Source organism: Lagopus leucura, unplaced genomic scaffold (assembly GCF_019238085.1).
Source record: "Lagopus leucura isolate 7727_CA_CO unplaced genomic scaffold, USGS_WTPT01 Super-Scaffold_100024, whole genome shotgun sequence".
Taxonomy (NCBI): domain Eukaryota; kingdom Metazoa; phylum Chordata; class Aves; order Galliformes; family Phasianidae; genus Lagopus; species Lagopus leucura.
The window spans coordinates 299,356-436,548 of record NW_024962276.1 but is presented as its reverse complement, the minus strand read 5'-3'; the positions used below and the strand labels follow the sequence as shown (position 1 = coordinate 436,548).

The window sequence follows — 137,193 nt, the reverse complement described above, 5'->3', positions numbered from 1 at the left end:
TGTGTTCTGGTGCCTGCAATGGACCTCCATCAAAACTACATTTGCCTTGAGGTGTGTTTTAAAATTAGCTCAAATTGATTCACTGGCAGCATTTCAACCAAACACAAGGGAAATGCATTTCTTCAGAAAGAAGGATTGCTTTATGTAACTTGCTGCCATTAGATGTGAAGTTTCAAAATGTCAGTCATAAAAGCTTGAGACAATTATCTGGAAGATTCTTCTGGCAATAACATTCATGGTACAGACCCAGCTTTGGAAGTTCTTCTGTAGGTCACTGCTAGCAACTGAGAGGCTGCACAAAAAGATGAGAACTGCATGCTTGCTCTGCCTCTTGTATGCTTTCCTTCTGTATGTACAACTTACTGTTATCAGAGCCGGGTGTTTGGACTAGGTAGAGCTTTGGCCTGAGCTGGTAGGGCACTTTGGTGTTCTGAAAGTACATAAATGTTATACTGAAGCATATACAGGTGCTACAGGGGACTGACTGAATGGCAGAGATCGGATACAACTGTCATTTTGCCTCTGTTCAGATTACCATTTATATTTCATACAAGACTTGGATCTGGCAGGAAGTGATTATACTGCACTGCAGATATGTAGGGTGAAGGGGGCTTTTGAGAATCCCAAGTCTGGTTTCCCACTCCCATGGGGTCTGCCACCAGCACTGCCTCAGTGTGACCATGGCTTTATTTAGCTGAGATCACCCAGCTCTATGGACATCAAGGTTGCATTACCTTCTTGAGTGAATAGCTTTTGCTAATGTTCACCTGGAACTGTTGAAATTGCAGCTTGGAGCTGTGTTTCTTGGTACTGCTTTTTCACTCTAAAAATGATAGTTCCAGACAGCCCTTATCCAAGTGGCCAAATTCTCCTCCTCCATCAGCTTAGAGGATTTGTTCACTGCTGTTGGAACTCTTTGAGTGTTCCTTTATTCTGGTTTTGGCCATGTCTTACCCTTCATCTTTCATTTTATAATTTCAGGTGGACACTGCAAGTGAAATGGAAGAACTGGATGTTGACAGCATCTCTCTGATGCCAGAGCCAGGCAGCCAAGGCCCTGCGAAGCTCCAGGTCTTCTTGGCTCGATACAGGTATCATGTCATCTCTTGTGCTCCCTGAGGTTAGGCAAGTTATTTTGTTCTGTGGCATTAACTGCTCTGCTGTTAGGTTGGGGTTTTTTTTTGTGGCTTCTATTTCCTACATAAGCAAATCCTGTGCGTATAACTCAACAAAAACATAGCAAGATAATTAGCTACTCAAGGCACAGCACTGGCTGCAACTTTTCTTACGAAAATAGTATTGGATAGAAAACAGAGATTTGAACTGATCCATTCCCTGGTTTGATTTCTGCTGGATTAATAGTTTTCTCCAAGGAAATCTTATTCCAATTAGGAAAACATCAGCACGGAATTCCCAAATCTAAGCTTTTGGCTGAAATCCGTGTTGATTGTTAAAGAATGTAGTAACAAAGAAGCAAAGAATGAAGCCAGAGTTTGCAGATCACTGTTGCTTATCTGTTGAGCTGCTGTGGTCAAATCAAATCCTCTTCTACAGTTCCTAGAATACTGCCATGTCATTCAGCTTTTAGTCTGTGGACTGGGAGGAAGTGGGATGATTCTTTTTTAGGAGCAGATCAAATATGATCTTTGTCTTCATGTGCTGCTTTTAGGCCCGTAAAGTCTCACTCAGCTTAGACAGGATAGCATTTCTTTGGCATGCTGAAAGCCCTTCTAAGGACTAAACAACAGGTGTGGGCAGTAGGTGCATACAAGATTTCTCATGCGACTCTTTCCTCTAAAAGTCCTCCTGATCAGCTCAAGGACCTGTGGGTAGGTGACTTAGAGCTACCTGGAGCCTGCCACCTATCACCAACGTACTTATTTACCACTTCAGTGTATTTCTGGACTGCCATGTAGAGTGTGGAGTTGTATAACTTGAAGGCAAAGAACTGGATAATTAGAAAGTAAAAGGCAGCAAATGTTTTCTTCATTCATACACAAACATTCTTCTTGCACAAATCAACTCATTCTTAGGGTTTTAAATATGGGAATTTTGAGATTCTTTGTGGTGCATGAAGTATGTTCTATGTGCTTTTGGCACTTCGATTCAAAGCTCTGATTTGCCAGAAATGTGGGGTGATGTGTGCATTTAAGAGATGCAAGGGAATCCAAGGATGTCTAATTAGAAATGCACAATCCTACAGCTTACTTGACACATTCAGGCACTCAGGTAGTTCATACGTCGTTAAAACACTTACTTGAGTCGCTCTGATCTGTTCTTTCAGATGTCTCAAGACATCTGTTCTGCTACTCTGAAAAGCATTCCTACCTGCTGTTTGGACACGGAGCAGTGTGGTGTTAGTTATATACAAACACACTGAACTGAAGCCTTGACCTTTGTGGAATTTGCTGCTGAGCTGTAAGCTGATCCAGCAGCACAGCTTGAAGGTGTTGCTGTGAAAACTGGTGTATGAAGTGAGTTTTCATGTTGTAACTATTTCAGCTACAATCCTTTCGATGGACCTAATGAAAATCCAGAGGCAGAGCTTCCACTAACTGCTGGAGAGTACATTTACATCTATGGAGACATGGATGAAGATGGCTTCTTTGAAGGTGTGTTCTAGTGGAAAAGGAATGTGACTGAACTGCAGTGCAGATTTGCTCTCTTAAAAAGAAAAAAACGAGAGGAATTTAGTGAATCCTGAAACCTCAAGATAAATGTTTTTCGTCCAAAGTTAGTTTAATAGAGAGGAGAGCAGGACCTGTTAGAAGAGTTGATTCGTGTCATGATTAATTTAAGCCTAAAGCATGAAATCCTGGTCTGGTGAATTCAGTGGCAGTTTTGCCACTACTTTCAACAGAGTTCCAGGTTTCATCTGCGTGTTGTTCCTCCCTGTCCAAGGATAGCCCATGGATTCCTTCTCCAGGTAGTCTCTTACCCTCTTCCCAGTGGCTGCATATTGAACCCAGCACCGTGGGCAACTGATAGTCTTGATTACTTTGTACTCTTTTTGGCAAGTAAGGAGTAAGCTAAGCAGCCCAAACCACAGTCTTTGTCCTGTTTGGCATTTGGCAGCAAGTTTCTCTTTTGACATATTTTCTTTTGAAAACACGATCTCAGGTGATTATTAGGCAGATGGAATGGAAAGCAGGAAATCTGGACTGTAAATCTGTAATGAAGTTTCCTTGTAGATGTAGGGTCCTGATTTACTCAGGTGCTTTGCAAGAGCTGAGGCAAATGCATGCCATGTTGCACTGCTTGCTCCTTGACTGTTCTGGCTCTTTCATTCCTTCTATTTCCAAGCTTCTCATTTGTTTGTTTATTTATTGTTTAAAGAATAAACAGGTTATTCTTTACTAATCTTTTCTGCTTTCCCTGCTTCCAATTGATTTGCTGTAGGTAGAATGTGAAATTATGTACAACCCCTACACACTGCTCATTTGACACTGATTTGATGGTTCTTGCACGTATCAATATTGTGCTCTCAGTCATCCCAGTGGGTCTTTTTGGGACATCTTTATTACATAAGCTGATATAACAATGGAGCCAGGTCTGAATACGCAGCTGGAAAGTTGGACTTTCACAAGGAATTACTGTGAAAACTAAATATGTTTGGCTGGGAGAAGATGTACAATGTGCATAGTTTGGGAAAACTAGAAAAAAAGACATTGAAGTTAGTAAAAGAGCTGTGATCAGAAACAACAGAATAATAAACAAGGGAAAAACATGAAGCTAATTACGTAAAACACTTTCTGGTTAGCTCACTGTGAAGTGTGTAGAGCAGTGAGTTTTCTCAGTGGACATCAGGATATAAGTAGAGCAGCTCTAGGAAATGGAGTAAAGTTGCCCAGGATAACCTCCCAGAGCTTTCTTTGTTCCTGACTGCAGTGCAGTTATGACCTAGTATAGATGTTGTCAGGTTGTCTTCACAGATGGGTTGGAAGATTGAATGGTAGGTGCAGTGGTAACAGGTTTCCTGTTTTTTGTTTAGGGGAGCTGATGGATGGCCGGCGAGGGCTGGTCCCCTCCAATTTTGTTGAGCGAGTTTCAGATGATGACCTCATGACGGTTCTGCCTTCGGAGCTGAATGATCTCACCCATAGTTCATACCAGGAGAAAAGTTTTGTCAGTGCAAGCACCAGCAGTGGAGATAAGAGTGATTTCTCCATTGAAGAGAGTAGCATCAGTCCGTTGGTCAGTAGAGCAGAAGGAGACCGGGAGGAACGTGTTAGTCACACAGCAGTGCCTTACCCGAGAAAACTGACTCTCATCAAGCAGCTTGCCAGAAGCGTAGTTGTAGGCTGGGAACCACCGCTGTTGCCTGCTGGCTGCCCAGACATACAGAGCTACAATATCTATGTGGATGAAGAGCTACGTCAAAATGTGAAGAGTGGCTTTCAGACCAAAGCAGTGATTGAAAAGCTGGATTTAAAGACAAAGGCTTACCGTGTGTCTGTGCAGAGTGTGACAGAGAAGGGCAGTTCTGATAAACTGCGATGCACTTTCTTTGTGGGGCAAGATCTGTGTGTGGCACCGACTGTGCTGAAAGTCAGAAGCGTCACTGCCACGTCAGCAGAGGTCACGTGGCTTCCCTGCAACAGCAATTACAACCACGCAGTGTATCTGAATGGGGAGGAGTGTGACATAACAAAACCAGGGGTCTACTGGTACACCTTCTGCAACCTGCAGCCCAACACTCAGTATGTTGCCAAGCTGGTGGCCCGTCCCTTGAGAGCACTGTGGGAAGAGGTCTCAGAGGGGCAGGAGCAGAACTCAGCTGTGATACACTTCACTACCCCACTAGCAGGTATCAGAGTAGTTGTGCCCATTGCAATTGTGAAGGGAGTGCTTGGGACAGAAAGCTTTGCCAGTTCTTTGGTGTAAAGCCTTGGGGTGAACGGAAGCAAAGCTTGTCAGGTCCCAGAGCGTGAGGAGGTATCCTGTTTTGTCTTAATACTTCTTTTGTTTTAAGAGTTTATTATCTCTTCTGTTTTCATCTGCTCTTGAGAGACCTCCCCTTTGCTGATTTGAGCAGCATGCCTCTCAGGGTATGAACAGTCTGGTTTGCTGTGACCTGCACTCATGTTGCTCTAAGGGTTGCTGCATCTTGGCCTCAGCTACTTTTGCAAAGTTTTGTTTTCTGTGCTTTAAAGCTTTCCCAGAGTCAGAGCACCTTACTTGTTCTGTTTTTGTCTGTCACTTCCCAAGAAGCCAGTGTAGTCATTCCAGTGCAGTTCTGCAGCGGCAGGTCTGGTGTGAGAGTTTTCTCTTAGATACAAACCGGGGTTTAGCTTGTTGTGATGCTGTAGTGAGGTAAGCAAGAAAACGATCCTTTTGATCCTTCCCAGGCACACCTGATGCTCCTCTGGATGTCCAGGTAGAAGTTGGTCCCTCTCCAGGAATCCTTGTTATCAGCTGGTTACCTGTCACTATTGATGCTGAAGGATCTTCCAACGGAGTTCGAGTCACCGGTTACGCTGTGTATGCGGATGGACAGAAGGTGAGGGGAACGATATCAGAAAAGGTACAGTTCTTGGGCTGGTGGGTTTTTTTGGCTGATGCCTACCAGAAAAAGGCATCTGTCAAGATTGCTGATGTGCTCTTGATGTAACTGAACAATAAAAGTTTCTGTGGCAGGACCCTTCACCAGCAAAACTGGAGAATCAGTGTGTGCCTCCTCTGTCTCACTCTGGGCACTGGCTGGATTCTTGGGGAAGCAGTGGGTTTGTGGGGAACACACGTTCTGACTGTTTCAGAGTGATAACAGTGAGAATCCACAAAGAGCACTGCTGGGTGTCACAGTGAGTTATAACTTCTGTAGGATGGGTAGAGAGAAGCAGACAGCCTTGGCAGCGCTTGGGACTTGTCTCAAACTGAGGAGTGAGGTGTAGTTCTTTAAATTAGGAATAGGTGAAGGGAGAGATGCCCAAACACCCAATATGAATACCAATAAAGAACTTCCAAGGATTTTCTGTATTGCAGGTGGCCTGCAGTTTTATGTGTGCATGATGATGTGCCATCAGCCATGGGGGAGGTAAACCACAGCTCCTGAAAGGAGCACAGCACTGAACGGAGCGGTGCTGTGTTGGATGACTGCTGTTTGTCATGGAAATTCTTCCATAGCATGCGTCAAAAAAACAAATATGGAAAAGTTCTGCCAGAGTGAAAAAGAGGCAAAAAAAAAAAAGGTGGCCTTCGAAAGTGCAGTGAACAAAAATGGTTTACACCTGGAGCAGAAGAGAAGATACTCTTACTTTATAGACTATCCAGTTTCTCAGATAGTAACAGCAGCAATTTCTCTTTACCATTCATTCTGTGTTGTTACTGTGCAGAAGGGTGGAAACAGCTTTAGCTAACTTTGGGTTCAAGAACTGCCCTTCTCAGAAATACTGAGCTGCACACTGTAATTAACTGCTTCTTGCTTCTTTGCTTGCAGGCAATAGAAGTTACTTCTCCAACGGCCGGGAGTGTCCTTGTGGACCTGTCCCAGCTTCAGATGTTCCAGGCGTGCCGGGAGGTTTCTGTGAGAACAATGTCCCCGTATGGAGAATCAGTGGATTCAGTTCCAGCCCAGATTTCCTCAGTCTTGCTGAGAGCCTCTCATTGTTCTTCACCTTCAGATTCTGCTGGTTCTACTACTTTTACCTCTAGACTGCCCTGTGGGGAATCCAAGGGCTCTCTGCCTGCACGCAGCCCACCCACGCACCACATGGCTGCTCTCCTGCTTCAACAAAAAGTCCCCACTGGTAGCTCAGATGCCAAATTGACTGATCTCTCCTCCAGCCACGATGGCTCAGCACGATCTCTGCCAGAGAAAGCCTCTTCGCTGCTGCAGCTCTCTTTGTCCAGCGCTCCCTTGGTGCACACCTCAGGCACTTCCCTGCTGGGATCAGATGCTGCACAAGACAAGAAATGCCTGACTGTGCCTCCTCAGCAAGCAGGCAGCACAAAACTCCTGGGTGAGGGCACAGAGCCTGTCTCCTCGAGGGAAGCAGAATTAGAAAGCCTGGGTGAAGGGACAGAAGTGCTGGTAAGTACATGACGTCTCCTGCCCAGTACTGCTGGGAAGGAGAATGAATCATTTAGGGGAATGTAACAGCAAGCTGCTAGCGTGCAGCCATCCAGTGGCTGGCAAACCGGCAGAGTGTTGTATATGTGAAAGAGAAGTTGAATCTCAGTGCTTGGTCACATGTGTACAGGCAGGGCAGGAACAGAATCAGGAAAGCATGAACTCCTCTGGGCTGGGTGCTGAAAGGGATCTTCTCACTAATGGTGATGTCAGTGTTGATTTGGCATTGCTGTGGTCTTTGACTTGCAGGAATCATCTCCAGTCTGGTGAATTTGGGCATTGCAGAGCAAACACTCCAGCAAATGGGGACACCTTAGTGGCTGCCTAGCCTTGTCTGGAGGAGAGTTGGCAAGCTGTCATGACATTGGGCATTTGAAAGCCTCTGGGGTAGATGGGTGATTTCAAGGCTTTTTTAAGATGGTGGTGAGAAGTGTCTGGGAGGTCTTTGAGAAAAGAGGTGAACTGTCTGTAAGGTGCTCATTCTGTGACGAGAGGGAAGTAGGTCCTGTTGCTATGTGAGGTGTTATATCAGGGAAAGTTATCTTTTCCCTATTCTCACCTTTCATGCTGACTAGAGGCTCACAAAAGTGCTTCGGACCATCAAATTCAGCAAGACTGTTAATGAAGGCAGTGTGAGCTCAGAGCTGGGTAGAAGGGAGGAAGACTTTTTTAACTGCTTAAGCATCAGCAGCTGTGTGGGCCCGAGATCAAAGACCACATAAATACTTAATAAAATTGAGACATCGAATCAAAAATTACAGCTGTCATTTTCCATTCCCCACTCATTTGCTGCTCTGGCACCACAAGTCAGTCGTTTTGATTCATTTGCCCACATTTAGATGTCTGGTGTAGATGGCTGCACATGACTGAGTTGCTTTCTCTCCTTTGTAGTCAGAAGAACGAAATTGGTGCTTCAGAGACACAAATCATCTTTGTTGCTTGAGATGTCTGTCTTCATTCAGCTGTTAACAAAGGGAAGCAGGGCAATAGGAGTCTACCTGGTAGGTTAAATATGAGGTCCAGGCCTGCCTAACTTTGGCCTGAGTCCAGGGGACATTTTGAAGCTGCAGTGTAAATCTCCTCAGAAGTCTGTGTAGACATCTTCAAAGTATGCCTTAGTATGCCTAAGCCACAGTTGCACTCCGTTGCAGTGCAGCTGTCTTTTAGATAACTAGCTAGCAAAGGAGGTGACTGATGAAAGCCCATCTGCCTTACTCTCATCATTTTTGGGGGTTCACTCCTCCATCTCCCAGAGATTTCCCTAAAAATCAGACTAAGATGACTGGTCATAAAAGGCAGAAACAACTATTGGGCAAGATTTAAAATCTCTGTAATTTAAGTAAGTGACCTAACTACTGTGCTGTTAGTACACCGTTGTACTCTCTGTGTATATTCTTCTTCACAGCACCCAGAAGCCCCAAGAAGAGCTGGGGTAGTGCCCTCACCTCCAGCTCAAGCTATGCTGTAAGCTGGTTCTTAAGATGTTCCTCTGGAATGAGAGAATGAGAAATGGCCTGGTTGTGTAGGTTGGACTCATCTTGCTCTTGCTGCTGTAAAACTGTGCAGGGCTGTGCAGTGTGCAAAGCAGAGTGCTATAGCAGAAGTGCCCTGTGTCCACTTGCAGTTAATGGTAGGGAGGAGTTAGTTCAGAGCTGGCCAGCCTTTCAGGCTACCAGTTGACTGCCAGGATCCTCCTACACTGACACAGAACACGTGGTGAGAAATGACAGTTTGGGAGTTGAAGGCCCTTTTGGCTCACAAATATTGGATGGTGCCTCCTCTGAGTTTCTTTGCTCCTTGACAAGAAGGGGCTGGGGGGAAGGATAGCCACAGACTGCTGTCGTTGGCTTCTGGGCTGCTGGTATAGACACCAAGAACATCTCAAACTGTCCTTAATGGTCCTTTGCAGAGGAACGGAAATAGAGCGTGCACCTGGAGGCTCAGGAATGGTCCTGCAACAGGTGCTGTGGTTATCCTGGTGATGAATTTTGTTTGTTTGTTTCCCAGCTGGAGCAAAACATAACCAAAATGCCAGAGCTAGAAAGCCCAACTAACGGTAGCCTGAAGATACGCATGGAGACCTGCCATACGTGCTCTGTGGAGTCACCAAAAAGTCCCAGTGCTGAAAGAGAGACAGAAGCAAAGGAGAAGAACTTGAGCCCAGAGCCCCTGCCCTCCCCCGACCTGGCTGAGGAGATGGAGGGCACCTCCCAAGAGGCAAACATGGCTGGAAGCAGCTGCCAGGAGTTCCTGAGGTTATCACCTAGCAAGGAGGTGATGAAAGAAATGTCCAGAGTGAAAAGAGAGGTTTGTTTTTACCTTGGATAAATTTCTGCCAATGGAGGGGATGTGGATTGTATTTGATGTGCCTAAGTTTTGCAGTTTCAAGTGAAACTTTTCTTTGCAGGCAACAGAATGTGTCCGTCAGTTTTGTGTGTCTGTGCACGTGTTTGTGTGTGCATGTGCCAGTTGCTGCACGGAGTGCTGTTCATTTTGTTTCTTGCCACACTTGACCTGCACATGTACTAGTGAATGAACGCTCAAATAGACAGGGTGCCTGAAAGAAGTCTGCTTTGCTTTTCCACAGCAAGAAGAAAAAATGTCTGAAATAGGAAGACGACAGCTGACTCTTTCTGCTGAGCACAACCGTAGTTCAGACCTTTCAGATATATTGGAGGAGGAAGAGGAAGATGAACTGTCTTCAGAAGCTCTGGATGAGAAGAAATGGGATCCAAGAGAGCCCTGTTACAGGGAGAATGGGGAGAAGGTAACCTGTAGCAGAGTTATGCTTGTGGGGAATGCCAGTGCAGCCATCCCATGTCATCAGCTCACAGAAGAGGCTGCTTTGAGCCCAGCTCTCTCAGCAGTGCTTGGCTCAATTCCTGCCTGCTCTTCTTTTATTCTCAGTGTTGTCTTACTCTAGTAAAATGCAAGTTCTGTGTGAGAGCGGCGGGTGTTTGTAAGTAGTAAATGTACTCAGGGTTTAATTAGTTGGAAAAACACACAGTGTAATGTGAACTTTAGAACCCAGGGTGAAAAATCAATCCTATTGATCATGTTCTTAATATAGATGTAAACAGTGAGCGCACAGGAGTTTGTGAAGTCTGCCCGCGTCCCAGTCCACCATCCTTCCAAAGGCAAAGCAGAGGCATTAATGCTTTGGTTTCAGTCCTACAAACACTCCTGAACATGAATAGCTTTGTTCAGATGGTTTTGTTTAGATCTTCGTGCTCTCAATGAGGGTGGATTGCACATGGGAACAGTGCCATGACTTTGCAGTTCAGATGTTACAAGTGAGAAAGGACTGCTGAAGTGGAACCATGAGAGATTTACACATATACAAGTTCAAACAGTTAAAACGAGTTAGAGTGTTACAATGCATCTGCATCAGGAAACGTGCTTAAATCTGCATGACTGGAAAGTAGGATGTAATCATACAAATTATGACAGTTGAAATGAGTATGCATGAGGGAAATTATGAAGGGTGAATGGCTGAGAAATTAGAAAGATTTGAAGGAAATGTAATCTGCCTTTATTGAAAGAATGTGTCCTAATTTATGTAGAACAGATGTAGTTCACTGCTGCTGACCTTTATAGCTCATAGCCTGCAACACAGATGGAGTGGATCTGGTGAGCATTAAATAGTCAGTAGCAGAATGTGTGATGAATCTGGAGTAAATTTGCTGCTGCTCTTTTTCCCCTTCTTGAGGGTGGGTTGGGGAGGTTGGAGCTGCAGGGCAGCATGTCAGGAGCTTGAGGAGAGCCTGGTAGCGAACCACGAGGCACAGGTTCCATTCACTGCTCTGTGGTGTGGGAGAAGATGATGGCAGAAGTTCAGCCGAGCCTCAGCAGAGCAGTTTCCTGGGCTTCTGCATGCTCAGTAACATTCTGGCTTATTTTGGGGTCTCCTCAGCCAACTCTTTTAGGATTTGTAGGATAAGGAATGGAGGGGCTCTGATTATAGATTATATATGTTTGACCTCTAATAGATTATTTAGCTTTCTTCTGGATTATTAATGGACTATGGAGTCCCAGATCCTTCTCATGTTATAGAATTTCATTGTCTTTCTTTCACTTCTTTACATTTACACAGCTTCAGCTTCAACTCCCTATTTTAATGTACCAAAACTCAAAAGCAAAGGCCACAACTCCATAAATGGCTAAAATAAGTGTTACTGGTCTGATTTTTATGGTTGCATTTGTGAATTTGTGTATTAATAATTGCTGCTAACAAGTGCTTAAGAGGTGGAATCTAGAGTGCATGTCCTGTGGGGAGAGTGTTCGGAAGCTTCCCAAAACTGGTCTGGCAATGAGGAGATCCAGTAGCTGCCTGCAACTATTTGAAAGATGCTTACAAGGAGAAGAGTGCCAAAGTCTTCTTGTTGGTGGCAAATAGTACAGAAACAGGCAACAGCCACAAGTTGCAGTGTGGTTCATGTTGGACAGAAGTACAGAATCTTTTCCCAGGTGAGAGTTGCAACCTGGGGACAGATCTCGTGGGTCAGAGGTGGAGGAGCTCTGTTCTTTGGCATTTTCAATCCTCAGCTACACAACTTTACACTGCTTTAGTGTTGGCAAAAGTCGTGCTGCCAAGTAGATTGCACATAATGCAGTCCTGCCCTTGCAGGAGATTCAACTAGAGATCTCCAGAGGTCACTTCTAACTCTTCCTAAATACAACTCAAGACCAGCTTTTGTTTGGAAAAAGTTATGGAGGATGGAGTGATCATCAGACAGCTTACAACTACCTTTTTCTCCCTCTGTGGTTCAGTTTTTAGTTCTCTGTGTGTTGGCATCCTCATGGCTGTAGCTTAAAGCATCAGTAGCTACATAAGTTTTGTAACCTGTAAATGTTTTTAGAACATATCATGATGTAAATTGTTAGGAAGGTTGGAATACAAACCTCCAGATCTCTTCTAGCCTAAATTATGCTCTGTTTCTAGGATTCTACCTTTTTATTTTAGTATAAAGGTAGTAGGAGGCAAAACATAACATAGACAGTTTTTTGGAACAAATTTTAAAATTCAGTAGTGTTTTTCCAAAAGGTTTTTGTGACCTGGTAGGCTCTTTCCAAGCTTTCAAGTGAGACAGAAGCATGCATGTCTCCCTGGAGCTACAGGATTTTGCTGTGCAGGGTCATTTCCTTACGTTCCATTGTGAGGACGGAGAGATAGGGGAGGACTGTGGGTCCTCTTGTGGTCACAGGCTGTGAGTGTGTGTGCAGAGAGGTTCCTGGACACTGAGCAGCTCCAATGTGCAATGAGCAGCTGCAGAGGAACTGTTCAGCTCCTGTCCCCCAACCACACTGGGAGTGGTGGAGCTGTGGGGGTTCCAGCAGGCAGGACGAAGGGTGTTGCAGACAGCTGTCTGTGTGGAGGCAGGGCCTGGGAGGGAGCTCTTCCATGCATTGGCCTTTCTTGCTTCCCACTGCATTGCTAGTTCATCTGATTGTCTTTTGCCAGAAGACCCATTGCTATCGTTTGCTTCCTACCCTTGCTTCTCTGCAGCCCACAGTCGCCGCTCCATATCGCTGTGCTGGGAGGGAATCACCTGTAACTTTATCTCTCTTTTTAATGCATATTTCCTCTCTTTTTTTCCTTTGCTTGTCCTGGCTGTGGCTTTTCTCGGGGGCTGGGTACAGATGGATCTTTGTGATACTGACAGCGATGAGGAGATTCTGGAAAGGATACTAGAGCTCCCACTTCAGAAGAACCACAGCAAGAAATTGTTTAGCATCCCTGAAGTGACTGAGGATGAGGATGAGGATGAGGATGAGGATGAGGATGAGGATGAGGATGAAGATGAGGATGAGAAGTGTGTTACAGAGGAAAAGGAAAATCCTCAAGGCTCCTTGGAAGCACCTACGTACATTGCAGAAAGGTCTGAGAAACCACTAAGCACCCAGGATCCATTTCCAAAGGCAGATGGTAGTGATTCCTCCCCCGATCCGTCTGCTCAGACTGCACGGGAGGAGCAGACTGCTAAGGAGAGTAGAGGGAGTGCTGACCACATGAGCCCCAGCTGGAGTCAGAAAAGGGCAAACTGGAACTGGGGCTACCAACAGAATGATCTGAAGTCCGAGAGTGGGGAAAGCCCCACTCGGAGCAAGAAGAAGGGAAATAACTATCGAGAGAAGATGCGGGGTCGACCTGAGATGGGTAGGAAGAGACAGAATGATTCCACAGAGCACTGCAGTCGTCTGCTGGGCAACTGCAGCCAGATGGGAGGCGGGTTGTACAGAGCTCCCAGCCTCCAGGAGGAGCTGAACATTGTGAGCAGCTCTGCTGGTAAGGAGGGGTTTGATGCATACACTCGTGCTAGGCAAAGCGCCTCTCGAAGAAACTATGGGAAAACAGTGGTTTCAGGGTTTGCAGAACCTGCTGGGATGGCAGCACGCTGCTCCAGCTCCGGGAGCCTGGAAATAGACATTGAGTATGACTCTGAAGACGATCAGGATTCGACCTGTTCATCCCCTCCTGAGAGCAGGCTGTGGCCAGAAGGGGCCCAGAACTGTCAGGGGGAATGGAGCGATTGCTCCAGTCAATCTGAAGTTATCCACACAGATGGCAGAAGGAACCTGACCAGACTGGAGAGAGTAGAAGAGCAGGGTATGGAGTGGGCTGGGTCTCCAAGCTGGCGGCTGCGATCCTTCTGCCAGGAGAAGGAAGCACTGAGGTGTGAGAGCAGCTCTGAGGAGCAAGGCTGGGAGCAGGACTGTAAGTCACCTGGCTGGAGAAGGAGGCTCGAACATCCTTGGAAGGGGATACGTAGCACCTCCTTGCACAAAAGGGTTGGGTGACTTTTCCTATTCTGGCTTTGAAGCAGCTTGCAGTGGTGTTAGCTTCCCTTCTGCTTCCCTGGCCTGCCTGTATCTTGCTTTGTTCAGTGTTGTCCAGAGAAAGGACCCTTCTCTAGGATCATCCGGAAGAATATCTGGGAGATTGTGTAGTTCTGTGCTGCTCCGTGGCTTTTCTTGTATTAGCTGCTTCTGCTTTTCCTGCCAAATGATCAAGTGTCACCGATGCAGTATTCCTTTTCACACTGGGTCTTCCCACCTACAGCAAGAGACTGTGGGACCCAAATGAGAATCCCTGGTGAAATAAGCTGATTCATGAAAGCTTTCTGTAGTTGATGACTGTAATGTCATTGCCTTCCCTTGAAATGCCCTTTCCTGCATCCTCACATCACTGTCAGGCAGGGTGCCTGTCTGCATTTAGCTCTCTTTTCCAACTCCCATAGCATTTTCAGCTCTCGAGTGTCCCTGAAGAGGAATGTTGCATTTGGATGCACTGCTCTTTGTGGAGTGCGTTTGGGCTGAGCGCTGTTCACATGAGTTGGAAGGCAGAGGCTGCTACTAACTCTCTGGTGGTTCCTATTGCAGGCATCTGGTAATAAAGATCCTAGGGGCCAGGAGCTGCCTGGCTCAGCTACCTGGCAGACTCCCAGCAGAAGAGGGAGCAGGAGCTTAAGAAGATGCCAAATGCAGAAGCCTTTGCTTTCCAGTCCAGGTGAGTGGGGAAGGAGGGGAGAATTGGCAGCAAGAGAGGCTGCTGGAAATTGCATAGGGGGACTGCTGGGCAGTACTTGAGCCATGCGGGTCTGTGGCAGGGAAGTGGTGCTGACATTTTCTCTGGTGTGTCCCCTGACTGTGCCTAGGTCCTCCAAGGAGCTCTGCTTCAGAAACCACGGTTAAAGATGATGGCATAAGAATATTTGTGGCCCTGTTTGATTACGATCCTGTTTCCATGTCTCCTAACCCTGATGCGGCAGAAGAGGAGCTCCCATTTAAGGAGGGGCAGATCCTGAAGGTAGGAGCAGACCTTGGTGAACATCTTCTGCTCCATATGGATCCATTTCTTGTTCCAAGGACAGCATAAACCTTGGGAGGCAGAGCCCCCTCATCTTGGGAGTTTTTTGGATTCCCTTTCTCCTTTTGCTTTCTGTCTTGGTCCCTGCAGCATCAACAGTCCTTGGCCTATCTTTTGCCTCGCAGGTGTGCGGAGACAAGGATGCTGATGGCTTCTACAGGGGTGAATGTGCAGGAAGAGAGGGATACATACCCTGTAACATGGTATCTGAAGTCCAGGTGGAGAATAATGAAATCAAGATGCAGCTCCTAAAGCAAGGGTTTCTTCCTGCTGACCCACCAACGGACAGCATAGGTACTGTATCTTCTTAATGTGTGTGCTGTGCTGGCTTTGAAAGTGGAAAGCTCAGTCACTCTCTCAAGCTTTGCAGCTGATGCAGCCCACCCAAATAATCCCTAGGGCTTGCCCCCAGAGTCTCAATGCACAGTTCTGACTTCTGTGCTGTCCCTTCTTTTGCAAGTTTGTAATTGAGCCTGCAGGGGTGGCCCTGCTTGAGTGACAGAATCTGCAATAGTGGTGTCATGTCCTGAGGGTCCTGTGAGTCCTGAGGCACACAGTCTACCTTTCTACCTTTCATCTTGTGGCTGAATGCTTTTTGATAGGTTTGTGACTCGCAGCCCCTCTCACGTCTGGAGGGAGCAGAGATTTTAGTAAGGCTTTTCTCACACTCAGAACATTTGTAGTGCATTTCTTGAGTGTATCTTCTGGTGCTCAGAGGTGGCCAGATGTCTGTGGTGGCCTTTGTTCCGTGTGGATGTACAGGGCTCCCTGTCCCTCACCCTGCATGTTCTCAGAATAAAAACCTCAGTAGCTCTGAGACTGCAGAAACAATGGATTTGAGTGCTTTCTGAAGTGCAGTGGTAGTGAGAAACACGCCTCACAGCAGTGTGAGCACAAAAACCAGATCTTGTTTCTTTAGGCAGCTGGGCTGTATGTGCCTCTTGTTTTCCTGCTGCCTTGTAAGTAAGGGAGGGCCTTGGAGTGGTTGGTCTGGAGCTCCTGCAGGCTCAGCTAGGGAAGGAATGCATATACTGACTTCTCCAGAAATCCTCTTTTCGCTCTTGTGGAACTTCAAGGGACATTTTCAAGCATTGAAGAGCCACACAGTTTGCAGGGGCAGTGGATTTGTTTGAACGGTTTGCACTGAGAGGCTGAGGGAGCGTGGCTTCGTTAGCCAGGAGAAGAGACCCAGTGAGAAGAGATTTGAGCAGCCTGGTCCAAAGGCAGGACTGACCCTGCTCTGTGCAGAAGTTTTAGCTCCAGCTCAAAGTCCCTTTGCACCTGAGCTGATGGGATGCCCCTCACTTGGCTTTTTCCAGGTATTGATGGTACAAAGGCTTTATTTTATCCTTGTGATGCTCCCTCTGAAAGATAAAATGCAGCAAAGCTGCAAAGTGAAGTTTGTCTGCTGTGTACTGCGATAACATTAGTGGGCAAAAATGCAGTGTGGATTTCTCTGTGTACTTAGCATGTGGATCATGCTTCATCTGAGTCCACATATGGTAAATGGAGACTGAGGCTCTGTGCACAGAAGTCTTGGTGTCTGCTTCCCAGGGGAAGCGTGTCGTGCCACTCTGTTGCCTGTTCGCTCTTCAAGATGCTTTTCACTTTCCATTCACTGTCTGTTTCTCTTGTCTATTTATTTGCTTTTTTGGATTTTTATTAAGGAAATGGCACATTTTCTCCACCTCCACGCCGCCAAACCGTCCCTCCTCCAAAACCCAGACGCTCCAAGAAAGGTCTGTGTCACCCACTGCTTCCTCTTTGATTTTTTGCAATAGGATTACAGACTGCATTGAATTTGTACTACTTGCTTACAGGACCCTCAGATGTTTGTCTCTGTACGACTGCTAGGAAGTGGAAAGAGAGCCCATCCCTGCTGGTGTTAAGTTTTTAACAACAGTGATGTCTTTTATAGTTTTGGAGCTTGACCTCTGCGTCTTATTACGTCCCTGAGTCATGGTTACTGGCTTAGGCTTTGAGTTGCATGAACAGTTTGCTTCTATTGTTTGCTGCTGTGATCTTTGTTCTTTTTATTGTTGTTTGTCAGTTGTGTGGTGTGGACACTATTGAAAGATGGACGTCCATTGACTGGATACTTTTTTTTTCCTCCCCAACAGAACTAGATAAACAGGAGAAGTACAAGTCTCATCCAGGTGAGAACTGCTCTTTATTACCATGAGAAGAGGAATGCTGTGTTGCTAACATATGATCATATGAGCAGATGCAAGTTTTGTGGCCAAGTGTGAATCCAAGTCCCTTTTTCATCCTTTAGAGCACTGTAAGAAAATGGGCATTCTCAGGAAGGAAGAGCTTTAGTTCTTTAGTAGTGAGTGAAGTGACCTTTGACTAACCAGGGAGTGTTAGAAGGTAAAGGTTTTGCTTACTCATCTGGTGCTGCTGTGCCTAAAATCCAGTGTCTCTTGAGGGGATTCTAACCCTGCTGTGGCGTATTGAGATTTGTTGATGTCACGCCTGCAAACCCATTACTAAGCCACCCAGTGTCTACCTGAAGCAGGGTGTAAATCCATAAGATGAAGAAGTGAACAGTTTATCTTTTCTGTGGTGCCAGACTTTGTTTTTGCAGAATAAGTCTAGAAGAAGAAATGGGGCTGAGCAAGCAGGCAAGCAGGAGGTTGTAGAAATGCACTGCGATGTCTGAGCTGTGAGGCCTGCCTTCCCTTGGTGCTGAGCTCTGTGCTGGTGTGGATGGGCGCACAGAAAACCAGTTTTGTAGCTCAGCAGCAAAGCATTATGTGGAGGGGTGAGAAATGTCCATTTGACACAGTGTTGAGTGTGCGTGTTAAAATAGAAAATAAAATACATGAAAAGAAACATTCCTGTATATATAGACAGGATACCAGGACAGTGGATTGCAGGGTGTCACCAGTTCTGTGATTGTAAAGGGATGGAGGAGAGCAGAAGACTGTTTTACCAGATATCTCTGGGGCCTTTAAGATCTCTTGCCCATTCAGTTTCCCCTTTGTATTACTTCTACTCAATTCACTCCCAGTAACGGTGAAGGAGTTGCTACGGTTTGGAATGTTCTTTTAACTTACAGCTCAGTAAATCTTGTTATGTTTTTGTCCTACAGGACAGAAGCATCAGGACTTTGAAGCTGAACTGCTGACTCCTCGAAGTATGGTGGCTGTCTTCGACTACAACCCTAAGGAGAGCTCGCCAAATGCAGATGCAGAGGTAACCAGCAACTGCTCAGTCCTCTGACAGGTTTCTTTTTCCACTCTTTTTTCACCTGTTCTGAGACACTTAGTACTTTGATCAAAACTAAGGTGATTATAGCATGACAATATAGCTGCTAAAACAAGTCTTAAAATGTAAACTTTGCTGATACACTCTGTCAGAGGTAACCGTGTTCAGCAATCTGCAAATACGAAGCAGCATATCCCTAATGATTTTCAGTGTGCATCTCTGTGAAGCTCTGTGAGCATCTCAGGGCCTTGCAGCGTCCTGAAAGTGCTCAGACAGGACTGAACAGCCCCTGCTTTTAGCAAGTGACCCTGGACATCCTGCAGTAAAAGGAAAATCCCTTTAAGGGTTTGAACTGACTTCTGATACTTACGGTGAAAGTCTTGGAGCTCATCTGTTGTGTTGACAAGGCAAAGATTTGTGTAGATCTTCGTTCGAGAAAGAGGACTTAGCTCCAGTTTAATGGATTGGTCCTCTAAATTGTGGCTTTTCAAGCAGTCTCTAGGTATAATCCAGACAGCAGTTTTGTGGATAAGTATTTCCTGTGGAAAGATTGCAGAGCACTGTGTGGGGAAAAAAAAAAAAAGGCTTTCTAAATTACAGCATGCTCTGTTCTTTCTTCCTTTGTAGCAGCATTAGTCTACTCTGAGCAAAGGTAATGGGGCTTGAATTCAGGTTCTCTCCATGTATACTAAAAAGAACAGATGACCAAGAGGTGGCACAGTGCAGATAATGCTTGCTGCCTGGTTCAGGTGTCTTATGAACAAGAGAATCTTCTGAGGACAGAGTGTTATGGGGTGATGAGCTGTCTTGGGAGAGGTATAATGAGAGCATGCATTAAACAGCATCCACATAGGTATTCACACATCTGGCTGAAGATTGCTTTTGAAACCTTGTCAGTAAGACCCTGTCCACATTGCAGAGTTGGAGCTGCTCCCTATGCACCCTCCCAGAAGATCTGGTCACTTGATTCATCAGGAATTTGGTCACTAGATTTGCTGTTTATGATCCTGCAATAAGTCCTATTGGGATCAGCTGTGCAATTTTTTGTGTTGTCAATGAAGTTCTCCAGAAGCTTCTTTCTGCTAGGACAAAGCCATTCACAACCAGCAGTAGGCGCCTACAGCCTCAGGAGAGAAATTGAGTCCTGGGAACTACGTAATATAAATATATTAGAAGTGGGTCTCTTCCAGCCAACCCTTTCATGTGTGTAGAGCTAGTCTCTTCAATGGGACTTGCCTTTTACACAGCCTATTTGGAGACTCCAGATCTTCTATCTTAGAGCAGCTGTTTCACTGCCACTGGGAGATGTCTTCCATTAGATGAGAATACTTGTACCTTTCACCTCGGTCTTGTGCTCCAAGGACTCTGCCCTCAAGTGGCAGACAACAGATCACAGCTCCTGTGCAGTAATTCTGTGTTCTCAGGTTAGATCTTCCTGTTCATATGCATTTCTGGTAGTAACTAATCCTTGAGCATTGCATCCTGAAAAGGATCATCCAAGGGAAGAGGATTTCGTGTTTATGTTTAAAAATATATATATATATATATTTTTTTTTCCTGATGTTTGTTCAGCTTTTTCTCAATGCCACTTTCTGGAATTGATGTTAGGTCTTGAACCTAACCTAGTGGTTTTCAACCATTTTGAAGCTTTGTTTTTGTCTTATTTTATGAAATGCTTCCTTAACACTGAATTCCAGTTTCCTAATTTGGTTGTCCTGCTGAATTCTGGTCCTGTAAGTCTTCACACAGTGGCCATCATCACTTGTGGTGAGATTGTACAAGCAGCCCAGGGTGGCCTTGTGTTTCTGGTGAGAAATTCTGGCAGTGCTCCTCTTGGATCATTTTGCTCATTTGTTCTCTTTTGCTCGTTGCAGGCTGAACTGACTTTCAGTGCAGGGGACATTATCACTGTGTTTGGGTCCATGGATGATGATGGATTCTACTATGTAAGTCCTGGGATTGGGAAGGTCCTTTGGCTACATCTGAAATCCTTGGAATCCATCTAGTGGCAGGAGAGCAGAAATTAGGGGACAAAATATATTATTTTGCTAATGGAAGAAATGAACGCATCCCTGTTCAGTGCAGACAGATTGTCTCTTGCAGCCTGTACTCCTCTAAACTAATATCCACATGGTTATGAGTTTCTTTCTTGGTGTAACTTGACTGCAGCTTTCCCAAAGCCTAGAATACATTTTCCTGCAGTGTACGTCAGCAGCTGCATCACTCTCTGCTGCAAGCTGATTTGTCACCAAGGACTCTGACACATGGTCTTGCCTAGGGCAGGAGGCTGAAATGGTAACACAAGGATAAAAATGTACACTGACCTCTGTCCTACCACATCCCAACTTCAGCAAACACTGATATCTGCTTGATTTACTGTGAATAGCTGGGGACTCTGCCTGCCAGTGAGCTGTGTGTTAGGCACATTCCTTAGCTCATCTTTTCCTGAACAGAAAAGTCTGTATTCACACATAAAGGGTGAGGCTCACAACTGGGGTAAATTCAGAGGAGAGTCTTGCGAATGTTTTGTTTGACTTCCTTCGTGCTGTTGTCCAAGCAACATTGCAGGGGTGGTTTTGTCTCACCCAGCTACCTGCTGATGAACTGTCATTCATTTTAGAATGACAGTCGTGCTTGGTTTGTAGCTCGAGATGTCAGTGAGCAGAGACAAGAATGTTGTACCAGCAGTACTTCATTCTTTAGAAATGTATAAACATATGCAAAATACCAGAGTAAATGAAAAGCCTCTAGGTAGCCTTTGGCACAACCATGTTCCAGTTGCTTCCAGGACATCAGTGGGAATTTTTTGAGCTTGTAGAGTGCAAATAGGCTTCACAGTTTACAACTTTGATGTTTCTGTGTTCCTGGAATATATTTGTTGTGGCTCACTGTCAGCTTTTCTTCTTGTAATCTCCTGTGTTTTTGCATTCTGAGTTGTTCCACAACTAAGCAAGCAAGAATGTGAGTTGTGAAATTTCCTGAGGATGCTTCCAACATGAGTGTGTCCCTGGGCTTCTCTCAGGCCTTCTCTGCATGGGCCTGCTCCTCTGTTTATTTCTGCCTCAGCCAGGAAACCTGATGTGGGAACTGAGTCTTGATCTTGCAGGGAGAGCTGAACCAGCAGAGAGGGCTTGTCCCGTCTAACTTTTTGGAAGCTGTAACCTCAGATGGAGACGTGGCTGAGGAGCTTCACTCAAAAGATAAAGACACTTTTTTGCTGGGCGCTGAGAGCCAGGTAAGACTGCGTGGCTGCGTAGTGCAGACATTCAAACTGTGACGTGGTTGGAGACTGGGCTCTGCACAGCATGCAGCACCTCATGGAGTCACATCAGTGATTGCATGCAGCTCAGTTCATCCCATGGGAGCTCAGGAGTTTAGAGGGGAGCACCAGGAGTTCTTAAAGATTTAACCTTAGTATGAAAAAAAGGTACCAAAGAGCAACATTCATGGAATCCTCATGCTCAGTTTGGTTAGGGGAGCAAAGAACATGGCAGGTTCCAACAGCAAGTTCTTCAGATGCACACAGGGGTCAGTGTGAAATGCCACTGCACACAGAACGGTTCAGGTGGCTTCCCAGGCACAGTATTCCTCAGATATGTTCATATCCACGTGAAGGATTTCTGGGATTATTAACAACTAAGCACTAATGTTTTTCCACCTCTCCCAAGTTAAATGCATCTTAATCCTGTCCAAGGTGTTCTCAGGCAAATTCAGAAGATACAGGGGAGTTTCTCAACCAGATCTGATGAATGAATTCATGGCCTGAAGCTTTGAGAGCAACTCACAGATGCGAGAAGTTCCAAGGTTGGGCTGTCCCCCCTTGCTTTATGTTTCTGATGCTTTTCAAGCAAATGCTTCAGCAGGAGATTTGGGTCACATGCTGGATTCAGTCAGTCCTCAGTGGGTGAGGCCAGAAGTATGGCACCTCTCTGGTGACTCCCAAATCCTCTGTGCTGTGGTATTCTAGAGAGTGGGAGACAGGGAGGTACACAGACCCATAAAAGTGTGGAAGAGCAAAGCCAGGTTGGCTGTGAGCTACTCCTAAAGGCAGTGTGTTGTCCTGAATCTTCCTGTTAGTCTCTTCACTGGTGTCACGCTAGCTTTCTAACTCCTTGCACTGTCATTTGTCCTATTTTTCATGCTCTGCTCCTCCTTTTGCTCACTTTCATCTCCCTGTCCCTGCCTGGTCTGCCACAGGCACCCTCTGCAGCCCAACACATCAAGCTTTGTGGGTGCAGTGTTTGTCCCACAGCCTCAATGCCTTTCTGTGAGAGGTGTCAGGAATGCATCAGAAATAAGGTTTATGGATAATTTACTGGATCATCTCCTAAACCCAGAAGCAGTTTTGGGTCTCTCATGCTTGTCTGTGTAGGATACTCAGTCCCTTTGATCTCAGCCCACAAATGCTGGTATGTGCTGAGGAACTGCAGTATTTAATGAGCTCTTATTACCACTGTTTGGCAACTGGGAGGTTGCACAGGTCGAAATTCTGAGTGGAAACAAGTATTCAGGGAGGGTTTTCTTCTCTTGTTTCCCTCAGAACAATTTACTCTTCCCAAATTATCCATCAATTAGAACAGAAGGTGTCAAAGGAGACCTGAGCCAGTACAGTTGTAACAGGCTGAATTGGTAGTACAACTTATTCCACGTCTGACATCCTCTCAGGTAACAGCTGGCAAAGGCCTGCTCAGATGTCCAAGAATTGTCATTCCAGCCCCAGTCTGGGTCCCAGAAATCTCAGTGAAAAAATCATGGGAAATAATGGGAAATTCAGTTAACCATTTGGGCTCAGAGAACTGATCTGCTGCTTGCAAATGTGAAGTATGTGGCTCAGCAAATGGTGTTCGTGGCATACGCAGCCCCTGTGCTCTTGTACCTGTTTGCATTTCTCTTCTGTGTCTCAGCTTCCTCACCAATAAGACGTCAGTTTGGCCTGCCATATCCCAGGCTGTGTCATGAGCTTACAGGATCCTGAGGGCTCTGCTGCTGGGCAGGGAGCACCAGCTGCTTCTGCTTGCTGCCCTGCAGTTTGCAGCTGCTCCCTCTGCTCTGCCCTTTCCACTTGTGCTGGGTTCTGCAGCAGGTTCCTGTTCCCCTGGACGCAGCAGTTCACCACTCTGACTCCACACAGTCCTGGTCTCTGCTTTGCAGTCCAGATGTATCTAAACAGCTTCCAAATACGAAGGGCGTGCTTGTCTGCCTGTCTCTTTGTAAAAGCAGTATGTTTACCCTGCTCCTAACCAAGCTTGTGCTACCTAACTACATTTAAGTACATTCAGTGATTTCTGAGGAGAGGCAGAACCTGACCCACGGAGTTGTTGGCTGTCATAGCAATCACAGCATCCACACCTATAAGCAGAGCTCCTGATAGGTAAGGCAGAAGGAACATGTCTTCCTATTGAATATTTTAGGGGCACTGTGTGATACAGCCCCACCTGAGGCTTTCTGGTCTTCCACATATTCATTCCATAGTTTAGGAGTGTGCCATTTAAGTGTGGTGTTGGTGTGTGTATCTAGCAGAACACAGATGGAAGCATCTCTGGGTTGGGGTGAATGGGGGGAGTGCAAAAGCCCCTGGCAGCCCTTAGGGAAGCACTGTTTGAATATTAAACACAGCATAACAGGTCTCCCATCAAATTTGCCAGCTTCATTCATCTTAAAAGCTAACTCATCAATGAGCATGTATCCTCACCGTGTATCCTGTCTGAGCTTTGGGCTGTGTTAAAGCGACTTCAAGTCTTAACAGAAGTTTCTCCAGCATGACCAGGAGTGGTTTTTGAATTGCTTATAACTTCTTGGATTTCAAGTTTTCACCAGATCTTTTCTTCCCATTTGCTTTTTGCATTCTGATATGACAAAGGCTTGAGAATAAGGACTATTTGAATGTTGAACTGGGGAAGGTGAATTATTAGAACTATTTCTGAGCAAATTTTAAAATGCTGACAACAGATAAAGGTAAAGCAATTTAACTTTCAAACTGACATCAATTTGGCTGGAGTGAGCAGTAAAAAATGCAGTGCAAAAAGGAGTATCCAAGAAGTTATGATCACAAGCGAGGGCACTGAAACACTGCTGTTCAGCAGCTAGGAGTGGCCTGCTTTAATGCCATGGCTGCTGAATGAATCTTTTTTGCATTGCCAATACAGTTTCTGTCAGACTGATTGTAAAGCATCTTCAGAAAGTATTCCATTCTAATTGATTTCATGTATTTATTTCTGCCTGTATTATGCACCCATGGCGGTTCTTTCCTTCAGAGAATGAGGAAGAGAAGAGTCCAGTGATAGATATGAATGATACATAGAGAGAGAGCAACCATGTAAGTTTGTGTGAGAAGATCTCTTCCATTTCCTAACCAGCCTATTAGAGAGTTCCACACTTGCAGCTTGTTCCTGTTCTTGCTGTTCTTGTAGATTGAGAAGCTGTTCTGGGGCTCTGACACCAGCCTAAAGCCCTCTGCTGGCAGTTCTTTACCTGCTCAGTTAGTTCTGTATTAAATTGGAGCCGTGTTCAGCACATAAAGTGCTGTTTTGAACGATTATCTGGTGGTTTTGGGGACTGCAGTGCGAATGTAGGAGTGCTGGGTATTCAGGTTTAGAAAAGATCTGCTTTGTAATTCAGACCTGCTGCTCTACCACTGTAGAAATGCCTCATGTAGCCTTTGCAGGATCCCCCTGTTTTTCACTTCTTGATTTCACTCTTTCCTCAGTATACTCCTCAAACCTCCTGGGACCCCATCAAGTTAAGAAAGCAGTAACATTTAGTCCCTAAAACCAACCTTGTGTGGATAATTGTTCTGTCTGATAACAAAGAATCAATGCTGAGGCTTGGGGGTCAGATCCCCTGTTTTGAGGGGAGCAGCGGGAGGAGATCTGTGTTTGACTTGCTTTTGTGTGGTTGGATTAATCAGTAATACCCAAGAGAGCACTGGAAACCATCCCCTGCCAACTAACACCACTGTTATCAGCCCCAACAGCTTTCAGCAGGATCTTGCCAGAGTGGTTCTGTCTCCATTTTTCTCACAGGGAAGAAACCCTGATTTTAGCATCCTTTATCTCTTACCAGATGAATCTGTAAAGTGATTCCTGTTGTTTTTCTGCCATATGGAGACCTCTGAGAATATCTGTGTGTGTGTATGAGTGCCTCTGTGCATGGAAGTCTGCTTGGGCATCGCGTACCACAGCTGGGAATCAGGACTTGCAGCCACAAAGACAGGGAACTGCAGCCATTTCCCTGTAACTATTTGACAATGAGCTGTCATTTCTGAAAACAGTTGTGTCATTTCTGAATTGGCCTGGTGCCTGCCTCTCCCTTTGCGTGCAGTCTTTCATGCCTAGATTGGCAGGAGCAATTGTGCAGTTTGCTGAGCTGCTTCAGATCTGCCCAGGCTGTGCAGGGAGCCCCCATCCTGCCCTGACTGCAGGCACCCAGCAGGCAGTCTTTCCATCCTTGCACTCAGGAGGTGTTGAACTTCTGTTTCTTCAGCTGTGAAGCAGCATCTTCCATCAGGTCCTCAGCGAGGCTTTTCTACTACACTGTTTGTAGCTTGAAGTTAAGGAATCTTGGAGTGTCTGAGGTGAGGCAGCATCTGGGTGAGAAGTAGAGAACACTTTACCAGAAGCTTCCTAACTGAATCTGCAACCATGGAGGGGCTGAGCCTTGCTGGGTGAGGGACAGAGTGGTGGGAGAAGGCAGGGTTTTCTGGCTGGGGTTTGTTGGCATAATATCCTTCTTTTCCTTTGTTTTCTCTTCTCCCACCCAGTTAAATCCAGATGGATCTGTTGATCACAGTGACTTCTCACCGACTCCTCCTGCACCACCTTCCTGCCTTGCCACGGGCGAGCAGCGTCCAGAGCGGGCATCGCTGGCTGTTCTCAAATGCAGCGACTTACCTGCTCAGAGTAAAAAGAAGAGAGGCTTCTTCATCAAAGGAAAAAAGCTCTTCAGAAAACTTGGGTCCAGTAAGAAAGACTAACAATGGATTTATCGCCATGTGTGGACTGCCTGTGCAATCCACACAGGCACTGACAATTCAGGAGAAGCCCTGGCAATAAGCTGATTAGAGTATTTTCATAGCAGAAAAGTTCTATTGAATAGAGGAAGCTCCTCAGCAGGTGAGCTGCATGCTCTGCTGAGAGCTCAGCCACGGGTGCCCCCCCAGGTGGGCAGCGGCTCTGGAAGTGTCACGGCACTGAGGTGTGTGAGGCCCAGGCTTTAGGATGCAGCTTCCTCCACAGTAGGGCGTCCTGCTCCTCGCAGCCCTCGATGCACCGGTTCCCTGTAAATATTTTAATTTAAGAAATATACTCTGGCTGTAAGTTAGCTCAATGGCTTTTCCCAACAAAGCCCCAGCCCCTTAGGAAGAGCTCCCTTGTACTACACCCCTGGTATTTCTCTGGTCCAAAGGAGGTTGTGTCGAGTCCTTCACTTCCTGCAAAGAAAATTTGCACTTTTCCTGTGAATCCCCTTTGCTGTCTCTGGGCTGACAAGTGAGTTATTTGTACTGTAAACCTGTAAATACGCAGCTGTGCCTAGGAGCATCCCACACTGCCTCAGTCGTGTTTCAGCACGGATTCCCATGGAGGAAGGGGCGACACCCAGGAGGGGGTCGATGCTTCTGCCAATGGCGAGGGCTGCTGTAAGCTGCTCTTGGCTGGCTCGCCGTGACCACGCGCCGGCTGGGGACTCCGCCTTATTTATTTATTTCTCTATTTATTTATTTATGTATTTATTTTGTTTTTTGTCCACCTCTCTCACCATTTCACTCGGCTGTTTCAGTGCGCTGCTCCTCACTTGTTGGAGCGTTTGGAGAGCAGAGCTGGGGATGGAGAGTTTGCAGCTGTTTCCATATGAGATGATGCGTTCCTTCAGTTCAGTCACATCCCTTTCTAAGCCACGGAGTTTTGTACGACATGGTTTCTATCCTTTGCTATGTTTTTTTCTTTGCATGTTTCAGTGGGTACTTGTTTTGAGAAGGACAGTTATGTGAGGTATGTGAATGATGCCAGCACAGTGTCCACAGATGTTGGTGATAAGGTATGTTTTTATTTAATATCAAATTTTATTATAATAAAGTCTATTTTCACAAAAATACATTTTCCTTAAAAAAGCACCTGCTTCAGTGTTGCTTATTTGGGAGTGGTGGTGGTGTGTGTGGTGGAAGAACAGCCCCAGTCCCTGGCACCCTGAGGATGCTCCGTAGCCCCTCACGTGGGTCCCTGCCTTCCCTGCCATCACTGTGAGCGAATAGAAACTCTTTGCCTCTCCTGTCACAAGAGACCTAATTCTGGAGGAGGAGACATCAGGTGTAGTTGCACTGTTAGACTGCCTGGATCACAGAGTGCCCAGGATTGGCAAGGACTTGTGGACATCATTGTCTCCAACCGTGCTCAAGCTACTCAGTGTCTCATCCTCCCATGTAGCTGCTGAGTTCTGTAGTGCCTCAGAACGTGGTGTCTCTGATCAGGTGAGAGAAGGCTGGAGATACTGGAGACAAACAGGTTTTTCCTCCTGTCTTGCTCAGAGTTGCAGTTTTTCTCCTTGCTTTCCCTAGAAGACGCCTGGATCCAGAAAAAAAAACACTGCCTATGGCAACTGACCAAAGGAAAAGGAAGACATTTCCCCTCTCACCAACTGGAATGGCTGTTTCCATTCTTCAGTATACTTTGGGTAGAAGTGAAAAATAAAGAAACCCCAAAAGCGCTGAGGTCCAACCATAGGGTCTTGGCTTCAGACTCAGGGCAGACGGTGCCTCATAGGAGCCTCTGTGGAACTGCAGACACTTGAAACTGAGCTCTGCAGCGTTACGTGGGGCTCTGCAAAGGCTGCTGATGAAGAAGCCCCCAGGGCATCCATCACAGCACCAAGGCTGCTGGAGCTGGAGAAGTGTTTGGGTGAGTGACATCAGTTGTGGGCAGTGCTGTGTGGAGCCAGGAGCTGGGCTCAGTTCTCCTCGCAGTCCCAAATCGTGCTATTCTATGACTATAACCCCAATTCTGGCAGCAGGTGCCTCCAGAAATACCTCTGTGCACTGCAGTTGCTGTAATTTATCTCCCACTCACCCTGCCTGGAGGAAGTCGGTTGCAGTTCTAAACTGAATTTAACATCTGCAATTTCCTAAGCGAGTCGTTGGAGGTCTTTTGAAAGAAACTGTTGTTGCCTTATCGTTTCATCAGCGAGTGAACTGAAGAGCAAAGCCCATAGAAGGAACAACAGCAGCTGCGGTGTTTTGGTGCCTGCCCAGAGCAGGTGCCTGCAGGAGGGCTCTGCTTCTCCCTGCGAACTTCCTTCAGCCAAGTCCTTGTGCCCGTAGGTTCATGGTGACCCCCTGCTCCCCAGGACACGCTGGGCTGCTGCCTACCAAATTTCCCTGTTACATACATGGACTGCCATCACACAGTCACACTAATTCAGTTGGTTCCCCAGCACCAGGCAGAAGTCTGAAGAAAGGTTCAAGACCTTCAAGACCTTCACACACATCCTCTGCACATCAAAGTACAGAAGAAATGGGAGAAGGGGCGAGCAGACAGAATCAGGGGTACTTACACAGATGGGTTCCTCAGGATGTTCTCAGCATCTTCTCATTTCTAGAGAAAATACCAACGTTTGGTTAGCCATAGCTCCCAAAGGCATAGAATCATTGAATCTTCTGAGTCAGAAAGGGCCTTAGAGGTCACTCTAAGAGTGTCAACCCCCCACAGTGAGCAGGGACACCTGCAGTGCTCGGAGCCCCATCCAGGTGAGCTGAGCTTCAGCGCATTCCTGAGTTCACAAAACTTCTTTCATAAGAACAGAGCTTGGGCTGACTTTTTGCAGACCTCAAGAAGTGCAGGAGTTGAATATTCTTGTACAGCTCTCAGTGGTGAGCTGAATTGACGTAGGGAAGAGCAGACAGGCTGGTCTGACCTGGGCTTTTGGGACCATAGCATTAGAGAATGAGGGAGGTGGTGCATGGCCCTGGGTAGGGCATGGGATCATCTGTCCTTGTAAGTCGTCTGCTGAGGGGTCCTGTCCAAAGTTACACATTGTCCAAAGGACCAAATTACCTCTGAAGTGGCACAGAGCCAGTGAGCCACCCTGGAGCACACCTAGAGCTGTTGGGACCGCTGCCATCTGCTGCTGGAGGATGGAGAAGTCACTCCTGCTTTTGGGCTCATCCTAATTAATCACTGCTTAAAACTGGGAGCACAGAGCCCCTGGCTGGGATGTATGATTCTTATTTTGGGTCTTCTGGCTGCCCTTGGTCCGAGTATTTGGAGGCTTTGCAGGCAGAAGGAGCAGTTGGATGGTGTGGAAATATCTTTGCTCTGAGGCAACGCTGCTTGAGCTGACATTATGTTCTTGTTTCCTTACCCTTGGAGGAGCAGCACATGGTGTCTTATTTGCTGCTGAAGGTTTTGAGAGCAATGAAGTAAGTTCTGCATTGTGAAATGCAATTATCAGCACAAATATGCACTAACTTTGTCATTAGCTTCTGAAAAACCCTTACCCTCGTTCTGACCAGGGAGCTGCATGGTGCAGCAGAGTAAGCAAGAAGACTGCAAAACTCAGCCAGCTCTGCCCCTTTGCACAAGAGCAGTGCTGCAAACGGGACACATGCTCCACGTGCAGCCTCACCTCTGGCTCACTGCAAGGTTTGCTCTTTGCTTTGCAGGTTTTCTCTAAAAGACCAATGCAGTGAGTTAAAGGGCATGGTTCAGCCTGCAGGTAGCCCTGGGGACACCAGCATGAGCAGAGCTGCTGCTGGGAGCAGGGAGACAACGCTGTGGTTCCTGAATGCCCCGTGCAGGGAGGAGTTCAGACGTTCACTGAAGCCGCCCTGGTCTCAGTCTGTGCTGCTGAACTGAGGAGTTTCTGTTATGGGATGAACACAGTGCAGCAAGCTGGAGTCCCATTTAGGAGGAAGAGCTGGTAAGCATCTCCTGTGCTTCTTCTCACCTCATCTGGCTGAAGAACATTATTCACCAGGTCCAGCAGAATCCCAGTTCCCTGTAGTGTTAGCACAGCTGGAAGACAGTGGGATTGGTCCAGCAGCTGGGTTTGCACTCAGGGAGAGGGACTTTGTGCAAGGGAAGGGCTGTCCAGTGAGCTCCCAAGAGCACAGGGGCAATTTGGGCAAGAGAAAACCCCAACCTGAGCTGCCCAGAGCTCAGGATCTGTTGCTGGAGGCTGGTGGTGGTCAGACCATCAGCCAGGTTCCTCTCCTGCTGCTTCTGTCTGTGCAGGGAAGCATAAAGCACAAGGAATGGCATTTGTGAGCCCATCCAGACCACAGCAGGGAGAAAGAGCAGGACAGGTTGGGGAGCTGAGATGGGGAGTGATGAGCAGATCTCCCCTGGAGCTGACACCTCCACTCCTGAGACTTTTTCAGCCTTTAAGAGCAGTAAAGGATGACGACAGGGAGAGGAATCTATTCCCATCAGGCATCCCATGACCCCCAAACCATTGCAGGGTTCTGCCTCGTCCCGGCGGGTGTGCAGGACCATTTGTGGGGCACACAGGAGCCCCTGCTGGGAGCTGGGCTGGGCAGCAGGTGCTGCTCTGCTTTGGCCCCACCAATCCGGGGGGCAGTTCCCCATGGCTCAGATATCCCACATCAGATAACAACCTGCTGCAGATAAAAGCGTGGCCACAGAGGCACAGTGAGGACAGAAGAAGACAGCAGGTGAGAATCTGATCCGTTGCACACTCGCTTTTGCTTTCGTGGAAGATGCTGCTGCTGCTGCATGGGAAGGTCTTGCTGGGCAGTGCACACAGTAGGGGAGCATTGCATTGGGAAGGAGCCACTTTGTGTGCTCCCCTAATGTGTTCCGTCTGCACCATTCATGGTCGGATGCATGGCTTCTTGATTTTCCTCATTTCTTACCTTTCTTTGCAGGGATGAAGGCAGAAACCTGCTTCCTGGTGTTGCTGGTGATGCTCATCCTGTTCCTGGAATCTGTATCTTCTTCCTATGGTATTGTCTCTTTCTCAGGTTTTGCAGAACAGGGGCCTTCATGTTTGAATAGGAAAAAGAATAAAGTTAAGTCTAAGAGAACCTGAACTCTTGTAAGCAGCTGAGTCCCAAACAGTGAGAAGAGTAATCAGTTTGTATCTATAGGGCCAGCAATGCTGACACTCAGGTTTTTTCAGTGAATTTCCTGTCTGATTTCCTAAAACCACGCTAAAGGAGAGCTCAGATCTCAGAGCAGCTCCATCCCCAAGGTTCAGCAGTCCTCCCAGCCCAATTCAAATCAACTCCTGGTCCGTCAGAGATGACAGTTCAAAGAATATTGGGTGAATTTGGAGATTTTTGTCCCCTTTGTGTTGATTTCTGAAGCTTTCTGTTCCCCTGGAGGTGATCCCACTCAGAGAAGCACTGTAGGGGCTTCCCCCATGTTCTGTAGCTACAGCCAGCCAATGATGGGCAAACCCCAAAGGAACTGTGTTATGTGCCCCAGAGAAACTTGTTTATACACAGATGTATTGGCATTGCAATGCCAGTAGCTCTGGCCCTGGAGGTGCAAAGTGAAGCCCTCTGCAGCACAGGGAAGCACTCTCACCTCTGCTCTCTCCTTTCCCCAGTGAGATTTGCCTGAGAAGCTGCCGGATGCGTTCCTGCTGAGCAGTGTGAATGAGGCCAGGCAGCTCGTGCCTACGAGGACACACGTGATGGGTGAGCATTGGGGTTGGGCACAGCTCTCATGTGTGTGAGCCACAGCCACACTCTGGTCTTCTCTGTCATGTTCCGGAGTTGCCCAGCCTTTCTTTAGAGTCACTGAATGGCTCAGGTTGGAAGAGACCTCAAAGCCGTTCAGCTCCCACCACTGCCATGGGGCTGGTTGCAACCCACTAGATCAGGTTGCCCAAATCCTCGTTCATGTTGGCTTTGAACACCTCCAATCTCCCTTTCAGACACTTGCTGAGGTTTCCATTCACTTTCTTTGCTGCTATGCTCAGAGGGAGCAAACCACTGTGGGCTGAGGTTAGAATTCTGAGGGATCTGACCAGCTTTAGCCACTGTGCTGTGAGACCGTATGGCTTCCTACCAACCCATAAACCTCCTACTTCTGCAGCCATCCTGCAAAAGCCCCTCAGAACCTGTCCATCTGAGAGCTCTTCAGGGCTGCAGGTTAAGGTAGGGTGACATGGAGAGTTTGGGACCTCTGGATGGAAACGTGCACCTGTAGGCATTTTTTCAGTTGGAGTCCTCAGAATGAAGTTGGATTGCCTCAAGGACAATCATGAGCTCAGCCATTTTCTGGCAGATGGAGCTGGGAAACTGAGGAGATTTCAGCCCTGCTCCTCTGCTGGGGCTGTCAGGAGCAGCACAGCCTCCTGCAGCTGCTGTGCAGGCTGTGAGATCACAGAATCACAGAACTGGGAATTGGAAGGGAACTCCAGAGATCATCGAGCCCAGCACTAAAATTCCCTACAGCAGGCTGCGATGGCTGCTCTGTTAGCAGTTCAAATAACACCCAGGAGCTCCATGCTGCCTGAGCTCAGCCTGTGACCCGCAGGACCCAACCGTGACTTGGGCGCATCTCAGTCCCGTAGAAGTTGCTTTGTTCTCCCTCGCGGCATAAAGAAGAACCTGGAGAACGATGCCTTGAACCCCATAGAGCTCCTGAGATATTTCAAGCAGCCCAGGGCAGGGACACGGCTGCCATCCGGGCTGCGGATTACATGGGAACCACCCTGACCCTGCTGAAGGAGAAGCTGTGCTGGGTCGTGAAAGGGGACTTCAATGTCACAGGTCGGGGCATCACTCTGCTGGGAGCAGTGCCGCTGTGGGGAGATGTGGGGATCTATGGGGCGAGGAAGGGGAAGGGGCTGAGGAGGTCCGGGATCCAATCCTGCTCACCCAACCAGAGCAGCCCGTGCCGTGCTGAGCAGCGCTGTCCCCAGGAGGTGGCAGTCCTGACCTCCTGCAGGAACATTTGCAGGCACTGGTGATGCATTCTGGAGGCTCCTTCCGTAGGGAAAGAATTGCTAACACTTGGCTGGCTGTGACTGCTAGCAATCAGCGGTGGAGATAAAAAGGAAGAAGAGAGGAAAGGAAGAAGACGGCTTAATGCTAGAAGCTCATTCCCCTTTTGCACAAGCTTGGCATCTAATTATATATCAGATGTGACCACAGCTTTAAATGCTTTCATAGTATCATAGAATCACCAGGCTTGGAAAAGAGCTCTAAGATCCCCATCGTCCCGTCCGCCTGTCACCAATATTCCCACTAAACCACATCCCTCGGTGCGACATGTGAACCTTTCTTGAACACAAATGATCAATGACATGATGGAGGTGCAGACTGCCACTCCAGCGAGCATCCTCGGCACGGCTGCGAGCATGATGACCCTAAGTGACATTCCCCTGTGCTCCTCCACGAGAGGATGGTGCTACGATAAAAGAATGTGTCAAGGGGACAAGAAGGGAAGCCCTTTTCCTGCTCTGGGAGACATCCCAAACTCAGCAGAACCGGCACGTGCCAACACGCTGATCCTCTGTGGTTACCTTGCTCACACCAGCTCAGCTGGGGGTGATTTTCAAGACTCCATTGAAAAGTCAGCGTTTGTTTGGGTCTTTCCGGTTCCTGAGAGCTGAGGAAGGGGTCCACGTGCTGCTGCCCAACAGGGCTCAGCGATTTTGGACCGGAGCTCCTTTGGCAGCGCCGGCTGGGTGCCGCCTGCTGGAGGAGCCACAGTGCTCGTTTTGTCTGTCCTTCCGCAGCCGCTCACAGGCAGGCTTTGATCGTAGTGAAAGGGGCTCTGTGCTGAATGCGTGAGCAAATCCCTCTGTTCACTGCAGAACTAAATGACACGCATTTACTCCTCTCTGAGTGCCCCTCTATTCCATCATCACCTGCTCACTCTCAGGTTTCCTGTCCTGGGTGTTTGAAGTTGGGTTTAATATTTGGTCATGATGCTTTTGTAACTTATTCCTTTAAGCTGTGAGCTGTTTTGCTTTTATTTTAACTTTCCAACGAACTTGATCGTGACTGCCCTCTTGTTTAGTCCATGGTTTCTGCTGGTTTGAAGGACACCTTCTGACCTACAGACCTCCCTTGGCCGTCTGGACATCCCTCTGCCCATTTTCACTTCTCCCTTGAGCTGTGAGTCTCTCTTCTATGGGAACCTGGAGGACTACTTCTAGTGATCGCCTCAAGTTGCCCCTCCTAGCCTCCAAAACAAAAAGCTTCCCCATTTCTTGGCCATCTCTCTTTGTGATGCTCAGCACAATCACATTTGTCTTGACTCAATAGTCAAAACACCCCTGCTTCAGCAGGAAATGGCTTTCCACTGGACCTCTGCAGTCCTTGGGCAGTACAAGTAAGTGCACTTGTGATGCCCTTAGGTGACTCTCGAGCAAGTGAGATGCTGGAGCTGGCGTGCAAGCACACGCTCTTTGTACAGGAGCACAAGTGCCTGGCTGGAGAGCTGAAAAGATTGAATCCACACTGGAATGGGGAGAAGCTCTATAAGGAGGCGCGGAAGACTGTGGGTGCCATGATCCAGGTATCACCATGTCACCCTCCAGCTCTGCTGCCATGTGCTGTGGTCTCGTAGGTGTCCTGTCAGGCTTTGCGAGTGAGAGGTTTCCATTGGGTGATGGTTTTTTTTTGAGTTGCATTTTTCCCTCCTTAACATCCCCAAGACACATGAAACCTCTGCTGTATGGACAAACACAACTTCCCACAGGAGTTTGTATCATCCGTGTCAGCGCCATAGATGTGAGCGACAGCTCTCCCATTACTTTGACGAAGAAGCAATTAATCATTCACACTTCCTCTGTTTCCCTTTAGATTATAACCTACAGGGACTACCTGCCTCTTCTTCTGAGAAGAGATTTACAGAGATGGATTCCTTCCTACAAGGGCTACAAGGACTGGGTGGATCCTCGCATGTCCAGTGTCTTCACTCTGGCCTTTCGTTTTGCTCATGCTTCAATTCCCCTGTTTGTGGGCCGATTAAACAAAACTTCTGAGCCCACATATCCCGGATTGCAACTCAGCAAAACCTCTTTTGGTGTCTGCCATGTTGTGAAAGGAGGTAAGTCCTGTGTTGAAATCACTGGAAGCACAGGGTTGTTAAGGTTGGAAAAAATCATCCAGTCCAACTGCCACCTACTGCCAACATTGCCCACTAACCCGTGTAAACCATCCTGCACTTCTGGGGTGTAACTTTATTTTGTTCTGCCTTTCCTGCCCACTCTGGATGAGCTCCTGCTTCAGCCAAACTTAAAAGCAGTTTGCATTAGTTGTATTCACTCACCTTTATCAGCAGGCAGACTTTTCCCAACACAGCTGTTTTCTGCAGTCAAATGCCACCCATCTTATTAAGGTGTATGCAGTCCGGTTGTTTAATTGCTGTAGTTTCTAAGAACTGCGGTATTTTTTTTTTAATGTTTTATGTGCTGGAAAATGGACTCTCCTGCACTGGAAGCCTGTAATGAGCCCTAGGCCATGCTCTGCTCTCTTGGAGCCTTTTCCCCATGTGCTTTCCATCCTACATTGCTCACCAGCCGTTGTGGATTCACTGCAGGTGGCATCGACCCCTTCCTGTGGAACCTGATGGCCAGCAGGGCCCAGCTGATGACACAGACTCAGATGATGGTGGACAAGCTCTGGGATCACCTCTCTGAGCAGGTTGAAAGGATCAGGCTTGATTTAGCTCTTAACATGCAGCGTGGCAGAGATCATGGCCTCCCAGGTAAGCTGACTGTGGCAGAAGAGCTTCCAAAGGAAAACAAGTGAAAATCAGGCACTTGTGGAATTGAACACTGGGAAACATCTCCTTCCCGTGCTTGGCTGAAACTCCTCTCAGAAAAGCACATTGCAGAATGTGAAAAAGAAAATCCCACTCTATTTTATCTCCAAAGACTGCGTCACAGGAAAAAAAAAAAGAAAAAAAAAAGAGAAAAGCATGTCAAAGCCACTCATGAGGCCCTGCAACATGAAAAACAAGTGCAGTGGCATTGCAGGATGGTCTTGAGAAACAGGTTGTTGGTACAACTGGATCGAGGGTGTGCTGTTGCCTAACAGCATTATTAGGCTGATGCAAGTGCCTGCAGCTGCTGTGCCATTGACACCCTGGGAGCTGCAATGAGATTCACTTTGAAACAGTGCTGAGGAGCTTCAGATACACGGGATTTAAGTCGAGACGGAGGCTTTGCATGAGATGCAGATGTGTGGTCAGGTGTTGCTGGGTTTGCTCTGCCTCTCTCTCAATTGGAGGCTTTGATTTTCCATGCTCTCTCTGGGAACACTGGTGTGCAGAATCCTGAATTTCTAGTTCTTGGGTCTGGCAGGAAGGAGAATGCATGAGTTCTCTGTTGGCTTTTCCTCTCCTTAAGCAGTCATTTGGTAAGACACAGAGAGAACTGAACTGTACACCAATTTCTGCTGCCCTGTCCACCAGGATGCAGTCATTCCACCAGTTGAGGTCTAGCGAATTTCCAGCTCTTTGCTGTGCACAAAAATGAGCCAGTTGACAACATCCAGTGTTCCTCTTCCACCTGTAGAAAATGGCTCTGGCGCAGCAGAAAGACAACGGCATTGACTGCAATATAGAATAATTTAGAAAGATTTGGGAACCTACCTGCATCCAGATTTGGGAAAGAGAGGAAAAATTTTCCAGGGAGGGGAAGTGTTGCTGACCTCTCTTTGCTCTGATATGCAACAACTTGCAGGCTATGGCTCCTGGAGAAAATTCTGTGGGCTCCCCCAGCCCTGTGATGTGAAGTCACTTGGTCGAGCACTGAAGAATGACCGTGTGGCAAAGAAGTTCATGCGGCTGTATGGGACACCAAGGAACAGTGACGTTTGGGTTGGGGCACTTGCAGAGCCCTTTGTGGATGGAGGAAGGATTGGGACTCGGCCTCTCATGGCTTGTCTCATTGGCACGCAGTTCAGGAGCACACGGGATGGGGACAGGTAAGAGAGGAGATGTCCAGTGTCTGCTGAAGTGGTGGTGAATGCTTTGAGTAGCTGGAAAATTTGCCTTGGAAAAAAGAATATGTTGCTTCTAATGGGAAATAATGTTGCAGGGATCTTGAATGAGAAGAAGCCAAGAGGAAAATAATCTGCTGTGCCATTCTTATGTCTCCTGCAGGTTTTGGTGGAAGAACAGAGGGGTTTTCACTTCCCAGCAGCGCTCTTCACTGGCCCAAATCTCCTTGTCACGAATAATATGTGACAACAAAGTGTCAAGAAATATCTTCCAGGCCAACAGATATCCTGACTCCTTTGTGAACTGCAGCAGGATCCCAAAGCTGGACCTCAGAGCCTGGAGGTCAAAGTGGATGGAGGAAAGTACCGAGCAAGGTGTCAGCCTCAAAGAGCAGACAGTTCCTGCCTGCGAGCAAGTACAAATCTCTGCAATCATTAACAGCGCAGACAATCCCAGCTGAGCTCTGCCCCCACTTCCCCTGAGGATGTTAAGTCACGTTCTCCACAGGGCTGTGGCATCATCAGATTGAAGGTGTGACAAGGTGCTTCCATAAATGCCACCCTCATAGTGCCAGAAGAAGAAAGGCTTGTTGGGCTGCAGGCAGCTGTCGGCAGGGAGGGATGTCCAGAGCAATCTGCTGCTCACTGCAAAGGCAATGCCTGAGCTGTTGGGCCCTCCTTTCCAGCTTAACCCATGGAAACGAATCACAAAGACAGCTATGGCATGTCCTTTTCTGCTTTGTTAACACATGGGTTTTCTTGTCCTGCAGAAGAAGCGTCTGGTGACTGATACTGAGAATGCTGAGGAGTCCCCAGAAGCCTGGATATGGGAAGATACTGAGATGGATTCTTTTAATTGTTTATTTTTCTGTGTCTATGCTTGCTCCATGTTTGCATGAAGTCTTTCCAAAGAGATGGAATCCACTGATAAGGAAACTGCATGAAAAGATATTCCAGATCTGTGCAAACTGCTCAGTATCACAAACCAAACCAAAGCAACTGTGTGCTTAGGCAGCGACACATGCATTGGGTTCTGGGAAGCCTTGCTGTCAAATGACAGGTTTTGAACAAAGGTTCCAATCTACATAAAAAGGTGTTGGGGCATTGGAATAGATTTGCTTTCTTTCCTTTTTTTTTTTTTATTTTTATTGTTTTCTGAGGAGTACACAATTTAGTTTCCAGAGAAAATATAGGCAGGCTGAAGTACAAGACAGAAGGAGACAATCTAATTTCTCCCCTCAATTCCTTTTACTAAGGGGTTCAAAACTTCTTTCTCTTTCATCTGTAACTTGCTGTCTTAGACTATCATTCCACCAGTTTGAGCTTTGAGCTGAGACCAAAATGCTCCACGCACTTTGTAGGAGGTGCAGTAATGGGAGACAAGTGGAGGAGGGTGGTAAGTTTCATTTGGGAATATTGGGCAAAGCAGATTCAAGTGCAGAATCCGTGTATTTGTAATGAAGGATGGTATTTCTTGCTGGACTTAGTATTCATTCCAAAAACCATTTGGCAATAGCATCCTCTTTATCTCTTTTAAAACTGGAAGAGATGTGTGAGATCCTCAGAGACAAAGAAGAGGTGTGGATAACAGTTTCTCCCAGCGCTGGGCCAAGACATGAAGGTAGCAAAATGCCCCCGGTGTGTAGGCTGACAAGCATCAGCCTGGGCATGCCTTCAAGACAGAAGGGTTCTCACATGCAAACATGCCCTGGCAGTGTGTTGAAGCACACTCCGTGATAAAATTCCTTGTGCTGAAGGATTCAACAGAGGCGATGGGTGTGAGATGCCTGACTGCATTGGATGTTTGTCTCAGTCTCTGACTTTTGTTTTCTAGTACTGGTAAGAGGATGCATTCGTTACCTTTCGACTTCAGCAATTAACTTAATGAAGATGAAATAGAACAGTTCAATCAGAAGAGACCCTCAAAGATCACTGAGTCCAAATAATTGGCTCAAAATCACCCACGATCCTTCTGTGTGCACAGAGGACTTGCTTTCAGAATGTCATCTGAGTGCAAAGCCGAAATGTGGAAAACTGAATCAAACTTCTTAGGCTGATCAAACTGCCTATCAAATGCACGAACTGCATGCACCACAGGATCAGGGCTTTGCAGGAGATTCCCACTAGACAGAGAAAAAGCATTCTTCCCCATTCTTCCCCCAGTGCGATGCTGAGACAAGGACTAAAGAGTTGTTGGGACTCCATTCTTGGAGTTATTCCAGCCTCACCTGGAAAAGTCTGTAAGCAAATCTGTGTGGTGTTGGGATTCACCATGCCCCAGGCAGTTGGTTGGACTGCAGATCTCCAAGGTCGTAAATTTTTCTACACAATTCTTTGATTTACAGTGATAACCTGCTCTATTTTCCACTTCTCTCTGCTGTCCTGTGCGCTCCCTCCAGGAAGGAAAGTCCAAGAGCACAAGTTCTTCTGTCACAGATGCCAGAGGAAGCTTCATGAATCAGCATACATTCCCTTGTGGAAACACTTCTCTTTCTATCATTAATGGGAAGTTCCAGCTATTTGTTCACTCATAAGTAAAAACAAAAAGCTTACCTGTGCCTTGTACAACTGGGTTATATGTGGTTTCATCATGGAGCTGGAGCATGACAAATACAGCTTCCTTGTCTCCCTTCTCTAATATATTTATCCTGCAATCCTTTCAAAGCTTTTAACATCAACGTTGGTGTCTGTATAGCTGAGTTCCCTTTACTACCACTCTCCTTTTTTGAGGACTGATGTGGTCCCTGGCAGTGAGCAGTCCCAATACTTGGCCTTTCGATCACTTGTTCCAATCTGTTCCAGTGGAGAAATTTGTGCCAGCACTTTCCAGTGGGAACTGCCCCCATTCCAGTATCCAATCCTCCAATTTCATCTTGAAATAATTCTTTCTCACTTAGAAGTCAACTGTGATCTTTGACTTCTTTAAAGATAGTGGGTAACTAGTGCTAGGATGAGAGGGAACGGCCTCAGGTTGTGCCAGCAGAGGTCCAGGTTCAACGTTAGGGAAAACTCCTCCAAAAAAGTGGTGATGCATTGGCACAGGCTGCCCAGGGACATGATGGAGTCACCCTGGAGGTGTTCAGGGAAAGGGCAGATGTAGTACTTAGGGACACAGTCGGTGGGCTGTGCTGGTGGATGGTTGGACTGGATGACCTTAGAGGTCTTTTCCCACCTTAATGATTCTGTGATTCTATGATTCCATGTGCTTGCTGTGAACAAGTTAATTTTCTTAATCTTTTTGCATTACATTAGACATCATCTTCTGACCAGGGTTTGGCTTAGCAGAGTTGTGAGTCAGAGTCTTCTTGATGAAAGCTCTTGATGAAGCTTCTTGATGAAAGCTCTTAGTACAATCAAGACCCCCCACCCCCTACGTAAGATGAGTTTAAATTTCTCTGAAGAGGTTTCAAAGACCCAGGGGGAAATGGGAGTCAGCTGAACACAGGTATGTTTAGTCTGAAGGTCAGGAGCTTCATTAGAGCTGTCATTTCTGAAAACACGTGGAAGGTTATGCAAGACCTTCTGGAATGGGAGTGTGATGGGTCTTGATCCAGCAGATCCTTGCAACAGAATAAAATTATACCAGAGGATTTCAGTATCAGTGGGTTTGGAGTGCAAAGTGAACTGATTATCCCTTCACTGTGAGTTAGGAATGGCATCACTTTTATTACATCTTGCATTTTCCCATACTCGTAAGCGACATTACCAACTGCTGAATGCCTCGTACACCCAGCAGCCTTGCACACTCTTGCATATCTGGCATGTTTTTGAGACTGGTCCCTTTCACAGGCATTACATCACAGGAACCTGTCTCCTAGTAGATCAGGATGGAAAAACTGCTCATCAAATCAGTCTCCAGCAAAGTGTGAAAGACCATCACTGATCTGGGTAGGGTTAGTACGGGACGGGGCAAAGTTAATAGGCATTAGGTACGTAATTGTGTCCTGGGTGCCCAACTCTGCAACAGCAAACAGAGCAGTGAGGAGGCTGTGGCTGAAATGCTTTGCTTTGGCTGCCTCTCCTGTGGTTACCAAAAATCCTTGAGCAGTCACTTATCTCCAGTTTTCCCATGAAAAGCAAGATTGCTGGGTAAGCCCAGGGAACAAGGAGCACAACCAGTGCCTCGCTGTTATGCCTTTCCTCTCTTTGTGAGTTGCTGCTTCTCCATTTTACTGTTCTCAGGGGTTTGATTTTGTTCTTTAGGCTTTGGTGACATCTGCTATGGTTTTATGGGTCCCCTGAAGGTCCTTTGAGAATCTGTAGATCTCGGTACTGTTTGGAATTTACCATTGTTCATTTTATTCTTCAGTCCCATTGCACAGATCCTTTTCACGCTCACTCTTTAGGAGCTGAAACACTGTCAGCACACTCTCAGGTTCTACTTGCAATACCCTGATTTACCTCTTCACATATGGAGATGCTGTCTGAAGACACGCCTGCCTCTGGCCATGGAAATGTCACTTTGTTTATCTCACTGTCTAGACACGTGTCATTTTTTGTCACTTTTCCCACTCCAGCTGAGAATGTCCAATTGCTGAGCACAGTGCCTCTAATGCCCATATGTGTGGGGCAGGGGCTGTCAGCTGTGATCACTGCTTTTCTCTTACTTTTTTCCATAATACCGATTTCTGGTTTCCAGGACCTCTTGCAGTCAGCTCACAGTTCTCATGCACAGAGCTTGACACAGAAGCACGCTTGTGACAGAGGACTCCTGCCCTATAGAATCACAAAATCACAGAATCATTGAGGTTGGAAAAGACCTCTCAGATCATCCAGTCCAACTGCCCACCTACAACCAATGCTGCCCACTGCCCAGCTCCCTCACTGCCACCTCCCCAGGGCTCTGGAACACCCCTATGGACAATGACCCCACCGCCTCCCTGGGCAACTGTGCCTCTGCATCACCATTCTTTCAGATAAGTTTTTCCTAATATCCATCCTAAAGGAGGGCTGTGTCCCCAAGCATACGGTGTTCAGCCAGCCCACAGCCACGTACGCACCCTCCACATTACAGAGCCTTGCTATTGCATGTTTGCCTCTGCTTGCCAGCCAGCTCCCACACACAGCAGCTCTGCAGCTCCCTTGCTAAACCTGCTTTCTGCGGTTATATTCACTACGAGCTCCAGCCTTGCAGAAGCGTCTCTCCTGAGTCTCATTCCATCATTGCACCACCTACACATAATGATCAGAAGAATCTAAACTCTGCTCCACAACATCGGGTGGCAGTTGCTCATTGACTGCACTGTGCAACGCTCCTCTGGTTGACCCTGGGCTGAAGGATGGAGCTATTGCTTCTTCACTACCCATTTACTTTCCTGCTCATTGCAGTTCTAATCCTTTGCTGGCTGTATCCTACATTCAGATACTTCTGCACGATGACCTTCTACCAGGTGTGGATCTTCACCATCAGCTTTCTGGTTATTATCATTGCTCTTCCTCGTGGCCGCAGCTGCGAAAATATGAAGTAAGTTGGCTGTGACCTCTTTGTGCTGTGGGCATTGATGGAAGAAGCTTGCACTTTGCATGGGAGGGTCCTGGGAGCTGTGCTGCAGTGGGGAGAAATTAGTTGCACGCTGGAATGCACAGCAGCAGTGCACATTTGGGGAGGTGGGTTAGGTGGGAGCTGGGGTCAGCTCTGCCACACAACAGCCCAGCCCTTTGTGGCCTCCTGAGACAGTACAGAGGCAGGATTCACTCCGCCAGAAGGTGTAAGCTGCAGAGCAAGGTCCCAATTCTCTCTCCTCTCTGAACCTCAGTTTTTCACCTTAAGAAATTTTCTTCAGTTCTTGACTTTTGTGCCTGACTTTTTTTTATTTTTTCAATGTCTACCTGTCCTCCAGTGGCAAAATCACCTCTCTTCCCACTATTTGGGTAATAGGGGTGTCAGGTGCATGGCAGGTTTGCTGCAGCCCATACACACAGCTCAGCAAGTTTACAGTGGAGTAGAGTACAAACAGGTGTACTATGAATTTGGGCATTATATTCAAATACATATGGGCTGGTATTCAGCTGATCCACATGACTGTGGGATTTGGAGTTGCTAGGCCATTGGTCTAACCTATCCCAAAGAAAACCTGCCAGCTGCATTTGTTTTCTCCAGTGGCAGCTGAAGAGCCATTGTAGTTGCTTTTCTCCTAGACAGAGAAGTCAAATCTGGGACTATGGACAAACAAGCTGCTTCTCAGGAGAAGTCTGTGAGGTGGGCTGGTCTGGAAGATCGGTGTTTTGTTCCTTTGCTCAATTTTAGTTTCTCTTTAGCTCACATCTGTTCCCCTTTTCCAGGATTCTGCGTGTGGCGATTCTTTCAGCCAAATATTTCCTTGGTATCAAGATAGCGGTGAAGGGCGAGGAGAACCTCAGCACTAAGAAGCCTTGTGTGCTCGTGTTGAATCACCAGAACTCACTGGACATTATGGGTATGTGGGGAGCCCCATCCTGCCTTCTCCTCCTTGCTACATAGTTATGAAATCCCTAATAGCACAGGCTGCTAGGAAGTCCTTCCCACTTAGCCCCAAGCCCTGGGTGTGTTCTGAGGCAGGAGAGCATAGCAGTGCTAAGGAAACTTCACTCACCCTTCCCGATAGAACTGGGATGAGAACACCAGCAGACCACAGTGGTGTCACAGTTATTCAGTGTTGGCAAAAGCTCTGAGTGGGAGGTTGGTCTACAGATGCCCAAAGTCCCTTTTCCAACATCTTGTCATGGGGTGGGAGCTGCAAGCATGACGTTCCCCAGAGCAGAGGGCTGGAGGGAACCTCCATGTAGACGAAAACTTTTTCTGTCCTTGTTCTTCCCCTCCAGTGATGATGCAGATATTACCAGATCGCTGTGTGCCCATTGCAAAGAAGGAAATACTGTACATGGGCACTTTTGGCCTCGCATGCTGGCTTTCAGGCATAATTTTCATTGACCGTAAGAGGAAGGAAGAGTCCATTGCTATCTTGACAGAGGTGGCACACGCCATGCGCAAAGATAACGTGAGTGGACGAGACTTCTTGTGGAGAGCAGGAGGCACTGGAAAATGTTAATCTTGATGTGGATGGAAGGTGATCCAGTTCTTTGGACTGTGCACTGAGCAGAACCTCTGGTGGGTTAGCTGTGCTTTGGGCCCAGAAAGTGCTTGAGGCAGGGGAAGTGAACGCCTCTGCATAGTCAGGAGCAAACTGATCAGTCCCAGGAGAATATGTGGTGGAGTCACCATCCCTGGAAGTGTTCAAGAAACATGTAGATGAGGTACTTACGTTTGTGGTTTAGTGGGCAGTGTTGGTGGACAGTTGGAATGGATGATCTTAGGAGTCTTTTCCAATCTTAATGATTCTATGATTCCATGTCTGTGCAGTGATTTAGAATAGCAACTGGAGATGCCTCCATCTCAGTGTCTTCTCCCCTCCTGCAGTTCCATGTCTTGATCTTCCCTGAAGGAACTCGCAATCACAGTGGCTCCATGCTGCCCTTCAAACGTGGGGCCTTCCAGCTGGCCGTGAGAGCCCAGGTGAGAGCCGCCTTCCTCCTGCCCTTTGGGATGCAGTTGGGCCACCAACAACCTGGTCCCTCACTTCCCTTTGGACTGAGCACCCACCCATCCATACCTGCAGGTGGTACAGGGCGATTGATAGATTCACTCACTGCTGACTGCTTCCCCACAGATCCCCATTGTTCCTGTAGTGATCTCTTCCTACAACAGCTTCTACAGCCAGAAGGAGAAGAGATTCACATCAGGTGAGGATCACCTAAGGCTGGGTGCTTGCATGGCCTCGGAGGAGCCCTGATGTCGGTGGGAGATAACCATGTGCTTATGTGGGGGCAGAATCTTGGGCTTCAGAGAGAAAAGGTAGAAAAAAAGTCTTTCATTTTCCTACAGAGAAAAACAGCCCACTTTGTTCTGCCCCTTTCTTCCCTGATCCCAATCCAAAATGGGCTTCTGCAACTTCCTATCCTCCCTTAGGCCAGCACATGCTTTATCCTAGGAGCAGGACTTGCAGCTGAAATTCTCATTCCTGTCATCATTTGAACCTCTGCAGTCACTTCCCTGAAGGCAGACATCTCCAAGACAGTCAAACACTCCATTATCTGTTTCTACTCAACTTTCTCTCACTGGGCCTATTCTGTCCCCTGCTGGCCATGCAGGAACCTTTCAGTCCTGGAAGCATTCCCCCGCTGGCAGTTTGATGGGAGCACGAGCAGGGGTTCCAGATGTTTAATGTGTGGCGTGGGTTTATGCCCTCCTCTTTTGGGAAGCTCTTCTGCATGCTTCAGTCCACCACCTTTGCAAGGCTCTGCCAGCAACACTTCTGGATCTTATTTCCTAGCATACATGTAAAGGCATGCAAAGGTGTTGAAAAGCAATGCAGGCGCCCCCCAGATGTTGAGGTATCTGGCAGGTGGCATCTTGTCTCCGCTGGCCAGAACAAGGGCCCCTGGGTACAGGAACAGAAGAGTGTGAGGAAAACTCCCTAGTTTAATTTTTCTGTTTGCAACAGTCCGTGCCTCCTGAAAGAGGTATGATATATCTCAGCAAACCAAGGATTTCTGGAATGGTTTCTCTCATCCCATTTCTAAAAGAAAGAACTCTGCTGAATTCAGTACACATAGATCAGAGCATGACCAGTTTGCATGCATTGTGCTACAGACCTCTCATTCTCTTTGCTCAGACAGACTCTGAGGTCTAGGGCTACCATATGATGGATGAGTTCTTTCCACCATTCCACATGTTGGTTTGTTTTTGTTTTTGTTTTTGTTTTTTTGCATTGGATGTAGTCAGACATTTGTGCATGGTGGTCTCTATGGACAGGGAAAGTCTGGTTTGGGTTTTTGCTATGTGCATCTGGGTTGCTACACAGCTGTTGGTGTGTGAAATAATGTCTTGCACCTATTTCTGTCTTGTTCCTTGGCTTGCACCGGTTGCTCTGCTTTATCTTGTATGCAACACTTACAACACTCCCCTTCCCTGACCCTCCTGTCTTGCTCTTCCAGGGACGAGCACCATCCAGATCTTACCAGCAGTGGAGACAGTTGGTCTGAGCTCAGATGATGTTCCCAAGCTCACTGAGCAGGTCCGTGACTCCATGATGAGTGCCTATCAGAGGATATCAGGAATGACAAATGGGGATTCCCATGAATGATCCCACAACCACAAAAAGGCCCAGAAGCAGAAAACACAAAGCCTGCAAGCCTGACAGTGACAGGCAAAAGCATGGAATCATTTGATTTGAAAGGGACTCTTGAAGCCAACACCCACAGCTCCATCAGTGCTCAGAACCTCTCCAGCCTGACCTTGGCTGTCTGCAGGGATGGGGCACCCACCAAACCTCTGGGCAACCTGTGCCAGTGCCTCACCGCCCTTATTGTACAAACTTTTCTCCTTGTATCCAATCTAAATTTCTCCTCTTGTCCTGTCACAACAACCCCTGCTAAAGACTCTGTCCCCTTTCTTACAGCCCCTTTAGATACTGAAGGCCGCCCTTAGCCCTCCCCACAGCGTTTTCCTCTCCTTGCTGCACAGCCCCAGCTCTCAGCCTGTCCTTGCAGGGATGTGTTCCATCCCTGGGATCATTTTTCTGGCTCTCCTCTGGATGCACTCCAACAGCTCCATGTCTCTCCTGTGCTGAGCACTCCCCATCTGGACGCGGTGCTCCAGGTGAGGTCACAGCACAGAGCAGAGGAGCAGATCCCCTCCCTGCCCTGCTGGCCACACTGCTCTGGGTACAGCCAGGGGACGGTTGGCTTTCTGGGCTGTGAGGGCACACTGCTCGTGCCCAGCTGCCACCCACCGGTACCCCCAGATCTTTTTGGCAGAGCTGTGCTCCATCCTTACACCCCACAGCTTATACTGATAGCAGGGGTTGCCATGACCCAGGTGCGGGTTCCCACCGCTCATTCTGACCAGGTCTCTCTGGATGGCATCCTGTCCCTGAGGCACACTGACCACACCACACAGCTTGGTGTGATCTGCTAACTGCTCAGGGTGCACTCAGTCCCACTGTTAATATCACTGATGGAGATCATAAAGAGCTCTGATCCCAGCGCAACTCACAACCAGTTCCTCATCCATTGAACAGTCCACCCATCCAGTCCATACCTTTCCAATTTGGAGACAAGGATGTCGTGGTGGACCGTGTCAAAGAAAAAAGTCCCCAGAAGAAGAAAAACGTTTAAGTGGTAAAATGGTGGTCAACTTCCTTTCTGAGAACTGTGCTTCCTGAGCTCTATGGATGGACACTCAATGGACAACTGGACAATAGTTTGTAATCTTAACCCTGAGAGCTTCTCTCCATCTTGGACCCCAGGACAAGGTGAATCTTTTCTGTGACCATTGTTGTGTGCTTAATCACCTTAAAAGCCAACAAGATGGAGGCATTTATCCCAGAGCCTGTGGCCATCCTGCCTGAGGAGTTGGTTGTCTTGTTAGAAAGTCCCTTGGCCCTCCTTTTAGGCAAAGGGAGGCTTTGTATTCCATGGTTGGTCAGATCTTGAAAGCACAAAGGGAATGTGCCCACAGGATTTAGAGGCAAACTGCAGAAATGCATCACTTGAAGTCCTTGTCTTGCCCTGAAAATGATTTTTTTACGCAACGTTTTTTTTTTATCCTCATCCGCAATGGGAGCCACAGCTCCTGGTTTCTGGAAGCTTCCTGGTTTTTCCCTGTCTTCTCTATGTCCTCAACACAATTTCTGTTGCAGGCAAGGGAGAATAGAGCACGAATAAGATATAAAATAAACACACTTTAAAAGCTTGAGTTTCAGGTACTGAGCTTCTTTAAACCATGGGCTGTACTGTGATTAAAAAGGAAAAGTGGTTTGTGTTTGTGTATGGCTAACTTTGGTGGCCATGGCCTGGAATAGACAGCAGCTCTCTTAAGTTTTGGGACAGATGTCTGACGTGCCAGAATGGATGCCAAAAGTCAGTGAGCGCAATTAAGAATTTTATTAATGCCCAGCAGAGCTGTCTCTGTGCTTCAAAATGCAGCTGAATTCTCCAGTGTCTTCAGAGACTGAAATCTCACTGTGAACTGGAAGCAGCCCCCAGAACTATGCTTTTGTGCAAAGGAAGAAGGACGTGATGGGTGTTGCAATAGAGATTACGTGAACTTGCTAAACTCTGAGTGCGGCAAAGAATAAGGAATTTGATTTAGAAGGCTAAATCAGCATGTAATAAACTGCAATTAAGAGATTATAATCAAGGACAACATTTGAAACCTGTTTTATGCAAGCGCTTTGGCTTCCAGATTTGCCACCCCTTTATGACGGGGTGTAGAAAAATGGCTGTGCCTTTAACATTCCTAAAAACACAGAGCACCTAACCCAGTCTTGTAAAACCCTGACAAGTTTTAGGGCAAGAGATGGCCAAACATCTCTGCTCTGCATGAAGGATTGCACTGTTTTACACATCCGTGGGATAATCCCATCACAGCAGAGCAAAAACAGCAGTAGAGTCAGTCCTGAGCTCCTCTCTGGAAGCAGGTGCCAGAGCCTCCATCAGCTGCAGTTGGCTCAGCAGGACATATGGGCAGCAGGTTCCAAAAAGCAATGGGGTGCCATCATTGGGAGTTTCCAGCACTGGTTGCAAGAGCAGGATTAGAAACTGCCCATGAAGCAGAAAGGGCTACTGAGCATCACAAAGTGTTTGTTGGGCATCTACTTCTCTCCATATTTCCATGTCACTGCATAGCTTAACATAGCAATAGGCCAATAGGAACATCATGGCAGATAGCCTGGTTCACCTGTGTCTTGTTTCACCTCTGGGACACTGTGGTCAAAAAGTACCTCCAGTGACCTGGAACCTGAAGGCCCTTTGGAATTGTGCTTTTCGGGACAAACTCATGGTGCTTGAGGAAGTTTCACTCTGAGCTGTTGGTTTTCAGTGCCCTGCAATTTCACTGCTGGCAGGTTATGCAAAGGCAACTCAGCTTCCTCCCAGCCTGGTGATAAAAAGGTCACAGGAAGCGGCTCAACGTGTCTCACTGACCATAAGATGAAGTTCATAAACAAGTCAGGAAGCTGCTGCTCAGAGGGAAGGGAAGTGACACCTTTAGGTTTCCAAAGCAGTCACCACAATTCAGCCCTTACGCCCAGTGTCTTTCTTACATACTGGTATTCCTCTCACATACTGTGAATGAAACTGACCATGGGAACTGCGTGGAGATATCTGTGCTCTGTGCAGGACGACAACATGATAATCTATATGTGGGTTGCTATAAGGAAAAACTCCTGCTCTGTCTTCTGCAAGATTCTGTTTTCTTCATATCCATTTCCAGCTGGAAGAGCTTATGCCGAAGTACATGTAGTTGGAGACATGTAATTGTCTGTTCTTTATATAAAGGCACTCTTGTACCATCCTGTATCATAATCATGGCTGTGTGTGTTAGACTACTGTTGTGTCAGGCCATGCACTGTCAAAATAGCTCTAGATACTCCTCAAAATACTGCAAAGCTTTAGGAAAGGCAAGGGGAAAGCAGAGACTTAGTCTAGCAGAGTAGAAGATTAAAGTGGATTGAGTAATCCTGATTGATTTCTTCATGGACATCTTTGCCGTGAAGGAAGACTCTGGCTGGAATAGATTACCTGGCTTGGAATACATTGCTGAGGGAAGGACATAGGGACTTGGACAGGGTGGATTGTCTGGGATTTTCCATCTGGTTGATAGAAGAGTTACCTTCTAAGGGATGGACTGCAAGGAGATCAGGCTGACAGCACTGATCACTCAGACGAGTGGGGCTGAAGGGATGGTCACAGTGTGCCTGGGGGTAGGATCACCCCGATGACCTTGATTCCTTTATTTCTTTCTTAATTCTTTTATATTCTTTCCTGGAGAGCATTCGAATGAGGGAAATCTCCTACGTACCTTTGCTGCCCCTCTCAGGCTCATCTTTCCAGGCTGAGAGATCAAGCACGTCAATCTCATGGCAATCAACAAAGTTCCCAGGGCTGCTGGCCCTGAACATGTCCCTGGGTAGCTTTTTGATACGGGTGTTGTCGCAGATCACTCTTGGCACTGAGATTTTTGTCAGTTCTTCCAACTGCTGCGGAGTGAAAACTCCTGGGTTCTCCCACCAGAACCTGCAACAATATTTTCAGAAGCAACTTACAGTATTCTTGAAGTGTTTAGTGATGGCTGTTTCCCAAAATAGACACCTGGCCCAGGTGAATCTCTGCTCAGATCCACCTTCATGCATCAGACAGTAAGCACTACTCTTTGGAAAGAAGTCTGGATTCTGCCACGCTCAGCTGCCTCTTTAACTTTATCACTGGGACACAGGGACTGATCCTTCCCTTTAGCACCCTGAGAGCAAATCTCACCTCAGGCAGAGACTAGTGCAGATCACCCTTGGGCTGGAGCTGGCATTCCTCAGCCACGTGTGTCTCTACAAATCAGCTGTTAAGAAAGAGCCCTTTGGCAACCAAGGCTAAAACCAAAGCGTGAGCCCTGCTGCAAGCACTCAGTGACACGTGGGAGGTGGGGTGGGAATGGCATGCTCTCAGAGCCACCTACCTGTCCCCATCACGCAAGTTCCTGAACTGGGTGCCAATGATGCAGGCCAGGAGGGGCCCAACTCTGCCCCGGGGAATGAAGGGCTCTGCAATTGCCCCAATCCAGAGGTCAATATTGTCCGGTGTCCCATACAGGACCATGAACTTCTTGGCCAGTTCACTATTGCCCAGCACCTCAGAGAGCTCATCCACTGTTTGAGGCTGGGAGAGCCCACAGAAGCGCCTCCAGGCGTTGTAACCTGCAACAACAGGGACAGAAGCTGCTCAGAGCCCCTGCCGTCCACCTGTCTGCCTACAGTAAGAGCCAAACAGACCCCACAGCCCTCAGCAGCATCTTCCTACGGTACTAAAGGTTCTGGAAGACATTCATAGCTGGATAGAAACAGTTACAACAAATGCTATGTCAGTGTTAAGGTTTTTAGTGTTAGGGTCAGAGTTAGGATTAAGGGTTAGAGTTGCAGTTAGGGTTCGGTTTGGGTATAGTTGGGTTGGGTTAGGTTTAGGGCTGTGATTTGCTGCAGGGTTAGGGTTTTGGTTGGGCTAGGGTTAGTGTTTCTGGGTTGCGCTGGGGAGATGGTTTAGGGTATGGGTTTGTTTTAGGATCACAGTTAGGGTTTTCACTAGGTTTAAGATTGGAATTTAGGATTAGGGTTAGTATTGCCGCTAGGGCCTGGGTTAGTTCTAGGGGTACGCTGAGGTTTGGGGTTAGAGTTAGTTTTTAAGTGCTTTTTAAGGAATGCATACACTAAACGAATATTTTGGGTCTTCTGCATTGTTCAGCATAATCTGCCAATTCAAACCACCTGGTGCTGAGCATGACTGGATCTGCTCTTACATTTTTGGGAGGCAACATTTCCAGGATTAAAATCCTAGCAAATAGTGCCTCGTGGTTGTGTTTACCCCCAAAACACCCATTTCTCTGCAGCATGTGGAGCCAATCACCACTGAGGGCACATGCCACTTCTGTTCAGAGCTGTGAATTGTCTGAAGACATGGAACAACTCTTGGTGGGCAAAGAGCATATGATGTGAAGAGCTCATGTGAAAACTGAGCTTGGTTGATTGGGGCTGTATCTGCTCTACCCCTCACTGTTTTCTTTGCAGTACACCATTGCTTCTACCCATCTCTAATAAATTTTCCAAATATCACATTTGCCTCCCAAGCCCTTCTTAAACTCTTTGTAAATCCCCCAGAGAAAGATCTTTACAACATAAAGAGCTCTTCTCTGAATCTGACTGCCATCTCAAATCAAAGTACCATTTTTTCCCCATGGGCGTACATTCACAGAACTGCTATGACCAGCAAAGGAAACGGAGCATTGCCCACAGGACAGGGCCTGAGTCTCCTTACCTGGAAGTCCATGGTCTCTTCCCCGCTGCAAGTTCAGAGCTGCTAGATCCAGACCCATGATCTCTGTTTGCTCAAAAAGGTGGTTCTGCAGCTCCTCAACGAGCATTTGATTCTGTTTCATCAGTTTTGCACGATCCACCACCATGCCGCGTATCAGCGGATCGATGCCACCTGCACTCATTGCAAACCAAAAAGAGACTTTTTGCCAAGTTCCAGCTTTGGTGGTCCCTTTCCAGCAGATGGAGCGGTGCTGTGTTAGATGTTTTTTCTACTCTGAGCAGTGTGTTCACCTAGACTCACATTTCCATTCAAACATATGAACGCACATATGTACAAATCTGCAAAACCCAGTTGATGAGGCTTCTCCTTAGCAACTATACTGCCTACTTCTCCCATTCCCTCAGCATACATACATCCACTTGTTACCCACCAGGACCTCCCAGTCCTCTTCTGCAGAGCTGCTCCTCAAGCAGTCAGTTCCCAGCAAGTACTGATGCATGGGATTCTGTCCAATGTTTTGTTTTGCAATTTGTTTTTGTTTAGAATTACCTACCAGTTAGCAAATGTGTTTTAGAAAATGAAATGTGAAAATGAAATCAGTTTTTGTCTCTTTTTGTATGTTTTTCAAAGCCATTAAGGAGACAGAATCATTAAAACACAGCAGAAATTAGTGGATTTGTATACGTCAGAATATTTTCCGTAGTAAAATAATTCATTTTGGAAGAGACAACCATCTTTCTTGGGAAGATTCTTGCCTGAAGACATTAACTGTCTAAAAGCTGGATCCTGCGACTCCCTTTAGAGTCTTGAAGAGGGAGGGCCACCATTAGAAAGCAATTATCCCATCAGTTGGATTGGATGCGTTACCCTCTGACAACCCCTACCAGTTACAGAAGGATATAAACTGTTCTCACTGGCCTCTCTTTTTACTGAGTGATACTTGGCAGTGTGAAAGAAGGTACAGAATTATATGTTCTGATGGAAAATCTGAAATGGCTTCTCATGGTTGGAGTTGGTGCTGGGTAGCATTCAGCGGTTTGAATATTACAACATGCAGCTTTTGGCAGGGCTCCTTCACCTGGGTTCAGCACAGGGCCAGCGTTGTTGGGCTGCATTTGGAGACATTTCTACAGGACTGTCCTGATACCCCACATCTAGGAGACCACTGAGCCTCTTGGGGAGACATGTCTGCTTGCAAGATGAATGGCACTATAAGTGGTGAAACCAGTTAAATAAATGGTGCTAATTCTTGTGAGTCTATGCTTGCATGTCTTACCAGCATATCTGCGCCGGAGAGTCAACTTCAGGACCGAATCAGGACTGCTGGTGGCCCCGAGTTCTTACCTTCCATTATAATTCTCCATGATGCACAGAATGTCAGATGGAGAGGGACATGGGAAAGTGAACCCATAGGCTGAAAGCTGTCATCTAAACGGGATACAAAAGGCTGCACTGAGGCGTGACCGAATCGGAAGGCCAGGGAGAAAACATTTGACACCGTCGGATCCACACTCTCGTTGTAACCACTGTACGAGGGAATCCACCTGCTGGTCTCCTCTGCAAGCAGAAGTGGTATATAATCTCTGTATGTTATTATCTGAAAAACATACCATAAAGGTAGAACAATCAGCAGCTACAGCAGAAATGACATCAAATTCAAAGAGAAATTGGAATGTCCATGAGTTCTTCAAGGAATAATTTTGCTGCATTTGGAGGAGGAAAAACAATTTCTAAGAAGAGCAGTGGTCACTACCTGGGTCATGGCAGCTATGATGTTTCGACTCTCCTGGTAAAGCTTTTCTCCATCCCAGTGAGGATTTAACTTCCCCAGCTTTGTCACCAGGCGATTGTGCTCTCAGAGGAACACAGTGTGCAGAGCAGAAAGTCCCAAGTTCTCCGTTACCCGTTTGTCACCTACAAATGAAAGTGTTTTAGGAAACTGGTCAGCTGCTTTATATTTCCACAGCAGATTTTGATGGTAGGGCATCAAATATGTATGATGGAGGTAATGATGGAGTATGGTATGATGTAGGTATGATGGAGATAAGATATGTAGTGTTGTTGGTTACGTTTCCTAGCAGTTTTCCTAAGCCTGTGGTTAAGTTTCCTAGCAGTCATCAAGTCATGCCAGATATTTCCAGCACAGACCAAGAATTTTCTTTCTCCCTCTCCAAACAATTTAGCCAAAACCATTGGAGAACCATAGAAAAGACACAGAAAAGACCTCTAAGACCACCCAGTCACCCACCTAGCACCAATATTGCTCACTACGTCCCTCACTGCCATATCTCCACGTTTCTTGATCATCCCCAGGGACGGTGAAAAAGGGATTTGGGCAATTTGGACTAAATTGCACTTGTTCATGAAGCAGCTGTAAATATCTCATTTTATGACAACCTGCTCTCTGTCTTCCTCTTGTACCTTAAGGCTTTTAGCAATCTTCCTTTGTATGAACGTTTGGTTTTGAAAATTTGTCTCAGCTCCCTCAAGTTATAAACACCTTTGAGAGATCTATGAATGTGCTTTCAGCAGAAATGGTGGAGGCAACTGGGAGAGACATGGTGAAGTCCCTCCAACAGCTGAAGGTACAAAAATGAGTCTCTCCTCGTGCACCACGGGGCTCTTCTCACGGGCAATAAGAGTAGAAATTGCTGTACAGATGCACCTTACCAGCTCTAAAGCAGGGGATGTTCATGCTCTTGTTTGTGAGCACACAAACACTTTTTGTTGTGTTCTCAAAGGGCAATAATTCTAAATTTAAAAGGGAATAAATAATAATAATTTAAAAGGGAATAATAATGTTCTCATTGGCTGTATGAGCAATTTCATTGGACACTTTTCGAACCTGCAGAAAATCAAAATTGAGATGCGTGTGACTGTCCGTGCCAAGGGGAATTCACCTCCCAGACTAACTCCCATTGTGAAACCATGGATAAGACAGTCTCAAATGAGCCCTTAAGAGTTAATTATTGCATTACATAGAATGACATTATGCTTCAGTTGGACCTAAACGGGTGTGATATGCAGCCTCTAGCCCTTTGGCAGCACCGTCTTAACTCTATAGTCACCCAGCCAAGCCTCCCCTTACAGCAGGCCTGAGCTCAACCTGAGGGATGTGCATATACCCAGAAAGAGAGAAGATGGCTGAGGGGAGATTCAGGTTGGACATAAGGAAGAAATATTTGCAGTAAGGGAGGTGAGGCACTGGCACAGGTTACCCAGAGAGGCGATGCAGACACCCAAGGTCAGGCTGAAGGGGCTCTGAGCACTGATGGAGCTGTGGGTGTCCCTGTGCATTGCAGGGGTGTTGGGCCAGATGGCCTTTAATGGTCCCTTCCAATTTGAATGATTCTATGAGAGCACCAGCATCTTACTCCTTGTACAAAAATCCTGGCATACCTGAGTGCAGGATGGTGCTGCCTGCACCCAGCCTCAGGATGCACACTTTGGAAAATACTTTGATCTTGCCCATGCTTTGGCCCATGCCCTTGCCCATAGTGAAGTACTTGCATCATTTTTTCTTTGTCTCTTGAGCTTAAGACATACCTCAGTTTGAGAAAATTATTTGCACCTGAGGTCACAGAAAAGGATCATTCATTTCACACTCTAGATGTTACCAGTGTTCCAAACTGATGGGTGCAGTTCAACCCAGGCCAGTCTATGATTCTATCAGTAATGTTATCCAGGCAAGTATAACTGTTCTCACCAGTGGGAGTGGAAATGCATTATAAAGCTTTCCTTCAGTTGCTCCTCTGGGAACAGACACTCCATCTTCATATGCTGCTGGGAGCCAGCGAGCGAATGCCTGGTTGGAAACCCCCAAATGAGGTTTCTTTCTGGAACATCAGAAAAAAGCCAACACCAGTATTATTTCAGAAATGAACAGGCTTGTAAAGATAAATCATAGAACCATTAAGGTTTGAAAAGACCTCTAAGATCATCCAGCCCAACTCTCAGCCTCGCAACCAGCATTGCCCACTGACCATGTCCCTCATGACTGGCAGCCTTTGGTCCATGTCTGCCCACTCCAGTAGCAGGGGTGATAGCCAGGAAACATTGAGAAGTAAGCAATACCGAGATAATTACTGTAGATAAAAATTAACTTTTTAACAGCAAGAAAAGATTCCTGATGACGTATTAATTTTATTTGGAATTTCTATCTCTGTAGCATCTGTTTCTGCTGCTGCTCCACACAAACTCACAGTCTCACAGTATGGCCATCTCCAACTATCAGAGGAGCTGTGCTTTTGTCCACCTGAGGCCACTGACCATCTTGGAAATCCTCTGTTGAATCCTACCCAGTTTTTGCACATCCCTCTTGAACTGCGGGGTGTTCAAACCTGAAGGACGTCTAACAGCAGGTCATGCTATGATCCGCTGACCTTATCTGAAGTGTGAATGCACAGTGAGAGAACTGCTGAACATACCTGTGCTATCTCATGGTGTGCATTTCAAGTTGAGCAAGAGCCTTAAAAAATATTCCCATGTCACAGTGTGACATACTTGGTGGGGTATACTGATATTCACAGCACCCATGAGACACATGCTTTTAAAAATATTGCTTGTGTACTCAGTCTAAGACGTGTGAAGTTTGAGCACTCTCACCAGATTCAAAGTGTGATGCCTCCCAATGGCTGAGGGAATTAATACTGCTGTGCCACAGAGGAGATAAAGCAGTATTCTGGGGCCTCAAGTGGAGAGAGGGGCTGAATTTCATGGCTCCCAGATCTTCTTTTCTCAACTTTTCACCTTCCCCCACTCCCAAGAAGTTCTTGGGAAGCAGCACATGGAAGCGATGGATTCATATCTGATGTTTTCAAGACATGAGATCTTTTTCCTGCCCGTACGAAGCAGAAAGGAAACATCAGTTACATCACAGGTCCTACCTGTTGTTGCACTCTCCAGTAATGGTCCGGAAAATGTCACCCCCTGGGCATTTAACGGAGCGAATCTGATAGCCACAGCCAGTTTCTTTGGAAATCATCTCCTTCTGTTTCCTATCCAATATGTCTGTGAAAGAAACGATGCAAAATGACATCTGCTCTTAAGAAATTGTATTTTATCATCTCAGCATTCTTAGCTGATGATTGAAGTTTTCTGTATTATTAGCAATGTCAGCACCCACTGCACCAGCATCTAATGTTATTTCACGCTTCCTCCAATTTAAAGCAGGAGAAAACATGCTCTTGCTGTGGAATACATTCTGTTACTAATAGAATCTGTCTACTTCACCTCTCAGCAGCACGAGAGCCTTGGTGGGGATCACAGAGCAGGTCTGCACTGCTTATCAGCAACAGAATCCCTCCAGGTAACACTCCTTCTCAAATCTTAAATGCCCAATGGTTTCAGTGAGCTCAGAGACTGAGCTTCATGACCCATCCATGAAGAAGGTTCATGCACTGTCTTTAGGTGCCCAGAGTTAACCAGAGACTATCCTAGGGGTAGTTACACTGACTCAGGTCATGACTCGCCCTAGCAAATGGAGGTCTCCACTTATCCTAATTTTGTTACAGATATTAGTTCCGTGGCATTTATTGGTATAAGAGCACATATGCAAAAATATGCTGTGAACCAGCTGATACTCGGAACCTGAATTCCCCAGAATAACTTCTGCCTCTGAGTCTCTCTCTGTGCCACATATCATCAGCTCATCCAGAGTCACTCTGCTCTAGTAGCTAAATCCACCCCTATTAAGCAGAGTCTGTGGAGGGTCCAGTATGTGCTGCAGTTGCACAGCTGCCCAGGGAGCTGATGGTCACAGTCCCTGGAGGTGTTCCAGAATCATGGAGATGTGGCACTCAGGTTATGGGAATGGTGGGGTGAGCTGGGGTTGGACTTGGGGATCTGGGAGGACTTTTCCAACCTTAATGATCCTGTGATTCAGTGATGCCCTCCTCAGACAGCTGCCAAGAATGTGGGTTAAAACACCTTCAGCCAAGCGCCTTTATCTCTCTAATGAACTGCTGTTCAACCCAAAACTTACCCTGTGTGTAGTCAGCTTCAGCTGGGACAAACCCTACCCCAAGAAAAGGGTCTTTTCTTGAGATGTGAGACATAGATGGTGAGCCTTAGAAGTGACAGATGACACCACAGAGCTCAGCCCTAATGAAGTCTTTCACACTGACAGATCGTCCACGTCAGCTTGTTGGATGCAGCCCCATCCACAGAAGTGCTGCACTGCAGCACAGCACTGAGCCCAGAGAGACCACTGAGCTGTGGCAGGGTTTAGCTCTAATCAGCAAGGTTATATGACAGTTCTTTTCTTTGTTCTAGTAATTAATCCATTGGGAAGAAGGCAGGGTGTACCATGCAGACCTCTGGAAGGATTTGAAGAACTCAGTTTGTTTGATATCTCAGAAACATTCCGTCGAAATAGATAAGAAATTGCTAATCTCTGGATCCTTCCTGTTCTCTAGCATGGGAGGACTGGGCCACTTAGAGACATGCTAGCTGTGAGCTGGGTCAGAACTGTGGAGATACAGCATCTGTATAACATCTGGATTTTCACTGTTAAGTTGAGGCCTAAACACTTCTGTGTATCGGCAGTGGATCAGCTCAGGAAGTGCGGTCTCCTGGTGCTCAGCCCATTATGCCCCAGGTTTATCCCACTGATTTCTAGCGATCCTGTTACTATTCCACTCACACTCTCTTGATATTATCATCAAAGACAGGAGCGGAGATACGCAGTGCCACAGCTGATGACTGAAACACCAGGTGGTCCAGGTCTGCCTCTGAGCATCTTTCAGCCCCTGCACACCCAGCACCCTTCAGGCAAGTTGATACCAGCTGGCAGCCTGGGGAAGGGTTTCCCCAGTTATCAGGATCATGGCAGGGCTCTGTAATCAGCAATCTGGGTCAGTGCAGAGCTGCTCTTTGACACACATGCTGTGATAGCTTTTCCTTTGTTGGCAAGATATTTTGGTCTACAACACATTACCTGTAATGTTGAATCTCATCCTCCCAGACTGCTTCAGCTTTCTTTTGAGGAGCTTCAAAGTAGTTTCCAAGTAGTCGGCAGCACGGACTGCAGATCTGGTTCTTCCTACTGGATCCTTTAAGTGCTTCAGGAAATCCACTGGGCTGGCAAACTCATCCCCTAGTTTTTGCTGTAAGCTAAACAGAACAGAGCATTGTGGGCTGCCTACTCTGTAAACACCTCCTCTGCCCGGGGGGGCTGGTGTAGTTAGATGTGATGGAACTAGCAGGTCCCCAGGCACGATGTGCTCTTCTATAACAACCTGACTGCTCCTCAGATTTGCACATCTCCCTCTCTCAGTAAAATTTTGGGAAATGAGTCATCGTGACTCCTTTTGGGTTTGCTTTATATCCTTGTCAGAATGAGACCTATTAATCTATGTGAAAAGCTATAAAAATTGTTTTTCAGTGACGGAATAAGATGTTACATTTAGGATGTCACAGTATATATTCTATGAGCAGAGACAATCTTGGATATGTTGCTTCTGTTCCTGTTCATTCGTAGAGAGAGACCCTCCCCCAGAGGTCAACCTGCACTGCCACACCACCAGCATCCACCTCTGACATCGTGGGCCAACATCGTAAAACAGGAGGCAGTACTTTCGGAGCAGCCCTCATAGGTTCTCTCTTACTGCCTCATAACGTTGGAGCTTTCGTGCAAAAAAGGACTCACCACTTCCGAGCACGTGAATACGCCGCGTCCACCTGCTGCTTGGCTTCACTAACGCTGCTCAGGAGGAGCGAGTCCGACAGCACTTCTGAGCCCTCTACTCAAAAAGGGGGAAATAAACAAGCTGAGATATGCTCTATGTGCACAAGGAGCTCTGCGTCCCTCTGCATCACATTCCCACTGTATTGTAGTGTTACATTAATACCTTTATCCATGTTCCTCTCGCTCATCTACCTCACCCCACTGCTGAGGTTCTGAAAATCATGGAAATGTAGATGACCACCAAATTATAGTTTTTTATCCAAGTCAAACTTGACTCTCTTGACTTTGAGAGGTTTTAGGGAGTTAACTTTCACCTTTCTTATTCAAGGTATTCTTCTCTGTAAAGAGGGATATTCACTTGGGACGTGCATAGAGGAAACCTGATATATGGGCTGTGACCAATCTTCCTGCCATAAAAAGATACTCATGTCCTCGAGAGACCCAACACAGATAATTCTCTTAGGCACTGACTTCACTGCTAGTGGGTAAATTTCAGATATATTGGATATATTTCAAATACATTCAAGTCCTTTTCCCTGGAGGTGTTTGAGAACTGTGGAGATGCGTCACTGAGGGACATGGTCAGTGGGCTCGATGGGATGGGTTGGGGTTGGACGGGGTGATCTTAGAGGTCTTTTTCAACTTTAATGATTCTACAATTCTATATTGAAACTGTAACGAGGTAATAATCAGACTGACTTGGACTCGAACCCCCCACCCAAAGCCACACCTCTTCAAGCAAAAGAGCAACAGAGAGAGAAACAGAAAATTACTGTTTAATGAGGAGTCTGATGCCCCAACTGAGCAGAATGTGATGAGGGATCCTAGGAGAGCCGTTCTCAGTTTTATACCTAGAGGGAAACACAACATCATTCTCAGCTCACTCTAAGTGAATGTGCAGGGATTCTCTAAAGCATCAGAAGAGATTGGCTGATGTGCTAGCACAGGCCCTCCAGCACGTATGTGTGGATATACATAGCGTACATACAATGGCAGGTGGCTCCCCTGGAAGGAGATACTTAACTAAAAGATTGCAGTTATACATATGTATATATATACCTAAAAGTCATTTTGTCAACATTTTAACTATTTAAAACAGGAAAAAAAGGCAAAATAAGGAAGAATTAATGAACTTGCTGCAATGGGGAGGGAGGAGAGCTCTCTTTTCCCACTTCTCAAAATAAGTGTATTTCAGCTATGCTGGGAGAACGAATTAAGAATAAATAATGGTTCTTCATGCCCTACTCTATCCTCTCATCTCCTTGTGCTCAGCCAAGGAATGCATCAATACCAGTAGCAGTAACATCCAAAAGGCTAACTACGGATATAGGAATAAAAAGCACTCATCTTACCTGCCATCTCTGCAGAACTGGTGAGAGTAGGAAAGCAGCCAGTCTTATATAGCATCTGCAGCAGGGCAGGAATCAGCTGGGTCTGACCTGGGAGTGGCCAACTTGGGGAGAACTTGGGAACAATTTGAGACAAAAGGAAATATCTACTGGCTGGCTTGCCTGGATTGAGAAAGTTGCACACTTCTCCATCCTTTTTTTGTAAATGTTGACTTACTTTTTGGCAAACCAGTTAAAAAGAATAAAGGCACACAGCTCTTTTCTACTAGGTGAAAGGGACCGTCTGAATTTTATGAAAGTAAACGGTGGCGGTGGGAGTTAAAAGGAGTCAGATCACCAGTGATTTGGAAATGAGAATAAAATCAGTGCTGCTCATTGTGGGTGGCAAAGACTGGACAAAGAACAGAGCAGTTGCACAGACCAAGATGGAGCAGGGGGAGGCAGGGCTGCGCTTCCATGGGCGGACAGGAAGGTGAGAAGGAATTTACCTCTTTGAACAGCAGTCAAGATTGTTCCAAAAGACAGAGCTGATGACTGCAACGGGAAAAAAGTGCTACACATGTCCTTGTGCCTGGTATAACTGCCACACAAAAGAGAACTGTGGTTTGAGTTCAGTTTAAGTAACCAAACAAGCCCTTAGAGAAGCCCATCAATTTACCAGAAGAGAGATTAAGTACTGACTTAGAGTTTGCATGCACTTTAACACCCCTTATCAGCCATGAAGAGCTGAAAGCAAAGCCCAGTGCTAAAAAGAGGGGTACATTCCTGTCCCTGCTCTTCCTCCAGCAATCTACCCACAGTCTTCTTCGGTGTAGGAGCAGCACCTACAGGCTGTTCAAACCAATAGGGGATGTGAAATCCCTACTTCTGCTGCACTGTGGATCATCTCTGCATTCTACTGGGGAATGAGGAATAACTGCAAACTCATCTGACTTGACCAAAAGATTGTCAATTGGAAATAAGTATTATGAAAGACAAGAAAGAACCATCATCAGACAGTATTTCTATACTGCATTCATCTTTAATCTCTTGATAATATCAGCTCAAGATCAGATAGAAGAGATGGGTGAGTGCAAGCATGTTACTGTGGAGTAATAAACTCTGCCTGCCAATAGATCAAGGGGCACAAAATTTCGGATGGTAAAAAGCCTAAAGCCATAAAATGGAATTGCCAAATACAGGGTCTGAAGTAGACAAAAGTAAAGCAATTTTCAAATAACTGTGAAGCCTTTGAGGAAAGGATTAGTCCAGAGAGTGGTCAGGCACATTAACAGGAGTGATAACATTGCAAAATGCGTTAAGCACCATGACACCATGGTATATGGTATATGGGCAGGTATTCTAGAACTACAAACTGCTGACAGAAGTTGGAGGAGAATCTTAGAATCATAGAATCACAAAATCATCAAACTGTTTGAGTTGGAATGGACCCTAAAGGCCATCTATCCCAACACCTCCAGCTGATCAGGGCTCAGAGCCACATTCCCTGACCTCAGGTTTCTCTGAGGATGGGGCATCCACCGCCTCTGTGGCAAACAACACCACACATCTGCTTTGTTGACATTTTCCTCTCCTATGACTGTACCCAACTCGCTCTGATCCACACAAGATTAGACATTAGTGGACTCCGCAGTGTTTGAGAGAGTCCAGGGATAATTTATGTCTGAATAACAGGATATTTAGGTAGTTCTGCATCCACCAGGATGTATTTTCTTCTAGATCAGGTTTTTGATACTTGCTTACAAGAATAACTGGAAGCAGGGTCAACTAGAACTCACCTGCAGCACCTTCTTCTTTCTCCTCCTGCCCTGACTGGCTTGGCACAGTTTCTTCAGCAGTCATTGCTGACCCTTGCTCATCACACTGGCAGTTAAATAATCAGACACTTTGTCAGCACTGCCAGAAGTGCATCCAAGCAGACAGAATTTCCAGTTCCTCCTTCTGAAGAGAGTCAGTCCAGATCAGCCCTGCACAGTGTCCTTCATTCTGTACCAGGAATTTATGCTGTTCTGTTTGATCAGAAATCAGTTACTGTCCAGAATAAACCCTTCCCCACTTCATCACTGTTATTTATTGTCATTATGGAGATCAGCTATTGTGAGGAGACGACACTCAAGAGGAACTTGTTATGGATGATCAACTAAGTAAATCCCACAAGATTAAGAACCCAATCCTTCCTACTCTTCAAATATTTACACAGACCTTACAAAGCCAAAATAAATAAAAATACAAGGAAGAAAACTGCAAACAAACATACATTATGTTAAATCAAACACATGTATACACTGGTGAAGGTTAGGTTTGCAGGAACTGAAAGTGCAAAACCTTTTTTCCTCCTCTAAAATTTCATTTTAGATGCAGAATGTGGCTGAGTCACCTGTCCTTTGCAGGTGTGACACTGGATGTGTCCTGCATCACAGCCCAGGTCCACCTCTGTTACCCAGGGCTTTCAGCTGCCCACCCCCATCTAGGCGTTGCAGTGTTCTGATGCCATCTGTTGAGCTTCAAGAGGAAACTGGATAGCCTGCCAGCTTCTGTCCATTCAGCAGAGCATTCAGGATGTATGGGGAACTGGAGCATTTGTTATTGATTAGTTAGCCTATCTCAATCACAAGAGGTCCTCTGTCAGTTCTCCTCTCTGTTCTGAGTGCATAGTTTCAGAGTTCTTCTCTTTTGGACTCTTGAAAACAACCCGATCTTTATAGTTAAGTAACCCACAGACGCAAAAAGAAAAATCTTATATTCTTTAGTTTCCGTCTTAAAAGCAAAAAAGAACATAGAATCATGGAATCATTTGGGATAGAAGGGACCTTTAAAGGCCATCAGGTCCCACTCCCTGCAGGCACAGGGACACCCACAGCTCCATCAGTGCTCAGAGCCCTCAGCCAGACCTTGGCTGTCTGCAGGGATGGGGCGTCGCTGCCTCAGCCAGTTCCCCACTGCCCCTATTGTACAAATCTTCTTCCTTGCACCCAATTTAAATCTCCCCTATTTTAATTGGAAGCCATTCCCCTTATCCTGTCACAACAGACCCTGATAAAGAATTTGTCCTCTTCTATCTCACAGCCCCACTGTAGACACTGTGAAGTTGCTCTCAGGTCTCTCTCTTCCCCTGTTTGGTACGCCTCTGATTTTCTTGCAAGCCCTTTCAGCACCCATTTTTATTGTAGAGACACGTTTATATATTAAAATACATATTATGTATTAAAATATTTTCAATTTGTAAACTCCAGTATACATAAACTCCAAGTGAACCACCATTCCTGAAGGTTAACAAGCTTAACTCAGGTTAAGAACTCAATTCAGGTACAAATTCATACCTAAGTTTTGGTCTTCACGTGCCAAAGACTGATTGTTCCTGCATTTCAAACAGTGAATTTATTTACCTACTACTTAGAGCCAAGAGCCCATCGAAGCCTGACCTTCTGAAGGGCATTGTGACATCGAGGAAACCAAACCACTGGTGCAGAAAACCTTAGATCCAAGAGAAGCACAGCAGAGCTTATAGAGGAATGGGGTGAGCAGGATAAAACAGAATAGGTAACAAGTGTTCGGCTGCTGGCACAGAAATTCTTACTTAAGCAGAGGAGGGAAAGTTCCCAGTGGTTTAGAAGTGACATTTAATCAAAAACCGTTTGTCCAGCTTTCAGTGAACCATAGAATTATTCAAGATGGAGAAGACCTCCGCTATCATCCAGTGAACCCCAGGCCACCCCACCATGCCCACTGCCCACATCCCCCAGTGCCACATCTGCACAGCTCCACAACTCCTCCATGGACAGCGACCCCAGCGTTCCCTGTGCGGCTGTGTCACTGCAGCACTGCTCTTTCTGAGAAGAAACTTTTCCTAATATCTGAATAGAAAAAAGTATATATTTGTGAATATAAAGGTTGCAGTGCTAAAAAATAACCTTAAATCTCTTTGGAGAAGGGCATCTAGTGCTCAAAACCAAATGTGGCACTGAGAATCGGCCACTGGATCGTTGAGGGTAAAGCCAGTGATGGGGATACTCTGCACGGGTCCTGTAGAGGTCCAGCTATCTGGAAAAGCTTTTACGGACACAAGAGGTCAGGACAGGCTGCTTCTGGCTGCACTCTGAGCGATAAGAGTCCAAACCCAGAGAGGTGAAATCAAGCAAGTTAAAACCTAAGTGTCTGTGGGATGTGGGGGTACTACAGCTCTCCTACCTGTGACGGTTCCCTTGGCTCCTGCACACCCATCCATGGAAAGATCTCAACCTGAATGGCCCAAATGAGTCCCACCCAGCAGCCAACACAACCCTTCCATAGGAGCAACGCTTCTTTTCTAGAGCTTGTCCTTCCCATTTTCCCATGGCCCCAACAGCACTTAACCACATGAAGTACTGCTGGGACTATTGGTGCTCACTGGATCAAGGTATGATCACAACAACTCGTGTTCACCTTTTGCCAGGTAGTGGGATGCACCATGAGCAGCGACTGCAGACAGCAGCTGTGCCCAGCAAAGCCAGTGCTGGAGAGAAGCTGTCACTGTTTTCTGTAGCTTGAAAGATAAAAGCAGAGTTGGAGCATTTCTCTGAATAGACAAAGTCTGTCTCATAAGTGCTGCTTTTGTTGTGTTTTTTTCTCTTTCCTTCCTTTTTTTTTTTTTTTTTTTTTTGTGTGTGTGTGTGTCTGTGTGGTTTTCTGTGTTGTGCAGTATTAAATAGTGCCATTTGTTACATGAGAAGAGCTGTCATTTCTCCTCTTGTATTTTTCTACAAACACATCCTGTTCTTCTTAATAGGCAATATTGTTTTGTCTGTAAATATTCCATTGAAATGTAAACAGGTATTCGCTGACAATGACAAAAGATACGATAAGAAAAAAGGCATCAGAAATGAATCTCTTGAGCTGCATTGTGGGAATTCTGAGCAGTGTGACAAAAGCCTGAGTCCAGCCAGGCTGCAACAGCCAGGTGAGGAAATCTCTCTGAACCCAGGTATTGTCCAGACCACACTTCCATCCTCGCCCCCTTCGGACAACCTACAGGTCACCCAAGGAGGCTGTGGATGCCCCATCCCTGCAGGCATTCAAGGCCAGGCTGGATGTGGCTCTGGGCAGCCTGGGCTGCTGGTTGGCGACCTGCACACAGCAGGGGGTTGGAACTGATGAGCACTGTGCTCCTTTTCAACCCAGGCCATTCTATGATTCTACTGTTCTATGATTCTGTGATTCAGACATTTCCTGCAAGCTCCTCTGTTTGGACACCAGTGCTCTCCAAGCCCATCTGCTGCTGCTGCTCTGGTTCTCTCCATGTCCCTCTGTTGGGATCTGGAGTCCCCATATCCTTTCTACACACACAATGGGCACCACGATGTGTCTGTGTGTTCAGGTTCCTGCATTTGTCACCTGAAGGTATTTGAACCCCCACCCTGAAATGAAGCCTCTCTCCAGCAGAGCTTTTTGGATACGAAATGAACTTCATGCTCAAAGAGTGTAGAAGAACACACAGACCTCATCTGTACTAACTGCACCCATCAGGACATGCAGCTTTCCAGATCTGAAGACTTTTCTCTCTTGTGTCTTACTTTAGCTCATGGATGTCCAATCCTTTGGCTTGCACGGACCATACTGAGTGAAGAGGAGTTGTCCCAGACTGCATATATGTGGGTTATTCCAAAAGTGATGCCTTCAATTTATCTCTATGGAAACTACAACTAATACAATGAGCACAGTAACACTGGTAGAGCTAATTCCCAGCCACAAAACACTATTTTTCAACACAGCCACCACCATTAGCTACACATTTCACCAGCAGTGAGCAAAAGCCTGCACGCTATGCTCTTTAAAATCTGCTTGGCCATCTGGAAAATGGCTTGCCTTTCATGTAAGTGCTGAAGCACACCACCCACTCCTCATTGTGCTCACATGCGCTGGTTGGTCTCATCAACATCCAACAAGCATCACTGACTGTCAGTGGGTGCCACTGTTTCTGCATGGAGGAGTTCAATGACACACTTTGCTCCATCCACCCTTCTGTGTCAGACACCATTCTGTCAGACTGCCCCTCTGCTGCCATCTGTCACACAGCAGCAGCACAAAATGGGGCGCTGGTGGGAAGGTTTAACCTCTACTGCTGTACCACCAGCATCCACCTCTGATGTCGTGGGCTGACACCATAAAACAGGAGGCACATTTTTTCCATTCACAGGACTGTGTTCAGCCAACATATCAAAGTGCATGCCATTATTTGACACCATGTGAGCCCTCCCATGCCCTGCTCTCAGCCCATACAGTGTCCATCACACACCGATGTTTGGCCATTGCTGAGTGTTGGTGTGTGCCTGGGGCCTCTCCCTTGTCACCGCAGCAGGAGAGTCAGGAGAGGGTCTGATGTCCCCTGGGGCCAGGTGACAGCCCAGGGCACCCCCCTGCTGGACCTTTGCACATCAGCTGTGATGGCCGAGTGGTGAAGGTGTTGGACTTGAAATCCAATGGGGTTTTCCCTGCGCAGGTTCAAATCCTGCTCACAGCGGGAGTTTTTACTGACAGCCCCTGTCCTCCTGTCCCCAGGAGGGACAGACAGACACACATCCTCACTGAGGGCACCCTGCTGTCCCCATCTGCTCCTGACCCTCATCTTTTGTTGGCCTCTTCCCCTTCGGGGTGGCCAAAATGGCCAAGTACCTGCATCTCTCTTGCCTCAAGATGAACACACACAGCTGCAGCACCCTGCTGCCTACAAAGCACTGCTTCCTGCTGCCAGGACAGTGCAGATTTCTGCTGGAGGGTGCAGCCTGATGGCAGTGAGGAAGAGGAGTGGATTGCCAATGGTCCTCAAGATTTACCCTGCCCTGTCTGCCCACATGGATCTGCCCAGAGAAGTCTGTGACCTGTGGTGGCTGTAAGGGCCTTTTCCCTAGCTGGGAATTGGACCCAGGCCATGAGAGTGATGAGTCCTGACCACTAAACCACCAGAGATGAAGTGGTGGTGGTGGACGTGGTGGTGGCCCCCAACCCGGTCCTGACAGGATGCAGGCACGTGCAGGCCCTGCAGACAAAGGGGAAGATTGGCTGGTGTGGCTTCCACCACCTTTCTGGGGGACGTTGCAGGGATGCCTGCTCCTTTCTGCACACTGTGGCACTGGGCAGATTGCCTAAGCAAGAGGATTCTGTCTCTGTCAGATGTGGGAAGCAGGATCACGTTGTGCTGCTGATTGGTGCACCAGCGAAGACAGGTTTGGGAAAGGCAATGATGGGCAACTGTTCATGAAAATAACCAGCAGAGCCCTGGGGGCTCAGCATTGAGGTTCAGCTGCTGGTGATGGAGAGGGGACCCCATTTGTGCTGCTGCAGCAAGGCTGAGTCAATGCACATCACACCGGACACAGGCAACGTGGCATCATGGACACAACACACCCTGTGTCCCAGTACACAGCCAGCATGTCCCCAAGGCTGAGCGAAGCAGAACAACATGGCACAGACAATAATGCCAGCAGAGGTTTTTCCTGCTTGGGGGAAACAGGGCTGCGAGCCTCAGTGCTGTGAGCAGGACAGAGCCTGGAGTTTCAATCCTCCCAAGGATGGAGCTATGCTGAGCTGAGCTGCAGCTGTCAGGATATGCAGATGTCATGGTTTCGGTTGCCTCGACAAGCTCTACCAGAGCGTGGGCTACGGCAGTTCTGTGGTTGGGGCATGTCAATATCTCTCTGTGGTTTCCTAGATCTCTATCTGGAGCTGGCAGTCATTTTGTCAGAGGCAGTAACGGCTCCCAGAGCTCTGCTGGCAGGAGTGGGTTCACTTGCACGACCTATAGTGGGCATATGGCGTCTGTACTGGATGAGGACAGGGGGGTGGGTGATTGCCTGCCATGAATGCAGGGGAAAGAGCCAGCAGTGTGCAGGGCAGTGTGTGTTGTGCATCTGGGGAGGGTACAAATATTCATTTTCTACAAGAACAGCTCCTTGAAAGAAGTCCCAGTCCCAGGGTCAGCCTTTGTTTGGTGGATATGGGTCAGGACTGAGGGCAAAGTACAGTCACAATTGCAGAGAGGAGACAAAGCTGAGATGCATAGTCTTGCTTTGCACCCCTACATGGATCTATGATGTAAGCAATAAATTCATAAGTAGGCCTCTCTGAAAGTAATGCCTCCTATTTATTGCCGTGGAAACAACAACTGATACAAAGAGTACAGTAACACTATTTGGTGGAGCAAATTCTCTGGTACAAAACACTATTTTTGACATAGTTACCACCATTAGCTGTGCATTTTCACCAGTGATGAGCATGAACCTGCATGCTGTGCTGGAACAAATCTACACACATGGAGGCAACCCTTTGTTTCACAGTTGCTATGAAAGCATTACTGCTAGGAAAACTTTGTCCATGCAGTGCAACTTTCACTGTGCTCACATACACTGGTTGGTCTCATCAACATCCAACAAGCATCAATGAATGTCAGTGGGTGCCACTGTTTCTGCATGGAGGAGTTCAGTGACACACTTTGCTCCATCCACCCTTCTGTGTCAGACACCATTCTGTCAGACTGCCCCTCTGCTGCCAGCTGTCACACAGCAGCAGCACAAAATGGGGCGCTGGTGAGAAGGTTCAACCTTTACTGCTGTACCACCAGCATCCACCTCTGATGTCGTGGGCTGACACCATAAAACAGGAGGCATTACTTTCGAAGCAGCCCTCAGAAAGAGTCAGAACAATTCGCTAATTGCAATATTAAACTTGGAGTCCCCCCTCCAACTTCACAAGAGTGGTTTGGGAAAGTTCCTGCAGCACTGCTTGTCCTCCCCTCCCATGGACACGTGGTGGTGGAGGGGATGCTGCCACAGGAGCAGAGCAGCAGCTCCTGCCACTTCCCACATCATGACAGAGGGGCTGTGGGAAGCCACAAAACTGCAGGGAAAGGAGCTCATGGTGCCTCGTGAGCTGGACATGACTGAGCAACCACAGCTGTGAGCTGGCAAACGTGGTGCTGCTGAAGAGAAGAGGAGGTAAGAAAGGGGAAATGCTCCCTGTGCATCCTGGGGAGCCCATCACCTCGTGGCAAGGAGCCCCGTGACTGTGTGCATGCGCATAGGTCGTGGTTCTGGCACAAGAGGAGCTCCTGGGCTCAGCCTCCTGCATCCCACCCTGTGCTGAGTTGGCTCCACATCTCTGTCACAAGATGGTACTCAGAGCATCTAGGCGGGCTTCCCAGGGAAAGCCCTTCTTGGCTGTGCCCAGACCCACCACGGAACCCAGGGCTCTCTGGCTGCTCCCAAGCCATTTTGAAGGACTGAGCACCTTTGTCCTCAAGGCTTAGGACCTTAGCATGAGATGGAGTTAGCATCCTCCTGGTCTGTGCTGAGATGCAGGGGATTGCTGGTACCTTGGTGAAGTTAAGTGTGAACCCGAGGCTCAAAGACTGCTTCACATCCTGTCTTGATCAGTGTCGCCCCTGGTTGGGTGCTGATCTGTTCAGACTTACCCCACCTCACACACCGGCTATTTTGGTATTTCCTAAACCTGTTTCTTCCTTTTTTTTTTTCTTCTTTTTTTTTTTTTCAGCCTTTCTGAGGCAAAGGTGCCATGACATCAGTTACACTTTGGAAACCCTAAAATTTCCCCTTGAAATCTGACTGGCCACCAGCCTGATAAAAAGCGAGGAGCATCCCAGCCACTCCACACCAAGCCTGGGAGGATTCTGCTCTGCTCCTGCCTCTGCAGCTCAGCTCTGCCCATGATGACCACCGTAGCTGTGCCTTTCTCCATCCTCCTGATTGCTGCCCTCTTCCCTCAGACCTCTTCATCTCCATGTGAGTACAGCATTCCTCCTCTCTTCTCTCCTGACGTGGGAGTTTTTCACTTTGGCGGGCAGTTATATTGAAACAGATGGAAACAACAAGGTTCAAAGGTTGGAAGATTTTCATGCTTTCTTTGGACAGGTTTTCCTTTCTTTCTCCTTTTCTCCCAGGGAGGCAATGATAAATTTTACCTTGCAAGCATTGAAGTTTTCAGGATTCATACCTCCAGTGTTGCTGGGCTTTAGGGCTGGTCCTAGGATGAGTGAGGGGACTTTCGTCACCAGCACTGAGGAAAAGAAGACTGCAAAAGCTCTACTAAGACACCCCCAGCAGTGACCTCCATTACTCTTTGGTGCTCACACCCATTTATTGATGACTTTCTGGGGAGATTGAATGAGAGTAGCTGCCTAAGGGATGGCTGTCCATGCTGCTATGGGCAGCACATTGTGGCGGACTCATGGTGGACTCATATCGGCCTTCTTCTCTTCCAGTTGGGGCTGACACAACTGTGTGCTGCTTCAGCTATAGAGTACGGAAGCTGCCCCAGAATCATGTGAAGGAGTATTTCTACACCAGCAGCAAGTGCCCACAGCCAGCAGTTGTGTAAGTACCAGATCCAGCTCTGGGCTCAAGGGGAGAATTGCTTTTCACTGGGAACAAGGGGCTGGTGGTGTGAGGGACGGTGCCTGGAGCCAGGGGAAGGGGCAGCCACCACAGGTCCCACATGCAGCATGGGCTCTCATTCTCTTCAGTTGAGAAATGAGCCCACCCTGGTGCCTGGGACAAGGCTTGGGAAGGATGTCCCGTGAAGACAGCTTGTAGCATGCAGGTTCTCCCAGGGTCCCTGAGCTCTCTGTGGTGCCTGGGTTCCTCTGGAGCTTGGGGATTTGTGGGAGGGTAAGTGACCCCTGTAGGAGCCAATGCTGGTCACAGAACAGGATGGTGGGTGCCGACAGCTGGCTCTGGGGCTGACACCTCCCTGCTCCACAGGTTCACCACCAGGAAGGGGCGGCAGGTCTGCGCGAACCCTGACGCCCGGTGGGTGAAGGAATACATCAACTTCCTGGAGCTGCAGTGAGCACCAGGACCCGAGGTGTCTGCCCTGGAGAGCCCAGTGAGTCTGTGCAGCAAAGTCATGGCGTGGTCCTAGAAACCCCACTGCTGAGCACCAGGGCCAACAGACACCCCAGGGTCCCTGAGCTTCTTTTTGTCTTGCAACAGCATCATCTATACTATACAATTTAGCCACCCTACCATGCAGCTGAGATGCTGGGGACGTGCCTCTTGGCCTTTCAGGTCTGCTTGGTGCAGGCTGCTGTGCAAATGTCGTCTCCTCCTGTGCCTCTGCTGCTGGAGCAGGAGGGGACCTTACCCTAAGAGCCACCTGTGGGATGCAGTCTGTCAGAACGAGGTGTGTGTGCTGTCACATAATGCAGGCTGACCTCCAGGCCAGCTGGCTGTGTCTTGCTGTGCTGCAGGAGCTGTGAATGAGATGCTGTGAAGGAGATCCTTCCCTAAGGGAGGAAACAGTACACTGGATATTTATGGGATGCTCATTCTGGAACCACACTTGTGCTCAAAACGCTGTGTCTTGCTGGTCCCAAAGAATAAAGTTTTCTATCTCTGTGTCTAAGCTCTGGCTGCATCCCCTCCCACCAGCCCCCAGGAAGGGCAGGGTGCTGAGTAGGCTCTGTGGGACCGTCCTGCTGCATAGCTCAGCACCTGCCCGCCCCACGCTGCTCCTGGGCCAAAAGAGCTGGGAGGGCTCCTTGGACAGGCATGGATAGACACCACTTCCCAGCTGGGAATCTCTCACCCTCCTTATCCATAAACCCATCCCTGCTGCATCCCCAGCTCCCAGCACAACCCGGGGCTCTGTGCCAGCCCTCCCCATCACATCAGGGACTGAGGCCACTGGGGATTTGCCTTGAGGCTCTGTGGCAGTCATGCAGGAGCAGGGCTCCACTTTGGCTGTGCTCACTCAGTTGCCGCAGATGACATGCACCCATCTTCTGCTGCAGCTGCTTTGTGAAGGAAGCCTGAATTTGCTTTGAAAAAGCGCAGTGAACCAAACCACACTTTGTCAGGCTACAGTTTGCGTTAAAACTTTCTGATGTCTTTGTGGGTAGAGAATGAAAAGACATGGCCTGACCTGCTGCTGCCGCTGCTGCAACAACTGATCCCTGGTGTGTCACACAGCAAGCAGTGTCTGTTAATACCCCAAACTGAGCAGTGCTGCGGTGCTGTGCAGATGCTGGGATTGCCCCCTGCCCTCCCCTCACTCATCACCCCCTTGCCATAGCCCTCCCTGACCAAGGAGCAGCCTGTTCTGCTGCACTTCCTCAGGAGTTGCCCTGAAGTTCCTGGAGGAGCTGGACACTGGGTTTTCCTTTCTGGTGACACAATAAAAGGGGTCAGATTTGAAGGGGAAATGCTTCACGCAGAGAGCACTGAGGCCCTGGCACTGCCCAGAGCTCTGGGTTCTCCATCTCTTAAGGTACTCCAGACCAGGCCAAGAAGCAGCAATGGATGCTATAAGCCCCCATTTTAGGAGGTTTAGGAGGAAGGTTTCGTGAGCAATGCAGAGCCGCCAGCATATGGCCATGCCTCCAGCATCACATAGGTCAGAAAGGCAAAACTCAAAAACACTGAGCTGTAAGGTCGGGTTCAAACCAACAGCTGAGGAAGAGCTGCAAGAAGCGGCTGTGGCAGGATGTGCTTGCCCTAATACAGCAGGGCTTCCCAGAAGTAACCACGTCCCCAGTCCTTGTGGTGAGGGCAGTGAGGGCAAGCAGCCCCTGGGGCTGATGAAGGGAGAGATACAGAATGGAGTTAAGAACAACACGAGGGGACAAGGCTGCTTGGGGGCTGCTCACTGCCGGCCCCAGAGCTTTTCTGAGCTTCACTGGCACAAAGGGGACAGCCCAATGTGGTTCAAGCTCCCCAAAAGTGAGGTGCTTCGGCTCTTTGGGTGGCCTTCTGTTTACTCTTAAAGCATTCCAACAGAACAGATAACTGAATCGTAGCTGACCACACAGAGCAGGAACAGTGCATTTGTCCGGGCTGTGCCTTTTCTCTGTCTCACCCAAAGAATGTCAATGGAATCAAGGAACAGCTGTGTAAGCTCTGAGGGCTTGGTGCTGTGCTGAGACTCAGCACCGTGAGCAGCTGCCGCACCTCCTGGGCACAGTGGAATCTCTGCCCTGCCCTGAGCCAGCAGGCAGCTGCCAGGTCTCCAGCACCACCCTGTGATGTCAAACCCTCCCTATTTCCCACTGCTCCCGCTTGCCTCATCTCCCTGGTAGGAGCCCTAGTGTGGGCTGGTAAGATGAAGCTCCGATAGCTCCAGTCAGGAAAACGAAAGCAGAGGCTGTGGGAAATTCCTGTGGCTGCATGGGCTGCTGGCCAGGGACTGCCCCGAGAGCAGCCAGCTCTGCACCAGGTTCCCTCCTCTGTGCCGGGCCTGGGCAGAACCCCCACACACAGCCACCAGCACAGCCATCCTTTGTTGTCCCCAGCAGCTCAGGGCAGGGTCTGTGTGGGTGCCCACAGGCCCCCTCCTGCACCAGGCACCTCTTCTCCATGCAAAAGGTGCTGAGCGCAGGTTTGGGTTCAGCAGAACCACAACCCCACAGCTCTCGGCCCCATCTGCTCTCTTCCTGGATGAGGGAACGGAGTGCACCCACAGTAAATTTGCAGACACCAACCTGGGGGGAACAGTGGGTCTGTCTGAGGGTAGCAAGGCCCCACAGAGGGATGTGGACAGGCTGATCAGTGAGCAGAGGCCAACGGGATGAGCTGCAACAGGACCAAGTGCCAGGTCCTGCACTTGGGTCACAACTGCCCCATGCAGTGCTATGGGCCTGGGGCAGAATGGCTGGAAAGATGCATGCAGGAAAAGCATGTGGGGGTGTGAGCTGATACCCACTGACCATGAGCCAGCAGCGTGCCCAGGGGGCCAAGAAGGTTGAGGGAGCTGAGATGCGTCAGTGTGGAGCAGAGGCTCAGGGGAGAGGTCAGTGTGGAGGCTCAGGGGAGACCTCCTCTGCCTGGGGAGATGCTCCTACAACTGCCTGAAAGGAGGTGGCAATGGGGGGGTTGGGCTCTGCTCCCAGATGACAGCGATGGAGAGATGGTGGCCTCACAGTGCACCAGGGGAGGTTCAGGTTGAACATTAGGAAAAATTTCTTCTCCAAAAGAGCAGTGATGCTGTGGCACAGCTGCCCAGGGAAGTGTCCTTGTGCCTGTAGGTTTTCCAGAGCTGTGGGGATGTGGCACTGAGGGCTGTGGTTATGGGCATGGTGGGGGTGGTCTGGGTTTGGATTTGGTGATCTTAGAAGTCTTTTCCAACCTTACTGATTCTATGATCCCAGTTCAAGACAGCCCTTTAAGCAGACTCTTCCCCCCATGATTATCCCCCAGCTTAAGCAGACACGGGCCCTAGCACAGGACAGACTTTTTGCTGACCTACCCAGCCGTGCTGAGAATTGCCCCTTTCTGCCATGCCCTCAGTGCAGTGCTGGGACTGTGGCAGGGCTGAGCAGAGCCTAGGCCTTTCCCCATTCCCCCAGCCTGGCATATGGGAACCCGTCCTGCTGCTGCTCAGGGCCCTGAAGCCTTCCTGCCTGCAGTCAGCGCTGCTGCCGGGAAAACACAGAGCTGGATGGAAATCATGAGGCAGCTGCGAGGTGCTTTCCCAGGTCTGGAGCTGCCAAGTTTGAGCTATAAGCTGTGGATTAAAAATATTAAACAATAGGAGAAATGTGTTTTGCATTAGGGAGAAGAAATGCTGTCTGAACAGAACAGATGTGCAGACACGAGGCTGTGGGAGCACCTCAGTATGCTGAGCATGATGCGAGCATGCTCCCTTGCAACCCGCTTGCTCCTATTGCAAAGCCACACATGAGCCACCCGTGTGCCCTGTGCCTGGTGCTGGATGTGGAGCAGGGCTGGCTCCCATCTGCAGCCCTACAGCAGCTCCCCCTGTTTGTGCCCTTTGTAATGTGCCCATACCCATCCCATCCCATCACACACATAGTGCCCACTGGGGAGCCAGGCACTGAGCTGGGGTGCATGAGGAGCCCCTCCTTGTCTGTCTAGTTCATAGGGGATGTGGTGGGGAAACAGAGTCAGAGGATATTCATATGTCTGTAGTGTGGAAACTTCATGGGCTTATCTCAAACCACTTCCCATCATCACATGCCGTGTAGGGTGTGCTGATGGGCTAGCGGTGAGTTTGTCTCTGTGATGGTGTAAAGGACATCAAGGGACAAAAAAGCAGAGGTTTTATCCACATTCTTTATTCTCCACAACACCTTCATACAAGTGAGCCGGAGCCACCCCTCCTTTGAAGAGGAGACTCTGGGCCACCCTCCCTTAAATACCCTCCCTGCCACTCTACCATAAATACGATCCAGATATGAGAATACTGTCTATCTCTTACTGTAATTTCTTAAATAATTTTAAATAACTTAGGAACAGTAGATGCGCCGTGGGCCTTTCTAGTCTGCAGGCAGGCAGAGGTGTCGAGCTACGTGCTGCTGGGGCTGCAGAGTGGGCTGTGCTAACAGCACCGACATGAGATGTCTGTAGTCCCCATCCTGCAGTCCCTGGGAGCTGCAAGCAGGAGACGTGGGCTCATGCAGCCGTCCTGAAGCCATGCTCCATGTCAGGAGCTCGTGGTGATGTGGCTGGCATGGCAGCAGTGTCCCATTCTGCCTGGCTCCGCTCAGTCCCGCTTGGCGCTCCGCAGGTAGCTCTGTACCCAGGGGTTGCTGGGGTTGGCACAGACCTCGTGCTTCTTTGTGACAAAGCTGTGGGATGAGACAGAGGTGAGACACTGAGATCACTGCTCAGAGCAGGAGCCTGGGTTTGGGGTTCACAAGAGGTTCTCCACCATCCCCAAGCTGATGCTGCGTTCCCCACAATTCCACCACTCCCATTCTTCTCCCACATCAATTCCTGCAGGAACACCCCTGGGAGTCCCCAAAGAGCATCCCTGGCCACCCTTGCAGGAGCATCCCGGCAGTCCCCGTGTCAGCCCTTTCCCCTTGGTTCCCCCTGCCTTGTGCGCAGCACACCCGCAGCCTCCTCTCTCTGACCCGCAGCCCTCGGCCGACCCCACACACCCACACCACGTCCACATCGGTACCTACATGATGGCTGGCTGCGAGCAGCTGGTGCTGCTGCTGTAGTGACTGCGGATGAGGTTCCGTGGGATCTTGTGTTTTATGTAAGAAGTGCAGCAGGTCGGGACGTCGGGTCCCACTGGAAGAGGCAGAGAGAGACAGCATGAGTGTGGGGTGAGCTCAGGAGCCATGCAGGGAGGAGGGAGCAGAGAACTAAGGGACAATTAAGTTTGAAAGGTGCACTGGAGATCACCTGGCTCAATGGAGCCAGGGAAGGGAACATGAGGGAGAATCCTACTCAGTTCCAGGGCAGAGACCGGAGTCTCTACGCTATGACCAGGAGCAAGGACCTCAGAATCAGAATTGTGGATGGATGAATGAACAGATGGACAGACGGATGGACGGATGGGCAGATGGATGGATGGAAGGATGGATGGATGGATGGATGGATGGATGGATGGATGGATGGATGGATGATTTTCCAGTTTGGAGGCTCCTACATGAGCTGATCTAAGTGCAGAGCGGAGAGAAGCTGAAAAATTCCCTGCTCTCTGCCTCAAAGGAGAAATGACAACAAAGGCTCAGAGCTGTTCTTCCTTCTCAAACAATGGAGCAGGACTCACCTGGGGCAGAGGAGGCTTGGGAACAGGAGGATGCGATGAGCAGAAGAGCGAGAACAACTGCAGAGAGCTTCATCTTCCCGTCGGATGAGGGCTGTTCGAGCAGGACCAGGAGCTCAGGCAGATGCGGGGCAGTCTGCAGCAACTGGATGCAGATCCCTTTTAATAGGAAGTCCTGGAGTCAGCAGGGAGACGATCCAGTGGAAATTCCAGGATGATGACAGAGGATGTCACGAAAGTGAAATAGTAAAAAAAAAAAAAACAAGAAAAGAAAAAAAAAGGCAGAAAGAATGGGATGTAGTTCACACTGGAGCCAAGAATGCTGGGATACTAAGCTCTGAGTCAGCGTTCGTTTTCGTTTTTATCAGCTCAAAAGGAAACTCGATTGTGCCAAGTGGCATGACCACAAAGAAGAGTTCTATTCATCATAATTACAGGAGGGATTTTCCCTATGAGTCTGGATAGCAAAAGAAACAATGTTTGGTTAAGATTACACAACTCTGGAAAAAAACCAAGCCCGAGGAGCGCTCGTGCTGCTGTTGTGCGGGTGCTTGTCAGGGGTTTGCTGCACGGCAGCATGAGGAGCACCGTGGGTCTGCACCACCCAGTGCCCAGCAGGGAGCAGTGGGGTTGGGACCCCCTACCTTGTCCTGGATTGGGATCAAACCCCCTCAGCACAGATCCCCAGCACAGGTGAGGATGTGCTCACATGAAGTTCCCTGCTGCAATCCGCTTTCCTGCATGTTCAAACCCAACATGGAGTTCGGGATGTCGGTGTGTGCAGCAGGCTGATGTACCCCCAGCAAAGCTGAGGACACACTTTTAATGAGCCAAAGCCTCTTTAGGAGCTGACAAAGGCATCAGGAAGGTGTGGGGCTTTGCTAGGCTCAGAGTGGGCAGGGCAGGGCTCTGCTTTCCTGGTGGAGCAGAGCAGATCCATATGGAGGTGCATGGCAGAACAGCAGGAGCTCCAGCCTTAGGATGAACTGCTGCAGAGTAATATCGAAATTCAGCTTTTTTGCCATGGAAATAAAGCGTGCATGAACAGACATTTGAGGCTTGTTCCCCTCTGCTTGCAACTCATGTGATAAGTGTGCACGGGGAAATCACAGCCACCACACCCGCTGCTGGCTGCTGCATTTCCAGCGCAGGGGGGCTGTGGCTGGGAGCTCTGTGGCTAACACCAACGAGGGAGAGCTTTGCTCATGGAACTTCACACCTCCTGCAGCGACCAAGATGAGGGGCTGGGGCTTGCACTGTGCCGTCCTGCTTGGCACTGGGGAGGTGCAGTGGAAATACAGCGCAGCGCGGAGCAGTGCCCTCGGTGCAGAAGCACTGAGATGCTCAGTGGAAAGAAAGGAGCCATCGTTTATGGCTGTTGAATTTGGCCAGGCTGAGCTGGAGGGAGGAGGAGGCCCTGGAAGGAACTGCTGCAACCACAGCTGGTGCCGGTGCCACCAGCACAAACCTCCTGCGCCGCAGCCCCCAGCTCCCTGCAGCTCATCCCGCTGCCCCTCGCCCACTTTTGCCTCCAGCTCTCAGTTCTCTGCCCTGTGTCTGCTGGTTGCTCCACCCTAGGGCTCTCTGCCATCAGGAGGCTCCTGCAGCTCAAGCAATTTCCAGCCAATCTCTCTATCAAGCTTTCCCTGTTCCTGGAACTGAGCTGCTTTTATTGCTTTGGGCCCACCCAGCCATGGGCATGAGGTTTGTTTGGGTTTGGGGACAGCCATAAAAGAAAGCTACCATTATTCACTAAGGAGAATTATGGGGAAGGATGCTGCAGGGTGCACTACTCCTGGCACAGCGGAACCCTGGGGTCCTGGAGCTCAGCTCAGCCATCACACAGCACCCCAACCCTGGAGCTTCAGGGAGAGCTGGGCTGCAGAACGGCTTCATGCAACTGCGGAACTTTCTTCTCCTCTTTGCTTGCAGATGCTGAGCGCACAAAGTCCAACGGGTTCATTGATAACCTGCCTTTACTTCCCACCCTGGAAGAGCTTTGGATTTTCTACCTGCTTTTCCTGGGGCAGAAATCTTCCTGTAAGTCTGAGCAATGCATGTCCTAGGGCTTCAAAGGCACTGCAATTCCGTTTTCCCTGTTTCTCTCTTTGTCCAAGGACTGAGAAGAGGCCAAAGCGAGGTGGATTTTTTTTATTACACTCTAATTTGGTTTGAAATACCTTACATTTAATCCTCTTTTGTTTGCTTTATTTCAAAACAAAGTCCAGGAAAAATCTGAGGCATGCATAGGGAAGCATTAGTTTTCCCCAAAGTATTTTTCCAGAAACTGCCCCTGCTGGAAGAAGCATCCTGTGATGCGATACAGCTTCTTATCAGCACAGTCAGCTTGCTGAATCCTGTCTGCACAGCTGGCACAGCTGGGATTCCCACCACAACACGATTTAGGGGAAACGCAAAGCCCAGAGCGGCCGCACAGCCCCCAGCCCTCACAGTGCTGCTTCTCTCACCAGAGGTTCCCACCGCAGCGGGTTGCAGGACATGACCTCATGCTGAACATTCCAATATTTCTCCAGAAGTGTTAAGAATAGGGAAGAAAAGGATCTCTGGATGCTTCAGAAAAGCCATCTGCAGGCGAGCCCCGAGCAAAGGGAGATGAAAGTGCTGCAGGCTGTGCTGGGGGCAGTTTCCGAACTCAGGACAGCTGTGGTACTTCCTTCTCCAAATGAATGCCAACAACTCAGCGTTAAAAACTGCTAAAAACAGCAGCTTACATCAGCCTCATTTGCAGTGTTCCTCTTTCATCGGTCACATTAAGAATTTCCCTACTTCTATTGTGAGTAAATGTATTTGGGGCTTTTTCTTTATTAGCACTTTCTCCTGGTAGTTCCCTGTGCCAGCAGACAAGCTCCAACACGCAGCATTATCCATGCAAATTAATGCAACACCACTCATTGCTCCAGACGGCCCGTCCTGCTGACTCCAAGCATCGCCTGCCCATGGTGGGAGCATCAAAACCAGACGGAGCCAAAGTGGGAAAACATCACTTTCCACCACAGCCTCTCCTACACTAACCCAGTTTCCCCTCAGGAGCTCACCTTGACCCTTCCACAGCCATCCCTCCACCCCAGAGCATTACCAGGTAGAGGTCCTTCATCCCAGACCCCCGTGGCTTCTCATTTTCCCAAAAGGGGAAGAGTGAGAATAAATGACTTTCTCATTTCATCATAATGGGGTTGTGGGGGTATGGGTGAGGACATGAGGACGCATTTTTTAGGCACTTGTTACAAAATCTCAGGGCATAGCTGATATGACTACAGCCTCCCACCTCTCTCCAGCACACAGATAGCTGGCAGGGTGGTGGTTCTGACAGATTTCTGGGGAAAAAACAGACTCTTAGGAAGTGAATACCCCACATTTGTCATTGTTTTTTGGCTTTCAGCAGTGGAAAAAAATTTGGCCTTTTCCTGGGCTCTGTAATAGCCATGCAATCATAGAACCATAGATTCACAGAATTGTAGAATGACTTGGATTGGAATGAACCTCGAAGATCATGTAGTTGCGACAACTTATGTGGTCCAATAGTGATAGGATGAGGCGAAATGGCTTCAAACTAGAAGGAGGGAGATTTAGGTCAGATGTGAGGAGGAAATTCTTCACCCAGTGAATTCACCCATTGAATTCTTCACCCAGAGATGGCACTGCTGCCCAGAGCTGTGGGTGCCCCATCCCTGGAGGTGCCCAGGCCATGACGGGCAGCCTGAGCACCCGGCCCACAGCAGAAATGGGGCTGACGGGGGCTGTGAGGTCCCTTCCAACCCCAACCCTTTTATGACATTATGATTCAGTGACCTGATTTTTCAGTGTTAATGAGATCTTTTATCTTCCCCACCACTTCTCCCACCTGCCTTGCCTATGTCATGTACCTTAGGGAGCAGGACAGGACCAGATGGCCGTAGGTGGCAAATCTCAAGACACGATCCAGGAACGCTCAAAGTTACAGTCACAGGGAACAGCTCAGAGGCAAACCATGCTCTTACGTATGTCTGCAAGCTGCATTCCCTGAGCAACAAGAGAGAAGAGCCAAGAAGAACTCAGAGCTGGCTCCTGGTCCAGCTGGCTGAGCGCCGGCTCCCCGCCGCCTGCCGGGCTGCAGAGGAACGCTCTCTCCTCATCTTCCAGCTTCTGGGGGCTGAGCACAGGCACAAGCAGTGACACATCACAAGGCTGTGCTCCATGTAACACGACCTGGGAAAACTGAAGAGTTGGGAAGGGAGGAACCTGATGAGGTTTAGCAACAGCAAGAGTAGAGTCTTGCACCCAGGAAGGAATAACTGCATGCATCAGTACAGATCAGGGGATGACCTGCTGGGAAGCTCTGTGGAGAAGGGGCTGGGGGGCCTGGTGGACGACAGGTTGGCCATGAGCCAGCAGTGTGTCCTTGTGGCCAAGAAGGCCAGTCAAAAGGCTATGTCAAAAACTGTGACCAGCCGGTCAAGGGAGGTGATCCTCCCTCTGTGCTCTGCCCTGCTGAGGCCACATTTAGAATACCGTGTCCAGTTCTGGGCTCCCCAGTTTAAAACAGTCAGGGATCTTCTAGAAGGAGTCCAGCAGAGAGCCACAAAGATGATGAAAGGCCTGGAGCATCTGTCATATGAGGAAAGCCTGACTAACCTGGGTCTGTTCAGCCTGAGAGGAGATCAGTGTTTATCAGGGAGGTGAAAGGCAAATGGGTGAGGCAGGCTCTTCTCAGCACTGTGTAGCAATGGGACAAGGAGGTGTTTTAGGTGATGGCCTAAAACTTGAATGTAGGAAGTTCCATACAAACATGCAAAAGAACTTCTTTATGGTGAGGGTGATGGAGCACTGAAATAGGTTGCCCAGAGAGGTGCTGGAGTCTCCTTTTATGGAGGTCTTCAAGACCTGCCTGGACACTGACTTGTGTGACCTGCAAAGGGGTTGGACTCGATGATCTCTTGAGGTTCCTTCCAACCCCTGTAATTCTGTGATGCTGTTGGAGCTGGGGGATGCCTGTGAGGTAGGCTCCAGAGACCCCTTGGTGATGAGCATTCCATGGGACCCATCCTGCTCACATCTGGGACTCCCCTATTGGAGTGAGATTTGGAAAACATTCATCTTCACAGTTCCTGGTCTTAAGGAGCAGTGTCTTCTTCACCCTGCCCATAGATCTCTCTCCACTGTAGCTGCAGTCACAGTCAGCATTCCTGTGCTCCATTTGGCTCTGCACATTTGTGCCCAGCAATGACCAGCTGCACCTCACCTACCAGGAGTCACTGACATTCAAGCGTCTAATCTAACCTGGACATTTAAGGTCTTCTCCCCAGCAGTAGGGAACGTGCTTAAGCAGGGGGTTGGGCTTTACGATCCCCAGGAGTCCCTTCCAAACCCTACAATTCTGTGACTCTGAGACTCGTGGGACATGGATGAGGCAGGCATCTCCAGGAGCCCACGGCTGGCAGCCCCACATTGTGCTGCTGGGTCAGTGGGGGCTGTGCAGATCTGGGATGGAAGCAGAAGAGACCTCAGCCCCCTTTTTCCTAAGCTCAGTGTTCATCATGTGTGCAACTCCTGCTAGGATGCACTGTCATCTCTAAGCAGCTCATGCAGGTTAGGTAACACAGCCCTGTTGACAAATGCAGGGACCTCCAAAGTGGAACTTCTTACTGAAGGAAGATGCACGAGAGAAGCAAAAATAGATATGGCGATTGTTTCATATCCTGTGCCACTGGGGAGGCTGTGGCCACCGCATTGTTCCATCATGCGACCGTGCTGCGATCAGCTCCTTCTCAGGGGGAAATTCCACTGTTCTACGCAAGCAGCTGCCCAGAGCCACGCACCCTATAAATTGGGCAGTTGCTGAATGTCTCAGCATCACAGAGAAGAGAGACCTCCGAGCTCCACTTGCACTCTCCAGCTCCTGCCACCACTCCCATCTGACATGAAGGTCTCTGTGGCTGCCCTTGCTGTCCTCCTCATCGCCATCTGCTACCAGACCTCTGCTGCACCAGGTAAGTCCTGGCTCTCCAAACCTCTCCAAATGGGGACCAGGGAGACGCTGCTGCTGGGACAGGATCCTCCCTGCCAGCCCTTCTACCACGGCTCCCTTCCCTGACCCATGAGGGCTCTGCTCCCAGCTCCCTGCCACTTCTCCCTGCCCCATGCCCCTTCTCACAGCCTCCTTTGCCTTTGCAGTGGGTTCCGACCCGCCGACTTCCTGCTGCTTCACCTACATCTCCCGGCAGATGCCCTTCAACTTTGTGGCAGACTACTACGAGACCAACAGCCAGTGCCCTCGTGCTGGTGTTGTGTAAGTGTCCCCCTTGTCAGAGGGCTCTGCCTTTGGGCTGGGGATTCCTCTGCATTTTGGAGTTGGGAGGGAACAACTCCTTTCTGGGGGAGTAGGATGGATGCGCACCCACTGGGTGCAAGGGGATGCTGGTGGGGCTCACACTGGTCCTGCCCCAGGGCTCTGCTGCCCGTGTGGCCAGCACCATGCGCCCAGATTGTGCCGACTATCAGCAGGAGGGGGTGAGGAATGGAGGAGGGGTCGCCTCCACGCAGGACTCTCCCATGGGATCTCACCTGGCTGCTCCCTGCAGGTTCATCACCAAGAAGGGCCGTGAGGTCTGCGCCAACCCTGAGAACGACTGGGTGCAGGACTACGTGAACAAGCTGGAACTGAACTGATGCGCCAGGATGGGATGAGCAAGCAATGGCCAGTTGCAGGCCCTGCCAGAAACACAACGTGACATTGAAAGCTGCCCAAGAGACTGAAAATGTCCCCGAATCTGCATTATTATTTATGTATTAATTGTTTATAATGGAAGGGAGCAGGTGAAATAATACCACTCCAACCAAATTGGAAGATTATTTAACAGAGATATATTTTTTTAAATTAAGAGTTATGCTTGGATTATGTTTTCTGTATTTAATGAATTGTATTTTTGATATAATATTTAATTCAAACATTGAGAAATAAATATTTTTTGTAAGAAATTTCTGTCTTTGCTCTGTTTGTGTTGATCACAGCTGAAATTATAATTGTGATGACATCTTCATTTTTTGCCCAAGGAGGCTGTGGATGCCCCATCCCTGCAGGCATTCAAGGCCAGGCTGGATGTGGCTCTGGGCAGCCGGGGCTGCTGGTTGGTGACCTGCACACAGCAGGGGGTTGGAATTGGATGAGCACTGTGGTCCTTTTCAACCCAGGGCATTCTATGATTCTATGATTGATTCTCTTTACTAAGCTGGCAAAACCCCACAAGTTTCCCTATCTTATGTTTTGCAAAATGAGCAAAAGAGAGAAAGAAAAAGAGAAAGGAAAAGGAAAAAAGAAAACAGTACAGAAAAAAAGAAAAAGAACAAGGAGGAGATGTGGGAGGAGCGCAGATGCAGGTAGTTTGGATCACTCATTTTAAGTTATTTAGTTACTGCTGATGTATAACTACTGGCACCCAATTAAATTCCTTTCAGCCCTCAGGGGTTGAAATCATAGAATTATTATGGTTGGAAAAGACGGCCAGGATCATCAAGTCCAACCTGAACCCATCCCACCATGCCCTCCAACCATGTCCCTCAGTGCCATAATGTTTTCCTCCATGCAGCTTCCAGCCGCCCTGCCCCAAGCCCGCAGAGCTGCGTGGGGCTGCTGTGCCCCAAGTACGGAACTGAGCACTTGGTCCTGTTGCAGCTCATCCCCTTGGCCTCAGCCCAATTCTCAGCTATTCCCAGAGCTGAGAGCTGAGAATGGAAAAAACATGCTTCACTGCCAAATTTGTAGAACTATTTGGTAAAACTCGTGTAGCTGGGACACAAGGCTTAGCAAGTGCATGTCTCTCCAGAGAGCAGCTGTTTTTCCCCTGTGCCACCAACACCTGCCCATCTCTGTACGGATCTGAAGCAGTCTGCTGCACATCTCCCCCAGCCCCTCTGCCAGACCCATACCCAAGTAGCTGGTGAAGATGAAGCCCATCAAGTGACTGCAGTGAGGCTGATGGGATGAGCTCTGGACACACACAGTTGTGTGAGAAATGAAGGTCTGAGTTCTGCTGCGCCTGGACCTCCAGTGCCCATCGCACATTCCAAGCAATTTGTTTGGATCTGGAGAACCCAGGTCCTTTCTGGAAGGGCTGTGCTCTATCATTTGTTCCTCAGCTTGTGTTGACAGTGGAGGTTGCTGTGACCCAGGTTAGTCGCACAGCATTTGTTGAACTTCGTGAGGTCTCCTAGCCATGCTGCTCAGTCTGTCCAGGTCTCTCTGGATGGCATCTTATCCCTCGGGTACATCAACAGCACCCTCAGCTTAGTGTCATCCACAAACTGCACTTGATTCTGCTGTCAGTGCCATCAAGGAGATATTAAAGAGCACTGGTCCCAGTACTGATCTCTGAGGGACACCACTCGTCACTGATCTCCATCTGGACACTGAGCCATTGACCACCACTCTCTGGGTCCAGTCTGGCAAGCAGTTTCCCTTCCATCAAAAAGTCTGCCCACCCAATTCATATCTTTTCAATTTGGAGAGAAGGATGTTGTATTGGACCACAACAAAGGCCTTAGCAAAGTTTGGATAGATGGCATCAGTGACACTTCCCTTGCCCATTGATGCAATTATGCCATCACAGAAATCCATATGTTGGTCAGGCAGGACCAACATATTGGTGAAGCCATACCGACTGCCATATATATCACTTTGCTGCCTTCCATGTGCCTTACCATAGCTTCTGGGAGGATCTGCTCCATGATCTTACCTAGCAGCATTCCAACACCCTCAAGGATGAGAGAAAACCTTGGCCGCCATGTACCAGCCAACACCCTGCCTGTGTGCTGCAGCCTGTTCCTTCACCCACAGGCTGAGTCTGCCACAAAGCTGGGCACCAACAGCTGCCCTCACCCCAGGAGCAGGGGACAGAAGCCCCTATCCAGGACAGGGAGACCGACAGCAGGGATTCAGTTCTACACAGTCCCTCGCGGTTGCAGCTCCCCAGACCTCACAGCACCAGGAGCAGTCCCATAGCCGTGGGGTCCTCGAGGGTCAGCTACCAGCACCACCAGCCCAGCACTGAGTCCATTGCACACAACAGCATGCACCAGCATCCTTAGCTCCTGGGTCATGCTGGAGCCACCCACAGCAGACACCTACTCTGCGTACCTCAGCTAACCCACACCACTATTCTGGGAGCCCACAGGGAGCCCTGAATTGCTCATGTCGTTCTTTACACCCACCCACGTGTGCCAGCTCAGTGCGTGCGAGGAGCGCAGCGCTCTGCTAACCCACACCTTTGGCACATGGCCGTGAGTCTGCACCAGCAAAGCGAAGGTGGTCGCAGCCCACAGCTGCCAGCAGAGCCCAGAAGCAGCATTCCTGGCACCGAGCTGGCTCACAGCAAGGGCAAGATGCAGCTCACAGCAGAGTGGCTCATCAGGGCCACAGCTCTGCTTGTGCTCAGACAAACCCAGACAAGAGCGATAGCCTCAGTGGTTTCAGAATTTGCAAGATACTGCAGAATTTGCTGCTCTGTTTTCTGAGCCTGCAAACAGAACGTGGTATTAACCACATGTTCTGTGAGATGCACATTTCTTGAGAGTCGGTGCTTTTTGTGCTCTGGTGTGTTTTGGACATGCAACAAAGCATCGTGTTTTCTTTGAGTAAAATTGAACTGTATTATTTGAAAGGAAGTCTACTGTATGTTTCATGAAAGTTTTTATGAAAACCATTTGAAAGCCTAAATGGGAACCAAGCTATAATCTCCATGGGCGTTTTGAGGTAGAAAGACACACGAGGAGCTGGAGATCAGGGTGCTTTCTGAGAGAACACATCTCTAGAATTGCCGGTCTGTAAATCTGACTGCAGAGAGTCCTACTGGGGACAAGCAGCCCCCAAAGCCACTGTGAGTAATGCACAGATTGCTCAGCAGAGTGGCTCTGTGATCACACAGCTCTAGATGTGTCCTTTCTGGTGAAGGGACATGGAATCTTTAGGGTGCCTTCACTAGAAGCAGGCATGTGTCAGCAAGACACTCTCAATCCAAAACGTCCCCACAAAGCACACATACACGCAGATCTATATGTCCATCTTCCTTGGTGGTGTAGAAATCAAAAGGAAACGGTGTGATGTTGATCATATAGATCTGCCTCTTATTAATAAATAACCCATGCCCAAGCATGAGGTTCACCAGGCTGCTTGGTGCTGTTTTCCTGGGAGCAGAAGCTGCAGGAAGACTCAACTGCTCAAGCCAGACCACGCTTTCCACATGTCTGAGGCAAGTGGGTTGAGCTGGGGTGGTCTTTGATGGGCACGAGCTATGTGGGGGCCAGAGCCAAATCGTAAGGAAGGAAATGCAAGGAAATGGTTTCAAGTTGCACCAGAAGATATTTAGATTGTACATTAGGAACCCTTTCCTCATAGAGAGGGTGGTCAGGCATTGGAACAGGCTGCCCAGGGAAGTGGAGTCCCCATCCCCGGGAGGTGCTGAAGGGATGTGTGGATTTGGCACTGAGAGAACGTGGCTTAGTGATGGGACTGGGTAGGTCAGGCTGACAGTTGGATTTCATGATCTTGAAGGTCTTTTCCAATTGTCTATAAGCAGAAGTGCTTCCACAGAGGACTTGAGCAAGCTAAGTCATGAATTAGAAAACCAGTCTGCAAGCAGCTTTGGAAACAGCTGTAGCACTAAGTCAGCAGGGAGGTCTAAAAGCTAGGTCCCAGTGCTCCCAATTTTCTCTCTGCCTGTGGCAATCTGGTCTGGGCATCTCAGAACAGAGTTGTCAACCCAGAGTGTTTTCTTACTTGCAGGTGATTCCATGAAATGGAAAACCGCATGGCATATTCAGAGATATCTCATGCCTTGGACCTTTACTCTCCTTCCATGGAGATGCAGATTCATGACTTCTAGGAACACGCTGGATGTTGTGACAGAGTGAGCTCACTTCCTTTCTGCTCAGCCATTCACTTGTTCCCTCATTGCACCCTTGCATATTTGCAAGACCTCTGATTGCGTTTCCTCCTGTTTCATCTGAAATAGCTGCTCATCCCTCCTGCCCTGCAGCAGTGCTCCTCGTCCGGCACCTTGCTGCAGTGACATTGCTCTTGCTTTCTGGTGAGCTTCAACGTTACCATCTCCTGTCATCTTGGTGATGTTCAGCCTGGTCTCTTCCCATCTGCCATCCTAAGCAGCGGTTTCCCCGGCTGTGCTCAGCTGCCTCAGCTTCCAGTCCTCTACCAAGCCCTCAAAGTCATATCCTTTCCATAGTTTTTCATACCCTCTATCTTTAAGATCCTCCTGGAGGTCAGAAAGAGGTGCAGAGTCCACCAAAACCCTTCCTGGGACGTGGCAGATCTGGGACTAGCCTCATGTAGATGTGCTCTCCTCTCTGCTGTGCAGCCCCAAGAGAGAGATCCTGCAGTTAAGGGGAGCTGGGTGGGATTCAAAAAAAAGAAGTACCAAAAACCAGCTGAGAGGAATTGCAGAGCTGTATCCAGGGCCACTTTTCACTAGGAGTCTCCTAATCTCCAGCTAGATACCCCCAAAGAAACCATACCAAATATCTGAGACCATTCCTTATCAAATCTTATTTTATTCTCATTGAATCAGTCACTAAATTAAGATGCTTCATTATTTCTGTCTCCATTGCACAGGGCATAGCTGCTGGGCAGCACCTCCAGCCCCTGAATGCTTTCAGTGAGCATCACCGGCTGATGAAGCAGCTGAGCTGAAGGACAAGAGAGCTGCCACCTGGGAGAACACTGCTGTGGAGGTCCTCCATGGGCCATGGTCAGCAGCACAGCACTCTTTGGACAATACACATGGTCCTCTGGGACTGACAGTAGCAGGGCTTCTTGCTCCTTAAAAGCCAGTGAGTGCACAAGGGCCTTTTCTCCAGAATTCAGCATTGAAATGCTGGGTGTCAGCCAGGGTTTGGGGTTAACCAGCAGGAATGGATGCACCACAGAAATGCACAGCTAATGGCACAGGGCTCGCCAGATCATCTCTTTATTGCCTCGTGTCAGAACAACGCATACCCAAAGCATCACAACACAGCAGCCTGTGAGCCCCCACCACCAGAAGCCTGTGGATGAGCAGTAAGGCACCGGTGGACAACAGGTGCTACAATCCCAGCATGGTCCTGGCTGGATCCCCACTCCATGCTACACACATAGCAACTGCCAGCCAGCACCTCCTGCTCACCCGAGCAGCTCGTTGTGCCCCCACAGTTCTGCCTGTCCCTGTCACAGGACGACGCAGCTGGTCCCCTGCGTGTCCCTCATCCAGGAGATCACCAAGGGCTCTGCATTTTTGCCCCCCATAAAGGAGCCCAGGTAGAAGAAAGGACGGAGTTTCCCCGAGAACTTGTCGGTGAAGGTGTAAAGGTGGGAGCGGTCGGACACGCTGTAAAAGGAGATTTCTCCTGCCTCATAGTCCAGGAAGATGCCAATGCACCGGGGTCTGACACTCGGGGTCAGGCAGGAGACAGGGCAGGTAAGGGCCTCATAGGCACCGTTCTGCAGCCGCAGCACCCAGTAGCCATTTTGGGGGGAAAAGACGATGTTTCCTTTCCGGCAGGCAGCCTCCTTGCACAGCCCCAGGCCCCACTCCGGCTTGTCTCCCACCTGCACCTCCCAGTAGCTGCGGCCCGAGAAGAAGGCCTGCAGCCCCAGCACCACGGGAACACAGCTGAACCTCTTGGGGCTGTCAAAAAACATCAGGAACAGCTTCCTGCTCCCGCGCCGCACGCTCTTGCGGTCCTCAGACAGGGTGAGCTCAAGGTGAGCCGTCTCAGGGTCCAGAGTCACATCCACTGGTGGGAGAGAAGGGAGGAGCACAAAAGGACTTTGTGAGTCCGTCACTGAGATGCTGAAGAGCCCCAGTCCCAGCTGCCAGCTGTGTGTAACCGCCTTATGCCTCGCATGCCACGTGGGGCTGCTGGCCTGGGGAAGTGTGATTCATAAAAATCATTTCAGCTGTAAACCATGTCAAAGCAAGTTGGCATGTGGCTGCAGAATGGGAACAACAAGGGCAGCCTGGCATTCAGGGTATAGCTTAATAAGTAACGGTGAAAACAAGAGTCTGTAAGCAATGCCCTCCCAACCTGAGACTAGAAGGAGAAAGCTCTCCAACCATGGGAACCAGCCTGAACCCACCTGTAGCAAACTGGTAATGTCATCCAAAATCTGAGAAGAAAACTCTCTAACTCCAGTGTAGTGTTAGAGGGAAAAAAAACCCACAGCACTGGTGCTAACAAAAAAAAAACCTGGTCTGAAACGGGGTCTGCTCTGAAGTCATGTCATTAAAGAGGAGCCTGAACCTGGATGGACTCCTGCACAGACTCTTGCAGAGACTGAGGGGGCCAAAGGCTTCAGCCAGGATCCCACCCCAACGAGCAGCCCACCTGTTTGTCAGGGATGCACTCAACAGTTCCCCACGTCCCAGGGCAGGGGGCTATGACCACACACACAGGGAGCTGGAAGCAGATCCTCACCTTTGAACTTCCTCAGCATGTGTCTTATACCCATGCAGCGCTCTGGGATGCTGTAGTCCTCCTTCAAGTTCACAGACACAGGTTTGGGGGCCTGAAACTTCATTGTTTCACACCTGAAAGGAGAGCAATACTGGGGACCATATTCAGTGCCCACTGCACAACTCTTCTGCAGCATCATGGGGCTTTCTGATGCCTTTCACCTGGCTGCACAGATGCATTCCCTCCCTTGAACTCCTCAGCCATGACAAAGCACCAGGAATGACTACTTGGTAGTAAATGTGATGGGACCTTTGATCCAGAGTGAACTGGTGCACAAGAAGTGGATCTCAGGGAGGTGCAGAGCCACTGCCAAGTAGGGGTGCCTGGGAAATGGAGGAGATAGGCCAACCTGGCAGCACGGCCCTTAGGAGGGGACAGATCTCACATCTCACACCCCACAAGGCCAGACAAGACCTCAGTTCTGAGGCCCTGGAAGAGGAGGGTTCTGCAGCTACTTAAATTTCAGACCCCAGCCTTGTCAGCCCCAGGGCACTCTGTCTTTAGAGGACAAATGGAACACTGGGCTGGGAGACAGAGACACTGAAAGCCAGGAGGCAGCTCGGACTATAAATGGAAGGAGCACAGGTACCCACCTGCTCAGGATGCATCTCATGTCCTAGAAGAGAAAAGCCATTCTGGGTATGTCACTCCAGACTGGCCCCAACCACCTGGCCACACAGCAGAGGCCTGGGGCTGAGGCTGGGGAAAATTGAGAGGGCTGGTGGCAGAGCCTGACCTTGAGCAGCTCCTCAACTGGCTGCTGCATCTTCTCCTTTATCTCCCGGATCAGCTCAACCAGCAAGCACTTCTGCTCTGTCACCCTGGCCAGGTTTTCAGAGATCATCACCAGAATCTGTGATTCCTCCTCCTCCAGCTTCTGAAGCAGCAGCTTCTCCTCATCAGCCAGCAGCTGATGCAGCTTCCCAAACTCACACACAATCGTCTCCCGCTTTCTCTTCACTTTCTCCTTGTGATAGGAAAGATGCACACAGTGAAGGCAGGCAGTGTTAGCCAGCTGAGTCAGAGCCCAGCGCTATGCCCAACATGCAGGAAACCGCTGCATTTTTGTCTGTGTTTATTTAAAAGAAGAGCCAAGGGATAAATGCCGTGGTTTGACCTAGCCAGAGTTCCCACTTGACATCCAACAGAAGGACAGCCATGACCAGCTGGACCTCCGATGCCCACAGATATCTGAGTGCAGCACAGGGGTCTATGGAGACGTAACCAGGTGTCAGGTGGGGTTTTGGGCGGGATTTTATCAGGAGATAAAATCAACTTGCCTGCGTGCCAGGCTCAGGGTGAGCTCTGCTTAGCAATCCTGCCAAAACGTGACAGCACCCAGGGGTGGGGTGGGTAGGGGTTGGAAGAAACCAGGCAGGACTTCCTGGGTCACTGAGAATTCTCGCTGAACACGGAGCAGTGACAGGTGGGGGCTGCAGTGCTTGAGAAAATTTTTTCCCAACACTTAATATTTGGCATCTGGCTCAAAACCTAAAGCCCAAAAGTTAACCAACTGCAGAAAAACATGCTGGGGTTAACTACGACCAGGAAGCCTCAAAGCCCAGAGGGTAAATGAGAGGCAATCAAAGTGCATTTCCTCTTCATCTAAGCACGATTTCTTGGACCTGACTCACAAACTCCTGATAAGCCAGGACTGCAAGCCCAGCACTCGCTGGGGACATTTTTTCCTTTTTACTTAAGCAGGACAGAAGCCGGGGCAGCCTGGCGGTGACCCACGGCCTCAACTCAGGCGGGGGTGGGACAAAGCTCTGTCACAACGCAGTGCCTGAGGGGGATGGTGGGTGCACTGCAGCACCCCCAAACTCCATCACTAGTGACAGCCCACACAGATAATTGGGAGAGCACTGAGAAACCTGTTTTCCCTGCCAAAGCTGATTAATCATCAGGTCAGCAAGGGAAAGCTCCAGCCAGAAGTTTCATTCCCTCTTCTGCAGTTATGTTTCCTTCTAGGCCTAAACTGCCTCTGTTTTGCTGCTGTTCTGCCCCCAGGGCTGCTTGGGGTAAAGCAGAGGAGCAGTAATTTGCTTGTATTGTTATAATGACAACAATTTCAGCTCTAGTGCTGTGGAGCAGAGCTGATTGTGTGTCTCACACCTGCTTTTCACTTAAGCGAAATGCAAACAGAAAGCATCTATTTGTTGAACTGGCACACAAACCCCCACAATTTCCTTGGAGCTGGAATGCTGTTTTTTTTTTCCCAAGCTGGGCTTTTTGATTTGCTCAGGATCGCATTCACTGCAGTTTCCACACTCACTGATGCTGGTTTCTAGCGCCGTGCTTGTGGCTCTGCCAGCTGTGATGGCTCAGGCTCCCTGGCAGATGTGGGTGCTCCCTACAGCAGCAGCACATGGGACATGTCCCATCCTGGATTCACAGCCCCAGACCATTCCGGATTTTTTAAATTCCTGATGTTATGTAAGCTCATTCTTTCACAAACAAACCGAGCACCTGCCTTGCACTCCTGGGTTTTCATCTTCGCCTCTGACTCACGCTTCTTCATATCCTCCACTTCCTTGGAAAGTTGCTCCAGTGATTTCTGGAGTTTGACCTGAAAACAGCAGAAGCGAGGTCGGCCCTCCCCACCCTGCATGCTCTGCCCAGCCCCTGAGCTCACAGCTGCTGGTGCCAGCATGCAGCAGGGGACAGGGCCCTGTGCCAGGCAGTGCCATCTCTGGCACCCATTCCTAGCAGCTGTTCTCTTCACTCTGCTCACAGCATTAACCCCCTCCAAGCAGCTCGGGTCTTTCCCTATTTTCCTCGCTATTTCGGTTCAGAGAGCAAGCGAACTGCCTCCCACATCGCTGGGACGTGGCATTTGGGTACCCCCACGACGCTGGGACATGGTGTTTGGGTGCCAGGAGTTCCACACCCCACCGCCCCGACTGTTTGCAGGGCAGGGAGCCAGGCTGTCCCACGCACACGGGCCGACGGGGGCACGGTGCCCCTTGCATTAGGAGGCAGCAAGTCCACCCTCAGCCCCGGCACCCGCAGCACAGTGGCTGCCACTCGCTTTGCCACCATTCTCACACCGCAGCGGTGCCCGGGGCCGTTCGCAGAGGGGTGCCTGTACCTTGTACACCTGCGCGGCCTCCTCGATGGGATAGACGGTGTGCGAGCGGTGCTGCTGGGACTCCCGGCACACCACGCAGATGGGCTGCTCGTCCCCCTCGCAGAACAGCTTGAGGCGCTCGTCGTGCAGGGGGCAAAGCGGGCTCCCACTCCCCGCCCCCGTTCCCGTCCCCACGTCGCCCCGCAGCCCCAGCTGCCGGATGCTCTCCACGATGTTGGCCAGCTGCCGGTTGGGCCGCATGCTGCTGCGGCGGCAGGGCGCCCGGCACTGCGGGCAGGTGAAGGGCGCGTCGTTCCACAAGCCCTTGTCCTGGCAGTGCTTCCCGATGCAGCCGCGGCAGAAGTTGTGCCCGCAGTCGACGCTGACCGGCTCGCTCATGTACTCCAGGCAGATGGAGCAGACGGCCTCCTCGTGCAGCCGCTCCAGGGCTTCGGACAGCGCCATGGTGGGCGCCGCGGCCCGGCAGCAGCGCCGCGCGTGGCCTTGGACGATGCACCCGGCCGGGGCAGCGGCGGCCGTGGGCGGAGCGCGGCGCCAGCGGGGCGGCCCTGAGGGCTGCGGCCTTCCCTGCCCGGAGGGTGAAAGTGAAAGCGAAGGCCTGCGGGGAAAACGGGACAAACGGCCCGACCCCAGTGGGACGAGATGGGGCTCCGCCGGCCGCGGCAGCAGCAGGCCCTGCGGTGGCAGGGATGCCGGTGGTGCTGCCCAGCCCCTGCGTGGCCTGCAGCCATGGGGCAGCGACCGGGTCAGCTGCGGCCTGTGGGCCCTGGCCCTGCCTGACAGAGAGACAGCTGGACGAAGGGCAGCTTTCCTTTGCTTTTATATCGCAAAGCCAACCGAAAGACAGCCGGTACAAATCACAGTGACAGGTTTGTCCCCAAGAAGTAGAAATGCTTTTGCATGCACTTAAATAGGTAAATAAATAAGAGTATGTACAGAGTCTGTAAAACAGTCTGCAAACAGTCTGCCAAATGCACGGGCAAGGAGGTGACAGGGCTGTGATGGGAGGTGCCCATGAGAGGGCTGCAGCTGTGATGCTGGAAGGGATTGGAGCACAGCTCACTGGCTGCTGTCCTTGTGCTTCTCCACGTTCAGGATATCCTGAACCCACTTCTCTTCTGGTTTGGCACAGCACGTCTTCTTCTCAACCGTGGTGAATCTGCAGAAGGAAACACAGTTAATGGGTGGAGGAAAAGGGAGAGCAGGGCTGGGCGACTGCATGCTCCTTGCCATTGGGACTCCACCAAGCTGACACCTCTGTAACTGCACGGCGGCTCTGCAGACGCACAGGGGTGAGCTCAATATCATCATAGGTGTCCTTGCTGCTTAGAGGAGAAAGCCACTCCCCCCCCAGCTGCCTTCCCCAGCCAGCACACTGTCCTGCCTGGGACTCTCTATCTTGGTGGAGGTGACCTGCTTAGAAATAACAGGGAGGACCAGAAGCCAGCTGTTTGGGATGTGAGATTGGCCCCTGCAAAGTTTCCAGGTAATTCTCCTAATGTGGCAGAGCCCAGCCGGCTTATGCCCTTTGCCATGCCATGTGGGGTTTCTTGGTGCTGCCACCTTTCAGTGGGCAGCCCTGGGGTCTGGGCAGAAATACTCACATCACACCGCGGTAGGGGCACCCGCTTCCTGTGTACTCATACATCACCACCTTGCTTGGGGGAAGCGCTTTGTTTAAGAAATTGTAGCAGCAGGGTCCGCGGGGCCTGACAGCAACTGGGAGAGAAGAGAGATTTTCTGATTAAAGCCAGACCAGGAGCAGTGCCGGCAGGGAGAAGCAGGCTTGCAGGACCTGAAGGGCCACACTGAAGAAGGTGCTGCTCCCACCACAGTCTACCACCAGTCACCCTTCCCTCAGCAAAGCAAAGAGCAGCAAGATGTGCCTTTCCTTTCTTACAGCAGGTGCTCAGAAGAGAGAGCCAACAAGAATTACTGGGACTTGTACAGCAGAAAGAGCAAGAAGAGAGTTCCTACAGAGTGGGGAGCTTGGACTCACGTGAACTTGAGGAGACCTGGTAGCAGAGAGCAGCCACAGTGAGAACAGCAATGGCAGCAGTGGAGGACTTCATGTTTCTGTTTGGTGGAGATTAATTGTAGGAGTCAGGCTAGACTGCTGCACTGGTCCTTCACTGGGCCTGATGTGGGATCCCTGGGTTCAGTTCACTCTATAAGGGTGCGCAAGGCTGGAAACATGATGAAATTCTGCAGAAAGACAGCATGATACAATGGAAGAAGTGCTGTGTCAAGAAATTCTATGTGTGTACAAAGAGTGTGGAGCCCTACACCATCCTGTGAAGGGAAGTACCCAGAGCCCTGACGGGCAGTAGTGCCCGGATGTGGCAAGTGATATGCCATGACAAGATACTCTGAAATAAGAGGGAACAGGATATGACCAACTCTTCTTTTTTTTTTCCTCAGACCAAAACCTAGAAGTCAAAAACCTAGAAGTAGTGTTTCATGAGATTTTGCCTAGAAGCCACATGACAACAGGGAATGAGCATGGCTGGCACACACATCTAGAATATCTGCATCACAGAAATACAGAGCAGTGGACTCTGCAGCCATGGCAGCAGGAAGAGCCATGGGTCACACCAGCTGTGCTGGCTGCCTGCTCAGCAGAGAGAACTGACTTCCTCCTGGCATTATCCCAGCAGCCATATAGACATACAAAAGAGGTTTGCTGGCTCAGCTGGTGCCGTTTAGGACAGGAGCAGTGTCACTGCACTGGCTGGCAGCTCTCCTCCGAAACGTTACATGCCCACAGAAGGGCTCTGCTGACCTCCAGGCAAAGGCTTATGGATGACACCTCATGCAGGCAGAGGAAGAGCAAGAGCAAGGTATTGCTGGTGCTGGCGCAGTTTGTGGCTGCTGAACAACCACAGCTGCAGCCACTGGGCTCCTCTGCGGGGGAGGAACATTTAGACATGAGAAACCACTGCCCAACATGGTGGCCTTGTAGAGGTCCAGAGGAGGGACTCAATGAGTGAAGTGAAAAGATTCCCTGCAGCAGGTGAAGATCTTATTCTAGACCCAGGGCTCTTAAGTGCTTCAAGGGTATCATCATCATCACAACTCAACCGACAGAACTTAGTGAGTCAGACCTTTCAGAAGGAGTGGGATAGAGGGCACTGAAAGATCTCTTATGCCCAGAGCCTTTTGCTTCACTAAAACACTGTGTTACTAAGCATCAGCAAAACTGGGCCAGGGTAAAACCACATGTGGGTGCTTCCCTGCTCCAACCCAACCCACACCCTGCAGTCCCTCTGCAGCCTCACAGCTTTGCCTTTGCAGCGGTACAGGCCCTGACACATCCCTTTGTTTCTCTGTATCTCTCTTTCCCCTTTGCTGGGATTGCTGTCATCCTGCACTTCTGCTCAGGGATGCTGGGGAAGGGGTGGGTGAAGCACAGGCAGGAGCTGTGTGGACTTGGCAGGCCCCTCACACATCCATGTCCCCATGAACCTGGCCACGTATGACTGACGGATGTGCCACCAAAGATGCCACATGGGATGCTCTGACGTGCCCAAGGTACCAGACCAAGCTGACTCACTTTCCTGCAGCAGCAGACAGCAGATTGAGGCTGGGGGTGCTGAAAACAGGCTTGGAGACAGATTTGACCAAGTGGCAGGCTGGGAAACCACATGGTGAGATGAGATGAGTTGAAATGAGACGATGATGAGAAAACCGTGACACTCTGGAGTCACAGTGACCTGCTAACCTATGCTCCACCAACACTTCCCACTCTCATAGCCCTGCTCCCGTAATTTCCACCAGTGCTTTCACACCCAGCATCTACACGCGTTTGCCATTCAGGCCAATCCGAGTGTTCCCGTTACACAGCTCCACATGGGGACCAGAACAAAATAGAAAAGGGAACAGGATGGAGGATGAGCTGGAGACATCCTCATCATGCAGCTCACAGTGACACAGCCCAGCTTGGAGCTGATTTTAGCTGAGTGTTCTGAATGTTCCTGCAATATTCAAATGTTATGTTGATGGAAATGTCACGATTCCTTTTGAAAATCAGTGTTTTCTATCAGAAGTATACATGAGCCTAGGCGTTTTGAATGAATTCTTGCTGCTGTGAGATATACTGGGCTGTGTTTCTTGCTCTCATTCATTGAGAGGGAATTCTTGGAGGTTTTGACACCTGTTATTCCCACATTTCACTGTTTTCCCCAACTCCATTCCTTCCTTGAAGGATGATTTTGTATTTCAGTCTTGGTTGCTCCTTCCTGCCAAGACAAATAATGCAAATCTCTAAATATTTTGATTTCTGAAGCCTCCTCCATAACATACATCCTAAACAGCAGCTATTTATGGAGTCTGTAAAACCTCTGCCGTATGGCGTTTCAGCTTTCAGTAGAAACCACACATGGTGTCTTTGGACTCACTACAAGAAGAGCTTTGGGATGCAGGAGGAAGTCTTTTCTTAGCCCCGAGGCAGCCTGCTCCCCCACCCTGACTCACTTGTGGAGTTTCACCAAGGTTCCCTGGGAGCTGCCCCATCACCACTGCAGGTTCGAACTGGGAGCAGATCAGCTGGGAACAGAAGGAGAAGGATTGGGGTAATCGGTGGCTGCAGCCCTGAGAAAGACAAGCAAGATCTCAGATGAGATCTCAGATGAGATCTTGCAGAGGGACGTGGAGATCTCAAGGAAATTCCCATGTGTCTGAGCCAGGGCACAGATTTCAAAGTAACAGGCTCGAGAAAATCTGTCAAATGAGAATGGCCGGAGGCTGTTTGCAGTCAACGGAGTCAACAGGAAGAGTTGCCTTTCTCTTCAAGAGATCTGCAGCGCCCACGTCTGGAGGCATCGCTGCTGGGCTGGATGGACCGTGAGCCCGCACGGATCCTGACTGCATGCAGGAACTGCCCGTGTTGGAATTCCTGGGCCAGCTGCTCTTTCAGGGCTGTAAGGTGCTCCTGTGAAACTGCACCGAAAGCCTTGATCTGGAATTTCTATATCAGGATATCTGCTGACATTTACAGCAATATGAATTTGAATATTTGGGTAAATGTCAGCAGAAAAACACCAACTATTTCTCAACACGCAGCAAGGAGGAAATGCAGTTTCTGCCATTTCCCAGGGTACATGCAGGGCACCTAGAAAAGCCTCATTTTGAGACGAGGAACCTGGAGAGCGGGCTGCTGTGTCGGGATGTAGCCCCACAGGCATTGGAAGCACCTCCAACGCCAGGCTGCCTTTGCCAAATTACAGCCATGTGGATGTGTCCCGGTTTCCCTGAGCACCAGGCACCAACCTGCCCGGGGCTGGGCTGGTTTGCCCTGCAGCTGTAGCACTCAGGGTCAGGTTTAGGATCAGCAGCTGAGGGTCAGAGAAACTGCAGAAAACCAGCTGAGCGCCAGCGCTGGGATAGCTGGGACCTGACCTCTCCAGGCGTCTGCTGTCATGCGGTCCCACACACCACCCTGCACGCCCCAAGTCATACAGAAAACTTCTCTCAATGATCACGTCCTGATTTACAACAGAAGCAAAGCTGTCTCCTGCCCTGGGGGAGAGCAGCCTTTTGCACCCCTGCACAGGCAATGCATGTCACGCGCTCAGCCTAGGGTTGAACGCGAAGCTGCAGCGGCTGCCCTGCAGTGGAGAAGCTGTCCAGCAGATGGCAAGCACTGCTCACCTCCAGGCCCTGCGAGATCCTCACCTGGGCAGCCAGCCCAGCAAATTCCTGGCCTGAAAATGCAGCTGTAAGCTATGCTCAGCTTTGCTTTTGGATTCCTGGAAAAGGGAAGGCAGCTGCTGAGGCTTTAGCGCAGAGAACACACCTGATGATGCTTGGGTTTGTGTCCCTCCTTGCAGAACCTGTTCAGGTAGGGCAGCTCACCCAGGACGAAGGTAGGGAGCGCAGGATGCCCTCAGGCTTCATAGCACCCTGTGCACTTGGGCAGTGACAGCCCTGCTAAGGGACAGCCGTCCCTTCCCCTCCCTGCTCACTGCCCCGTGAAGCAGCCCAGGCCAGTTTCCTACAAAGGCTCTGTGATGGCTTTAGCTGACAAGGACTCAGCAGCAGCCATTTTGCCTAAAGTATCAAAAAATGGGATCAGAAGATAATAAAGCCTCATGTGCAGTCTCCACCTGCCTTAGAGGCTTCCACATGCCTTTTGCTTTGCAAAAAACTTTCCTGCTGGGTCTGAGCTACCACCCTGTACCCAAGACCCAGCCCTCACCTCACGACACATGGGAAACTTTGGCTCAGAAAACATTTTTGTCCCATATTTGTACACTCAGCCTCATCACCAGGTTTGTACTTGTGGTGCCATTATTGCATTTGTGGGAGGACTGTCACAGCCACTTCCCTCCAGATGTGCCCTCCAGGGCTGGCTTCTCTGCTTCGGGAAGCTCAGGATTTTGTGTGTTAGAATGTCTCCAGAAGCGTGGAAGCCTGTTACAGGGCTCACCTCCAGGGCAAAAAGAGCAGGATCTTTGCACAGAGCCCCGTGCCCGCCTGCTTCAGCCCAGCCAGCTGGATAACAGAGGAGGGACTGTGGTGCTCTCTGTGCCTCTATTTTCTTGCTGAAACAAGGGGGAATCTGTGCTCACTCTGAGCCTGGGCCAGGCCACAGGAGGGTGAGGAGCATGGCAGCAGCACCCTGGGGCTCTCCCAGTTATGGCTGGGGAGGGTGGTTGGACAGGGAGCCTGCAGCTCCCAGCCCTGGGAACGGAGTGTTCCTTTGCCTGGTCAGGGCTCACAGCCCCTGATGTCCCTTCTGGCCATTCTCCTGCTATTTCCTGTCCCCTGTGGCTTGCAGGTCCTTTGGGTCAAGATTAAGCTGAGAAGTATCTGTCCTCACAGACACCGCCATGACAGGCTTTGCCCTTTGCCTCCAGGCTACAGCCCAGCCTCTTGGAGCTAGAAGAAGGAGCATCTGATCAGAGGAAACCCAGCCGTGGATTCTGAGGAGCTGCTGGGCAGCTGCAATGGTGCCCAGCCCATCTTCCCTCTGCCTTTCTTACTTCCAACTCTCCCCCATCACCTCCCCATGAAACATGAGGCACAGGAGCAGACCAACTCAGGGCAGCCCTGCGCCCACTCTGCGCATCTCATAACCTGCCTAACAGCAAGGTACCTGCTCCCACCAGAAAGCAGACCCCCAGATTGCTGCGAAGCTCCAAGGCACAGCCCAGCAGCACCACAGAGTGCTCTTAACAGCCAACCGTGGGCTGGTTCTGGCTCCATGCTGCTCCAGCCCCTGCCTTGGAGCAGTTGGTAGGAAGAGACTGCTCTGGCTTGCATCCATCTGCCCTCCTCCACTCCTTCACAGACAAGGCACCTCCACAGTGGGCAGTCCAGGTCCCAGAATGGGGACCTTGCCACGGACAGAGAGAAGCACCTCAGTGAGAGACAGCAGCTGACATGAATCCCTCACATGGGTCCAAGGTGCAGCCAACCTCCAGCCCCAGACCTGCTTGCTGGGGGCCATGCTGGAGCAGGGTGCTTCTAGCCAGGCAGAGTGGTGTGGGACTGGCAGGCATCCAATGGATCGTTCCTCCCTTTTTCTCTGTGGTCATCCGTTCCTTCATCTCTATTCAGCAATGACTTCATTTATTCAATTATTAATCACCTTGCTGCAAGAGTGGCTGAACTAAACCCATTAAAGCTCTGTTGGGCGCAGCCCCAAGGAAGGAGGCAGGTTTCCAGAAAGCACATTAGAGGGAAGGCAGACAGGGAGACAGAGACAAGCCGGGGAGCGAGGCGGCCTTCTGCACAGCGCTGGCCATTTCCCAGCAGCTGGGAACCTGAGAAGCTCAGAGATGCGCAAATGTGTCACACCAGCAGCCTGCTCACAGCTGCGCTGTGTGCGCGGCAACTGTTTCAGCGGAAAATTACACCTCAGCACCGAGTTACACAGCCCACAACTGCTTGCACAATTGCTCGAGGCAACCCACATCCTAAGCAGCTCCTCCTGGATCGTCCCTGTCACCTCTGCTGGGGCAGACAGGATGGCTTTGCTGTCGCCAGAAGTGGGGACGCTGATTTTACATCTGCTTTTGAGGTGCCAGAGCACGGCTGGTGCATTCCCAGCCCAGCTCCCCGCTCTTCCCTTGGCCAACGTCAGGGATCGACCACGGAGCGGCCACACAGCGTTGCACGGCGAGCCGTGCTTCCTCCTACCCCTGCTCAGCCGGAGGGGCCTGCAGCCGCCTCCCGCCCCAGAAACCCTGCGCACAGCCAGGTCACAGAAAGTTCCCGTCACCTTCCCACCCCGCTGCCCGCCGTCCCCCACAGCCCCGGCGCGCCGTGCCCGTTCTCAGCTCCCGCCCGCCAGTGGGCGCCACGCTCCATCGCCGCCACGCGCGGACGCCCGCGGATGAGGACGGAGTGTATGAGCGGCAGGCGCCGCAGCCAATCATCGCAGAGAGTTTGCTTGGGGGCGGGACCACAGGGCAGGGTGGGAGCTCCGAGGCGTAGCCCTTCTGGAGGGGCGGGATCTGGTGTTGAGCGGCGTGCGGACGGACCGATGAGCCTGGAGACGGTCACGTGAGCTGGCCGCCTGCACGGCTCGAGACCGGTCCTTCGGAGAGCTCGTTCTGATGGCGTTAGGAGCAGCCAATGAGAGTAAAGGGGCGGAAGCAGGGAGGGGAGCGGGCGGGGCGGGCGGGGCGGCCCGCTCCGTGAGTGGCAGACAACTTGGCCAATGGCGCGCAGCCCTGCCGGCGGCGGCGCCGAGCGGAGCGGTGGCGAGTGCGCGACGGAATAGGAGCGGCGCGGCGGGGCTATGGACCGCGTGAGCAGCTCCATGCGGCAGGCGGCCAACCCGCTGCCCAGAGTGCTGAGCCGGCGGGCGGGCGGCGGCGGCCTGGAGGCGGAGCGGGAGAGCTTCGAGCGTGCCCAGGTGCGGGCAGGGCGGCCCCGGCGGGTGGTGCCGCCCCGGGGGGCGGGGACTAGAGCGGGGGCGGGGCCAGCGGGTGGGCGGGGGTGTGGAAGGTGGGCGGGGCTAGTCACTGTGGGCGGGGCTTAGGGATGGGAGCGGTCGGGCCAGGTGTGCTGGAGTAGCTCCAGTGGGCGGGGCCTGTCAGGTGGGCGGGGCTACGTTGGATGAGCCAGGTGGTGGAAGAGCACAGCCCTGGGTGGGCGGAGCCGTTCCGGTGGGCGTGGCTGTCCCAAATGGGCGGAGCTCATGCAGCACCGCCAGGTGGGCAGCTGGCCGCCATCTTGGGTGAGGCTGTGGCGGTCTGGGCTATGCTGCCCATAGCGCCCTCGCCTTGGGGCCTGTTGGTGGGGCAGCCGTTGGGTTCACGGTCTGGGCCCCCACAGGTGTCACCCCTGAGGCTCAGGCACAGCTGGCACACCGCTGTCGTGGCCCTGGGCTGTGCTGCAGCAGTGGGGCCTGGCCCTGATCCTGCTGCGGGAGCTGTCTGGGGGAGCAGGGCTGTGCAGGCACTTTAGGGGGAAAGATTTGGGGATGAGGGGTGTGGAAACAGCTGTGGAGGTCCCCTGGTGAGGCACAACGCACAGGGAGATGCAGGGACAGGGGGAGTGGGATGGGTCTGCTGGCTCCATGGTGACAGTGCACCAGGAGCAGCTCCAGCGGCCTCACAGGAGGAGAAATGTGAGGATTTCAGGTGGGTGAGGATGGCACAGCGGTGAGCGCAGCACAGGGAGTCCCTCCTGCACAGGACCCTGCAGCTGTTTTCAGTGCTGGCTTGGGCCCTGAGTGGCTCTCAGTTCCTGTGGGCGGTCAGCTCTGCAATTTCCTGCCCTGCTCCCTTTGCATAATTCTCTCTCTGTAGTTTTGGGAACTTGGAGGCACCCCTCAGATCTTCCATGTTTGTCAAACTTCTTCTTTCTGAGGTTTTATTGTAGAAACCTCACGCTGTTGCTTTTTTTGTTGTTTCTTTATTGGAAAGTGACTTTTCTTAACCAAAGTTCCATACGCTCAGCAGCTTTCCAAGTGAATGTTTTCCCTGTATTTCTGCAAGCGCAGCCCCATCCCTTTCTTGCTTTCAAACCCACCCATCCCGTGGCAGCTGGGAAAATATTTGGGGCTGAAAGAGCCCCCCACAATCATGCCAGAAGGACTCATGGTGACCTGGGTAACAGCTGCTGGGGTTGGGCACCATCACCTCATGTGGTCAAAGGGGAGATGAGAGCACCTCACCAAGAGCTGGTGGTGGTTATGGGATGTCATACCATCTTTCTGTGCCAAGGCTCACCTGTGCTGGAGGTGTGTGGGGAAGGACTGAAGCCTGGACCCTCCCTTGGGTGTGTGCCTCGGAATCCTCCCTGCCTGGCTTCCCCTCTCCTCCCTGCTGCTTCTTCTGTGGGTGTTCCCATGCCAGCATGGGGCCGAGGAGCACATCTTGCTATCACAGTGCATGGACGTGATGCACTGCCTTGGCAGAGATGAGATGTTCGACACTTGGGTGAGCCAAGATCTTGAGATGACGTCAGGAGGAGGAAGGATTTCTGTGGGATGCGGAGGACCCGCACAGATGGAGCTGAGCATGGGCGTCACAGCAGGACACAAAGCCACCCAGAGCTTCTGCTGTGCCACCGACTGCCCTGGCACTCCCACAGCCCGTGGCTTTGCCAGCCCCAGGAACGTATTCAGCACTGCGAGTAGGGATGAGCATCATCTGGAAACATCACTGTCTGGGAGAGTGTCCTGCCTCACCCTGAGCACAGTCTGCCCAGCTGCCTCTGGGCTTCTGCATGGCCTCTTCCCTCCTTTGGGAAACCAAATGCTGGAGAGGGGTGAATGTGCGTGGAAAGGGGTGATGTGGAGGCTTCCTCAATGGGTGTTGGTGTCCAGTGCAGCAGCGAGGAGTGGCTTGCTGTGGGAATGCTCCTGGGCTGCCTTAAGGCTCTCCCTCTGCGATGCAGCCTGGCTCAGGACAGGGCTGTTGTCGTGGTTGTGGTTCTCATTGCTGCTGCAGGGCTGGAGCAGAATTGTGTTACGAGTACATGTTGTGCCCTTGGGGATAGTGGTGCTGCTGGAGGTGGTGCCTGGCATTGGAGAGGGGACTGCTGTGTGTTCGTGCCACATCCTGTGCCCATCCATGGCCTTGGGTATTCGTTTTCTGGGCTTTCTCCTGGTTGTAGCAAGTCTTAGGAGAAGACGTTTCTTGCTTAAAATTCTTCCAGGAAATCTGAAAAGTTTGCACATATCTTCAAGTTGTTCCCGGTGAGAAGAAACACAGATTGCTGATCACCCACTGCAGCTGCCATGCTGCCTTGCATGCAGGTGTAGTGTGCTGGGTCCTTACAGCCCCATGCTGGTGCAGGACCAGCACTAATAGTAGCTTCTGGCTGAGAAATCCTCATGGAAAGACATCAGTGCGGCCACAAATGGTGATTGAGCTCCCAAAACGAATCCTTGGGAGCTCTGTGCTGTGCCAGCTCCTGCTATACAAGCTCTGCTACCACCCCTTGCCGTCCCAAATCCAATCTTCTGCTGCACCAAGCCTGGTCCATTACATCCTGCAGCCAGTTCTGCAGGTGGGCATGAGTGGGGAGCAGCCCTGTTCCCAAAGCACTCCAAACCTCATTGCATGCACTGCAGTGAGCACCATGACGTTCTCCACCCAGGAGCTGGCCCATTGTGACTTGGCCTCATGGAGGAAATGCCATTTTGCTTCTGACATCTTCGCTTTTACAAAACAATTTTTGTGGTTCAGATGCTGCAGCCGCTGGCAGTTTTGCCAAGAACTTCAGTTCTTACACAGGAAATGAGGCTCCTTTCAAAGCACCAGTGTTGCTATATATATAGCCTCTCTGTACAGATATTTAAAGAAACATATTGACACTGGCAAGAACAGGAAAAAATAGCTCCTGCCTGTGGAGGGTGAGGGATGAAGCCAGCTGAGCCCATCCTGGGGGAGCCGGTGATACAGGGGATTAATTCTCTGCTCTTTCATCTCCAGGAAATCGAGCTCTTGTGCCTTGTCCTGAGTGATCCCCAATGCTCCCGGTGTCTTTTGTTGTAATAGGAATTAGAGGTGCCTGGGAGTGAATACAGCTTCAGCAGTGAAGAAATGAGTCATCCCGGCTCCTTTCAGCGAGTCTTACTTAGGAACTTATTTCCATCCCCACGGCTTCGCCTCTGTGAAAGAAAATAGTTTCTCTTCTCAAATTAGCTGCGTGAGGTCTGCTTTCCCTTAATGAAATCTAGGGTGGTGGGGTTTTTTATTTAAATCCATGCAGAAATAACTGAAGCTTTTCTGTGATGCTGGACTCAGAGAGTGGGTGCAGGGAGCAGGTGGGGCCATGGATGGCAGCACAAGGAGGTGCTGGTGGAGCTGGGTGTGTTGAGGCACAGTGAGACCCCATGCTCCTTGGTCACCTCCAGTTTTACAGCTCAGTGTCTGCTATGCATAGATGCAGAGAATCAATTTAAACCCACCCAATCCTAAAGGGATCTGGCTGGGGCAGTCGGGACACCCCAGTCCTGCTGCCATGACCTCAGCCTGGGTGATGCAGCAGCACAAGGAGCAGAGGAGGGCCGGGCCCCAGGCCCCTGATTCGTTTTGCCCAGTCACTATCTAGGAAAACTTCCTGGGGACAGAGTGTGTGGAGGAGGCAGGCAGTCAGCGGGGTTGCAGCCCGGATGTGCACGTCCCTGACGGCTGCTGGCCATGGCTGTGTGTTGCTTGCTGTTCGGGCTGACTGCGGTGGCAGGTAAATTACCCCCAGTCTGCACACAGAAGGCAAAGTTCCCGGCTCAAAGCTGTGTGCAGACATTTAATATTTTGTGTGCCAGCACGTGCAGCTTCCTTTTGTAACGGCAGAATTTCAGTTCCTCCTTTGGTGGAGGCATTTTTGGGCTCATGCCCTGGGGATCCCAGCCAGGGACACCTCAGGTGAGTGTGTCTGCACCTGCCCGTGGGGCTCAGCATGTGCGTGCTGATCCCATCCTTGCCTTGCCTTCAGCCCCCTGTGCTGGTTTGGTGCTGGGACAGGCAGGCACCGTTGCATTCTCTCATTACCAGAGCTGCAACCATTGTTTTGCAGGACTTTCATCATTTTGCCTTCTACTTTTGTCTCAGCCTGACTGTTACCTGGTTTTACACTCCATCTCAGTTTGATGGCATCGCTCCCTGCACAGACCACATTTGTGTGCACATCCATCCCAAGGCACCCAGCGTTGCCATGGGCTGTGAGGTGTCCTTTGAGCCCCGTGGCTCTCACCCCTACTTTTTGCTTTGCCTCATGGTCCACAGACACAGACCCAAAAAGCACTTTTCTCCCAGCAGCCGGGCTGCCGGAGATGGCACATTAAATATTTACCATGCAGAACGAGGAGGCAAGTTGCTGCAAACAAAGGAACCCATTGGGAGCAGAGGCTTCTCTCATCAGGGCAGGGCTGGAGACTTGCTGTTATTGTTAACATTTGTCTCTTTTATTCCATGCAAGCAGCCCAGAGCTCTCTAGAGAGTGTATGGCATTGCTTTTTATTTTAATTAGCAGATGCTGGCTGGAAAATAGTGTTTTCCAGTCACTGTGTTCACATAAAGTGGACGAGCATACGGGGTTCTGTAAGCACAAAGCACGCTGCTGCGCAGCCTAAGGATTGTCCCCATTCCTCCTGGCAGCCCCGAGTCCTGGAGTATCCTGCTGTGGAAGGGACCCCAAGGACCTCGCAGTCCAGCTCCACGTGGCTGCCATCACCTGTGCTGATGATTAGCAGCACCTGCAGTGTGCTGACATCGTGTCACATCCCGTATCACGTCCCATGTCACATCTCAAGTCTCCAGAAGTGCTCCTATCAGAAGTCGCCCTTCCTCTGGTGATGTGGGAAGGTCAGAAGGCATGGCTGGAGGGGAGGAGAGGAAGTCCTTGACTTCTGTGCTGCCTGGGAAAGCCTCTGTTGGTGGCGTCGTTCCCAGTCTGTAACCTGATGGAGATCCCATGCTTTCCCAGCAAAAAGCACTTTGTTTACTTCACAAATGGGAATGAAATGTTCCTACAGAGCTAGCAAGGACTGGCTGCTTTTGTGGAGGTAAACACTTGTCTGGAGGGTGCAAAGGTACACACGCTTCTGGGTCCTTTGCTGCTGCTGCTGCTGCTGCAGAACCCCCTGCCCCCCCAGGCTCTGCCCTTGTTCGTCTGCTCAGCAATGGCAGTCCCACTTGGGCTCTGTTTATAGCTCCAAAAGCAGTGCCTTGAATTACTGAGTCGCTGGGGAGGCCAAATGCACAGGGGAGGAGCCACAGCTAGAAATAGGCATCGTCTCACGCATTCCCGTTTTATTTTTTTAACAGAGATGTCCAAGTTTGCTGCAGATGCCCAGCTGCGGAAGGCGCCCTGTGCCTATTGCATCGTGGCTTCTTTCGTCTTTTCTGGGGCTCTGCTCTGCCCGGGGTCCTGCTGGGGGTGCCCATGGGGACATCCCACTTTGCATCTCTTGTACTTTGCCAAAAGAATGCACCCGAGTCATAGCTGAGCCAAGTCTTCCTGCTCACCAGCCACCATGTGGAAATGGCAATCAGCCGCGCTGCGTGCATTGAATCGTTTACGATTTTAACCCTTCTCCCCCCTTCCTGCTGCTGCAGGATCAATTATTCTCTATATCTCCACCTTCTCTTCCCCTCAGGAGAAGGTAAAGGAGATTTTGCTGAGTGTGGAGATGTTAAGAGCTGCTGATTGCTATCGGAGATAATGGAGGATCGGAGTCTGCCAAGCTCCTTTCTTCTGATAAGTGAGTTCAGGGTGTCTTAGTGCCTCCAAATGCCCGTTTGCTTTTAGCCTGCAAGGCATGTGCTGTGCTTACAGCATCCAGACACAGCCTGCTCTAACCCTGGGCAATTCCACCCTGCAGCCATGAGGAGTGAGGACTGTGCTCAGCTGCACACACCTCTGGGATGGGTGAGGCTGCACTCAGCCAGGAGCCGGCATCCAAAAATGTGCTCCAAGTCCCCATTGCCTGAAGGAATTGTGGAGGATTTTCTCAACAACAGAGCTGGGTGCTGCACTCCCTGGGGCCGAGCCCTCACAGTGTGTTTGTATGTCCCTTGTCCCATGGCTCTCCTCTGGACACAGTGCATCCCTTACAGAAGGATGCCCTGGAGGCAGTGAGGACCTGTGCTGGGATGGCTCTATGCTGCAGCCTGGGAGTGTCCAGAATGGCTTAAAAATAATTAAATTGGGCGTATTAGTATGATGATCTCAAGCAGTTGGAAGATTTCAGGGCTTCGCTGCAGCATCCCTGGGGTAAAGCCCAGGGAAACGCAGTGGGGTTCTCCCCCACGGCACCGCAGCGTGATGGTGGCCACACAAGGACCTCGCTGCCTCCAGATAGGCTCCTGATGGCTCCGGCTCCTCCGTGTGCAGTTCAAGTGCAATTTCCCACATCCTGCTGGATGGCACAGGCATGTGTTCCACGCCCAGGGCAGGGTTTTGCCTTCTCGATTCCTCTCCAGCAGCGGTCCCAGGGCTGGAAGAGCACCACAGTGCAGCCCTTTGTTCTAGGGCTGGGAAGTGAAAGGGCTCACTAGCGCACTCCAGGCCAGCGGCATTTGTTTTCAGAAATGGAAAATGAGTAAAAACTAATATTTGGATCTCAGGAAGGAACTTTGCAGCCTTTCGTGCCTGTGATTGCCCCGCTCGTAAGCCTCAGGCAGGCAGAAGGAGCTGTTCCCTCCCAGCACTGGGTTTTTTCCACCGCAGCGTTGGCTCTGAGGACGCCCTGCTCCACCCGTGTCCCGGCGGACATCCCTTGGCACCACATGCTTTTGCTTTCCCCACTTGTAGCAAACAAACACACGTATCCTGAGCATGAGAGAGATCGAGCAGGGACTGTGGCCACTGCTGCTTCTGTCACAGCGCATGGAACGTGCACTTAGGTACCAGAGTGTGTCTGCTCTTCTATTCTCCCACTGTGAGTCCATCAGAAAATCAGATGTGAGGGGGAAATTCTTTACTATGAAGGTTGTGAGGTGCTGCACTGCTGCCCAGAGCTGTGGGCTCCCCGTCCCTGGAGGTGCCCCGGGCCATGGAGGGCTGTGGGCAGCCTGAGCTGGGGGCACCCAGCCCGTGGTGGATGGGGCTGAGGGTGCTGTGAGGTCCCTTCCTTCCCAACCATTCTGTGACTGTGCTGGGCGCAGGTCAGTGCTGCTCGCAGGGTCACCACGTGGGGACCACAATGCAGCCTCGGCAGCCTTGGCCTCGTCACTGTCAGCAGCGTGAGGGGATTTTCTAACCTGAACCCAGGTTGTCTGTCCATCAGCAGATCTCACTCTGGTCACTAATTCGAACTTTCACAGAGGGAAGGCAGAGGTGATGGTACCAGCAAATCTACACTGTAAAAGTACCGGTGTGTCAAGATCACTGTTACTGGGAACACCCATTTGTACCCGTCATTCTGGAACCAGTTCCTTTGCCTTGTGCCCCATGGGTTTCATGGCCTCTGGCTGATGGCCAGAGGTGGAAGGGACCTACAAAAGATCGTAGAGTCCAACATTAGGGCTAACAGAAAGTTAAAGCATGTTATTGAGGGCCTTGTCCAAATGCCTCTTGAACACTGCCAGGCGTGGGGCATCATCTGCCTCTCCAAGCACCCAAGGACGTGAGGGATGAGCTGAGGGATGGAGGTACTTTGGCTCTGCTTCCTCTGCAGCCTCTGGGGCTCCTCATGCTCCAGCCCTGCTGCCCTGGCTCTCTGTAAATAAAGTTGATGCTTCCAAGGCAAAACTTAAGAGTTTTGAAAGGAACTCAACGGGAGCCGCATTTAATCGACTTGTTTGCTGAATAATTTATGGCAACGATCCTGTTATGGACGGGCTGCAAAGTGGAGAAGTGAAGAGAAAGTAGGAGCCATTGATTTCTGCCTGGGAGCATTTAGCTGAGTACACTCTGGGGGCATGAAGGGAAGATGGGGATGGATGAGCAGCAGTGGTGGAGGAGCACCTGGGGGATGGAGGAGCACCCAGTGTGGAGCACTCAGGTGATGAAGGAGCACTCGGCGGTGGAAGAGCACTTGGGAGAGAGGAGCAGCCAGGGGTCAGAGGAGCACCCTGGAGATGGGATGGAGGAGCACCAGGCTCCACGTGCCAGCTCTCTGACAAGGGGAGCAGTGTGAACGCACTGAGCTCAGCGCTGGTGTTCGGGCAGCTCACTGATGAACTCTGCTGACCCCGCTTCCTTTGCTGGGCGTTGTGCTTATCTCGTCACATCAGCTCACAAAAAGGAAGTGCAAAACTCAAGCGGTGCATTGTGCAGAGTGGGCTGCATGCATGTAAAGGAAGACAGACTGTAGAGTCACAAGGGCTTTCCAGAGAACCCGCACGTACGTGTGGAGATGCAGGGGACACGGAGACATCTGCAAGTGCGAAGCAAGTGGCCACTTAATATTAGCTGAGGTTAGACGTGAGGTTTCACATCCTCCTGCTGCAATTCGGTTACACCCACGTGGTATTGATGCCACTGAATGCTGTCCTTTTGGCTCTAGCACATAAGCTAGTGCCTGCGCCATCTGCCCCCAGCAAGGCTCCATGCCCAGTGCCCAGTGGGACGCATGGTTTGCTCCTGCCCCGGTCCCGCAGAGCAGCCCTGCAGAGCTGGGATCCCGCAGGGCAGGTGCTGCCTGTCCTTCCCATCTCGTGTGTTTTTCAGCTGGTTGCTGTGCAGCTGCTGAGCTCCTGCTCACCCCACACCGGCCCCGGCTGCAGGCACTGGAACACGAGCAGACATCGATGGAACCGGCAGCTAAAAATAACACGTTATCAATAACAGGGGCAGGAACCGTGGCTGGATCATTTAATTTTTGAAGACAATCCATGTATTGGCAGCACAACAGAGCATGGTGCAGCCCCCCTGCCTGCAGCCCAGACTGCCCACCCCTGGCCCCTCAGCTTTGTGCTCTCACTTTCACATGCATGGGGAACTGCAGCATTAGAAAGCTTTTTGGTTTGTTTGGGTTTTTTTTAATGAGTTGAGCTTTTAAGTCCTGCGCTAAATAGGGTATTATTGAAAATCAAGATTTGCAGGTATTTGGCCATTAATAATCTGGCAAGATTTTCTGGTGTGTTGGAGCACCTGAACAGCTTAGAAATCTGCCTTAAAGTGCCACAGCATGGCTCATGCACAACTCGGAACTGGGAAGCAGCTGCTTCACCCCTCGGTTGCACCCACTTCAGGCATACACTGTTCTCTAAATGGCTCCAGAATGGCACGGTGCAGCCAATGACCCCCACCCAGCACAAAGCATCCCCCAGCTCCGCAGACCAGAACGGAAGCCCAGCATGGCTCAGCTCATCCCTGCAGGACGGGCTGCTGTGCGGAGCCATGAGAACAGGACTGGTGCTAAGAACGCCTAAAGTCTGCAAAGCAGAAAGCAAACGGTTTCCTATGTGCTCAGTGCTTGTCAGTGCCCTTCCAGCTCTGCATTATGCACAGGGCTCTGCCAAGAGTTAGAGTGAGCATCTGCAAACCCTTCCAGGCCCCAGCATGCCCAGGAGCCGCCAGCTCTGTACAAATGTTGGGTTGGGTGGCTCCTCCAGGCTGAGGCAGCTGGGAAACATTGCATCCCCCGAGGAGAGATCACTGAGGAGATAACTCCCAGCACGGGGACGGCATACGCTGCCCTCACACAGGGGAGCAGCTGTGCAAATTGGCTCCAACAACAGGAGTGGGGAAAAGAGGACATCCCGAGCAATGGGAGATGAAAGTGCAAACAGGGATGATCCTGTTGTGGGTGCACTGTGAGGCTCTGGGGTGCCTGAAAGCTGCTCCAGCTCTGTCCTCCCAGGGCAATGTGGAGCTATCAGGAGGGAGCTCCAGACATCATTAGTCATGGAGCAAGGAGGAGGCTGCAAAGGAAGAGGGTTTAAAAGGTTTTGGAGTATTTTTAGACCTGGTAAAAAGGGCAGTGGGAGAGAAAAAGAGACCAGTGAACTCTGAGACGCAAACGGTTCACATCGCAGGGTGGGCCCAGCTCTGCTGCATCTCCCCTTGGAGCATGAGCTCAGAGAGAAAGAAGAAATGTCAAACCATGCAAACACAGCGACTCGTAGATCTGTGCTGGACTGACCCTGTTAGCCCGCCTGCAGTGACACACAGCCCCGTTTGCCGACGTGTTTGCGCCTCACTCCCTTCATTTCGGTGGGAGTTGGCTGCTATTTTCCCTGCCCTGTCTCCTGTGCCTGCCCTTCCTCAAAGCCCTCCTTGCCGTGCAGCTCCAGAGCTGGGTCTCTCCATCCCCGGATGGTTCTGCTGTCCGTGCTGTGCTGGCACAGGAGGGGACTTGACCTGGACACAGGCTCCAGCAGCTCCATACAGGAATGTCTTTCATGGCACCAACTCATGCTATCCCTGATGGCAGCACCCATGGCAGGAGCTCACACAAGACCGATCCAGCACTGTTCTGCTGGGTCCCTGCCTCCTCTCAGAGCTGGATGAGACTAAACCAGAGGAGGTTAATGGTAACGAGCTGATTGGGTTTGCTGTGAAATGCTGGGGATCTCGCAAATTATTTTAAAAGCTGTGTAACCCCCACGGGGTGGCAGAGTAGGAAAATTCACATGCATGTCGTGGTGGAGGACAGAACTGGGCTTTTCTCTCAGTTCTCTTTGATTTCCACTGTGCCCCAGGGCATGCCCATAGCACACTTACCTTAAGGTCTCTGTGTGGGTAAGTGAGGCATTAAAGCCCGGCTGGGAGGTGCTAATCGCAGGGCTGGGGCCTCGTGGTGCTCTGCATTCACAGGAGGAGCTTTGCACCATGGAGCCAGAGCAGCAAGCCAGGCACTGCCAGATCTGGTTCAGAGTGATGCTAAGCCCAGCTGGTGCCGAGTTAATTAATCCTGGATCTCGTTAACTCAGGGGGACAGCAAGGCAGCAGTGCCATGTAGGCAGGGCTGCGTGGTGGGGACCAACATTCCCATCTTCCATCAACTCCCATGTTTCATTTTCCATGCAGCTCCCATGCATGTTCCATATGCTGTACGTCTTCCGAGCAGCTTCCATTTTCATGCTGTGTTCCCAGAAGGGGCTGCAGTGGATGCAGCATTTTCGCACATCTCAGGTGGTCTGTCTTCATTCATAACATCTATACACAAATTACCAAGGTTTTCTTGGGGCAGATGGTGGGCTATCCCAAATCCCATAAATGTTTGCTGAAAGCAGGGCTCGCAGCTAGGAGGGAGCAGACCCAGCATCCTTTGTCACCCCACGTCCCTCCATCCGGGCTTTGCCTCCTTTGCCTGAGCTGTGGTTGGTATCATGGAGACCTGACACATGGCTCCTGCCACGTGTGCTGCAAGGAGATGCTGGGACGGGGCAGGTGCCTGCAGTGGGGATGGTGCTTACGCCCAGAGCGCTGCCTTGTGCGCACCTGTGGGCTGGGATGAGGAACCGGAACCAGAGCACCTTCTCCCGTAGGAACTAGGTTCATTGAAAGTGGGGATTTGCTCTTTGGGACTTTTTTCACGTCACCAGGTGTCTACAGGGTGAGGGCAACTGGTGAAAGCTGAGGATAAGGTGTGAAAACTGGGCGGTTGAGTCCCTTAGTGAGCAGCTGAGCCGTGAGCAGAGCGCAGCAGCCCGCGGCCGGCACCACACAGCATCTTTTCCCCGGGGCTGGGAACCTTCTGCACTGGGCCAGCTGCGTTTCAGTGCTGCGATGCTTTTCCTTCTCCCTGCTTTGGGTTTGCTTTAAGGGAAGGTAAAGAACGAGAGCGGAGTTGTTTGGGTTTCTTTCGTGCCTGCTGTGTGAAGCTGCTAAAGCGGACACCGACCCGCTGCCGCGTTCCCTGCTGCCCGGCTGCTCCCCGTCCCGTAGCCCCAGGCAGGGCTCGTGCGGAGCGGCCCCCCGCCCATCCCCGAGTTCGGGGCCGCTCCCGGCGCGGGGGGAGCTGAGCCGCGCGCCGACCCCGCGGCCGCCCTTTGTTGTTCGGCGCAGGGCTGAGCGCGCTCCCTCCTCCCTCCCCCCATTCCTCCGCGGGGCCACGCGGGAGCGCGCTTCGCCCCCGCCCCGCTCCCGCCCCGCGCCGCCGCCGTGGGAGCTGCGGAGCCGCGGGGAGCGGGGAGCGGGGCCCGGCCCCGCCGATCGGGCTCCGGCGAGGCCCGGCGGGAGCGGCCATGGAGGCGGGCAAAATGGTGAGCGCATCCTCCTCCTCCTCCGCGGGCCCCGCGTCCGTGCGGGGCTCCTCGGGCCGCGGCGGGGCCAGGGGCGGTTCGCCGGGAGCCGCGATGCGGGGCGGCGCGGTGCCGGCACGGCGCTGTTCCGCCGCCGGCGAGACCTGGAACGCTGCGGTTCTGCCGCGCTCTGAGCGCGTTGCGATGCGAGCCGGGCTGCGGGGCGCCGCGTTCTCGGGCGGCCGATCCCCGCTGCCCGCGCTGCGGAGACCCGGCGCTGCCTCGCCCGGAGCCCGCGGGGCCGTGCGATGCTCCGGGCGCTGCGCGCGGTGAGCCGGGGCCGCGCGCGAGGACGGAGCCGAGCGGGGTGCGAGGGCCGCGCCCACCCGCGAGAGGGGCTTCGCGTCCCCCGGGGGCTGGGCGGCGGGCGCTGCGCTGGGGCAGGGCGAGGCCGCAGGGGCGCAGCGTGGAGCCCGAGGGGCGCGAGCTGCTCCCGGCTCCTTCCCTGCTCCGTGTGCCCGCGGAACGGCCGCGCTCTTCTGGAGCTCCCGGCGCCGGATGGCTGTTGGTCCTCTAACGAATCCGCCTAAGGAAGAGGAAGGCTCCCTCAATTTTCTCTCGTCTGCCCACAGTGCTGAGGGACTCCTCGCTCCGTTCGCAGCTCAGCGGGTGGAGCTGCGGCCGGGAGGTTCCGCGGGAGCGCCTGTTGCTGCCGGCTCAGGCCGATTGCTCGCAGCCCGGCCCCATAGGGCTCACCCCACGGGGCTCACCTCGCCTGTGCGGTGCGAGCTGCAGCTTTGTCTCGCAGCGGTATGGCCGCAGCGCAGCGCTGGTGCTGTCACTGCATCCCGCAGTGCTTTGGGATGTGCTTTGCCATTGGAGGGACAGGTATCCTCGTGGTGACACCTGCACAGGTGTTACCGTTTCCCAAGCAGGTTTGGTCCTGGGATGGCTGCCGGTCACCTGAACGCTTGCCTGGGGATGAGCACAGGCCACGGGCGTTCAGGTTCTGCTCCTGCATCCTCCCCCATCCCATCCTGCTCCTGTTTTCTCCCGTTGCAAAAAATGCCCAAATGTTGGCAAGCACGGGACTCCAGCTGGGGCCATGGGAAAAACATCATGAAGGCTGTGGAGGACCTGCCTGAAACTCTGACCCTGGGCAACCCCCACTGATATAAATCACTACTGGCGGAAGAGATTATCTTTGTATAAAATCCCCACTTAAAATTAAAAGCCTGGCTAATGGGACAGCGCAGACGGGCTTGTGGCTGGCACCGGCTGGGCCATGTGGGGCATGGGCACAGTTGGCTGCTGCTGATCTCATGCCCTTATCAATAATTAAGCACGGAGAGTAATGAGTGTGTGTTGGGGGAGCAGCTGCGTGGGGTGGGGAGGGGAGGGCTGGGGAAGCTTTTCTGTGTATTGAAAAAGTCCGTATTCCTCAAGCGGGATTAAAAAAAAAATCCAGAGTAATTGATCTGCATAAATTGTTTGTGGCATTTGAGAAATGGAACGTCTCAACTATCTGGGTTCTGGTGCCGCAGTGGTGCAGAATGCTGTGTTCTTTGCAGTGCGCTCCCATTCCCAGGGCCATAACCGGCCACCAGAGCCCCGCAGAAAGCCCAGCTCACCCCTGGCAGCAGCTAGGTCTCTGCCTCCCACAGCTCAGACATCCTGCCCGGTGCCCCCACGCCTATCACACCTGGGTGGTTTCCTTTATTCTTTCTGTTTGGCTGTCTCAAAGGCAGTGGTTCTGATGGGATCTCCCACCTCTGCCCTCTGCGGCGCTCCTGCTGCTGCTGAGCCGGAGGATTCCAAAGCCACCTGCCAGCAGCAGTGATGCATCCATTTCTTGTGCTGTTGGTAAGGCAAAGTGTGGTGTAGACCCAAATTACCAAGCCCAAGAGAGCAGAATCCAGGCAGAGAAGTTGAACAGCGTGATGTCACCTTTGGCCACACTGTGTCCGTGCCAGCAGGAGCCCATGCGCTGCCCCTAGCAGGTGCCTGCCTGTGTTGTGCAGCAGCTCGTGAGCTGAGATGTTGTTTTCCCAACAGAGCATGAAGTACATCTCCAGCCCTGACAGCAGAGAGCAAACCCTGGTCGATAGAGCAAGGTTTCAGAGTACCTGTGTGCTGCTTTGGGGACAATGTGGCTGTTTCTTATGGCCCAAGCGAGGGCAAACACTGAGGTTGGTGCCTGTCGGGGCATTATTCCCTGCCTGGTTAGGGCAGGTCACGGCGTTCGGTGCCTGGAGTGGCTCCAGCTCCCAGGCAGAGGGTGAGCGCACTTTCTGAGTTCTGAGTCCAGCAGTGGAAGCTGCACACACCGGGACGCTGGGGCCAAAAACCTGCCTGAAGCCCAAGGAGTCTGTGTTTGGCTTTTGGCTGCTGCTGGTGAGTGACGTTTAAAAAGATGCATGAGCTCTTCCAGCCGCTGTGATTTACACCTCTGGAAGGCTCCCGGGGGATTCCTGTGTCTCGTTCCTTCCCGCCCCATTGCCAGAGGCTGCAGCAGAGCTCTGCTGGACTGGGATTTGTGTTTTAATTATTTTCCCAGATTTTTTCAGGCAGCTCTGTCCTGGTCAGATCTCATTTGCTTCCCCCAGAGCCCCTGTGTCTGCGGGGCTTGGTGGGGGGCAGTTTTCTGAAGGTATGCTCAATCCCAGCTATCCATTTATAGAAAGGAATTAAGGAGAAATGAGGAGCCTTACTAAGAGGATTTGCACTGCAACTTACTCAGTTTCTCCAAATAATTTGCAATAGCTCCGGATTCTTTAATCAACACTCATTTCCTTCTGGAAATGGAAGGCACTGCACAGCTACTGTGCAGAGCTGAACTGCTCTCTGCATAATGGGAGATTTGCAATTCAAAGGATGCTAAGCCTGTAATTTGGGGAAATCTGTAAGGGGAACGAGGGGGATGAGGCAGCTATCCACTGCCTGCCCCTGTACCCAACAGGTTTCCCACACGTGCCCCTTTCCCGGTGGGATGCTCAATGCATGGCTCAGGAGCCTCAAATCCATCCTGGGATGCACTGCAGGACCCAAGCTCCTGAGCAGATGATATCCTGGGGGCAACAGGAGAGGAGCCCACTGTGCCCCCAGCATCGCTCCCTCCGCTCAGGGTAACCAGAGCTGGCAGCGGCACCGCCGAGGCCGAGGCCATGATGTGTCCTGCAGGTCAGGGACAGCCGCAATGGCAGAGCAGCCCACAGTTGGCACAGCATGGAGGCTGGGAGCAGCACTGTGCCTCTCGCTGCCTGGGTAACAGGAACGGGGCTCCATTCGAGGCACCTCAGCCTCCTGGACCTGGTTTGCAGCAAACCCTCCCGCCGCTGCCCCGTGTCTCCAATTGCTGTCACAGCTGCTGGCCAGCTCGCTGCCTGAGGTGAGCAGCACCAGGACTTGTGGCCCAAAGCCTTCCCACAGCCACTCGGGCTGGTGCTGGCCTCAAAGGGACGGTGGAGCTTGAAGATGGGGCTCCTGGAGGCCACTGCGCGGCTTCATGGCTGCAGCCCCACCGCGCCGCAGGGCTCCTCGCTCCAGGCCTGCGCCAAGGCCGTGTCCTTGACTCGCCAGGAAGAGCCGTCAGGAAGCGACAGCGTGAGCTCAGAGCTCCGCTTTCAGACTTTCTGTAGGGACAGGGACCAGCAGGACTCCCCCAGCCCTGCTTCCCTCCACAGCCAGCCCTGGCCTGCCTGCCGCCATGGAACCTTCTGTCCAGCAGGCGCGGGGGTCACAGCGCAGCCCCAAGGCCTTGAGGCAGGCTGAGCAGCGAGTTCTGCGCTCCATCCGCACCTCAGCCCTCTGGCCTGGTCCAGGATGCTTGCGGCAGGCAGGGAGCGTGCCATGTGTCCTCAGCACAGCCCGCAGTGATGGGTGATAAAGGCAAAAACAAAGGGCTGAGTGGATTGGTCATCCTGCAAAGCCCCCCGCGCTGTCACCTGCTGCAGTGTTCCCGCAGCACAAGGAGGAAGGCAGAAGCATCTCTGCCTTGGCAAACACTGAGGAACCCAGGGGCATTTCTGGGGAATGTGGGTTGTGACCAGCCCACTTTCTGGGGTACGAGCCGTGCCTGCAGCTCCTCGCAGCCCTGCCTCCCCTCCAAGGACATCTTGGAGATGTAGAGCACTGCAGGGATGCAGGAAGGATTGTCAATGAGTAAGGCACTGGAGTCAGTCCCACTGCTTTAATTGACTCACGTCAGTGATTAGCTTCTTCTGACAGCACTGAGCCAGCCTGTTCCTCATCAGTAGCGTGGATCTTCACGAAGCACTGCAAACACCAGTGTGCTGGTATCCAGTGAGTGCTCAGTGTGTCTGCGAGCAGGACACAAGCTTGGGTCCCTTGTCTGCTGGAGTTTGACTGGTGGCAGTGACAGGGTGCTGGGCCAGGAGCAGGCTCAGTCCCTCGTGGTTTGGGTGCCTGCAAGAGCCAGAGCATCTCCCAGCCCCAGTGCAGCTCCAGCCCTGCTCTGCACTTGAGAAAGCAGGTGCAGAAATGGGATAGAGTTAAAAAACGCTCAAAATCCTGCAAAGAAAACTCCTCCAGCAACTGCCTCTCTAAAGGCTGCAGGGAGTGCGCTGGCTTCTCACTCAACATTTACCCACGCTTCTCAGTCTGGGCTTTACAAGGTCCACAACGTTTGCATTGCAAACCATGCTTTCCTGGCAGGGGGTGCGACAGCAGTGTGAGCACACGGTGGGCTCACTGTACCAGCTCTGAGTGGGGTGGGAGCTGTGGAGAGACTCTGGGGACAGGTGTGTGGCAGGGCTGGGGTGCACAGGGTGGCAGCGGGGCTGGAGCTGGAGTGGGAAGGCTGCAGTGGGAAACAGGGTGAGCTAGTGGGTGTAAGTCTACTGCCCTCCTCCACTGTGCATGAGGCAAAAGCATCCTGCACAGGTGGGAGTTTGCAAGCCTGCAGTGATCTCAGCATCCCTGTGCTGGATTTCCCGTCGTGCCCAAAGCATCCTCTCTCTTCAACCTGCCCAAAAAAGTAGAGCTGGAGCTTCTGGCTGCTGCCCATGTTCCAAGGTCAGGGGAGGGATTTGCCTTCCTCTGCCTGTCCCACCACCTCCAGGGCAGGAGAGGGTCCTTTTGTGGTCGCTGCTTTAATTGCATCATTATTATGCTGAGTAAATGAATCCTGGCAGCGGCTGAACCTAGCAGATGCCAGGCACATCCCAGAAAGGCATCCGGGAATGGGCAGCATCCAGCTGGCACGAGGCAGTGGCCGCTTTGCGGGCCGGGGACCTGGATGCGACCCAGGCACTGACAGGTGCCGGCAGAGCAGGGGGACGGGGCAGCCTGAGCCCTTCCCATCTCACCCCCCACCGCTTCTGTTTTTCAGACTGTCAGCATCAATAAGGCTATTAATACACAGGAAGTGGCTGTCAAGGAGAAACACGCCAGAAATATCCTTCCAAAAGTTGGCCACAGGACAAGCAAGCGTGGGAGTTGGCTGGGGCTGCCTGGAAAAGGGGCCACAGTGAGGCAGTGCATCGTGGGGGTGCCGCCGGCGCTTGAGGGGGACGGACAGATCTTGAGGGGATCTCCCTGCCGACGGGGGCTTCCTGCGGGTCTGTCCCTGCTTCTTCCTCTCCTTCCTGCTGCAGCCTCTGTCTTTGGGTTCCCAGGGCAGCAGTGCAGAGCTGCTGCTGGTACAGTGTGTGCCCAGGGCTTGGCTGTGTGTCAGCGATGGCCCCGCTCCCCTCAGCTCTGCAGGTGCTGGTTGGGAAAGGACATTGTGTCCCGCGTGCACAGTGCTTGGCACCGCTGCTCCTCTGCCTGTCTCCATGGACTCATCCTCCTGTCCTCTTCAATTCCCGAGGGTGGGCACAAACACTTTGCTGGACCCCATATTTTACACCAAAGTACCCCATACTAAATCATGCATTGCTGTGGGGTGACCTCCATCCGTCTGTCCCCCTTTCCTTGACCGGCCTCCACCATGCATCCTGGGCACACACCACGAGAAGGGGGCACAGACCTTCTGGTCGGTGGTGAACCGGCTGCCACTCTCAGGCAATGCTGTGCTCTGCTGGAAGTTCTGCCATGTCTTCCACAAGCTCCTCCGCGACGGCCATTCAAATGTGAGTGCTCTGCTCTGCCCCCAGCTGTGCAAGGAAATTTCATATTCATCAGCACCCTTCAGGCTTGTGACACTTTCCTTGAATTTCGGGTGTCAGAATCGGCACCACTTCTGTCCCCAGAACACTGCTGTCCCCTGTTCCCTGTCTCATCCCCATCCACGTCCTGCAGAGCTCTGCTACCACTGCCCCCACACCTCCCAGTGCAGCAGACTCAGCTCAGCAGCCAGCCTGGAACCAGAGCTCCTCCCAGGGCCAATCTGCCCCCAGTCTCCCATGCCAACCCCCCATGCCAATCTGCGCCCAGTCCTCCATGCCAAGACCCCCATGCATGACCCCATGCCAAGACCCTGTGCTGCATTGCTGGTGCTGGAGGAAACCACTGTGCCTGAGCTGTTGGCATGTATATGGGAGTCACCTGACAGGGTTCTGCCCTATGCATGAACAAAGATAGAGGCACCCTGAGGATGTAAGGTCACTAATGTGTCCAGAACACCCGTTCTGTAGCCTAATTGCTGACTTATAGTAATGCTCACTTTGCCATCAGTGCCCTGCATGCCACTCTCACTTGCTGATTATTTTCTTCTCCATCCCTTGCAGGTCCTGAAGGACTCTGTGAGATACAAGAATGAGCTGAGTGACATGAGCAGGATGTGGGTAAGTGGCCGACCCCACAGATGCCCCAGGGAGGGTAAATCGGGGCTGGCTACATAGCATGAGCTGTGTGGTGCTCAGCACTGGGGACACACAGCATCCCTCACTCTGCCCATGACTGCCAGCTCAGCTCCTCCCTGGAGCCATCTGGCCTCGAAGCACTATCTCTGCTCGGTTCACTTTGCCGTGCTGCAGAGAGGGATGAATGAGAGAGAGTATTTATAGCCAGAAATACTCACAGCAGCATGAGTGACCTCTTTCCAGCTACAGTAGGTTAAATCAAGCAGCAGGGGAACAGAAGAGCAGGCAAGGCAGCTGCAGGAGGTGAGCTGGGAGCTGCGGTTCAAGTGGGGCAGAGGATGATGCTCACAGTGAAGGATGTCCATGGAATGACAATGAGAGGGGCATGGGGAGAGCAGGGAGGGCTGAGGGTCGTGGCATGAGCTGAGCTCCAACTCAGCAGGATGGTGAGTGCTTTAAGGTTTAGTGTGCTTTAAGGTGAGGCTAGGTTTGCAGGTCTCATTCTGTATCCATTTCCACCAAAATCAAACACATTGGGCAAAGTCAAATGTTATTCAGATGTGGAATACCTTCCTTGGGTACAGGTTACAGCTCCAAGCCTGCTGGAGTTCCAGAAGCATTTGAACAAGGCTGTCGGGTGTAGGGCTTAGTTTTTAGGTGGTCCTGTGTGGAGCCAGGGGTAATCCTGGCAGATCCCTTCCAGCTTGGGATATTCTTTGAATCTATAATGTTCCCTCTTTTTTAAGGTTGAAACTCTGACAGTCAAAAGCAGCACTGAATTGTGCAATAGGAGAGATGAGAAAGTGGTGAGCAAATCCCAGGCTGCCACCCCTTCCTAAGTCCACACAAAGCTGCTGGCACAATGCCCACCCGCCTGCAGCCACGCACAGGAGTGGGAGGGCGCAGGCACCTCCTGCATAGCCCTATCCCAGGCAGTACACCTGCCACAGAGGGCAGCCCATGTGGCAGCACATCACCAGCGAGGAAGAGGAGGGTGAGGAAGGTGCTGGGCTGATGAGCACTGCTGGCACAGCAGCACAGGGCAGTGGGGTGGGCTGGGGGTTGGGCAGGCAGCGGTCGGGTCACTGCCCAGAGCCGGATGAGAAGGCTTTCTTGAAGGTGCAGGCTGCCCCAAGTGTGACCAACTTCTTGGTGTCCCCAGGGCCACCTGAGCGAGGGCTATGGACAGTTGTGCAGCATCTACCTCAAACTGCTGAGAACCAAGATGGAGTTCCATACCAAGGTGAGGAGCTCTTAAAAAATGGTGGCGAGTGACCCGTTACATGGTCTGATACTGAGAGGAGGGGTGGGGGTGGCTTTAAACTAAAAGAAGGAAGATTCAAAGCAGATGCGAGGGGGAAATTCTTCACCCAGAGGGCAGTGAGGTGCTGCACTGCTGCCCAGAGCTGTGGGTTCCCCATCCCTGGAGGTGCTTCAGGCCACGGAGGGGCCCTGGGCAGCCTGAGCTGGAGAAGCACCCAGGCTCCAGAAGGATGGGGTGGGAGGGTCTTTGGGGTCCCTTCCACCCCAAACCATTCAAGGATATGATATCACCATCACAATGCATCCCCAGTCTGCCCTGCCTGGCACTTAACAACCTGCTGCCTTCAGCACGGGTGCTCAGGGCGTGCTCCTGGCACTTGGAGGAGCAGAATGCTTTTGCCCCATCTCTTGCGTGCCTGCCTCAGGAGCTTGTTTTGGGTCTCTGGAGCTGAGCTGCCGTGCAGGTCTCTTTCTTTGGGCTCAGTTTGGGAGAGGATGTGGCTGGAGCTGGCCGGCTCCTGGTCTCACAGCTCTGTGCCAGTGTGCCTGCGCTCAGAACAGCCGGAGCCAGCTGCCAGAGGTGAGGGGAGTGTATTTATGGAAAGGAATGCAGTGTGCAGGGTTCTGGGAAGCAGCACACCATCGATGGAGTTCATTATTCAGGCAGACATTCTCTTATGCTTGTGGCATTAAACTAAAGGCGTGCCTCCAAGAACAAAACCAAACGTCACTGTGGTCTTGTACACAAACATTGCCCTGCATGGGTTCAAGTGCTCTAATCCTTAAAGTAACTGGCTGTGGTAATTTGCTACCTATGGTGCTTTCTTTCTTTTCAAGTTCTGCTGTTAAGATGCTTTCTGAACTCAGGCCATACCCTTGGCCCTGATTCAGCTATTTGGAGCCTTGGCCTTCATGGACCACTGTGGGCAGCCTGAAGAGGCTTTGCCTTCTGAGCAGATGGTTGCCCCTTCTCCTGCAGCTGCCCTGTGGTGCCTTGCAGGAGCTCCATCTCCTTCCTGCCAGCAGATTCTAAGCCCAAGGAGAGTTGTTTTTTCTTGCTGGAGGGAAAATGGGCTCCACAGGGCATGAGGGTTCCTCTGGCTCACCCAGGGCTCAGGAGATCTCTCGTTAGACCCTGCTTGGCAGGACCTTGGGGTGGACCAAAGGAGCCCACCCTGGGGACCCTTCAACTCAAGCTGCCCCGACCTCCTGCAGAGAGGCTGCAGCCCCTCCACAGCCCCTTCCCAGCTGTTGTTTTCCCCCCAGAACCCTCGGTTCCCCGGCAATCTGCAGATGTCTGACCGGCAACTCGACGAGGCGGGAGAGAACGATGTCAATAACTTGTGAGTGCAGGCAGGTGGGAGGTGAGGGGAGGCTGGGGCATGGTTCCATGGCACCATGTCTGCTTTCCATTAACATGGGAGTGGGCAGAGCCACCAGCAGGGCTGGCACATCCCTCCTGGGCAGCGTCTGTACGTCCCTGGGGTGGCCCCTGGCATGGGGTGTGCTGTGTGGGGACACTGCTCGACTTTCCTCACCTCTCTTCCCCAGCTTCCAGCTGACAGTGGAAATGTTTGACTATCTGGAGTGTGAGCTGAACCTCTTCCAGACAGGTAAGCCCCTCATTGCCATGCTCTGCCAGGTTTGGTATGCGTGGTGTGGCGTGGGATCCAGGAAGGAGTTGTCTAAGGGTGTCTGAGCTCATCTGTTTGCCATGCACTTCCCTGGAGTTATTCTTAGCCAAAGCGATCCCGTGTCAGAGCTCTGCCTGCCTCCCTGCAGCCCTCCTGCAGTGCTGAGGAACGCGTGGGGCTGGCAGCACTGCGTAGCTCCACTTCCCCCCACGCCTCCAGCTTCACCTCCCCACCTCAGGCTCCCACTCCGCAGCCTCTCCAGGCTGAGTTTGTTCTCTGCCTTGCTTGTGACAGCTTCTGGTTTTTATTAGCAGAGAACACAGCTCCCCTGGGTGCTTGCAGTGTGCTGCAGCTGGAAAAGGTGTGAGAATTTAGATGCACTCAGATGCAGTGCGGAAACTGGAGGCTGTGGTGCTGGGTCACTGCACTGACCTCCAGCTCCTGCCATGTGCCCAAATGCACACAGATACTCCTGCTTAGGCCCCACACATCACCCCGAGCCACGAGATATGCCTCAAAGAGCCAAGGAAGACAGTGGGAAGCCTGCACTCCTGTCAGTTAGGTCTCCTGCTCCCTCTGAGCCTCTCTCCTTCCTGGCAGTGTTCAGCTCCCTGGACATGTCACGCTCTGTGTCGGTCACTGCGGCGGGGCAGTGCCGCCTGGCTCCGCTCATCCAGGTGATCCTGGACTGCAGCCACCTCTACGACTACACCGTCAAGCTGCTCTTCAAGCTCCACTCCTGTGAGTACCTCAGCACCTTCCGTGGGGACCGTGAGCCATGTGTGGAGCATTGCTGGACACTCAGTGCCCCCAGCCTGGCTTTGCAGCACCCTGGTGCACAAGCCACTCTTCTCCAGCGGAGCTTCTAATTCCTGCTCAAGTTGTTCTTGAGCTCCTTTGCAGCCTTTTGGGGCAGGAAGCAGTCTCTGGAGCTCTTTGCAAGGGCCAGGGAGGCCACAGGGTGCGCACAGGCTGAGAAAGCTGCATTCCTTGAGGACCTTGGATTGCAGCCACAGCCTCCTTAGTGCCAGCTCAAAGCCTTTCCCTGCCCCAGCACCGCCCAGGGCCATCTCTGGGGACATGATCCAGCAGTGAGCCCCTGAGCAGCAGGAGGCTGTGCTGAGAGCATTGGGACGCTGGCAGGAGGACGAACACCCTGCGGAACACCTATCCCCACACAGCCATACTCACAAGCTGGCCCCAGAGCCGTTCCCTCCTGGGATGGGGACACAGGGTGAGCTTTGTACCTGCTTCTTCTCACAGGTCTGCCGGCCGACACGCTGCAGGGCCACCGGGACCGCTTCCTGGAGCAGTTCAGAAAGTAAGTGGGGACTGCCCCCCTCTGCAGGTGATGTCTGGTACCCAGGGCCAGGCAGGGAGCACTGCAGGCACTGCAGCCCTCTGTGCTTGAGCTCAGTAGCTGAGCAGTGCAGGAAAGGGAAATACATGAATCTGGCACAAGGCTCTGAAATCAGCCCTCATGGAATCTTCTGCCGTTGCTCAGAAGCAGCTCTTCTGCAGTGGGGCTGCTTTTTCCAGGGCACCTACTCTGTTTGCCTAATTCACTGCTATTGAATTACCAGATAACTGCCTTATTAATTCTAAAGAGGCATTCAGCAACTAATGGCATTTTATGTGAAGCGTTAGCTGGTGATTTAAAACCCTCAAACCGTTTAATTGCAGTTTTAACTGCAATTTGCACTTGACTCGCTGAAAAGAACGTCTCCTTGCTGCAGAGCACCTGGTCCTGCCCTTCCTAGCTTCGCCAGGGAGTTTTGGTCCACGCAGTGCCCACTTAGCAAGGGCTGAGCTGAGCGCAGCGGGTTTTCTCCAGAGCCAATATCCTTTGGGTAGTGCATGGACACAGCTTGAGGTGCTGCTGCAGGAGCATGGTCTGGTGTGCCCCTGGGCACGTGGGGCTGTGGTCTCTGGGCATGTGGAAAAGGGAAAAAGGAGGTTTCCCTGAGTGGTGCTTGATATCCGAAAAAGGCAGAGTGTGGGAACATGGTAAATGGAGCAGCCAAAGGAGGATACCTCCAGGTGTCACTGAGGTGTCATCCTCTGCAACATCAGGCTGTGCAGCCAAGCAGAGGAGGCACTAGAGAGGGAAAAAATGTCCCTTTGTGGTACAATTGCAGCTAGAGGAGATAAAGCTGCTCACTGCATGAGTGCCTACCCATTCAAAATATCAACAGTGGAGTTTCTAATAGCAGCAGATAGAAGTATGGGAGCAAACAGCCAGAGCCAAGCTGCACATACCAGTTACTCAGGAACTCACATGTGCAGTGCATCAGCAAACATTTGTTTCCAGAAGCTAAGGAAAACAACTAAGCTGCCTTGAGATGCAAGGACAGGTCTGCTCAATAAGCAGCAGACAGTCAATCAGCTTCGTACCAGTGGGTTTCTCAAGGTCGTCCCCAGTGACTGTGCTGGAACTGGTGCTGCTCACAGTATTTTAAATGAGATGGAAAGCAAGTGAGCAGTGAAGTGCCATGGGCTTCCAATACACAATTATTTAAGGTAGTAGAAACAAAAAACAACTGCAGATATCTGCAGGAGGACATCACAATGCTGAGGCTGCATGATAGTAGGGCAGCTTGATTCAAGGTCAGAAGCTGCAAAGCCTGGGGGGAAAACACTGGGTGCAGCCTTCAGCAAAGGGCTGGGCTGAGTGTGGGCTCTGAGTACCCAGGACAGACCCAGAGTGAATGTGGCACCAGGCTGGGTGCTGGGTAGCTGCAAAGGAGGGAGCTGTCAGCATCTACGCCGCTACACTGTGCCCCCAGATGTACCTTCTCTTCTTGAGTGAAACCAAGCATAAAACCAAGGGTGGGGAGCACTTATCACAGGATGCTCTTGATGAAAGAATTGGAAATCAATTCAAAAGGGAGGCAGACTGCTTGTGGGGGAGATGCTTGTGCACAGAACTGCAGGTGCTGTTGCCGTGTGGTCTCCAGACAGGCAGCCTTGACTGCTGGTGGTGGGGCTGCCATACTGCTGTCCTCCTATGGTTGGTGGCTTTAGGCCCTTCTTTGTGTCCTGTGTTTATTTGAGAAAGCCTCTGTCCATCAGCTTGCCAGTGGTGGGATTGTAGGGGCTGGGGTGTTCCAAGAGTGGCTGTGGGTTTGGTGGCAGCGTGCTTCCATCCCTCCCAGCATGGCACAGTGCCATTGTTGGATGGGATATGTGAAGATGCCTGTGTGGGAATATATGGGAGCAGCAACAAGAAATTGGGGCAACGGCACATGGAGAGCCTTCTTTAACCAGCCTCTGCCCCTTCCAGGCTGAAGGACCTCTTCTACCGCTCCAGTAACCTGCAGTACTTCAAGCGTCTGATTCAGATCCCGCAGCTCCCAGAGGTGAGGTCCTGCGGGGCTCGTACCAGCTCTCCTTGTCCCCATGGCCAGGAGCAACCTGGTGGCATGTCCAAAAAGCACCACCTGCTTGGCTTCCTGGGAATGGTGGCAGCTCAGGGCTCACAGAGCTCATCCCTGCATCCTCCCTGAGTCGGTCACTGGGGGATGGAGCTGCTCCCTGCCCACATCCCTGGGACTGGGCTCCAGGATCCCTCCTTGTGGCAGCAAAGCTGGAAGGAATGAGGAGGGAAATAGTTTTCTAAACAGGACATGGTGCCCAGCTCCCAGGGCCACTGTGCCTATGGCTGTGTGCAGGACAGGGCTCACACCTTCTGGCCTTGCTGTCCTCCCTCTCCAGAACCCTCCCAATTTTTTGCGAGCCTCGGCGCTGTCAGAACACATCAGCCCTGTGGTGGTCATCCCTGCTGAGGCATCCTCACCTGACAGCGAGCCCATCACAGACCTGGTGGAAATGGAAACAGCATCACAGGTAAGCTCTGAGGACTGCTCATGGCTGACGAGAGAACAATGCTGTCCTTAGGGTCCATGTCCATCATACCCAGGGCTGTCCTCCCAGACCATTCCATGATGAGCTCTTAGTACTGAGTATCAGTGTGGGGGCTGTGATTGCTGCATGCTGCCAACGGGGGCTGCTGGGTGCCCAGCAGAGAGCCTATGTGCTGCCGGGGCTGAGTCAGGCTGAACTCATCCCATCAGTGCTTCTCATAATAGTTTGGTGCCCTCCAGTGATGGCTGCCTGGAGATGTTTTGCTTCCCAGCATCGCCACACAGCTCACTGTGCTGGTGTGGCATGGAGAGGAATCTTTGCACCCTCTTTGTGAAGGGTTCTGTGTGGGCACTCAGCATTTTAGGAAGGAAAGGAGTGTGAAATGGCTCTGAGGCCCTGCCCCAACGACTGCAGGTGCCCCTCAAGGGCTCTGGGCAGGCAGCACATACAGGCAGCAGCCCTTCACCTCCAGGACACCAGCCTGGGGTACTGGGGGGCCACGGGCTCTGTTGCCCCTCACAGGGCAGCAGTGGGGCTCATCCAGTCCCTTATGCTTCTCTTCCCACAGAGCCTTTTTGACAACAAGTTTGATGACATCTTTGGCAGCTCGTTCAGTAGCGACCCCTTCAACTTCAACAGCCAGAACGGGATGAACAAGGATGATAAGTGAGTCTCCGTGCTGATGACTGCTCCTGACACCAGGGACATGTCCCCAGTGGGGCCATCTCAGTGCACAGTCCTGGGAGCCCCAGGTCCCCTTGTTTATAGGCATAGAGTAGGAGACAAGGGTGGACTCAGCTGTCCCCAGGGGACACAGTGGTGCTGTGGGGACCTTCTCTTCATCTCCATACCCTGGTGCCAGGAACACTGATGGGATGCCTGCTGTCTCCTCCCCAGGGACCGGCTGATCGAGCAGCTCTACAGGGAGATCGGGGCTCTGAAGGAGGAGCTGGAGAGCTTCAAGGCTGAGGTGGGTGACAGCCCCTTGGTCACAACGTGCCGCATGTTGGATGCAGGCCCACAGCACCAGGCTGGGGGACTACAGTGGGCCTTGGGCAGCTCCCACTGCATAGGGACCAGTGGGGCAGTGTGAGGTGACAGCCGAGTCCCTGCAGTGTGGGGTGGCAAGGACACAGTCACCCCAGCCCTGACACCATCCACAACCTTCCGCAAACCAAGTGCCTCCAATCCCTGTCTGTCTGGCACGGGAAGGGCCCTGTGGGCTCTGCAGCGTGCCTTGCTCACTGTCTGAACTCAGATAGAGTGTTTGGGGCTGCCAGGTGCTGAACAGTGCCATGACTGTGCCCACAGAGTGAGCGGCGTGGCCTGCAGCTGCGCGGGCGCATCAGTGAGCTGGAGGCAGAGCTGGCCGAGCAGCGGCACCTGAAGCAGCAGGCACTGGATGACAGCGAGTTCCTGCGCACGGAGCTGGAGGAGCTGAAAAAGCAGCGGGAGGACACGGAGAAAGCACAGAGGAGCCTGACGGAGATCGAGAGTGAGGAGGGGGCCTGGGGAGGGTGGCGGTGGGCCACGGGGTGCACCCAGAGCTCACCTGGCCCCGTGCACGGCAGGGAGGGCGCAGGCAAATGAGCAGCGGTACAGCAAGCTGAAGGAGAAGTACAGCGAGCTGGTGCAGAACCACGCCGACCTGCTGCGAAAGGTGGGCCTGCAGCCACCCGCTGGGCACAGGGACCTGGCCGGGCCGGCTGCTGAGCATCTGCTGCCATCCCCAGAACGCAGAAGTGATCAAGCAGGTAACGGTGGCAAGGCAGGCCCAGGGCGATGTGGAACGGGAGAAGAAGGAGCTGGAGGATTCCTTCCAGCGGGTGAGCGAGCAGTCCCAGCGGAAGGTGAGTAGGGTGCACAGTGGGGATGGGGATGGCGACCCCTGCTTACACTCAGAGGAGAGGACGTGAGCTCGGCAGTAGGTGGGCACCCCACACGGACCGGCTCAGGGTGATGTTTCTCCTGTCCACAGTCCCAGGAGCAGGCGGAGGTGCTAGAGGCGTTGAAGCGGGAGCTGGCAGCCAGCAAGCAGGAGCTGCAGGTCTTGCAGGGAACGCTGGAGACCAGCATGCAGGTGAGAGCCAGGCTGCGGCCCCACTGTCAGCACCCTGCTGCAGTTTCAGAGCCTAGTCCCAGACCTTTGCTCAGGCTCAGATGGGACTCATGGCATTCATCCTCCCCTAAGCTGAGGGGCAGGTTTCCCTTTTCTTGTCTCAGTGCTTTGGCAAGGCAAGGCATTGCCCAGCAAGTTGCCCTTGGGGTGGCAAACAGCATTGTACCCTTGTCTGTTCCAGACGGGGGTGGGTTTCATGATCATATCATGAGGTTCACACCCATGGGTGTGAGGCTGTACCCACACAGCCTCCTGCAGCAGGGACTCATGGGACAGAGGGGACAGGATCGTCACCTGCCTGCAGCCTGCCTTGGAGCCAGCAGACAGCCCTCATCCCCATGTCTTGTAACCACTGACAGATTGACAGTGTGGCTCTGCCCACTGCAGAGCTCTTGCAGGCAATATGCCCTCATGTCACAGCCTCTGCATGCTCTGCCATGCTAGAAGGTCCGTTGTGCCCACTGTGACATGGCCCTTTGCTACTCAGGACTGCAGGGGTCTCCAGGCTCCAGAGCTGGCAGGGAGTGGAGCTGCTCTTTCCAGGGTGGGCAGACAGGCTTGCAGGGGTCAAGAGCCCTTCATGTACTTGTGCATCAGGATGACGACAATCATCACCCAGTGGCACCCCATGGAGCCTCAGCTGGCCTCGTGCAAGGCCATCCCATGTTGCAAGGCACCACCAGGCTGCCCAGATGTGGGTGATGCAGGGCTGTGCCCTGCCCACAGCTCTGTGCACTGCGTCACGCTGAGCAGTGCTTGTGCCTGGACCATGAGCTACATGCAGTTGCCCACGTGCAAGGGATGGTTCTCTAGCCATGCTTTTAGCACAGCCCTGATGGGATTCTTGTGCCCGGCCAGGCGGGAGCAGAGCAGAACGCCCGGATAGCAGGCCTGGAGCAGGAGCGGGGCAGCCTGAGCCATGCAGCAGCGCAGCACAGCAAGGAGCTGGCAGCCCTGCAGGCTGAGCTGCAGCAGCTGCGGGACGTGCTCAGCAGCGAGAAGGAGAGTAACAGGAAGCAGCTGGAGACACTGCAGACACAGCTGCAAGATAAGGTACCCCAGAAGCACCGCAAGCACGGGCATCCCTGCACTGTCCTGTGCTGAGCCCTGGTTTGGCAGCACTGGGTGTCAAGGTGTGCAGCCTGACGCTAGTGCTGCCCCTGCAGGAGGCTGCAGAGCGGACCCTGCAGCAGCGCCGGGCCAAGGAGCAGTTTGCTCTGCTGCAGGGCAGCGTGCAGGAGGCAGAGCGCATGGTGCAGGATGCCCTCGGCCGCCTCGAGGACCCCGCTCATATCAGTTGCACTGGCTCAGCAGGTGAGATCCCCAGTGCCTGCTGAAGGTGGCATGTCCCAGAGAATGTCCCTAACTCTAACCTGATTTCCCCTGGAACAGCCCAGCGACAACAGTGGCAAGGTGTTGTCCTGTCTGAGTCCTGTCTCTTTGTGTGTGCAGATTACCTCCTGTCCAGGACATCGGCAGCCTCTGAGTGCATTGAGAGGCTGCAGGATGCACACAGCAAATACCTTGCCAACCGCACAGGTGAGGCAGGGCTTGGCTGTGTGGGAGGGGCTGCTCCTGCATGATGCAGGGTGACAGACCGGGGCTGGGACCCACAGCCAAGGCACTGCGGAGCCCAGAAGGGAGTTGGGGAAGCAAACGTAGGAGCCAAAAGGGCTCCTGGGCTGCTTCAGCTGAGCCATGCGCCCCCTGTGCCTGCAGACGTGAGCGCCCTGCTGCCCTGCGTGGCACTCTTTGCCCACCTCATCAGCGACACCATCCTGCAAGGCAGTGCTACCTCCCACATGGCTCCAATGGAGCCCGCTGACCGTGAGTGCTGCCTTCCATGGGGCTGGGAGTCCCTGTTCCCACAGACAGACCCCTCAGCCCCTCCTGCTGCCTGCACAGGGCTGCTGGAGACATGCAAGCAGTGCGGCAGTGAGGCCATCAGCTACCTCAGCTCCCTGCAAGACCCGGGCAGTGTGGCAAGTGCTGACTGCACAGCAGTGACCGACTGCCTGCGCCGGATCAGCACCATCGGGGAGGTGGGTGCATGGGCATCACCCCAAGTGTGAGTGAGGAATGGGGATAGGGGTCAGTGGCCCTCATGGAGCAGGCAGGGTGGCGGCACTGGCTGTGTCATCCCTGGATGCTCCATCCTGTCCCCAGGAGCTGCGACCCAGAGGACTGGATGTGGAGCAGGAGGAGCTGGGAGATCTGGTGGACAAGGAGATGGCGGCTACATCGGCAGCCATTGAGACTGCAGCTGCCAGGATCGAGGTGAGCTGTGCTGCTGGGGCTGCCCCACAGCGTCACCCCGTGCCACCTGCACGAGGCCAGGTATGGCAGCTGAGCAGTGCGGGCAGCCCAGCATTGCTCTGTTCCTCTTCCAGGAGATGCTGAGCAAGGCCCGGGCTGGTGACACTGGGGTCAAACTGGAAGTGAATGAGAGGTGAGTGGTGATGGGGCACGTGGGTTAAGGGGCTGGTTTAAATGCCAGTGTGAAGAGAGGAGGACAAAGTGTGTAGGGATGTAGGAAGGAGCTGAGGAGACACAACAAGCTGCAGTGTTGCAGGGGTGGGTGTCTGCCCCAAGGCTCTGGGGTCTCCCCACCCCACAGCTCACTGAGGTTTATCTTGCAGGATCCTGGGTTCCTGCACCGGCCTCATGCAGGCAATCCAGGTGCTTGTCCTGGCATCCAAGGACCTGCAGCGGGAGATTGTGGAGAGCGGACGGGTGAGCATCAAGGATGGCAGCCCAGAACCACACCCTGGGTCTCCATTATGTGCCCCACGGGTGTGAGTGCCATCCTTGCAGACCTCATCCTGGAACCATGGCACATAGGGGAATCTATGACACACAGGGTTAGGTGTCACTCCCACCCACAGTCTGAACAAAATCCTAAGAGCTGAGGTCTGGGTTCCTGTCACCCTGGCGTGTGGATATGTCCCCTTGTTCCCAGCATGTGATTGTTCCTGTCCCCCACACAGGGCGCTGCGTCCCCCAAGGAGTTTTACGCCAAGAATTCCCGCTGGACGGAGGGCCTCATCTCTGCCTCCAAGGCCGTGGGCTGGGGAGCAACCGTCATGGTGTAAGTGTCACTGTCATGGTGTGAGCATCACTGTGATCTGTGGAGGGTGGTGGAGTCCTGCTGTCCCCAAGGGGAGGGGACTGAAGGCAAGAAGGGTGAGCAGGTAGCAGCACAGGGCCAGCTCGAAGGGTGCTCCAGCACCTCCTGTCCTCCTGCAGGGATGCTGCTGACTTGGTGGTGCAAGGGAAAGGGAAATTTGAGGAGCTGATGGTCTGCTCCCACGAGATTGCAGCCAGCACTGCGCAGCTGGTGGCAGCCTCCAAGGTAAGGGCCGGATACACTGTTCCCCTGTCTGTGCTCTGGGGCTCTGAGTATTGCACCAGGTCCTCAGTTGGGATCGTGGTGCCCCGCGAGCATGGCCCTCCTCTCGGCCCCGGCAGGTGAAGGCAGACAAGGACAGCACCAACCTGTCTAAGCTGCAGCAAGCCTCTCGGAGTGTCAACCAGGCCACAGCTGGCGTGGTGGCCTCCACCAAGTCTGGGAAGTCACAAATTGAGGAGAAAGGTGAGTACGGGGCTGTGGGCCTGCACCCACATCTCTGCCTGCTGTGCTTGTGGCGCTTGGCTGGCTGTAGCCAAGCACAGGATGGGTTCTGCCTGTGATGCTGGGCAGGGGGTTGAGCTGCAGAAGTGGCCCACAACAGTGATGTCTGTTCCTCTGCAGATAGCATGGACTTTTCCAGCATGACACTAACACAAATCAAGCGCCAAGAAATGGACTCTCAGGTAGGAGCTTCCTCTGGGCTTTTGGAAATGCAGCCGCAGTGCATCCAGCATGTTTGGGCTTATGAGTGGGTGCCCAAGCTGTGCTGGGGAGGGGAGCACCACAGCTCATCTGAGCCATTCCCCCACTCCTGGGGCAGATACTCATTACTCAAACACGTGACTGGGGGCACTGTGCCCATCTGCTGCCCACACAGAGAATGTGGAAACGGAATGAGCCCAGCACCCGGGCAACAGCAGCTTGTAGGGGAAGAAAGGGGCATGAAGATGAAGGCTGGACTTAGCAAAGACCCACTTGTTCCTTGAGCATTCCCCAGCCCCACACAAATTTGCTCCGCCCTCTCTTTGGACCTTTTGCTGCCAGAGCATCAGTGGGGGGATGTACCTCAGGACGCTTGGGCTTGGGACTGGTTGACAGCGGTCATGCTGCTGAGACATGAGGTGACAATAGCAGTGTGTGCTTTGTGCTGAAGGTGCGAGTGTTGGAGCTGGAAAACCAACTGCAGAAAGAGCGGCAGAAGCTGGGGGAGCTGCGCAAGAAGCATTATGAGCTGGCAGGAGTGGCGGAGGGCTGGGAGGAGGAGGGTGAGTACTGTGGGTGCTGCAGGAGGGCACACTGCTGCGTCCTGCTGCCCTTGAGCCATGCCATAAAGCCTCGGGATCTTGGGGTAGCAGGACCCTCAGGCAGAGCTCGTTGCCCCACAGCCCCTGACTGCCCATCTCCTTCCCAGGCACCGATTAGCCTCCGCAGCAGGAGCAGCCAGCAGCAGAGACCCCTTCGGTCAGCCGGGACCCAGCTTGGTGCAGCCCTTTTCAGAAGACACACAATAAACTGGTGCAAAATTCACCCTGAAGCACACGCCTTCCGCATTCCCAGAGAGCTGCCTCCAGCACTGAAGGACCAAGAGCCGCATCGCTGCTGATGGAGCCCCTGGGGCTGTGAGCGAGGGCTGCCCGGCCTCACGCCAGCTGCAACCTGCACGTGTATTTATTAGAGCTGCTTGGGGGGTCTCTGGGGTGGTCTCTAACCCTTTAGTTTCGTTTTTGCACAGATTTCTCTGAACTGTTTGACCCAGCTCTGGCGGATCGGGAGCGTTCGGGTTTCCTTCGCCTCTTGCTGCTTCTCCAGCCTTAACATATTCACTGGTGCAGTGCAGCTTCCCTCCCCCACTGAGGAGCCTGGGGCCGTGGGGATGCAGCAGGGCCAGGACAAGCTCTGCTGGTGCTGCTGGGCCAGCCCAGGTTCTGGTGCTAGGCCTGGTGCTCCCATGGCCCCAGCCCACACTGGGGCCCCGAGTGCCTTTGGCCACCGTGAGAGCCAGGGCCTGCGTTGCTGCCTGGGGCTCATTTGTGGGGTGCTGAGCTTCCTCTGGGGAAAGCCGCTGCCCCTCTGAGCCCTGCAGAGCTCACAGCCCCGTGCTGGGGGGTGGCCGGCAGTGAGGAGGGCCTGGGCTGGCAGCAGGAGCAGGGCAGCAATGGGCTCCAGGCCCCGTGTCCCCAATGTGCCCTGTGCTGAGCAGTGCCTGGAGCAGAGGAGCTGGGCCGCCCTGGCACATCACTGTGTTCATGCCAGCAATAAACCATGGGCAAGGTGCTCGGCTCACTGCTGGGCAACATCTACTTCCAGAGGCACGGGATGGCCCAGGGCAGCACAGACGGGTCAGGGAGCAGCAGCCAGCCACCCCAAAGCCGCAGCGAGCAGCCCCGCCATAGCTCTGTCCCCAGGTAGGGGTGGCTGTGGGGCGGGACACCAAGCCCCAGCCGGGAACCTTTGTGCCTTGGAGCAGGGGGCTCACAGGGCAGGGGGGAGCTCTGACCGCAACCCCACTCGTTGCACTGTGGCGGGGTCAGATCGGTGGACAAGTACAGCCATGCCCTCGGCTACCCTGCACACCCGGCCGCCTCGTGGATCTGGGGCCGATTCGGGGGGAGGAACAGCCACGTGGGGCCCCGCGGGTGCTGGGGCAGCCAGCCATGTCCTTGGCACCTCCTGGCCGACCGAGACCAGAGGGGTCTGAGCGGCGACATCCCCCCATGTCTGTGCCCGGGCCTCCCCGCAGGCAGCACGGCCCCGAGGTCACCCCGAACCGCAGAGGGGCGACAGCGCCTCGTGACCGGCCGCGCCATCCCGCACCTCCGCGTCCTGGCCCCACAAAGCAATACGAGCCGAGCCGCCCCTCTGCTGCGTGGCGCGGGGCCCCCAGCTACCTCAGGCCTGCAGGCTGCGTCCAGCAGGGCCCGGAGTGCCGGGGGGCAACGCGGGGACGCGAAGCTGCGCTCTCAGAACTTCTCCTTTTCGTTTTGTAACTCGGCCGAGCGCGGGGCGGCAGCAGCACGCGGTCGGCGGCGGGGACGGGCACGAGGCCGCGGGATCGTTTTTCCATTGTACGATAACGTCGTGTGGTTTCGATTTTTAAATAAAGCCTTCGGCCCAGCGCGCCCGAGCCAGGAGATGTGCGGGTGGGACGCGGGGCCCGACGGCGCTCCTCCGCGTCCCGAACCTCCTCCGGTACCGCGGGCTGAGATGGGGGTAGGCGCCGCGGGGGCGGGACGGAGCGGGGCTGCGGGGCGAGAGCGGCTAGGTAACGGCGCGGGTTTTGTAGGCGGGGGACGCGGACGCGCAGCCCGGCCGGCACCGGAGAGCGGCACGGCGACGCGCGCGCAG

The 137,193-nt window shown here is 51.3% G+C and overlaps 9 protein-coding genes, 1 non-coding gene and 1 pseudogene across 11 annotated transcripts in view; 7 read left to right on the top strand and 4 right to left on the bottom strand.

Annotated features, from left to right (window-relative positions):
* Positions 1-27,247, top strand: part of TSPOAP1 (TSPO associated protein 1) — a 62,602-nt gene extending 35,355 nt beyond the window's left edge. The window contains exons 14-30 of the mRNA XM_042880006.1: positions 982-1,091; positions 2,503-2,612; positions 3,992-4,807; positions 5,349-5,500; positions 6,437-7,030; positions 9,077-9,376; positions 9,657-9,836; positions 12,710-13,858; positions 14,450-14,576; positions 14,725-14,876; positions 15,062-15,230; positions 16,604-16,675; positions 17,057-17,092; positions 18,031-18,134; positions 20,021-20,092; positions 21,253-21,381; positions 25,906-27,247. Coding sequence (XP_042735940.1) covers positions 982-1,091; positions 2,503-2,612; positions 3,992-4,807; positions 5,349-5,500; positions 6,437-7,030; positions 9,077-9,376; positions 9,657-9,836; positions 12,710-13,858; positions 14,450-14,576; positions 14,725-14,876; positions 15,062-15,230; positions 16,604-16,675; positions 17,057-17,092; positions 18,031-18,134; positions 20,021-20,092; positions 21,253-21,381; positions 25,906-26,118 — 4,485 coding nt within the window. The 3' untranslated portion in view covers positions 26,119-27,247. The remainder of the gene's footprint in view (positions 1-981; positions 1,092-2,502; positions 2,613-3,991; positions 4,808-5,348; positions 5,501-6,436; positions 7,031-9,076; positions 9,377-9,656; positions 9,837-12,709; positions 13,859-14,449; positions 14,577-14,724; positions 14,877-15,061; positions 15,231-16,603; positions 16,676-17,056; positions 17,093-18,030; positions 18,135-20,020; positions 20,093-21,252; positions 21,382-25,905) is intronic.
* Positions 27,248-30,387: 3,140 nt separating this feature from the next.
* On the top strand, positions 30,388-37,964 carry LOC122184739 (annotated as a pseudogene).
* Positions 37,965-42,344: 4,380 nt separating this feature from the next.
* On the top strand, positions 42,345-46,187 carry LOC122184807 (1-acyl-sn-glycerol-3-phosphate acyltransferase alpha-like). Its single transcript, XM_042880042.1, has 6 exons — positions 42,345-42,529; positions 43,348-43,481; positions 43,867-44,042; positions 44,462-44,557; positions 44,712-44,784; positions 46,039-46,187. The coding sequence occupies exons 1-6, from the start codon at positions 42,345-42,347 to the stop codon at positions 46,185-46,187; spliced, it is 813 nt and encodes a 270-aa protein (XP_042735976.1).
* A 3,684-nt stretch (positions 46,188-49,871) lies between these two features.
* LPO (lactoperoxidase) lies at positions 49,872-62,781 on the bottom strand. Its single transcript, XM_042879932.1, is given in 8 exon segments — positions 49,872-50,121; positions 50,555-50,792; positions 51,904-52,074; positions 53,248-53,500; positions 53,657-53,817; positions 58,841-59,016; positions 59,552-59,645; positions 62,718-62,781. Coding segments are annotated over 8 exon segments (1,380 nt in total). The 3' UTR covers positions 49,872-49,898.
* Positions 62,782-67,352: 4,571 nt separating this feature from the next.
* On the top strand, positions 67,353-67,435 carry TRNAS-UGA. Its single transcript has one exon. It is a non-coding gene; the product is annotated as a tRNA-Ser (tRNA).
* Positions 67,436-70,527: 3,092 nt separating this feature from the next.
* LOC122184715 (C-C motif chemokine 5-like) lies at positions 70,528-72,292 on the top strand. The gene is made up of 3 exons (XM_042879895.1): positions 70,528-70,709; positions 71,189-71,300; positions 71,688-72,292. Exons 1-3 carry the CDS (start codon positions 70,634-70,636, stop codon positions 71,773-71,775), a joined length of 276 nt encoding a protein of 91 aa, XP_042735829.1. The 5' UTR covers positions 70,528-70,633; the 3' UTR covers positions 71,776-72,292.
* A 3,776-nt stretch (positions 72,293-76,068) lies between these two features.
* On the bottom strand, positions 76,069-77,631 carry LOC122184734 (C-C motif chemokine 4-like). Its single transcript, XM_042879928.1, has 3 exons — positions 77,449-77,631; positions 76,853-76,964; positions 76,069-76,510 (listed from the first exon to the last, which is right to left on the bottom strand). Exons 1-3 carry the CDS (start codon positions 77,519-77,521, stop codon positions 76,426-76,428), a joined length of 270 nt encoding a protein of 89 aa, XP_042735862.1. The 5' UTR covers positions 77,522-77,631; the 3' UTR covers positions 76,069-76,425.
* Positions 77,632-83,311: 5,680 nt separating this feature from the next.
* On the top strand, positions 83,312-84,330 carry LOC122184679 (C-C motif chemokine 4 homolog). Its single transcript, XM_042879814.1, has 3 exons — positions 83,312-83,432; positions 83,617-83,731; positions 84,024-84,330. The coding sequence occupies exons 1-3, from the start codon at positions 83,363-83,365 to the stop codon at positions 84,109-84,111; spliced, it is 273 nt and encodes a 90-aa protein (XP_042735748.1). The 5' UTR covers positions 83,312-83,362; the 3' UTR covers positions 84,112-84,330.
* A 5,071-nt stretch (positions 84,331-89,401) lies between these two features.
* LOC122184737 (E3 ubiquitin-protein ligase TRIM39-like) lies at positions 89,402-94,764 on the bottom strand. Its single transcript, XM_042879931.1, is given in 7 exon segments — positions 89,402-90,222; positions 90,904-91,016; positions 91,536-91,558; positions 91,679-91,909; positions 93,416-93,511; positions 94,034-94,533; positions 94,536-94,764. Coding segments are annotated over 7 exon segments (1,761 nt in total). The 3' UTR covers positions 89,402-89,653.
* A 100-nt stretch (positions 94,765-94,864) lies between these two features.
* Positions 94,865-96,349, bottom strand: LOC122184776 (C-C motif chemokine 4 homolog). Its single transcript, XM_042879996.1, has 3 exons — positions 96,033-96,349; positions 95,638-95,752; positions 94,865-95,192 (listed from the first exon to the last, which is right to left on the bottom strand). The coding sequence occupies exons 1-3, from the start codon at positions 96,103-96,105 to the stop codon at positions 95,093-95,095; spliced, it is 288 nt and encodes a 95-aa protein (XP_042735930.1). The 5' UTR covers positions 96,106-96,349; the 3' UTR covers positions 94,865-95,092.
* A 6,399-nt stretch (positions 96,350-102,748) lies between these two features.
* HIP1 (huntingtin interacting protein 1) lies at positions 102,749-136,965 on the top strand. Of its 2 annotated transcripts, none has more exons than XM_042879492.1 (31): positions 102,749-102,896; positions 120,425-120,488; positions 121,024-121,166; positions 121,764-121,820; positions 123,001-123,081; positions 124,368-124,444; positions 124,653-124,714; positions 125,336-125,476; positions 125,999-126,056; positions 128,019-128,094; positions 128,450-128,581; positions 129,168-129,265; positions 129,497-129,569; positions 129,911-130,094; positions 130,171-130,259; positions 130,333-130,449; positions 130,578-130,679; positions 131,577-131,771; positions 131,885-132,032; positions 132,171-132,257; positions 132,438-132,545; positions 132,624-132,760; positions 132,885-132,995; positions 133,109-133,167; positions 133,358-133,451; positions 133,706-133,806; positions 133,965-134,070; positions 134,187-134,310; positions 134,470-134,531; positions 135,002-135,113; positions 135,260-136,965. In XM_042879492.1, the coding sequence occupies exons 1-31, from the start codon at positions 102,780-102,782 to the stop codon at positions 135,268-135,270; spliced, it is 3,126 nt and encodes a 1,041-aa protein (XP_042735426.1). In that variant the 5' UTR covers positions 102,749-102,779; the 3' UTR covers positions 135,271-136,965. The 2 variants fall into 2 exon arrangements, with proteins under 2 accessions (XP_042735426.1, XP_042735427.1); XM_042879493.1 differs by lacking the exon at positions 102,749-102,896 and adding an exon at positions 115,026-115,095.
* The last annotated feature ends 228 nt before the right edge of the window (positions 136,966-137,193 follow it).

Excerpts from the sequence above, each read along its gene's own strand:
- LOC122184734 (XM_042879928.1), bottom strand. The coding sequence starts at position 77,521 with ATGAAGCTCTCTGCAGTTGTTCTCGCTCTTCTGCTCATCGCATCCTCC. Across the intron at positions 76,965-77,448 it reads CCAAGCCTCCTCTGCCCCAG|TGGGACCCGACGTCCCGACC; the intron begins GTGAGTCCTGCT and ends TGCCTCTTCCAG. Across the intron at positions 76,511-76,852 it reads TGCTCGCAGCCAGCCATCAT|CTTTGTCACAAAGAAGCACG; the intron begins GTAGGTACCGAT and ends CTCATCCCACAG.
- LOC122184776 (XM_042879996.1), bottom strand. The coding sequence starts at position 96,105 with ATGAAGTCCTCCACTGCTGCCATTGCTGTTCTCACTGTGGCTGCTCTC. Across the intron at positions 95,753-96,032 it reads CCAGGTCTCCTCAAGTTCAC|TTGCTGTCAGGCCCCGCGGA; the intron begins GTGAGTCCAAGC and ends CTTCTCTCCCAG. Across the intron at positions 95,193-95,637 it reads TGCCCCTACCGCGGTGTGAT|ATTCACCACGGTTGAGAAGA; the intron begins GTGAGTATTTCT and ends TTCCTTCTGCAG.
- HIP1 (XM_042879492.1), top strand. The coding sequence starts at position 102,780 with ATGGACCGCGTGAGCAGCTCCATGCGGCAGGCGGCCAACCCGCTGCCC. Across the intron at positions 124,445-124,652 it reads GAGAACGATGTCAATAACTT|CTTCCAGCTGACAGTGGAAA; the intron begins GTGAGTGCAGGC and ends TCTCTTCCCCAG. Across the intron at positions 129,570-129,910 it reads TGGAGAGCTTCAAGGCTGAG|AGTGAGCGGCGTGGCCTGCA; the intron begins GTGGGTGACAGC and ends CTGTGCCCACAG.
- LOC122184807 (XM_042880042.1), top strand. The coding sequence starts at position 42,345 with ATGGAGCTATTGCTTCTTCACTACCCATTTACTTTCCTGCTCATTGCA. Across the intron at positions 42,530-43,347 it reads CGCAGCTGCGAAAATATGAA|GATTCTGCGTGTGGCGATTC; the intron begins GTAAGTTGGCTG and ends CCCCTTTTCCAG. Across the intron at positions 44,785-46,038 it reads GGAGAAGAGATTCACATCAG|GGACGAGCACCATCCAGATC; the intron begins GTGAGGATCACC and ends TTGCTCTTCCAG.
- LOC122184715 (XM_042879895.1), top strand. The coding sequence starts at position 70,634 with ATGATGACCACCGTAGCTGTGCCTTTCTCCATCCTCCTGATTGCTGCC. Across the intron at positions 70,710-71,188 it reads TCAGACCTCTTCATCTCCAT|TTGGGGCTGACACAACTGTG; the intron begins GTGAGTACAGCA and ends CTTCTCTTCCAG. Across the intron at positions 71,301-71,687 it reads TGCCCACAGCCAGCAGTTGT|GTTCACCACCAGGAAGGGGC; the intron begins GTAAGTACCAGA and ends CCTGCTCCACAG.
- LOC122184679 (XM_042879814.1), top strand. The coding sequence starts at position 83,363 with ATGAAGGTCTCTGTGGCTGCCCTTGCTGTCCTCCTCATCGCCATCTGC. Across the intron at positions 83,433-83,616 it reads CCAGACCTCTGCTGCACCAG|TGGGTTCCGACCCGCCGACT; the intron begins GTAAGTCCTGGC and ends TTGCCTTTGCAG. Across the intron at positions 83,732-84,023 it reads TGCCCTCGTGCTGGTGTTGT|GTTCATCACCAAGAAGGGCC; the intron begins GTAAGTGTCCCC and ends TGCTCCCTGCAG.